The sequence below is a fragment of the Oncorhynchus keta genome, chromosome 12 (genome assembly GCF_023373465.1).
Source record: "Oncorhynchus keta strain PuntledgeMale-10-30-2019 chromosome 12, Oket_V2, whole genome shotgun sequence".
Taxonomy (NCBI): domain Eukaryota; kingdom Metazoa; phylum Chordata; class Actinopteri; order Salmoniformes; family Salmonidae; genus Oncorhynchus; species Oncorhynchus keta.
This window is the reverse complement of record NC_068432.1, coordinates 13542581-13686759: the sequence shown is the minus strand read 5'-3', so window position 1 is coordinate 13686759 and position 144179 is coordinate 13542581. Positions and strand designations below refer to the sequence as shown.

General features: G+C 41.9%; 1 protein-coding gene across 2 annotated transcripts; it reads right to left on the bottom strand.

Moving 5' to 3' along the window:
• Positions 1-32976: 32976 nt before the first annotated feature.
• LOC118391023 (glutamate receptor 1-like) lies at positions 32977-124077 on the bottom strand. Of its 2 annotated transcripts, none has more exons than XM_035781943.2 (16): positions 123624-124077; positions 123282-123416; positions 86987-87226; positions 75183-75370; positions 69379-69432; positions 66918-67076; positions 66651-66818; positions 66012-66116; positions 65097-65207; positions 61165-61371; positions 57313-57803; positions 42458-42656; positions 41581-41828; positions 38885-38999; positions 36678-36812; positions 32977-35059 (listed from the first exon to the last, which is right to left on the bottom strand). In XM_035781943.2, exons 1-16 carry the CDS (start codon positions 123706-123708, stop codon positions 34895-34897), a joined length of 2805 nt encoding a protein of 934 aa, XP_035637836.1. In that variant the 5' UTR covers positions 123709-124077; the 3' UTR covers positions 32977-34894. The 2 variants fall into 2 exon arrangements, with proteins under 2 accessions (XP_035637836.1, XP_035637837.2); XM_035781944.2 differs by lacking the exon at positions 38885-38999 and adding an exon at positions 38238-38352.
• Between the last annotated feature and the right edge of the window lie 20102 nt (positions 124078-144179).

Genomic DNA, 144179 nt, shown 5'->3' with positions numbered 1-144179 from the left:
CTTCCACCAGTGGTCCTACCGACCGGGACAACCCCCCACGAACACAGATGTTCGACTTGATTCACCTGGCACGGAAATGGTTGCGACCAGAGACCCGGTCATCCGCCGAGATTGTCGAGACCATCGTACTCAACCAGTTTCAGCGAGGTCTACCCCAAGAAGTGAGACGATGGGTTGGCCAGAACGAGGTATTTTCCGCCCGACCATCTCGTGGGCCTGGTTGAACGGTATTGTACGGCAAGAACAGCTGAGCAGGCACAGGAGGAAAGATTCCCGTTCCCCAGGCATGGGCGAACCAGCGGACAGGGTAAGGCTGTCCCAACATATAGAGGGGGAAGAGAGCAGCGTGGGGCCATGAGGAAAGAATCAGAATCAGGCCAAGACACTAAGGAAAAACGGAAACCGGGACTGGGTGTCGAGGGGGTCTCCCCCGAACCCCTATTATCTGTTACAATTGTAATCAACCAGGACATATTGCAGCCTATTGCCCTATTAAAGAAGAGCCAATGCAATGTAACCTCGGTGAAAATGAAGATGATATACGGTATGCATGTCCTGTTGTAACCACTGTACTTGAAAGATCAAGAAACAACCATATGTGCAGGGTGAAGATTGAAGGGAAAGAGGTTGAAGCACTGCTGGATTCCGGCAGTATGCTAACCCTGGTCGTTGCAGGCCTAGTGCCGAATCATAAACTGGATACAAGACAGGATATCAGTGTTACATGCATTCATGGGGATACCCGTCTGTACCCCACGGCCTTAGTGAGCATACAAACAGAGGACGGTCTGCTGGATTATGAGGTCGGCGTGGTCCCAAAGATGCCATATGATGTAATATTGGGTAGAGACTTTCCTAACTTTGCGAAGTTAGGCCACAAGAATGGCATATTTGAGAATCCAACAACCCTGACCAAGCAGGAAGAAGCATGGGGCCTTCAACCAAAGCCAAGAAAAGAGGTCTCCCAGGGGACAACATCACAGGTGCTAGTAGGGGAGGAGGAGGATGAAGTGGCAAACCTCGCTGATGACGAACAGCCCGGTACTAGTGGGGCTGGGGTCGATCTGAATCCAGAGGACGACGATATAGAACCAGCAGACCTGGCAGAGTCCTTGACTAATTTTGGGACGGCCCAAAACCAGGATCCAACCCTGCAACAAGCCAGAGCAGATGTGCAGGTCGTAGATGGTACTCCCATAAATGGTGGGATGATGCCTAATAGTTTTCCACACTTCATCCTGAAAAAGGGTTTGGTGTACAGAGTCTCGAAAATAGGGGTTGATGTGGTGGAACAGTTGTTGGTTCCCACTCGGTACCGGAGGACAGTACTGGATCTAGCTCATGGGCACATTCTGGGTGGACACCTTGGTATCGATAAAACCAGAGACCGGATTGTAAGGAGGTTTTACTGGCCAGGAATTCAAGCTGAAGTGGCTCGGCATTGTGGAGAGTGCCCGGAGTGCCAGTTAACAGCTCCCGACCAGCTTTTAGAAGCCCATTAGTGCCACTCCCCATAATCGAAACGCCATTTGAGAGGATAGCGATGGATTTAGTGGGCCCACTACCCAAATCCGCCAGAGGGCACCAATACATTCTGGTCATTCTAGATTATGCCACTCGCTACCCAGAAGCCATTCCCCTTCGGACGATGACTTCCAAAAATATCGCAAAGGAATTAGTGCTCTTGTTCACCAGGGTAGGGGTTCCAAAGGAGATCCTTACCGACCAGGGGACCCCCTTTATGTCCCGCCTTATGGCGGACCTTTGTAAACTGTGGCAGGTGAAACAGTTGAGGACATCGGTTTACCATCCTCAGACGGACGGGCTGGTTGAGAGATTCAACCGAACCCTGAAGTCAATGCTCAGGAAGGTAATCGATAAGGATGGGAAAAACTGGGATTGCATGTTGCCGTATCTGATGTTTGCCATTAGAGAGGTTCCTCAAGCCTCGCTGGGGTTTTCTCCTTTGAGCTGGTATATGGGAGGCATCCCCGGGAATCTTAGACATCGCCCGGGAAACCTGGGAGCACCAATCCACCCCGTATACTAGTGTCATAGAGCACGTCACGGCAATGCAAGACAGGATAGCCACAGTCATGCCCATCGTCAGAGAGCACATGAGACAAACACAAGAACACCAGCGGCACACTTATAACCGGCAGGCTACCCTGAGGGAATTTCAACCGGGAGATAAGGTGTTAGTGCTGATCCCCACAGTAGAATGTAAACTACTAGCCACATGGAAAGGGCCATATGAAGTACTGGAGAGAATAGGAGAAGTCAATTATCGGATCCGACAGCCAGGTCGACGGCCCCAGGAACAGATTTATCACATAAACCTGTTAAAAGCATGGAGAGAGAGAGAAACACTAATGGTCACATACCCCACACACATTCAGGAGACAGCCGAAGTAAATATTTCACCCACTCTGTCCCCAGCGCAAGTACAGGAAGTAAAGGCCCTGATCCAGAAAACAGAGATGTGTTTTCAGAGGTACCTGGCCGAACTGAGGTTACGGCTCATGATATCGTTTCCCTACCAGGGAGAAAAGTGAGTATGAGGCCATATCGGGTACCCGAGGCTCGACGGGCCGCGATTAGAGCAGAGACTGAGAAAATGTTGACAGCTGGAGTGGTTGAAGAGTCACATAGTGAGTGGTCTAGCCCAATTGTGATGGTCTCCAAGCCCGATGGGTCGTTGCGGTTCTGTAACGACTTTCGGAAGGTAAATGAAATCTCAAAGTTTGATGCCTACCCCATGCCCCGAGTAGATGAACTACTGGAGAAAATTGGTCATGCTCGGTACATTACGACCCTTGATCTGACAAAAGGGTACTGGCAAATTCCTCTGACCCCCAGGGCCAAAGAAAAGACAGCCTTTGCAACACCTGACGGTTTGTTTCAATACACCGTCATGCCATTCGGCTTACACGGGGCCCCAGCAACCTTTCAACGGCTCATGGACAAAGTCCTAAAACCGCACAAGGCATACGCCGCAGCTTATTTAGATGACGTGGGGATCTACAGCCCAGATTGGGAATCCCACTTACCCCGGGTACAGGCAGTGTTAGATGCCCTTAGAAAGGCAGGGCTCACGGCAAACCCTGCCAAGTGTTATGTGGGGTTAGAGGAAACAGAGTATCTGGGATACACTGTGGGAAGAGGGTTAATCAAACCCCAACATAAGAAGGTGAAGGCAATTAGAGAATGGCCGAAACCAGTAAATAAGAAGCAGGTCCGAGCCTTCCTAGGGCTGACCGGTTACTACCGGAAGTTCATCCCAAGTTATGCCACAGTGGCCGCCCCACTTACCGACATGACTAGAGCCAGAGGGCCAAACATGGTCAAATGGGATGAAAGGGCCACCAAAGCATTTAGGACATTACAGGAGGCTCTCTGTTGTAACCCAGTGCTGGTGGTACCAGACTTTGAGAAAGAGTTTGTGGTTCAGACGGATGCCTCAGAGGTCGGCTTGGGAGCAGTGCTATCCCAAGAGGTAGAAGGGTGGAACACCCCATCCTGTTTTTAAGCAGGAAGCTGGAACCACGGAAACCAACTACTCAGTCGTTGAGAAAGAGGCGCTGGCAGTAAAGTGGGCTCTAGAAAGCCTGAAGTACTACCTACTGGGGCGCCACTTCACCCTCATCAGTGACCATGCCCCACTCACCTGGATGCATAGGGCTAAAGAGAAGAACGCTCGGGTGATGCGGTGGTTTTTGAGTCTCCAACCGTTTCATTTTGACTTGAAACACAGAGCAGGGAAGGAAATGGGAAACGCGGATGGGTTATCCCGCATGCATGCATATTTTGCTGCGGTAGCCCGACCTAGGGGGTCGGATCTAGGGGGAGAGATATGTGGCAAAGAAGGGGGTCGAGTGATAAGTGGCAGATATGTGAGAGCAGAGCTAATAAACGGGCTCTGCCCGATCACTAAAATGACCACCCCTGTCAGAACTACAGATCACAAAATGGCCGACCGCCAAAACTACAAGTCCCAGAAGCAAGGGGAACCCTCAGAAGGTGGAGCCGACTCACAGATAAAGGGTCAAGAAAAACCAGGAAGAGGAAGAGAGAGGGCTGGAAGGAGCTATGAACAATAGAGAAAGAGACTATAGAGATTGGCTGGATTTACCGTGTATGAGCTGGATTGTTTGGACTTACCTGTTGGTGTTTGGACCTGGACCTACCGAGAACCCGATTCGTGTACCGAACCCTGCTATCCTTGACCTCGCCTACGGCCTGAGTTGACCAGGACGGAGAAACAAACACACAGGTACTGTCCTGTTCGAAAGAACTCTCATTCTTGGGTGATTTGGTGACAGTTTGCCCCTTAGTTTGTGACAAACGCTCCTAACCTTGAAGAGGTTTGCCACAGTATGTATGTATGTATGTATGTATGTATGTATGTGAATATATATATGGGTATATATATAAATATATTTACTAAACAAATATATGGGGGATTGGAAATGATGCAGACAATTAAGTTGATGGAAGTCACAATCTATCCGCAATATTAAAGCTGATCTACCCCCTAATACATTTAAAAAAGTGTACAGCACTCTGTCTTCAATCTTTAGTTTCTCCCATTCTCGTAGGAATACAGAGATGTCTGGATGTCCTGTGTTCATGACTCTCGTGACATCATAGTTTACTAGAGCTGACCACATCTCACCAATGCAGGGATCTTTTTGTTAAGATGCTGACCGCTCACTTGGACTCATCTTTGGCAACTGATGAGCGAGCACTCAATATAGTCAGGTTGTAGTATGATTGAGGAGTCGGTCTGATCCAGGGGTTGAAAACAAAATATTTTTTATATTGTTTCGTTCTGAACAGAACCATCTTTTTGTTGTTGTTCCGTTCCGCTGTTCCGAGCAGCAAAATAAAGTTCTAAACCAGTTCGAACCAAAAAAAAGCTCTCCATCACTCTCCTTGGTCAACTAGCCCTTACACAGCCTGGAGGTCTGTTTTGGGTCATTGTCCTGTTGAAAAACGAATGACAGTTCCACTAAGCGCAAACCAGACGGGATGGCACATCGCTGCAGAATGCTGTGGTAGCCATGCTGGTTAAGTGTGCCTTGAATTCTAAATAAATCACAGACAGTGTCACCAGCAAATCCCCCCCACTATACATATCCTCCTCTATGCTTCATGGCTGGAAACACGCATGCAGAAATAATCTGTTTACCTACTCTGCATCTCACAAAGACACAGCGGTTAGAACAAAAAATCTCAAATTTAGACTAATTTTATATAATCAGGCAAGTCAGTTAAGAACAAATTCTTAACGACAGGTAACAAAATTTTCAATGACAGCCTAGGAACAGTGGGTTAACTGTCTGTTCAGGGGCTGAACGACAGATTTGTACATTGTCAGCTCAGGGATTTGAACTTGCAACCTTCCGGAACTAGTCCAACGCTCTAACCACTAGGCTACCCTGCCTCCCATTTTTTAAACAATTGGAGAGATTTCCTAATGTCCATTGCTTGTGTTTCTTGGCCCAAACAAGTCTCTTCTTATTGGTGTCCTTTAGTTGTGGTTTCTTTGCAGCAATACGACCATGAAGGCCTGATTCACAAAGTATCCCCTGAACAGTTGTAACTCTGGGTCTTCCTTTCCTGTGGCGGTCCTCAGTTTGGTTATGGTTTTTGCAACTGCACTTGAAAAAACTTTCATAGTTCTTGAAATGTTCCATATTGACAAACCTTCATGTCTTAATAACCTCTTGAATCTAGGGGGCACATTTTTATTTTTGGAAAAATAACGTTCCCAAAGTAAACTGCCTATTTCTCAGGACCAGATGCAAGAATATGCATATAATTGACAGTTTAGGATAGAAAACACTCTAAAGTTTCCAAACTGTAAAAATATTGTCTGTGAGTATAACAGAACTGATATTGCAGGCGAAATCCTGAGAAAAATCCAATCAGGAAGTGACTCTTATTTTGAAACCCCTGTCTTTCTATGCATCCCTATTGCCCATTGAAAGGGATATCAACCAGATTCCTTTTTCTGTGGCTTCCCTAAGGTGTCTACAGCCTTTAGACGTAGTTTCAGGCCTTTATTTTGGAGAATGAGCGTAAACATCCACATTGCGTGGTCTGTGGTCTGTCGTTGGCTCTTAGTGTGTTTTCTCGCAAAACAGAGAGGTAGCCATTTTTCCTCCCGGTCCTAGTGAAAAGCCAACTGTCCCGGTTGATATATTATCGAATAGATATTTGAATAGATATTATCCATTTCCGGTGGATTACTAGGCATAACGCATCAAACTAACAGAGGTATTTGAATATAAAAAATATCTTTATGGAACAAAAGGAACATTTGCTGTCTAACTGGGAGTCTTGTGAGTGAAAACATCCGAAGCTCATCAAAGGTAAACGATTAATTTGATTAATAAAGGTTAAAGTAATGATGCACTGTCGTTTCACTTTGATTATTTGAGCTGTTCTTGCCATAATATGGACTTGGTCTTTTACCAAATAGGGCTATCTTCTGGATACCACCTCTACCTCTAACACAACTGACTGGCTCAAACACAATAAGAAAGAAAGAAATTCCACAAATGACCTTTTAACGAGGCACAACTCTTAATTAAAATGCATTCCAGTTGACTACCTCATGAAGCTGGTTGAGAGAATGCCAAGCGTGTGCAAAGCTGTCATCAAGGCAAAGGGGGGCTACTTTGAAGAATCTCAAATATAAAATTATTATTGAGGTGTTTAGTACTTTTTTGGTTAGTACGTGATTACAGATGTTTTCACTATTATTCTACAATGTAGAAAATAGTACAAAGAAAAACCCAGACAAGTACTTTGTTGGAAGCCACAATCTATTTGCATTATTAAAGCTGATTTACACCCTAAAAGAAATCTATAAAAAAATGACTTCACCAATGGATAGAGCAGCTTGCTATGGAGTGGGCAAGCTATGTTCATCCATTGGACAGACAAGTGTAGTGTATGGTGCGACATGTGACTGAAATTTTGCGTGTGAGGAGAGCGCTGGACATGAAGTTCTGGGCATCTTCTTGTTATGACATGCATCATTAGAATGATCTGTTGTCACCTCAAAACGTTTCTCCGTACAGGTAATTGTGCAGTTTATCAACGATGGCCCACTTCAAAACTTGAAATTCAAAGTTCAGACGGGGATGATCTTCTACTGATTAATGTGACTGGATGCAGGATTTGATCCTTGTATTCTCGTTATAGTATTACGCCTAACGCTTAACCGCTTACACCGATATGTAGTATATATGGCTTTCAATAGCCTGCACCAGCCTGCACCTGTGCCGACACAGGTCTCGGCCATGTGGTTACTACTTCAATCTTTGATGGATCTATAGCCATTCAATCTTGGGAAATTGTGTGCCCAACATAGTTGACTGATGTTCAGCATAATTGACAAGGCAACGGGTGGCTATTTGAAGAATCTGAAATATAAAATGCATTTTGATTTGATTAACACGTTTTTGGTTTAACGACATACCCAAATCTAACTGCCTGTTGCTCAGGCCCTGAAGCAAGGATATGCATATTCTTGGTACCATTTGGAAGGAAACACTTTGAAGTTTATGGAAATATGAACTGAATGTAGGAGAATATAACACAATAGATCTGGTAGAAGAAAATACAAAGAAAAAACCAAGTTGAAGTGTACCTATGATGAAAATTACAGGCCTCTCTCATCTTTTTAAGTGGGAGAACTTTCACAATTGGTGGCTGACTAAATACTTTTTTGTCCCACTGTATATGTACCGACATTTGTTGTTTCTCTAAAATCTGTGATCTTGACATAACTACGCGCTGCATGATTTACAACTGTCCCCTTGACGGAACGCCGATCCTTAAATTATTCAATGTTTGTTTACATTTACATTGTTTACAAACATTGGAATAAAACAAGCTTATATTTTGGGTTCTGATGGGGTATTACAGTTGAACGAATGGGTATATATAATTAATTTATAAGTCCAAAGATGGACAACTAAGGATTCTAGCTTTAAAGGCCCAGTGCAGTCAAAAAAAAACAATTTTGAAAAGACCCCCTAAAATGTTTGCCTGTTTTGGTGGGATGGAGTTATCTCCTGCCTTGTGACATCACCAGGTGCTGAATTAGTTAATAGACCAATAAGAAAGAGAGTTCCAAACATCTCTGCCAATAACTGCTAATTTTCAGTTTTCCCCTCCCAACAGGTGAAAATTATAGGCAATTAGCAAGACACCCCCAATAAAGGAGTGGTTCTGCAGGAGGTGACCACAGACCACTTCTCAGTTCCTATGCTTCCTGGCTGATGTTTTGGTCACATTTGAATGCTGGCAGTGCTTTCACTCTAGTGGTAGCATGAGACGGAGTCTACAACCCACACAAGTGGCTCAGGTAGTGCAGCTCATCCAGTATGGACCATCAATGCAAGATGTGGCAAGAAGGTTTGCTGTGTCTGTCAGCGTAGTGTCCAGAGCATGGAGGCGCTACCAGGAGACAAGCCAGTACATCAGGAGACGTGGAGGAGGCCGTAGGAGGGCAACAACCCAGCAGCAGGATCGCTACCTCCGCCTTTGTGCAAGGAGGAGCAGGAGGAGCACTGCCAGAGCCCTGCAAAATGACCTCCAGCAGGCCACAAATGTGCATGTGTCTGCTCAAACGGTCAGAAACAGGTGAAAGCAGGTTTACATTGAGCACAAGTGACAGACGTGACAGTCTGGAGACGCCGTGGAGAACGTTCTGCTGCCTGCAACATCCTTCAGCATGACCAGTTTGGCGGTGGGTCAGTCATGGTGTGGGGTGGCATTTCTTTGGGGGGGCCGCACAGCCCTCCATGTGCTCGCCAGAGGTAGCCTGACTGCCATTAGGTACCGAGATGAGATCCTCAGACCCCTTGTGAGACCATATGCTGGTGCGGTTGGCCCTGGGTTCCTCCTAATGCAAGACAATGCTAGACCTCATGTGGCTGGAGTGTGTCAGCAGTTCCTGAAAGAGGAAGGCATTGATGCTATGGACTGGCCCGCCCGTTCCCCAGACCTGAATCCAATTGAGCACATCTGGGACATCATGTCTCGCTCCATCCACCAACGCCACAGGTTGCACCACAGACTGTCCAGGAGTTGGCGGATGCTTTAGTCCAGGTCTGGGAGGAGATCCCTCAGGAGACCATCCGCCACCTCATCAGGAGCATGCCCAGGCGTTGTAGGGAGGTCATACAGGCACGTGGAGACCACACACACTACTGAGCCTCATTTGGACTTGTTTTAAGGACATTACATCAAAGTTGGATCAGCCTGTAGTGTGGTTTTCCACTTTAATTTTGAGTGTGACTCCAAATCCAGACCTCCGTGGGTTGATAAATTTGATTTCCATTGATAATTTTTGTGTGATTTTGTTGTCAGCACATTCAACTATGTAAAGAAAAAAGTATTTAATGAGAATATTTCATTCATCCAGATCTAGGATGTGTTATTTTAGTGTTACCTTTATTTTTTTTGAGCAGTGTACTTTAATTTACAGAAACGCCAGGTATTTACTTAAAAAGTACATGGTAAATACACAATAATAGCATAATAGCTTTTATAAAGATATCATGTTAAAAGTTATTGCACTCTGCTTGTTTTTCCAGGTTCCATAATAAGGCTGCTGTGTCTGTCATAGACTGCTGTTTGTATCGTCAATGGGGAGACAGGCCTACTTAACACCTCGTTCACTGACAATCACAATGCCACTGAGACAGGGCTATATCAGCTGTCGGCAACAAATGGAGCAGCTATAACTTCTGGATTTGTTTGACCCTGGCAGTGCTGTCTGCCTTCTTGTTGGAGGAAGTGTGATGCAAGAAGAAGGCTCTGCTTCGCCGAGCCTATTTTTTTGCTCCTTTGCACCCCAGTATCTCTACTTGCACATCTATAACCCCAGTGTTTAATTGCTGAATTGTAATTATTTCGCCACTATGGCCTATTTATTGGCATACCTCCCAAATCTCAGATTTTTCTATTGTGTTATTGACTGTTCTTTTGTTTATCCCACATGTAACTGTCTTGTTTGTGTCGCACTGCTTTGCATTATCTTGTCCAGGTCACAGTTGTAAATGAGAACTTGTTCTCAACTGGCCTACCTGGTTAAATAAAGGTGAAATAAAAAAAATATTAAAATAGCCTGTAATGAACAGACAAGAGCAGGTGAGTGTCTTCTCAGGAAACAATTCATTGAAATGAAGTGGTATCGACTGACAGTAGTTCTTGCACTATGACCTTACAGTATGATATTTCAGCTATCCATAAGAAAAGAGAAATTGAACAGTACATCCAGCCACTGTTAAAGGTTGTTGTAGCACTCGAAACTGGGCAGGAACCCTGACCGGAGCAATGCACTGTCTATAAAGGGTTCTCTTATTCGGTTATATAACATTTGATTGAACAAACTGTACTAGCATCAAGGTTTTCTGAGGGCATGACACAACTTTATGGCCTTTACAGGAGGTTGGAACTTAAAGTGATGTTTCACGTCAAGCAATCAATCAACTTCTTCTATTTTATTGAGTGCTTTGTCTGTGTTTGTGCAGGTGAAGGTGGTCATGAATATTTAAAGGACTGGCTATGGTGGGGTGGCCTTCTAACCAGTAAGTTTGTTTTGCCAAGTAGCAAAATCTACTCTCAATATTCGCCAGAAGCACTGTAGGGCTGGAAATTGCCAGGGACCTCACGATACAATATTATCACCATACTTAGGTGCCGATACGATATGTTTTGCGATTCTCACAGTTCTATGTGTATTGCGATTCGATACTGCGATTTAATTGCAATTTGATGTTCCAAACATAATGCTCACCATTATTTCTGCTGCAGAGAGACAAGAGAGAGCATGATACATTTTTTGGGGATCAGTCATGGAAATAAAAGTCCTGTAAACATGTTGGCTCACTATTTAGAAAGGAGAACAATCTATAGGATGAAAATACATTTGTCTTGGCTCAGGTACAGCCAACAAGCTACTAGTGTTAGCTAACACTACCAAGCGATTTGTTTTTACAAATCCATATTTGGAGTCAAAGTAATAATATTGTGATATGTAATTGTATAAATATTTTCCCCTCATCACTAACTATATGTCATGTGGGAATACTTGTATTTTGAGTAGTTTCACTATATTTCTGTTGGGTTACTATCACGACTTCCACCGAAGTCGGTTCCTCTCCCTGTTCGGGCGGCGTTCGGGATTTTGGCGTCACCGGTCTTCTAGCCATCGTCAATCCACTTTCATTTTCCATTTGTTTTGTCTTGTTTTCCTACACACCTGGCTTTCATTTCCCTCATTAATTGTTGTATATTTAACCCTCTGTTCCCCCCATGTCTTTGTGTGGAATTGTTTGTTGTAAGTGCTTGTGCACATGTTGTGTTTTTTTTTTTTACAGTTACAATAAATGTTTGTTATTTTCTGCTTCCCCAGTGGGTGCCGGCGAAACGGCCAACTTTGCAGCATACATGTTTGCCCCAGCTACTGTGGTGATTCCTTTCGGCACTCTGAGTGTCATTATAAGGTACCCTTACCTCTCTGTTACCTGGCTTATATCTACATACAGCTAGCTATCATTGCATTCTCTCAGGTGCTTCACTTTCCATGACTGGGAAACCGTATACCTATGTCACAAACCAGGTACCCATCCAACCTTTTTATGCGAGTAACGAGCAAAGTACATGTCTGATAAAAAATGTAACGACAGGCCAAATGGAAACAGAACATTTATGTCACGACTCCTACCAAAGGTAGCTCCCCGCTCGGCGGTCGTCGTCACCGGCCTACTAGCTGCCACTGATCCTTTTTTCCCCCTTGTCTGTTTATTAGTTACACCTGTGTTTAGTTAGGTTAATTGGTTGGGCTTTATTATCCAGCCGGCCCGCCTGCTGGGTGTGCAGGATTGTTTTCTGTGTACTATTGTGCACGCCTGTAAGTCACGGCTGTGCGTGTTTGTGTGTTTTTCTGGACTGTTTAGTTCCCCGTGTTTTGGGACATTTGTTTTGGGTGGCGTCTTTTTCACCGGTGTGGTGAATTAAAAAGTATCGCTACCCTGAACTCCCTGTTTCCTGCGCCTGACTTCTTCCTCCACTCCACCCCGGGCATTACAATTTGTCTGTAAACTTTCCAAATGTCGACAGAACAAAATACGCTAGACAAGATGTGATCTTTTTGTGTCGCTAAAATTAACTATGCGAGAAATGTCGGTGGAAATGCTTTCATGTGTAAATATTGATATAATAACTATCATATTGAAGTAAACTTGGTGTCACGCGATGACATGTTGTGTGGTCCTCCCACTACGACTCGTCGGGAAAGCATGCATTTTATTAGGATATAGAGTAAATAAATGATAATGAACATCACAGAGTGGTGAAAGTCTAAGGTGAGGAGCTTGATGATCCTTTCCAATTAATATTGAGGGTCTTATTCTGGTGACATTGATCATCTATGCTTGGCTGCCATCTGACAAATAAAAATTATATTTGTCCGTAGTAATTTCATCATGTAGGCTATACCCGCACTGCATCTGCGAGCTGTTGGCGAGAGCCTGTGCCAATACCAAAATGTGCACAGTCGCTATACACTGAGTGTACAAACCATTAGGAACACCTGCTCTTTCCATGACATAGATTGACCAGGTGAATCCAGGTGAAAGATATGATCTCTTATTGATGTCACTTGTTGAATCCACTTCAATCAGTGTAGATAAAGTGGAGGAGACAAGTTAAAGGATTTTTAAGCCTTAAAACAATTGAGACATGGATGGTGTATGTGTGTCATTCAGAGGGTGAATTAGCAACACACAATATTTAAGTGCCTTTGAACATGGTATGATAGTAGGTGCCAGGCGAAATGGTTTCAGTGTGTCAAGAACTGCAACTCTGCTGGGTTTTTCATGCTCAACAGTTTCCCGTATGTATCAAGAATGGTCCACCACCCAAAGGACATCCAGCCAACTTGACACAACTGTGGGAAACATTGGAGTCACCATGGGCCAGTATCCATGTGGAACCCTTTCGACACCTTGTAGAGTCTATGCCCCGATGATTTGAGGCTGTTCTGAGGAGGTGTTCCTAATGTTTTCTGAGAAATGCACCATTTTGTTTGTGAGAGCAGAGTCAAAAGTGCCATAGAATATGTTTTATTTGGTACGGCTAAAGGTATTTTTATGTGCAATACCTCATCACGCACAGCCTTTTATCTGCCACAAGTCAATTTGATGTAAACATATTTCTGGTGGGAAAATTCACACATTGTTTATATGCAGATTTTAGAATATTCGCATGAAAATCTGTTGCTAATTAGATGAAAACCTAATGTTATCATGTTGTACCCTTATGTTGGTATATATGAATGAGTGCTGAGTGATTAGTGATTTTTGAGGTCTGTTCATTTTTTTTTTTACATTAAATGCGCTATGCATTATGTGGGTTCAATGCTGTAACAACACAGAATAAAACAATTAATACAAGTCTCATGATGGTAGTGACTGTCCGATACTGCTTATTTGATGACTTAATTATTTAATTCCAAGTCATCATCTCATCTCTATAGAGCTGCTGCCTATGCTGTCTGACAAAAAACAACAACATTATTGTAGGAGTTCTTCAAAGTAAATCAACTTAAATCTGTTTTACCTCATTTCTACCACCATGTTACATGTGCAGTAAGAGTAAAAAAAACTATAGTCCACCTTTATTTGCTCAATACGAAAGTGGTCAGATGACGCAGATGCTAAGATACAGGACTGGTTTGCTACGACAGACTGGAATATGTTCCGGGACTCATCTGATGGCATCGAGGAGTATACCACATCAGTGACCGGGTTCATCAATAAAGCATCGATGACATTGTCCCCAGAGTGACCGTACGTACATACCCCAAACAGAAGCCATGGATTACAGGCAACTTCCTCACTGAGCTAAAGGGTAGAGCTGCCGCTTTCAAGGATCAGGACTCCAACCCACTAAGCCGATGTGAGTAAGACCTTTAAACAGGTCAATATTCACAAGGCAGCAGGGCCAGACAGATTACCAGGATGTGTACACCGAGCAGGCGCTGACCAACTGGCAAGTGTCATCACTGACATTTTCAACCTGTCCCTGGCCGAGTCTGTAATACCTACAGTTGAAGAAACAAAACAACCATTCATTGTGTAGCTAGGACCCTTGGGAATGCAAAGAGAGGAAGATCTTCAAAGGTAAGTGATTTATTTTATCGCTATTTGTGATTTTGTGACGCCTGTGCTGGTTTGAAAAAGTATTTTGATGTGGCGCACTGTCCTCAGATAATCGCATGGTATGCTTTCGCCGTAAGGCCTTTTTGAAATCTGACAATGCGGTTGGATTAACAAGAAGTTAAGCTTTTAAATGATGTAAGACACTTGTATTTTCATGAATGTTTAATATAACGATTAGCGGGACACCGAGCCGTAAGAGGGCTTGTAAGTAAGCATTTCACGGTAAGGTCTACCCATGTTGTTTTTGGCGCATGTGACAAATAATATTTGATTTGATTTTGATAAATAAGGCATACTTTTATGGCTGCTAAATACCAACTATCAATCACTAAGATCATGTATTTTCAGGTAGAGATACCTCGCGAAGCAACTGCTCTTTACGCCTCTCAACCACGTGTTCTTCTTTCTTCTCTTCATCTCCGTGTCTGCCCCATACGTGTCTGTAAGCGGCAATGGATTGTGGTCATTGTAGTTAATTACAATGTTTTCTGCGCTAAACTCTGGAGAATATCGGCCTGATGGAAACTACAACTCCCTACTACATCACACAGTTCGGGCTTCATCTGATTTATCTCTAGAGAAACTGTGTATTGAGCTCACAGAAAAAAACTGAATGAAATGATTGGTCAGTTGCTTAAAAACCGAACATGCACTCAGAAATGTTAAAGTTTTGAGAATATTTCTGGCCAAAACCTACCTAAAAAACAATTTAATTGTCAGGAGCTGGTCTGTGTAAGTCATTGTTTTACAGCAATCTGCTGTTTTGGGGTTTGCATTGATATTGAAATTACTGTAGTTGTGGCTTCTCTCTCGACTGAGCACCCCTGTTCATGATGCATCAAGGTAAGGATATGGTTATTACAAACCCAGTATCACAGATTATTGCGAAATAAACACAATTTGAAAATGTGTACAGGTACACGAAAAAGTATACTTTCTTTGTGTGCAGTACATGATTTTGCATACAGTGCATTTCAATCACAGATAAAGACAGTTAGTTACTTCAGACAGAAACAATAGGAGGGAAGTTGTTGGGGAGGATGAGTGGTTGTATAATGCAAATGTCTAGTAACACAAGAGTTGTGTGTTCGAATCTCATCGTGGACAACTTGAACTAATTAGCAACGACTTACTACTACTTACCATAGCAAAATTGTCAAAGGCTCCAGCCTCTGAGTAGCCATAGACTGTTCTCTCTGCTACTGCATGCCAAGTCTAGGTCCAAGAGGCTTCTAAAACAGCTTCTACCCCCAAGCTATAAGACTACTGAACATCTAATCAAATGGCTACTCAGACTATTTGTATTGCCCCCCTTTAAGCTGCTTTCTGTTATTATCTATGCATAAGTCACTTTAATAACTCTACGCAGATGTATATATTACCTCGACTAACCAGTGCCCCCGCTAACCGGTGCCCCCTCACATTGACTGTGTACCAGTACCCCCTGTATATAGCCTCTCTATTGTTATTTTACTGCTGCTCTTTAATTATTTGTGACTTTATTTCTTATTTTTGTAGGTATTTTTCTTAAAACTGCGTTGTTAGTTAAGGGCTTGTAAGTAAGCATTTCACTGTCGTATTCAGCGCATGTGACAAATAAAATTGGATTTGATTTTTAGCTACATTTCATATCTTTTGCAGAGGCATTGTTTTGTCTGAGTCACTTCCTTGTGTGTGTGTTTGTGTGTGATTGTGTCTGTGCGCACACGTGTGTGTGCCTGTACATGCGTGTGTGTGTTTGTTTTAGGAATTGGAGTCTAATAATTCAATCCACAGTATGTAGGATCTAATAATTTTGCTACAATATGAACACTATGATATTCCTCTTTGTAAACAGGATCCAGTATCATTTAGAATTGAAATAATTACTGTAATGTGAAGTCATTATCCTTTTTCAACAATGTTCCTTATTGATTGAATGCCAACACAGAACCCCTTCAACTGTAACAGTGCAGTTGAACATTGAATTAATATTCAGTAAGTTATTCAGTGTACTTGTTTTGGACTCCTAACTATATTCCACTATGAGACAAAAAAAAATCCCTGCTTTCTTTCCAGGAGGAAGTGTGAACTGGTCCCAGTCAACAAAGAAGTGTCAGGCTTCTGCAGCACTGAGCTTTGTCAGGGGCACATACTCTCTCAGACAGAGCCCAGGGACAGGTTGCTATAGAGCCCTCAGAAAGGTAACAGACTAACATAGTATTTATTTATTTTTTTACCTTTATTTAACTAGGCAAGTCAGTTAAGAACAAATTCTTATTTTCAATGACGGCCTAGGAACAGTGGGTTAACTGCCTGTTCAGGGGCAGAACGACAGATGTGTACCTGCCACTCCAATATTAACCCTACATAAAAAAATACTACAGTTTACTATAGAATACTATACTACCTCGTATCCCTCGATCATGTAGCTTTTAGTATATAATATTGTAGTATACTGTAGAATACTCAATTTGTAAGTCGCTCTGGATAAGAGCGTCTGCTAAATGACTTAAATGTAATGTAAATGTACTATACCACACACTGTATTGATATGCTAATATTAGGTTTGCATAAGCCTCGCCCCTTTCCCTCCCGCTCAATCCAAATTGTGCCACCCATGACTGAAAAATCTACTGGCCAAGTATAGATCATATACTGTGTTCCTTACATGTTATAGGGGAAAAAAGCAGAAGTGTTGAACTGAGCTAATCAGACTGCAATCTGACTGACCTACCTACCTACCGGTTATGGATAATTTGTACTTTTAGAGTTTGTCCAGTAAGGAGAAAGCCCCCCCCCAAAAAAACGCATCATTAATATTATAGTATATTTTTACACTTGGGACGCAAATACACAAATGAGGGTTTCAGTGTGACAACACCATCACTGAAGTATCTAAAAGCCACAGGTCATGTAAGGGTTAATGGGTAGCCTAGTGTTACTAAGACATTGATTCTATCATATGGTAAACGAAGCCTGCTCTGGTTCCTTGTGTATCACTATCCCAGTCTCAGCGAGGTGTACTGTGGAGAGGGGAGCACGTTTCCCCCATCCTCACACTTCAATCCCTGTTCCCTTATGAAAATCCTCATCATATCCAATTATCTGAACGTAATTCAAAATAATACCACCAATAATTTGTTAAAACGCTCGTGGTCACTGTCTGTTCTTTACGTTAATTATATGACTTTTAAATTATAATCTAAGGACTGTGTTTGGAGTTTTAGAACATTAGTGGTTCATGTTTCACATTGTGCATTTAATAATAAGCATACAGTAGAAAATAAAGCTTGACTGATAGCCAAACTTAATCGCTCAAATAAAAGCACCAAGACATAATGATGTCACAAGCAATACACAAGATGTCCAGTAGATGGAGATACGCACCCAGTTATAGACAAGTCTAACCATTCTTCTGGTTTAGGCTACTTATCACCCATACTAACATAGACGACAAGAACACAATACCAGCATGCAGAATAACAGATATCTTAAGTTCGTACATATTATACAAAAACAGCTTGGACTCTTAAGAGAAATGTCTACTTAGGGTGTATTAGGGACTATTGTACTATCTTGATATAGACACATTAGCAGCCTACATTAGTGACAGGCAGTATGAACCAGTCAGCATCAGTCAAAGGTCAGGGTTGTGGCTTTGAACAAAGTAGTTTAACTGCACAATTTAGTTAATCAGCTCTTTGACTGTGAAGAGAGTTTATCCTTGTCTGATAATGTCCCAGAAGCACAAGCAATATGGAAATATATGACTTTTCTAAACGTTCCATCAATTTGCAATCAGTATAGCTAAGAGATGATCATCTTGTGTTTTTCTACTCCAATCATCGGCATTATGATTATGAAGAAGGGCTGATTATGTCTGTGGCTAAGGAGGAGAAGGACTCATTCTGTTCTGTAATAGAAAATATGGAAGATATCGCTGTTGTTTGCTTCATTGACCATAATGTAGTGTTGATGAAGTGATTAGTTTCAGTCATTCATCAGCCAGTGCGTCAGTGAGATCACCCTGTTCCTCCTCATGTTTATCAACCAGTTGGTTTCTGCCTTTGATGGTCATTTAAATCCCTAATCTTCTCACAGGGATTTGTCTCGCTGCCACTCAACTTGAAACAACATTTTGGTCACAGTAACATATTATGTTGTGCTTCCCTCCTTCAATCGTTCTAATTGTGTATAGTGACAAAAAAACATGTTATTAACTGAAAGTGGCAAGGGACTAAATGCAGACTTCATAAGTCTGCGCATATTTCCTTTTTTTGTAAAATGCCTTTTGTTCACCCTCATTGTGTGTTGTGTTAATTACTGCGATCACTCACCATTGAGTCCCGCTAGGGGTTTCAGCTGCCTCCCACTCAAATGAAGGATGCACAGAAACTAAATTATCAACTTAACCACACTATGTAAATGTAAATAAGTTGTCTACCCCTGGCTAGATTCTACCAAGTGGAGAGATCTTTGTAATATTACTTATAAAGCTTACATGTAGCTAACCTTTACATGTAGTAACTACAGTGCATTCGGAAAGTACTCAGATCTCTTGACTTTTTCCACAAAATGTGGAAAAAGTCAAGAGATCTGAGTATTCTGAAATTGGTTAAATAAAACAATTCCTAGTCAATCTACACATAATTCCCCAGAATGACAAAGCGAAAACAGGTTTTTAAAAATGTTTGCAAATGTATAAAAATTACAAAACAGAAATAACTTATTTACATACTTTAAGTATTCAGGCCCTTTGCTATGAGACTCGAATTGAGCTCAGTTGCATCCTGTTTCCATTGATCATCCTTGAATTGTTTCTACAACTTGATTGGAGTCCACTTGTCCCACAGTTGACAGCGCATGTCAGAGCAAAAAAGACAGGATAGTGTCGAGGCATGGATCTGGTTAAGAGTACCAAAAAAAATCTGCAGCATTGAACACAATGGCCTCATCATTCTTAAGTGGAAGAAGTTTGCAACCACCAAAACTCTTCCGAGAGCTGGCCGCTCGGCTAAACTGAGCAACCTGGGGAGAAGAGCCTTGGTCAAGGAGGTGAACAAGAACCAGATGGTCACTAACAGAGATCCAGAGTTAGTCTGTGGAGGAGAAAGTTACAGAAGGATAACCATCTCTGCAGTACTCCATCCAATCAGGCCTTTATTGTAGAGTGGCCAGACTGAAGCCACTCCTCAGTAAAAGGCACATGACAGCCCACTTGGAGTTGGCCAAAAAGCACATAAAGAGACCTCTCAGACCATGAGAAACAAGATACACTGGTCTGATGAAACCAAGATTGAACTCTTTGGCCTGATTGCCAAGTGTCACATCTGGAGGAAACCTGACACCATCCCTACAGTGAAAATGGTGGCGGCAGCATCATTCGGTGGGGATGTTTTTCAGTGGCAGGGACTAGGAGACTAGTCAGGATCGAGTGAAAGATGAATGGAGAAAAGTACAGAGGGATCCTTGATGAAAACCTGCTCCAGAGCGATCAGGACCACATACTGGGGCAAAGACCTTCCAGGACCTAAGACCTTCCAACAGGACAATGCAGGAGTGGCTTCGGGACAAGTCTCGGAATGTTCTTGAGTGGCCCAGCCATAGCCAGGAATTAAACCCAATCTCTGGAGAGACCTGAAAATAGTTGTAAAGTAAATAAAATAAAAACAGTATGGGGATGAGGTAGGTAGATTGGGTGGACTATTTACAGATAGACTATGTATAGCTGCAGCGATCTTTGGGTTTTTGGGTGTTTGAAATTCACTGCTCGATTGAGGGACGTTACAGTTAATTGTATATGTGGCGTACAGAGATGAGGTACTTATTAAAAAGTCCAAGCAACTTATTATGTGACTTGTTAAGCACATTTTTACTCCTACATTTATTTAGGCTTGCCATAACAAAGAGGTTCAATACTTACTGACTCAAGTCATGTCAGCTTTTCATTTTCAATACATTTGTTGAAATTAATACATAATGCCACTTTGATATTATGTGGTATTGTGTGTAGGCCAGTGACACAATCTCAATTTGATCCATTTTAAATTCAGGCTGTAACAAAACATGTTTTTTATTAAAAGGGGGTGTGAGTACTTTCTGAAGGCACAGCAACTACATGATATAGGCAGCAAGGATAGTTGTAATGCCTGTCATATAAATCCTTTGTGGATGTTTCAGAAGCTTGACGAGCATTTCTAATGTGTTAAAATCAAATCAAATCAAATCAAATTTTATTTGTCACATACACATGGTTAGCAGATGTTAAATGCGAGTGTAGCGAAATGCTTGTGCTTCTAGTTCCGACAATGCAGTGATAACCAACAAGTAATCTAACTAACAATTCCAAAACTACTGTCTTATACACAGTGTAAGGGGATAAGGAATATGTACATAAGGATATATGAATGAGTGATGGTACAGAGCAGCATACAGTAGATGGTATCGAGTACAGTATATACATATGAGATGAGTGTGTAGACAAAGTAAACAAAGTGGCATAGTTAAAGTGGCTAGTGATACATGTGTTACATAAGGATGCAGTCGATGATGTAGAGTACAGTATATACATATGCATATGAGATGAATAATGTAGGGTAAGTAACATTATATAAGGTAGCATTGTTTAAAGTGGCTAGTGATATATTTACATAATTCCCATCAATTCCCATTATTAAAATGGCTGGAGTTGGGTCAGTGTCAATGACAGTGTGTTGGCAGCAGCCACTCACACTGTTAGTGGTGGCTGTTTAACAGTCTGATGGCCTTGAGATAGAAGCTGTTTTTCAGTCTCTCGGTCCCAGCTTTGATGCACCTGTACTGACCTCGCCTTCTGGATGATAGCGGGGTGAACAGGCAGTGGTTCGGGTGGTTGATGTCCTTGATGATCTTTATGGCCTTCCTGTAACAACGGGTGGTGTAGGTGTCCTGGAGGGCAGGTAGTTTGCCCCCGGTGATGCGTTGTGCAGACCTCACTACCCTCTGGAGAGCCTTACGGTTGAGGGCGGGCAGTTGCCGTACCAGGCGGTGATACAGCCCGCCAGGATGCTCTCGATTGTGCATCTGTAGAAGTTTGTGAGTGCTTTTGGTGACAAGCCGAATTTCTTCAGCCTCCTGAGGTTGAATAGGCGCTGCTGCGCCTTCTTCACGACGCTGTCAGTGTGAGTGGACCAATTCAGTTTGTCTGTGATGTGTATGCCGAGGAACTTAAAACTAGCTACCCTCTCCACTACTGTTCCATCGATGTGGAAATGCTCGTCAAGCTTCTGCACTCACAACTCAATTATTTGTTGCCTAGAGACGTTCAAGCCTCTCCAGATGCAAGTGGACCTCCAATGCCACCATAATCTGATTAACTTCAATCAGGCATTTCCCTCTCCTAATACATAGAAGATGCATTAGACGTTGTGGAGCTGTCATCCTAAGTACATAAGGAAGAGGCATTATAAAGACTCCATATTTTTTGATGTGTGGTAAGGTCAAAGTGCACGTGTCCATGTGTTAAACATCTGGATGTCTAGGCTGCCAACCAGAGGCAACCGTTTTAAAGGAGTTTCTTTATGCACACTTTATGGACAACACAACCTGTCCAATGGACCAACTTTAGGCCACCTGCTATTAGAGAAATCTCTGTGTCCAATAATGTCCAATCATCGTTGTGCACGGATTCGATCTCATGCCTTATGGCACACTTGATATCGTACAGTTTAACACTCAGTTTGAACACATTTCATAATATCACATTCTCAGCACATTGGGCTGTACAGGTGCATCAAAGCAGGGACCAAGAGACTGAAAAACAGCTTCTATATCAAGGCCATCAGACTATTAAACAGCCACCACTAACATTGAGTGGCTGCTGCCAACACACTGACTCAACTCCAGCCACTTTAATAATGGGAATTGATGGAAATTCATGTAAAATACATCACTAGCCACATTAAACAATGCTACCTAATATAATGTTTACATACCCTACATTACTCATCTCATATGTATATGTATATGTATTCTTATTGGCAGACTCGACAGCCTTGGTTTCTAAAATGATTGCCTCGCCTGGTTTACCAACTACTTATCTGATAGAGTTCAGTGTGTCAAATCGGAGGGCCTGTTGTCCGGACCTCTGACAGTCTCTATGGGTGTGCCACAGGGTTCAATTCTCGGGCCGACTCTCTTTTCTGTATACATCAATGATGCTCTTGCTGCTGGTGATTCTCTGATCCACCTCTACGCAGATGACACCATTCTGTATACTTCTGGCCCTTCCTTGGACACTGTGTTAACTAACCTCCAGACGAGCTTCAATGCCATACAACTCTCCTTCCGTGGCCTCCAACTGCTCTTAAACGCAAGTAAAAACTAAATGCATGCTATTCAATCGATCACTGCCCGCACCTGCTCGCCCGTCCAGCATCACTACTCTGGACGGCTCTGACTTAGTGGACAACTACAAATACCTGGGTGTCTGGTTAGACTGTAAACTCTCCTTCCAGACTCACATTAAGCATCTCCAATCCAAAATTAAATCTAGAATCGGCTTCCTATATTGCAACAAAGCATCCTTCACTCATGCTGCCAAACATACCCTCGTAATACTGACCATCCTACCGATCCTCGACTTCAGTGATGTAATCTATAAAATAGCCTCAAACTCTCTACTCAACAAACTGGATGCAGCCATCCGTTTTGTCACCAAAGCCCCATACACTACCCACCATTGCGACCTGTACGCTCTCGAGGTTGTCCCTCGCTTCATACTCGTCGCCAAATCCACTGGCTACAGGTTATCTACAAGTCTCTGCTGGTAAAGCCCCGCCTTATCTCATCACACTCACCATAGCAGCACCTACTCGTAGCACGCGCTCCAGCAGGTGTATCTCACTGGTCACCCCCAAAGCCAATTCCTCCTTTGGTCGACATTCCTTCCAGTTCTCTGCTGCCCATGACTGGAACGAATTGCAAAAATCTCTGAATCTGGAGACTCACATCTCCCTCACTAGCTTTAAGCACCAGCTGTCAGAGCAGCTTACAGATCACTGCACCTGTACATTTTTTTATTTATTTTTTATTTAACCTTTATTTAACCAGGCAAGTCAGTTAAGAACAAATTCTTATTTGCCCATCTGTAAACAGCCCATCTATCTACCTACCTCATCCCCATACTGGTATTTATTTATTTTGCTCCTTTGCACCCCAGTATCTCTACCTGCACATTCATCTTCTGCCAATCTACCATTCCAGTGTTAATTGCTATATTGTAATTACTTCGCCACCATGGCCTATTTATTTCCTTAACTTACCTCATTTGCACTCACTGTATATAGACTTTTAGTTTTCTTTTGTTCTACTGTATTATTGACTGTATGTTTTGTTAATTCCATGTGTAACTGTGTTGTTGTGTGTCGAATTGCTACGCTTTATCTTGGCCAGGTCGCAGTTGCAAATGTTCTCAACTAGCCTACCTGGTTAAATAAAGGTGAAACAAAATGTATATACTGTACTCTATATCAACTACTGCATCTTTATGTAATACATGTATCACTAGCCACTTTAAACTATGCCACTTTGTTAACATACCCTACATTACCCATTTCATATGTAAATACTGTACTAGATACCATCTACTGCATCTTGCCTATGCCGTTCTGTACCATCACTCATTCATATATCTTTATGTACATATTCCTTATCCCTTTACACTTGTGTGTATAAGGTAATAGTTTTGGAATTGTTAGGTTAGATTACTCGTTGGTTATTACTGCATTGTCGGAACTAGAAGCACAAGCATTTCGCTACACTCGCATTAACATCTGCTAACCATGTGTATGTGACAAATAAATGTGATTTGATTTGATTTGATTTGAAGTTTACCATTGTGTAACAATAAGAGAGATGTAATGAAACAGAAACGCTTCTGACTCCACAGCAACCAGGCTCATTCAAGGACTCAAGTCATGTCGGTAGAATTGCAAGGTTGGCATGGCAACATTTTTGGGGGACTGAAATGGAGAGGTAGAGTGTTAACACCTTGAACAATGAAGTTCTCCTTGAGTGTGTAACGATACTGCTGTGCTGCCTTGGCTCCCTAGCCAACTAGTCTAAGACCAGACACAGACAGTTGACATGATACAAGACGGGTTCATTCTTCTCCACCCTGGGCTCTGGGGAGATCTGCTTCATTAGCCCAGGCAGGCAATAAGGGTCAGTCCACTCTGGAGGGACGAGCTATTGTTCATTTGTTGTCGCCACATGGAACGATGGCCAGAGGTTGACAACACATTAGATCACCTGATGTACAGAGTGATTTAGCCAGCGCTCATCTATCCTGGAGAGGTCTTAGATGAAGATGCTATGGTTTATACAGTGCGTACTGCAAGCATTGCATAAGGCACACGAGAGAAAATGAAAAAGTCAAGTCAACAACAACTGAAATCTTTCAGCTCCAAATTTCTCTTATCAGCTGTAACAATGCTCCTATAATGCTCCCCACTCATGAACTTATTCAACTGGAAGTGTGAAGGAGGGAGATGGAGAGAGCAAGCGAGGGATAATAAAGTGCTGTCATTATTGCGTGGTATATCAGGAATGGTGTCTTTTTTATTTGATAAATACTTGCAAATATTCCTGAATATTCCTGATGAAAAGGCACCTTTTCATATGAGCTTATGGCGTCTATGTGATGTCAAGAATCAGCGAGCTCACTCTGTACATAGTGAGTTTGGGATTTCAGCTACAAACCTTTTAAGATGCAAAGGTGGGTGGAAGAGATAAGAGTCATACACAATTATTAGATTTAAGAGCCCCATACTGTATGCACAAACTAATTTTACTCACAAAGGAAAATAAGTCACTTTACTACCTGTATGAAGATTTATAACTCTCAATAGCCTGTCAGTCCATGTCAAAAAGCCAGTTCATTTAAATTCAGAGGTTGGCAGTAAGTGTGACTGCAGATAAGGAAGGTTTTCTTTGGTGGATGATGGAGATCCGTTTGGCTGCTTTAGAAGACGTCTAATGCTTGAAACTTGGAGAATACTGTCAACTAAGCAAAATTCAATACTGAACAACAACAAAAATGTATAAATGGTCTCACTATCAAACAGTCATGAAATAAAAAACAACAACATTAGCTTCGAGAGACAACCAAGTGGGCGTAGAAATGTTCACTGGACCCAACGCTGCTAATAGAAATACAAGGGAGGGCATAAACATCATGTAAAGAATTATGTTTATTCACAAATAAATCAGATGGCATAACAGAATAAAAAAATGTTTTAAAAAAAAACTCAAATGTATAGGCTCAGCCAAATTAAAATGCAAATAAACTATCTATTTTAGATCGGTAAAACAGATTCGATATGTGAATGCTTCCATGCAGCCAGTACACAGTAGGTAGGGTAAAGCATAGCAGAGAGAACATTCGACCAACCTTTACTTGGCAATACTTAATTCCCGACTTGGAAGACTTCTAAACTTCCATGTCTAGTTGCAAGGGGTTCATTTGAATTTAGAAAACGCTCCATTATTATATTCATGTTTTGCTCCATGAACTAATCCAACACTGTGTACCCCTGTGCACATTGTTGGATTACTTCCCTCTTCCTAACACACTCACTTGCTATATCAACTCAAAACAGGAAGGAAAAGTGGGATCCTTGGGATGTCCAATTTGGACGTCACCCCATTGAAGAGTTAATGTAAGGGTTAAGGTTAAGGTTAGGGTTAGGTAAGGGTTATTATAGTTCAATTTAGGGTAAGGGTAGGGTTTAAGATTCGGGTTTAGGATAGAAACGTCCCATGGATCCGGTGTGGCTAGAGGGTGACCGGGGTGGAGCCCAGAGACTATACACACTCAAGGAACCATGGAACCTTGTGGGTAACAGCTATATGAAGGTGGCAGCAGGTAACCTGGAAGTTAAGAGCGTTGGGCCAGTAACCAAAAGGTCGCTGGTTTGAATCCTTCAGTCGAATAGATGAAACACAACATTTGTTGATGTGCCCTTGAGCAAGGCACTTAACCTCAATTGCTCCTGTAAGTTGCTCTGGATGAGAGCATATGCTAAAATATAAAGAAAGACAGTTGAAGTTGGAAGTTTACATTCGCATCAGCCATATACATTTCAACTCCGTTTTTCACAATTCCTGACATTTAATCTTAATAAAAATTCCCTGTCTTAGATCAGTTAGGATCACCACTTTATTTTAAGAATGTGAAATGTCAGAATAAATAGAGAAAAGTATTCATTTCAGCTTTGACTTATTTCATCACATTCCCAGTGGGTCAGAAGTTTACATACACTCAATTAGTATTTGGTAGCATTGCCTTTAAATTGTTTAACTTGGGTCAAACATTTCAGGTAGCCATCCACAAGCATCCCACAATAATTTGGGTGAATTTTGGCCCATTCCCCCTGACAGAGCTGGTGTAACTGAGTCAGGTTTGTAGGCCTCCTTGCTCGCACATGCTTTTTCAGTTCTGCCCACAAATCTTCTGTAGGATTGAGGTCAGGGCTTTGTGATTACCACTACAATACCTTGACTTTGTTGTCCTTAAGCCATTTTGCCACAACTTTGGAAGTATGCTTGGGATCATTGTCCATTTGGAAGGCCCATTTGCAACGAAGCTTTAACTTCCTGATTGATGTATTGAGATGTTGCTTCAATATATTCACATAATTGTCCTTCCTCATTGTATTATTTGTGTTGTGGAGAAATGACCAGGCAGGAGACGGGAGTACAGTTAGTTTTCGTTTAGTCAAAACCCCTCGTGCGCTACAGTTCCCGGCACCCCAGTGCGCATGTGCATTTCCTATTAGGTGTAGTAACGTAACACTGTGTCACGTTCTGACCTTTATTTCCTTTGTTTTGTATTTATTTAGTATGGTCAGGGCGTGAGTTGGGTGGGCAGTCTATGTTTGTTTTTCTAGGTTTTGGGTATTTCTATGTTTCGGCCTAGTATGGTTCTCAATCAGAGGCAGGTGTCATTAGTTGTCTCTGATTGAGAATCATACTTAGGTAGCCTGGGTTTCACTGTGTGTTTGTGGGTGATTGTTCCTGTCTCTGTGTTTGCACCAGATAGGACTGTTTTTGGTTTTCGCACATTTAATGTTTTGTTAGTTATTTCATGTATAGTTCCTTCATTAAAGAACATGAATAACTACCACGCTGCATTTTGGTCCGCCTCTACTTCACCACAGGAAAACCCTTACACACTGCAGTAATGCATTACTGCTTAGTAACAGCACAGTAACTAATATAAACAGATGTAGATCCCAGATACTACACTCATGATGCCTTATATTTTGTGAAGTGCACCAGTCCCTCCTGCAGCAAAGCACCCCCACAACATGCTGCCACCCCGTGATTCACAGTTGGGATGGTGTTCTTCAGCTTGCAAGCATCCCCTTTTTCCTCCAAACATAACAATGGTCATTATGGGCATGCAGTTCAATTTTTGTTTCATCAGACCAAAGGACACTTCTCCAAAAAGTACGATCTTTGTCCCACGTGCATTTGCAAATGTTAGTCTGGCTTTTTTATGGCGGTTTGGACCAATGACTTCTTCCTTGCAGAGCTACCTTTCAGGTTATGTCGATATATGACTCATTTTACTGTGGATGCATGAACTTTTGTACCTGTTTCCTCCAGCATCTTCACAGCATCTTTGATGTTGTTCTGGAATTGATTTGCACTTTTCACTCCTTCCTGAGTGGTGTGATGGTTGCGTGGTCCCATGGTGTTTATACTTGTGTACTGTCATTTGTACAGATGAACGTGGTACCTTCAGGCATTTGGAAATTGCTCCCAAGGATGAACCGGACTTGTGGAGGTCTAACATTTTTTTTCTGAGGTCTTGGCTGATTTCTTTTGATTTTCCCATGATGTCAAGCAAATAGGCACTGAGTTTGATGGTAGGCTTTGGAATACATCCACAAGTACACCTCCAATTGACTCAAATGTTGACAATTAGCAATCAGAAGTCATGTCAAGCTGTTTAAAGGCACAGTCAACTTAGTTTACCTGTATGTAAACTTCTGACCCACTGGAATTGTGATAGTGAATTATAAGTCAAATAATCTGTCTGTAAGCAATTGTTGGAAAAAGTACTTGTGCCATGCACACTGTAGATGTCCTAACTTACTTGACAAATCTATAGTTTGTTAATGAGTGGTTGAGTGGTTGAAAACAAGTTTTAAAAACTCCAACCTAAGTGTATGTAAACTTCCGACTTCAACTGTATGTGGTTACATTTACATTTTTACATTTACATTTAAGTCATTTAGCAGACGCTCTTATCCAGAGCGACTTACAAATTGGTGCATTCACCTTATGACATCCAGTGGAACAGCCACTTTACAATAGTGCATCTAATGGTTAAACAGCTCCATATCCCTACAATGTGTATTGAGGTGACTTGTGTCACAAATAGGCCACTGCTGTACATAATGTAGGAAATAAACATGCTGTTTTCCAATCTGAGGCTATTCTGACATGTTGTCTGACATTTTAGACCAAGTGTGTAGATGATGTCCAATTTCATGCAAATTGGTTCAGTGGTTAATTCCATAGCCATTGATACAGGTGCTTCTTCACACAGGTAGACTTGAATCTGGGTGAATCTACAGTGCTGATTTCTACATAGATTTTTTTTAAATTTAACTAGGCAAGTCAGTTAAGAACAAACTCTTATTTACATTGACGGCCTACCCCGGCCAAACCTGAACGACGCTAGGCAAATTGTACACCGCCTATGGGACTCCCAATCACGGTCGGATGTGATACAGCCTGGATTCAAACCAGGGACTGTTATGATGCCTCTTGCACTGAGGTGCAGTGCCTTAGACCGCTGCGCCACTCAGGAGCCCACTCAGGATGCTGGAGTGCCTTATCAGTGGACAGCTGCTGAAACATCCGGGAGGGTCAATGTGGTTTTACTTGAAACTCTTCCATTTCTATATTTCGCTCTCAGACATTGTGATAAAGTTATTTTAGAATCCATTTCATCCTGTAGTGCTGCAATGCTGTGCAGATGATGTGTCTGTTATCTGTGTGCAGAGATATAGTAAGCTCATTGAATTAGATATTCATCTGAATAACATTTTTTACAGTGTGGGGTAGATCTACTAAACCATTCTTGTACCGTAGGCATGTGCAGATACTGTACGAATTGTACTGGTACTGTATGTAGGCCTATGGAACATTGACACACAGGAAACTGCAATATATAAAACATTAGAGGTTGCATTTGATCAGGTTAGATAGTGGATCAATGTTGATGATTCACTTATGAACCAACTAGTGGAGCAACATCATCAGACTGTCTCTATATAGAGAACAAGCTAATAATACTAATAATACAATCTAAATCAGCAGAACATTTTATTCAAATATTTAACAAGTACCAAGATCAGATTGAAGTAGTGACTTAGCCCTGTGACATTACAAGACTTCCCCAAAAAGTTTTAATGAGGGAACAATATAACGTAATGACCCATTAACTCACAATTATGGGCTTCTCAACTAATTGCCAGCTCTTTTTTAGCGTGTGTCTCCCCTCCTGATGCCAGTGCAGTCATTAGTGTTGTGTTATGCTGTCTGGTGCCTCCAGTTCACAACAGAAAGAACAAAAGGTCCTGGACCAGAGATAATCAACTAGATTCAGCTTGAGCGGATCATTTGTAGATTGCAAATTCACAGCAAGAAGCCCAAACAAGCCCCCTTTTTGCCCTCAGAACAGCCTCAATTTGTCAGGGCATGGAATCTTCAAGGTGTTGAAAGCTTTACCCAGGTATTACATTTACATTTACATTTAAGTCATTTAGCAGACGCTCTTATCCAGAGCAACTTACAAATTGGTGCATTCACCTTATGACATCCAGTGGAACAGCCACTTTACAATAGTGCATCTAAATCTTTTAAGGGGGGTGAGAAGGATTACTTTATCCTATCCTAGGTATTCCATAAAGAGGTGGGGTTTCAGGTGTCTCCGGAAGGTGGTGATTGACTCCGCTGTCCTGGCGTCGTGAGGGAGTGTGTTCCACCATTGGGGAGCCAGAGCAGCGAACAGTTTTGACTGGGCTGAGCGGGAACTGTACTTCCTCAGTGGTAGGGAGGCGAGCAGGCCAGAGGTGGATGAACGCAGTGCCCTTGTTTGGGTGTAGGGCCTGATCAGAGCCTGGAGGTACTGAGGTGCCGTTCCCCCTCACAGCTCCGTAGGCAAGCACCATGGTCTTGTAGCGGATGCGAGCTTCAACTGGAAGCCAGTGGAGAGAGCGGAGGAGCGGGGTGACGTGAGAGAACTTGGGAAGGTTGAACACCAGACGGGCTGCGGCGTTCTGGATGAGTTGTAGGGGTTTAATGGCACAGGCAGGGAGCCCAGCCAACAGCGAGTTGCAGTAATCCAGACGGGAGATGACAAGTGCCTGGATTAGGGACCTGCGCCGCTTCCTGTGTGAGGCAGGGTCGTACTCTGCGGATGTTGTAGAGCATGAACCTACAGGAACGGGCCACCGCCTTGATGTTAGTTGAGAACGACAGGGTGTTGTCCAGGATCACGCCAAGGTTCTTAGCGCTCTGGGAGGAGGACACAATGGAGTTGTCAACCGTGATGGCGAGATCATGGAACGGGCAGTCCTTCCCCGGGAGGAAGAGCAGCTCCGTCTTGCCGAGGTTCAGCTTGAGGTGGTGATCCGTCATCCACACTGATATGTCTGCCAGACATGCAGAGATGCGATTCACCACCTGGTCATCAGAAGGAGGAAAGGAGAAGATTAATTGTGTGTCGTCTGCATAGCAATGATAGGAGAGACCATGTGAGGTTATGACAGAGCCAAGTGACTTGGTGTATAGCGAGAATAGGAGAGGGCCTAGAACAGAGCCCTGGGGGACACCAGTGGTGAGAGCGCGTGGTGAGGAGACAGATTCTCGCCACGCCACCTGGTAGGAGCGACCTGTCAGGTAGGACGCAATCCAAGCGTGGGCCGTGCCGGAGATGCCCAACTCGGAGAGGGTGGAGAGGAGGATCTGATGGTTCACAGTATCGAAGGCAGCCGATAGGTCTAGAAGGATGAGAGCAGAGGAGAGAGAGTTAGCTTTAGCGGTGCGGAGCGCCTCCGTGATACAGAGAAGAGCAGTCTCAGTTGAATGACTAGTCTTGAAACCTGACTGATTTGGATCAAGAAGGTCATTCTGAGAGAGATAGCGGGAGAGCTGGCCAAGGACGGCACGTTCAAGAGTTTTGGAGAGAAAAGAAAGAAGGGATACTGGTCTGTAGTTGTTGACATCGGAGGGATCGAGTGTAGGTTTTTTCAGAAGGGGTGCAACTCTCGCTCTCTTGAAAATGGAAGGGACGTAGCCAGCGGTCAGGGATGAGTTGATGAGCGAGGTGAGGTAAGGGAGAAGGTCTCCGGAAATGGTCTGGAGAAGAGAGGAGGGGATAGGGTCGTAGGTATGCTGGCTCATGTTGACTCCAATGCTTCCCACGGTTTTTGTCAAGTTCACTGGATGTCCTTTGGGTGGTGGACCATTCTTTATACACACAGGAAACTGTTGAGCGTGAAAAACCCAGCAGCGTTGCAGTTCCTTGACTCAAACGGATGCGCCAGGCAACTACTACCATACCCCGTTCAAAGGCGCTTAAATATTTTGTCTTGCCAATTCACCCTCTGAATGGCACACATACACAACCCATGTCTCAGTTGTCTCCAAGTTTAAAAATCCTTCTTTAACATCTACACTGACAAAGAGATTTAACAAGTGACATCAATAAGGGATCATAGCTTTCACCTGGATTCACCTGGTCAGTGTCAGTGTCATACTCAGTGTATATCTCTCTGTTACGTGTGGGGATACTTTGGAACAGATTTCCAAAATTATAATCACTTGCATATGCTTGTGTTTTTATAGTCCATTATGTACAACAATAAAACATAAATGATCAGTATCCAGTTGAGGAACCCCATCATATATGTTTGATGAATTGGACATTTTGTCTCTCTGAAGAGTAAAAACTCTTTCACTCAGAGAAAATAACAGAAAGAAAGGAACAGAAAGGAACAGAGGGAAACAGACAGATAAAATCTAAAACACTGCCATTTGAGGCCCAGTAGATTTCAGCTAGCCCTGAAATTGGATCAAGTCTGAACCTTTTTGTCTTTCTTTTAAAACCACAAAAAATGCCTCAGGATGTTTCCTGTGTTTGATATCGAGTGAAAATGGGCTGGGGTTTCTCCGACAGCGCCTTGCCTGGAAAGGTCAGCTCCGTGGGGGAAATTAAAGTGAGAACAAATGTGGCATTTATTATGATCAATACCCCACTTTGGGCCAACAGGAAGAGTCTCCCAGCACAGCAGGCCATGTGAAAAGAAGACCATTGAGACACTGATCTATGTACTCAACACCAAACACACATTCATGTACTGGTACTCACCTGTAGGAAAATCAGGGGAGGGTAAATAGGAGAAAGGTTTTACTCCTACATAAGTAATGAGGTGGGATCCACTTGATACCTCCAGTTTCAGATACTTCATCAGGCCTTTTGTGAGGATTCTAAAAGGCACTCTTAAAACAATTACCCATCTTCAGTTCACTGATTTAATGACACTATAGACTATAGAGATGCACCCAAGGGGAGAGTTTCTTTCTCTCTCCCCAGACTATTTTCACTCTTAGCCTCATCATCCATCCTCCATAGAGCGCTGAGTAAAGGAAAAGAGAATCCAGACAATCCCAGTCATGTGGTTACAAAAGTTATTTTATTGAGAGCACTGTTACTAAACAAAGTTTTATTTCCCCACCTATTGAAATCCAAGTCACATCTTGGATTAGTCTTTTCTAAAAGCTATCTCTTGAGACAAATGTGAACACAAAGACATAAGGTAGCTGTTTCTTGCATTTTTAGAAGTAAATTAAACAAAGTAGTGGCAGACCAAAAATAGTATTTAAAGGACAACATACATTGAGAACTCACTATAAATGCACAAAATGAATTGGACTGAAAATAGATTAAAACAAAACTGTCTGAACCAATAGTCAACTGAATGGAACACCATTTCAATATCATCAGGGTGTCTGCACATATAGTTCATATCATACAAATGTGGATCTTATTATATATATTTTTTTAAACAAATTGATTAAGGTACAAAAACATTTTCAGTTATGTGACACTCCCTTTTATTGTGCTATGCCAAAGATGATGCCAAATAGGGAGAAAATTGTATAGAATACAATTACTCTCAAGTCATACAGTAAAATATTAGCAGTAACAGATACGATGGATGGCTGCTCAGTGGACTATGAGATGCTTTCCCTTAACAGTAGAATACCATGTATAATATACAGTGTGTATTTTGAGTCCATTTTAAGAGTGTTCTTAAAAGGGAATGTTTATCACAAATCCATTCATGTACTGGTACTCACCTTAGATGTACTATGGATCAGCTGTGGGAAACTGTCTTCAATCATATGCCTTATTTCAAAATCACCATCCACAAATTAATTTAGTAGGTTTAAAAGAATGAAACGTTAGTGGATTTGTAGAGTTAAATAAAAAGGCACACCTTCATTTGTGGGCTAATTCTGCCATCCTCTCACATCCCCTCATTTGCAGTTCTAAAGCCACTCTATTAATCATCTCATTAATGTCAAAGATGTTAAACCACTAGATGTTGTACTGCCATCTACTTACCAGCTAATTGGTAGTGGAACATTTCCATCTCTTTGTCAATGGCTTATACTTCAACCCTGAAGTATTAATGGCAAAATGCATCATGAAATAGCAGGTAGAAATTATAATCTCTTCTATCTGTACTCCGTTTAATCCTTTCACCTTAGTTTGAAATCTAGTTGGATTCGTCACGTCACTGCACTTAAAGGATATCACTGTGGTATCAAATGACAGGTTAATAGATTGCCTACAGACTGGTGGTTTAAAACATTTATGAACAACAGAGAAAATGGTTGGGAAATATGTCATGTCTGCACAAAAACTTAGCTCGAAATAGTCATTTCAAAATGTCACATTTTTCTCCATGTCAGGTGTTGAGCAAATTAGAGAGGACATCTGTAAGTAGGAGGCATTCCATTTCAATGGAGTGACATTAACAGAATGACAAAACAAAATCATCCAGTCCTGTGATGTGTCCTTCCAGTGCAAACATACAACAATACTTTTATTCAGTATACTGTATGCATCTATGGTGTACTAAGTGGATGTGAGCCAAATGTTTGGATTTGGAAATGCTTGGATCTTTGTGTCTCAAGGAACAAAACCACTGTTCAGTATAAGGCAGACGACATAGCTGTACGTGACTGTTATTGACATCTCAAAATAAACAAGACAAACTGAATTGGCATAGTGCAATAAGTGTCACTATTCTTGGGTTGGGGGAAGAGCTTCTCTTTTTAGATACACCCCGAAATTATGCCCTCGATCAAAGTCCAAGACAGCCTCTTTATTGCAGCAGAAGAGATCCGGATAAATCTCTTTAGACAAGTCATTTTGTTGGTATTTTTTATCTTCAGGAGTCCAGCGTGAGCAGTCAGTGAATCCTCTTGGCAGTGGTTCAGTGGCGGTCGAGCGAAATGCCGCAGTGCAACACTTTCCCACCTTCTCTTTTTCCTTTCCTCATTTTTGTGGGGTTTGGGGAAAGGCTGCCCGATCACATGCCCGTGGTGCTCAGGCCCATGCCCGCCTGGCTCATGCAGGGGAGAGTCTGTGCAGCTTTGGGGAAGTCATGGGCGACCAGCCGTCCGTTCTCTCCCCCGCTCCCTGTCCTGGTCATTCTGCTCAGGGTGGAGCTCAGCATGGCCGCATCAATGATTTGCTGCATGGGAGAGTTTCATTACACTACTGTGTTACATAACAACAACACAAAGAAATACATGAATGTTACGCATGAACTCTCCTGAACTCCACTAAGGTAATCTGTTGAACTATTGAACTCTACTGAGTTAATCTACTGAACTCTACTGGGTTCATTTTCCTCTTCTGAGTTCAATCCTTCGGTTATGCGTAAAAACAATACAAAATTACTTGAAACAGCCACTAAGTCATCATCATCGATTCAGTGACTTTGTATAAAGCAGGGATTTGCAAACAGACAATCCTGACTTCTGTACTCTGAGTCACTCAGTTGCATTTTTCCCTCGTAAACTCTTGTGAAAGATGAGAGCATGAACTCTGCTTATTTCTCTCCGTTTATTTCACACAGTGGAGAGCCATGTGCAATAATTGTAGCATGCAAAATATGAGGCCGAACCCATAACAATAATGCAAGCAGAACCGCGCGGCGCTAGCTCCCAGCCTACTCTCTTTTGCATTAGTTTAACATAATGAAACCCTGTAGGCTTGAAACTGGAGCTAATGATCTAGATGTGGGCTGCTACATCCTCTGTGTATAAATGATTTAAATCCAGCACACTTCAATGGATTCTGAGGATTATGCTCTTCGGATGATGCAGACTAATTGGTATATTCGCAGCAGCGATTTGTGGCTGTGATACTTTAAACACAGCAGTTATGTGATTCTGCTGTCTACACGACATGACAAGGAAACATTTTCAACAGAACGGCTGTTCATGCTGGAGAGTTGAACGTGTACTGTAAAGCAGGCATGGAATCATGTATACATTCAAATATAATCCCGTCATTAAATCACTTCTGCTGCTCATATGCAACAACAACAAAAAAGTCCCTAGTTTCAAGTCTTCTCAACTGATGTAATTGGATGTTCGTTTTTTATATATAAATACATTCAAAACCGAAACGTTGTTTTTGGAAACCCTGCACTGGCTGTAAGTAGCTCTGGATAAGAGGCTCTGCTAAATGAATACAATGTTGTTGTTTTTATTATACATTCTAATATTAAGCAATACGATCCTGAGGTTAATGAGAAGTGGCAAATGAAAGTTATATACAAGTCTGAACTAACTCTGATAAGATGAAAAGATACCCACATCTTTGATCTAAATAGGAACTTCTACTCTAGCACGATCAAATGCATCTGCCAGTTTAGAATGTGATTGTTTTCAAGGGTCACCAGAGATGGCGACCACAAACATTAACACAGGCGTCTCTAATCCCAGAAGATACAAATACACCACAAGGGGAGAATAAGTACTGTACAACTAAGAGGTGGTGTGACATATTCTCCACCTACACACAAACTCTTCAGCACAATTACTCAAATCATAGTCATCTAGTAGCTGTAGGACTGCACAGAACCCTTCATTAAAGCAGCTCTGTGCCCCACAAAGTGCGTTAGTCTTCAGTCCTGTAGTTGACTGGGATGTACAGAATCTCTGTATGAGTCATAGGGGGCGGCATAAGTAGACAATAATGGGTGCCAAGGTAGAGTCATGAATATTGGCTCTTATTACATTACAGAGCCTTCGTCATTGCATAAAGGTTATGGCAAGCGCTGCCTGTAGTCCTGCACTTACCTTCATCCTCCTGGACTCAATCCTGGACTTGTAACAGAACTCGACCAAGGCCACGAGCATAGCCAGCCCCAGCCCACCAATCAAGATGTAGAACACCCCAGCCACATTGCTGAGGCTCAGAGCACTGGTCTTGTCCTACAGACACAGAGACACAGGGTGAGCTGCATCAAATCACGCCCAAGAGACACACCACAGCACATCATAATACACAAGTATAAAAGGTAGGATAAACATACAACTGCTCTCTAAGGCTACTACACTGTCATAGTGACCTTATATGGCGCATACCATTAAGCGTGCCTTCATGATTAATCAACAGGCTATTGTTTATCACCTATAAAGGTGCTGGCATGTCTTTCTAATTTATGTGACTCCTATCAACAACAAACTTGATACAGTATGTGTCTAAGACTGACGGAAACATGCAGAGTCATGCATATCTAACAAGCTTGGGGTGAACATATCCTCAGAAAGTAGTGAATTCATGTGCATTTATGGTATACTGTATCTTTTACATGACATCATTTCCACTCAGTCAAAATCACATATGCATTAAAAACCATGAATTCCATTCTACATCTCCTCGCTTATTTATTTATCCTTTACTTAAACCAGGAAGTCCCAGAATTATATGTAGTTGGTGTTGTGTATTCTAAATAGAGTGGAATCATGCAAGAGGAAAAAAGGTCAACATTGGTTTAGATTTACTTCATAGGTAGGGGTATCTCTATAAAATATCATTACATTTTCAAATAAATGCACCAAATAAGGGAGGGCAATTGGTTCCGACAAACCATAGTAGTCATGACACCACAAGAGGGTTGTGCACATCCATGACATGCATGGTCTGGGTTTGGTGGCCAACAGGCCGTGCCTTGGGTCTTATACAATAGCATGCACACTGTCTAAATAAAAGACAGAGACGAGGAAAACAGCACTAGAGGGGCCGATTCTGGGAGAGAAAATCGAGATATGGAGTTGGTCTCGTATCAAGGGCTTTCTCTCCGCACCGTCATTTACACTTGTGTCTCTTTATTCGATTTTGAAAGTTAAGATCACAAATCAATCAAAATTAAATTCAGTCAGCAAACTGTGAATACTTTGTCCGTTGGTGACTCAAGAATATCCCAGACATTGGAAAAGATGGCATTGGAGCTGACAGTAACTTTATGGGGTTTAGCCATGTTTTTCATATACTATACAACTTCTGTTGTTATCATCACAATTGGCTGCATCAGCATTAGCTACACGGATTTTGGAGAAGAGAATCCAACACTAGGTATACGTTTTGGTTAGATGAAACAAGCATTTGCCAAGATCTAATTACGGGCCCGTTGACTTATCCATAGGACGTGAGGACACAGCAATTAACACTAATCACTAAGGTGTCTGAGTTCCACAGCTGACATGAATCGCAGTTATAAGGACACCAGTTTGGGTAAATGGCAGATTGGAGACAAAGAGAAAAAGTGCTGAGTGCTAGGGAGGGGGACGAGGGACCTTACAGAAGTGCTAATGCTCAATCTTGGTGTTAAGTATAGGACCAACACATGGACTGACCTTTCTTCCGGAGTCCTTGCTTCCACACTCTCCCTTATCGTACCACCATTTGTTCTTTAGTTTGTCTAAGACGGCTTGCTCATTGAGTTTCAACACCGCTAGGTTTACGGGGATTCTTCAACCAGGGAAATAACATAAATAACATTACCCATGTTATCTTATGTTATTCAGCACATAGTAAACATACACCCATTATTATGTATAGATATCTAGATAGATAAACAAAAAAAACACAATCACAACTTCAAACTGTCACTGCCAAAGTGATATGCATTAATACTCCATCTAGCTTTGTGTCCTTTCTCCCTACTGCAAGATGTGTATTACTATATCACTTTGGGTAACCGGCAAAATGTAAACACTCAGATATGCAAACCTGTCAATTATTGTTGCTCTATAAAGACAGTAGTTGAGAAAACATACTCAAAACTGTGTTCTTTCGGGGATTGCTGATACAACTACTTTGAAAGTAAACGGCACATTTTTTAAGAATTTATAATACAGTATAGTTCTACGGTTACTCAAACTAACGTCACCAAGGACGACGGGGGGATTTGTGGTATTGCAGCCAGTGTGTTTTTCAAGGTACATTGCCGGTTACCCCCATCGTCGTGGTTACCCGCTAGGTTTCTCATACTGGGGCTGACCTTGGAATCACCTCCCCCGCTGCCGCATTCGCCCTTGTCGTACCACCATTTGTTTTTCAATTTGTCCAACAGGCCCTGCTCGTTCAGTTTTAACACTGCCAAGTTTACTGGGTTTCTTGAAATGATAATAGAATAATACTGGTCAGCATTTATGGAGATGTGATATGTGGTGTGTGGCAGAGGTGGTTCAGAAATAAGGTCTAAATACGAAAAAGTAGGTATTGTCGTCAGAACAATGAGGAATGTATACAAAAAAATAAGTAACTAATAATGTGGCTGACACTGTACAATTAAGAAAAACATTTGTTTCTAGTATGTAAAAATTATATAATATGGCTAAACCATGACAGATTTTACCAAGCAAGACAAGGATTGTAGGTCGGAGAGCTATACATGTCAGTGATGTCTTAGATTTTGGTGTGTGATTATATCGTTCTATGAACAATTCCTGAAATAAGTAGTTCCCTGGATAAGGAAAAGACGTAAATAGCCAACTTGCTGATTCACTTTGCAATATTCAGTTTCCGTCAGTCATCATTCATTCATTGTGTTATTGTTGTGGTCAAGGAGCACCATCCAAAGTCTTCACCCTTTGCTATTGCTGATCCACTGTGGACAACCCTCTCATTACTAACATGGCAGAAAGTGCTGCTGAAAAGAAGACTAATGGAAACATATAGCAGCATGAACCTCAGCAAGCTAGAGTCTTTCTCAGTAAAACCCCTGAATTCTTTCTTATCCAGAGAGAATTGGAAAGAAAGAGGTCAGTCTGCCTTTTGGATGAGAAAAAGAAATCCACATCCTGTATTAGGATTAGTAGCATTTATCTTTGAGAGCATCGGTTTTCTTGTGATGCAGCTGACAAAATAAAGGGATGTGAGTGACGTTGATGTGGGGAAAAACAGGAAGGGAGAACATTACGTTTTCAACAGGTAAGGCAAGATTAGGCAAGGGTGAGATGGAATGGTGGGCCACATCAGAAGCATAGCAGTGAATGACTCTTGGTCCAGTTGTGTTTCATGGATATTATGGAGAACTGATTACAGTTTACAACTTCATGATGGTGGATAAGGTTGTTGTCTGAATCTGACAGAGCAACATTGGTCGTATTTAGAACTCATGGTGAAGAGATTTTCCAAATGATCAAAAACAAAGCTCATATAGAATACTGTGCATCTGATGTGGCACAGTTGTTACAGTTCCTACAGTAGTTATTTCAACAGCATTTTCTACTTCCAACATACACAGACAATCATTAAAGTGCAAATATAGTACACTGTGGCATGGTGATCATTGATTGGTTAGAGCTAGTTTTAGATGGTTCGTTCTCAAGAGCAAGATTTTTACAACTTCAAGAATATAGAATAGGAAAACATCAATCCCATATACAGTACGTAACTCCAAATAAAGATCAATTCACATAATTGGCTCAGAATTTGATAGCGAATTTGAATTCCCAGCCACAGTGTGATACCAGACAGTTAATCTCAGAGCATGTATGAGGCAGTCCAGTCTGTACCAGCCATCACATCAGTGAGTGTAACTATGAAAGCCTTTGTGAAACACCACTCTCTTCAGTCACATTGATAAAGATATTATATGTGTATCAAACAAATGTGATGCAGGTAATGTGGAAATGGTACACTATAAACTAGGTAAATGACATGAGTGATCAATCAAAAAGGCTGCTAGGTGTGGTTGCCAAAGCCTATGGGCTTTGCGATTGGTTGATGAAAGACATGTTAATATGAGGAAAATAAAATCGGATTGAACACAGATGCATTGGAAAGTGTTGAAACTCATGACTTCCTAAATTTGACATAAATAAAACTGGGTTACAGTGCCTTTGCCCTGAAATAACTAGGCAAATACTGGGTAATAATTGGTTTTTGGTACTAAAAATAAAATGGTAATTAAATCATGAGAGATGGTACAGGAAAGGTAACAACTAAAATGTACAATTCTATTTCTCGGGCTGTTTCTTGCAAAAATTCTGATTTGATATTTACTACCAAAGTACTCCTCTCTTGTAGTGTCTCCATTGTCTACTGTGTTTCCAAATTCATCCGTGTAACAGCACCACAGAGCTCGAGGATAAAAAGCTGCGGGTAATAACATCAGGGCTTCGTTTAAAGTTCCTTTTAATTGGCTTTCATGTACTATATGTCAAGACTGAATTTATATTGTCATAACCGTTGTCGTCCCGTTTGCCTAGTTATTTAATGGAGAAAGACATTGTAACATGATATTGTATGAATAAGTAAAAGGACTGAACAGTCATGCATCCAACATAAGTAGGTGTTGATGATACTTTATTAACTGAGTTGAGACAGTGGGGACACAAGCATTCTAGAATTCTGGTGAGAGTGGTTACAAACCATAAGTACAGTATAGTTATCTATGGCTGAATGAGATCTCACAATACCACTACATTAACTATTATGTAAGTATTATGCATTATTACTGAAACAGACAAAATGTGCATAATCTACCCATGAATTGTGACATTAATATAACATTTAACTAAATGTATTGAAGCAATTATCTCTTCACTCATTATTATCTACATTAGAATTACATCTGAAACATAATTGATAATTTATGTAAGCTCACTCACCTCATTGTGTCTTTGGCATTCACATGTAAAACACAACACGTGGTCGATCGTCATGGTGATGTGACCATCCTGTAATTACCTTAGTGCTGATCCCTTGGGCGTGGCAATGCCGTATCCTTTAGAGTCCAGGTTCCCGCCCACCTTCATAGTGTCACATGGTTTCCTCTGCTCGATGTACTCGTTCATGGTGGACTCCAGCAGGTAAGCATACCTCCCTTTGGACTTCCTGACCCGCACCACGCCCTCGTCTGTGGTCTTCACAAACACTGACGGGTCGGCAGACTTCATGTAGGACCACATCTTCTCAAACACGGCGATCTTCGATCTCTGGGGTGCAAAAACATGAATGACTTGAATGAACTATAAAAGCTACAGATGTGCTCTTTGAGAATGTAACCGTCACATCAGATACTATATAGCCACATCATGACTTCCTCCAGAGTGGCGCAGCGGTCTAAGGCGTCACTACAGACCCTGGTTCGATCCTGGGTGTGATCGGGAGTTCCATAGGGTAGCGCACAATTGGCTCAGCGTCACCCGGGTATGGGGAGGGTTTAGCCGGGGTAGGCCGTCATTGTAAATAAGAATTTGTTCTTAACTGACTTGCCTAGGTAAATAAAGGTTAAATATATATATTTTTTAAATGACTATTCTTTTTCAGTGATAACATCTAGAGGCCCAAAAATGTGTCAATGACTCCAGTCACCCAAGTCATAGACTGTTCTCTCTGCTACCGCACGGCAAACGGTACCGGAGCGCCAAGTCTATGTCCAAAAGGCTCCTAAACAGCTTCTACCCCCAAGCCATAAGACTGCTGAACAATTAATGTTTTCTTAACTATTTCTTGAACTGTTAAGGACTAGTAAGTAAGCATTTCACGGCAAAGTCTACACCTGTTGCATTCAGTGCATGTGACAAATACAATTAGAGTTGACTTGATTAGAGCAGCAGCTCACCCTGAAGAACTCTTTGGTGGAGCCTCCGTCTAGGGTACCATAGGCGATCTCTGTCTGCTTGGCCAGGTCCTCAGCACTCTCTATGGGCGACACCATCCTCTCCACTGTGAGGAAAGCAGCCAGGTTGGCCGTGTAGGAGGAGATGATGATGAGGGTGAAGAACCACCACACGCCCCCCACGATGCGACCAGAGAGGGACCTAGGGAGAAGAGAGAGGTATCTTTAATTATCAAAACATTGCCAATTTACGATAGAAGCAAATGAAAAGGGAAAGTGCTGCGTGAGGTGAGTGACAAATCCATTTTTCAAGAGTAAAACTAATCGTTTCTTGGCACACAATGACACTGCATTGCGTTCTGTTGACACTACGGATAACCACTCAATCAATTGGATAATCATAATTTCTCACAATGCCACAGGTATAGTGAGATTTCTAACATACACAATATGAGCAAAAGATATGCCCTTAAAATAGAGAGGGGGGCGTGTTTGCGCCACAGGGTTTTTTCCTCACTGTCGTTGTACCGTTGGTATTTAGGAGTAGAGATTTCTTTGGTGGGTTGGGACATATAATAAACGACTGTGCAAACTGGAATGTCCTTGCTCTCCTGACTTCTGCACCTACCTCTTCTTAGGAGGCACCTAACACTTCCATTCAACTTTTATGGTAACAAAAACCCTCATTTGCTGTATGATTTGGAAATGTTGGAACTGGGCCATGTCAGTTTCTAAAAGAAAGCACAATGGCTAATCTTTTGCAGTGACTTTCAAACTGAAAAAGCAACCCGCTTATAAGTGCCAAACACTGGCCGCACAATCTGCAAGATCGATTGTATATTCAAACAATTTTCATGTAAATACTGCCTACAGCCCACACGTCTATGCAAAAGAGGAATGATTGTGTTTCTATCTCCTGCCTCGGTATAGGCTCTGAGATTAAACCGGCACTGCTTACACACAGGAATGCTGTAGCCTACCGATACTGTCAAATATTTTAAATAGGCTATTGGTCTATATACTTTTGAGCGTGGTCGACTATCAAATGAGCGATGGATAAATGGTAGCCTAATATTTGTTGTGTAGCGGGAATAAACCAGTCTTGTCAGAAAAGGAGAAACATGCCCTTTAATATGATTGATTTAGGCCTTTATAATAAAAATAAAATATATTAGGTGGGATGCTGCTATTTGATCTCCTCCAATGGCAAATGTATCTTTTTGAAGCCTGAAATGTGGCAAAAGGTCGCAAAAATACTTTCGCAAGGCACTGTATGTTTTTATTAGACTACCATTATTATAATTCCTGTGCATCAAACAACGCTATTTTCCCCAAAATGACTATATTTGCTTGCAATACAGTGTATCAACCGCTAGAAATTGTGCGTGCGCATGGTTTGAGATTTGCATGTAGATACGCAGACTTTCTCGTCAAACCTTTGATAAATGAGGACCCTGAACCCATCCTTGGTCTAAATCTGAGAGCCTTCTCACGTTCTGCTACAAATGTGTTCTAAACCACAGCAGGGACAGAGAGATGCTGCAGCATGTCTGCCCCAAAGATCACAGCGTCACTGCGAAACAGTGATCACATTTATGTAAACAGAAACATGTATTGTTGGATTGTCTTTTGTAGGCTGCACCCATCCAATTATTATGCATCGTATGAAACAATCTTCTCAAATTCAGGCAGATCAGGCGTAAACAAACATGAAAGTTGCGTGGGCCGAGGGGAAGATGGGGAAAGCTGATAGATCTGTAGCACATGGCGTTCAGCCTTAGAGGAGCACTGAGGGTAAATGCAGATTTCTCAAAGATGACACTTCTCTCTTGGAAGCAGCAAGGCAGCAATTGTGTGAAAATACAAATAGCAAAGTGTTGTTCTCTGTTGTCTTAATCAAAGCAGAGGATAAGCTGACTCCAGTATTTGGATTCACCCTGCATATTCGGGGAGAAGAACATCCTCACCCACAGACCTGTTTCCAAATCCAGAAATCACTGCAACCGTTTCTCTGGAAGATTTGCTGAACAAAAGCTTGTTTTATTGCCCCGAATCCCTGCTGCACAATGCAGCTCACACACTAAAAGAGAATTTAAAAACAGCAACAACAGAGGGAGCCCAGGAATAGGGGTGGGGGGGTGGCATGTGAGAATGCCACTGATAATACCAACAAAGGAAAGCAAAAACAACTAGAGAAGTACATTTCCAGAAGAAAATGAGTGTTTGCTAGCTTGTGGTTGTGAAATAACTGATAGTACTGGACGTAACTTCAGTAGTAATGGTAGTGACTTGTTATAGTTGAAAAAGTAGGCAGATGGGAGAATTGATAGATTGATTGATTGATTGAATTATTCATAGGATATGATAGCTTGAACATGTGAAAGTTGTTTTGGTGTCTCTCTCTTAAACGATTCAAGAGTTGGTGGGTTATTTTATGCTAATTTATGCAAATATAGATGTTAACGTTGTTTAAATGTTTGTAGATAATATTGTTAAAGAGCAGTCGCATTTAACATGTTTACCACTGTGTTTTTATAGTTGGCATTGAACCCATTAAGTTATATGCTAATTTACGCAACTTAAATTGCTTTGTAGTTCATAAAGATTTGAAAGTTGGTCTTGTAATTGGCCAAGGAGCAGGACCATTTGGAATAGCTACCACTGTATTCCTATGGTTCTTATTCAAACACATGTTATTTTATGCAAATCATATTTGTAATTGTTATTGTTGAAAAAAAATGTATAGTATAAAAAATCTGAATGCAAACAATATAAGTTGGGTCAGTCTGAATATCTCAACGATGGTTTGGTGTTGATTGCTTAAACGGTGAAAGAGGAGATGTGTCTAGAATTTGTATTTATTTTTATTATTCAAGTCTCGCCCCTTTTTGCAATTGAAATGCATTGGTAGCTAATTTAAGACAGAGAAATTTAAGACAGAGAAATTAAATAATGAAGTTAATTTAGAGTTTCTATCTTGAACGGTTAGAAAGTAGTGGCACTGTGAAAATCTACCTCTTATTGTCACCATTTACTCTAATGTAAATATTGTACGTTTTAAATACATAGCAAAAAGTATAAATTGTATCAAAAAGCCTTTGATATGAAATCTAAGCAGGGTCGTTCTCAGCATCTTATCGTTGGTTTAAAAGGTGAAAGAGGAGACGCGTATCCATTTTCAACTGTTTCACCATTCAAGTCTATAGCTGTTGACTTGCATTGAGTTTTATGCAAATATGGTTGTAGTACAAAAAGTATAAGAGGTTTCAAAAATACGTTCTTAAGGAACCTGAAGTGGTCTGTCAGCACATTCTAACGTTGATTTGGTGTTAATAACATAAGCAGTTTAAGCGCTAGATAGAGCGGAATAATAATAATAATAATAATAACGTAAGTATGTAAGAAATCTAGAGTGTTCTTGCCTTCAGCAGGCACACTAATAAGCCATTTCTTCTTTTCAACTTCAATTCATGACAGCTAACAGGCACAATAACTGGATGCAGGGGAATGCTCCAGGTCCAGCCACAAGATGGGAAAAACCTCAGCATGGTCGTCCAGTTACACTTCCAGCATGTTAGCAGCGGGGAACTCTTCTAAAATTGACATTTGTTTACTTACATTTTCATGAAAATGCAACTAACGGGTCAGCAGGGTTGATATTAATGTGGATAGCTATAACACTGCCATCAATTCAATATAAGAGGTAATGAGGTACAATAACGATACACAAAATTGCCAATGGCAACAGTAAAATGAAAATTACATAATTTCCCAAGTATGTGCTACAGCAAACACATGCCCACACGCATATACACACACACACACACTAAGTTCTCCGTCATGGTGAACTGTCCTCTCCAAACATTTGAGCTCATCAGAGGGAGGCAGTGTTATGTCAGTAGGTCTTTCAGCCAAGTCTGAGCAGGTAACGAGTCTCCAGAGGTCTGTATTATCTGAACAGGACAGTGCAATGCTAGCAGTACACAGCTCAGATGTGACGGTCATCTCCGTTTTTGACAGAACTATTGTTCTGTTAAACAATGTTGAGCATGTCATAACACTCAGGGTGACTGGGTCACCTCTGCACTGTGAAAGGGCTGTGAGGCACGCAGGGTTGTGTGTGTGTGTGTGTGTGTGTGTGCGTGTGCATGACTGTGTGCGTGTGTGGGTCGGAGAAACAGTGTGTACTGTAAAAGGAGGAGAATGTGTGAGTGTGTAAAAGTTTGTAGCTATGGGATGGCTGGGTGTTGGGGTGTGTGTGTAACAGCAGAGCTGAAATGACAGGCTGTGCCTGGGGGAGGAAGAGGAGCTGGGCATCTGGTCACGCTGATCACATCTGCCTGGGGCCTGGAGATCTGACCCTTTCAAGACCATGGCTCACTGCAGACACAGGCAGGAGGACAGGGGGACTAGCCAATGATTACACAGTGATCCTTCTCCACTGTGTACACCAGCGGAGGCTCCTCAGAAGAAGGAATGGGAGGACCATCCTCTTCAGTGAATTTCATTTTTATTTATTTACATTATAACATTACTGCATGATTGTAGTGGGTTTACTAATGCTTCAGTTCCATTAGCTATGTTGTCTATGACATTACTTTCTCTAATAAGGTGACAATGATGTAGGCTCTGTGTAGAAGTTATGATATGGTTTGGCTTGGAAACGTTTTGTCGCCTGGTCACATACAGCTGATGTGTTGTGCATTTAAGTCCACAAGCCAAGGGAAAAGGTGAGAGGAGGAGAGCGTGTAGATGTGAGAAGGAATACAACGTGGCTGCTATGGAAGTGAACTGTTTTTACAAGTGATCAGGGGTGTATTCATTCCGCCGATTCTGTTGCAAAATAAACGCTTATTAAACGGAAGCAAATGGAACAAAACGGGGATAAACATAACTGAATTTGTCTAATAGAACATTCTCATTTGCAACTGCTGGACTAATAATTACACCCTAAATCAGCTAGATGCAGGCAAGAGTGTGCAAGGTGGTATTGAATGTGTGACTGTCCAATTGTCACCTCCAAAAAACGTATTGACCTACGTTATAAACTTTCATTCACAGGCTAGGTTGTAGCAACCTCATGATGTGTATAGGAAAATCTTGAGTATCATGTTGTAGCTTAAACCTATCACTGTTACATTGAACTGGGCGAATGGAATAAGAATGACAGTCATCCAATATGTTGTAAAAGAAATGAGGCCATGCTCATTGAAAAAAGAAAGAAAAAAAGTGTCCTCTCATCTTAAATGGCACCGACCGCTACTGGTGTGCACACACATACACGTTTATTTCAGTAAATTGATATCACCCTGCCTAGTGGCAAAATATGTGCTGTCAGAAGAAGCCAGATTATATTTAATTATATTAAAACCCATCTTAACCCTTTCACAACTCATCTATCTACAGAAGCCTCTTATGACATAGGTAAGTATGCAATACTTGTCCAGTAAATGACATGAATATGGTGTGAAACGTTACAGTAATGTTAGAGGTGCAGCACACATTCCTCCAGCAATAGAAGAGGAGTGTATGAGACAGAGTGAGAGGGGCGAGGGCTGGCGAAGGTGTTCATAATCAACACGGTCACTTCTTCACTGCCTCACTCAATCCCTCAGTAAAACTCAAACTATTAGATTGCCTCATTGAATGGGAGAGAATTCCATCAGCTTTACACAGGGGAGAACAAAAAGGTTAGTGTTTGCTCTAAATCTAGCTGTCATGTATACATTGAGTATACCAAACATAAGGAATTACCTTCCTAATATTGAGTTGCACCTCACCCTTTTGTCCTCGGAATAGCCTCAATTCCTTGGTGTATGGATTCTACAAAGTGGAGCCAGCATTCTAGAGGGATGCTGGCTCATGTTGACTCCAATGCTTCCCACAGTTGTGTCAAGTTGGCTGGATGTCCTTTGGGTGGTGGACCATTCTTGATACACAAGAGAAACTGTTGAGCATGAAAAAGCCAGCAGCGTTGCAGCTCTTGACACAAATTGGTGCGCCTGGCAACTACTACCATACCCTGTTCAAAGGCGCTTAAATATTTTGTCTTGCCAATTCACCCTCTAAATGGCACACATAGACAATCCATGTATCAATTGTCTCAAGTTGTGAAAATCCTTCTATGAAACCTGTTTGGAATAGGGGGCAACATTTTCACATTCGGATGAAAAGCGTGCCCAGAGTAAACATGGCGGGCATGTTGTGGAGTCAACAGTAGTCAGAAATAGCATTTATCATTTATCGCCCTCCAGGTTCCTCGGAGAGTTCATCAATGAGCTTGATGCCTTGATAAGCTCCTTTCCTGAGGACGGCTCACCTCTCACAGTTCTGGGCGACTTTAACCTCCCCACGTCTACCTTTGACTCATTCCTCTCTGCCTCCTTCTTTCCACTCCTCTCCTCTTTTGACCTCACCCTCTCACCTTCCCCCTACTCACAAGGCAGGCAATACGCTTGACCTCATCTTTACTAGATGCTGTTCTTCCACTAACCTCATTGCAACTCCTCCAAGTCTCCGACCACTACCTTGTATCCTTTTCCCTCTCGCTCTCATCCAACACTTCCCACACTGCCCCTACTCGGATGGTATCGCGCCGTCCCAACCTTCGCTCTCTCTCCCCCGCTACTCTCTCCTCTTCCATCCTATCTTCTCTTCCCTCTGCTCAAACTTTCTCCAACCTATCTCCTGATTCTGCCTCCTCAACCCTCCTCTCCTCCCTTACTGCATCCTTTGACTCCCTATGTCCCCTATCCTCCAGGCCGGCTCGGTCCTCCCCTCCCGCTCCGTGGCTCGACGACTCATTGCGAGCTCACAGAACAGGGCTCCGGGCAGCCGAGCGGAAATGGAGGAAAACTCGCCTCCCTGCGGACCTGGCATCCTTTCACTCCCTCCTCTCTACATTTTCCTCCTCTGTCTCTGCTGCTAAAGCCACTTTCTACCACTCTAAATTCCAAGCATCTGCCTCTAACCCTAGGAAGCTCTTTGCCACCTTCTCCTCCCTCCTGAATCCTCCCCCCCCCCTCCTCCCTCTCTGCAGATGACTTCGTCAACCATTTTGAAAAGAAGGTCGACGACATCCGATCCTCGTTTGCTAAGTCAAACGACACTGCTGGTTCTGCCCACACTGCCCTACCCTATGCTCTGACCTCTTTCTCCCCTCTCTCTCCAGATGAAATCTCGCGTCTTGTGACGGCCGGCCGCCCAACAACCTGCCCGCTTGACCCTATCCCCTCCTCTCTTCTCCAGACCATTTCTGGAGACCTTCTCCCTTACCTCACCTCGCTCATCAACTCATCCCTGACCGCTGGCTACGTCCCTCCCGTCTTCAAGAGAGCGAGAGTTGCACCCCTTCTGAAAAACCTACACTCGATCCCTCCGATGTCAACAACTACAGACCAGTATCCCTTCTCTCTTTTCTCTCCAAAACTCTTGAGCGTGCCGTCCTTGGCCAGCTCTACCGCTATCTCTCTCAGAATGACCTTCTTGATCCAAATCAGTCAGGTTTCAAGACTAGTCATTCAACTGAGACTGCTCTTCTCTGTATCACGGAGGCGCTCCGCACTGCTAAAGCTAACTCTCTCCTCTGCTCTCATCCTTCTAGACCTATCGGCTGCCTTCGATACTGTGAACCATCAGATCCTCCTCTCCACCCTCTCCGAGTTGGGCATCTCCGGCGCGGCCCACGCTTGGATTGCGTCCTACCTGACAGGTCGCTCCTACCAGGTGGCGTGGCGAGAATCTGTCTCCTCACCACGCGCTCTCACCACTGGTGTCCCCCAGGGCTCTGTTCTAGGCCCCTCTTATTCTCGCTATACACCAAGTCACTTGGCTCTGTCATAACCTCACATGGTCTCTCCTATCATTGCTATGCAGACGACACACAATTAATCTTCTCCTTTCCCCCTTCTGATGACCAGGTGGCGATCGCATCTCTGCATGTCTGGCAGACATATCAGTGTGGATGACGGATCACCACCTCAAGCTGAACCTCAGCAAGACGGAGCTCCTCTTCCTCCCGGGAAGGACTGCCCGTTCCATGATCTCGCCATCACGGTTGACAACTCCATTGTGTCCTCCTCCCAGAGCGCTAAGAACCTTGGCGTGATCCTGGACAACACCCTGACGTTCTCAACTAACATCAAGGCGGTGTCCCGTTCCTGTAGGTTCATGCTCTACAACATCCGCAGAGTACGACCCTGCCTCACACAGGAAGCGGCGCAGGTCCTAATCCAGGCACTTGTCATCTCCCGTCTTGATTACTGCAACTCGCTGTTGGCTGGGCTCCCTGCCTGTGCCATTAAACCCCTACAACTCATCCAGAACGCCGCAGCCCGTCTGGTGTTCAACCTTCCCAAGTTCTCTCACGTCACCCCGCTCCTCCGCTCTCTCCACTGGCTTCCAGTTGAAGCTCGCATCCGCTACAAGACCATGGTGCTCGCCACGGAGCTGTGAGGGGAACGGCACCTCAGTACCTCCAGGCTCTGATCAGGCCCTACACCCAAACAAGGGCACTGCGTTCATCCACCTCTGGCCTGCTCGCCTCCCTACCACTGAGGAAGTACAGTTCCCGCTCAGCCCAGTCAAAACTGTTCGCTGCTCTGGCCCCCAATGGTGGAACAAACTCCCTCACGACGCCAGGACAGCGGAGTCAATCACCACCTTCCGGAGACACCTGAAACCCCACCTCTTCAAGGAATACCTAGGATAGGGTAAGTAAGGGTAAGTAATCCTTCTCACCCCCCTTCTCACCCCCCAACAAGATTTAGATGCAAGTGGCTGTTCCACTGGTTGTCATAAGGTGTATGCACCAATTTGTAAGTCGCTCTGGATAAGAGCGTCTGCTAAATGACTTAAATGTAAATGTAAATGTAAATATTCACTTACCTTTGATGATGCACTCCCAGGAATCCCAGTTCCACAATAAATGTTTGTCATGGCTTGTTTTTGTGTCTGAGCGCCGTACTCAGATTATTGCATGGTGTGCTTTTTTCGTAAAGCTTTTTTGAAATCTGACACAGCGGTTGCATTAACCTTTTCAATTTTGGAAAAATAACGTTCCCGTAGTAAATGGGATATTTTGTCAGGACAAGATGCTAGAATATGCATATAATTGACAGCTTAGGATAGAAAACACTCTAAGGTTTCCAAAACTTTAAAAATATTGTCTGTGAGTATAACAGAACTGACGTTGCAGGCGAAAGCCTGAGAAAAATCCAATCCGGAAGTGCCTCATGTTTTGAAAGCGCTGCGATCCAATGTGTCCCCATTGAGCAGTGAATGGGCTATCAACCAGATTACTCTTTCTCCGTATTCTCGAAGGTGTATACAGCATTGTGACGTAGTTTTACGCATTTATGTTGAAGAATACCCGTAGGCGGCTACATTGCGCAAGTGGTCACCTGATGCTCCCAGAGAGATTCTCGCGTAAAATACAGAGGTAGCCATTACTCCAATTGGTCCTACTGAAAAACGAATTGTCCTGATTGATATATTATCGAATAGATATTTGAAAAACACCTTGAGGATTGATTATAAACAACTTTGCCATGTTTCTGTCGTTATTATGGAGCTAATTTTGAATATTTTTAGCCGTTTTCGTGACTGCAATGTCCGGGCGATTTCTCAGCCAAACGCGAAGAACAAACGGAGCTATTTCGCCTACAAAAATAATATTTTGGGAAAAAAATGAACATTTGCTATCTAACTGGGAGTCTCGTGAGTGAAAACATCCGAAGCTCATCAAAGGTAACCTATTTAATTTGATTGTTTTTCTGATTTTCGTGACCAAGTTACCTGCTGCTAGCTGGACAAAATGCTATGCTAGGCTATCGATAAACATATTTTGAAAATCTGAGATGACAGGGTGATTAACCAAAGGCTAAGATGTGTCTCAATATATTTCATTTGTGATTTTCATGAATAGAAATATTTTCTAGTAATATTTATGTCCGTTGCGTTATGCTAATTAGTGTCAGATGATGACAACGGTCCCGTTCACGGGATGGGGTGTCACTAGAGGTTAAGGAGAAGTATATCTTTAATTCTGTGCATAACACTTGTATCTTTTATCAAAGTTTATGATAAGTATTTCTGTAAATTGATGTGGCTCTGCAAATTCCCCGGATGTTTTCGAGGCACAACATTACTGAACATAACGCGCCAATGTAAACTGAGACTTTTGGATATAAATATGAACTTTATTGAACAAAACATACATGTATTGTGTAACATGAAGTCCTAAGAGTGCCATCTGATGAATATCATCAAAGGTTAGTGATACATTTGATCTCTATTTATGCTTTGTGTGACTCCTCTCTTTGTCTGGAAAATGGCTGTATGTTTTTTTGTGACTAGGCTCTGACCTAACATAATCATATGGTGTGCTTTCGCTGTAAAGCCTCTTTGAAATCGGGCACGATGGGTAGATTAACAAGATTTTAACCTATGTCCTCCCATTCATCTACACTGATTGAAGTGGATTAAAACAAGTGACATCAATAAGGGATCATAGTTTTCACCTGGATTCACCTCGTCAGTATGTCATGGAAAGAGCAGGTGTTGTTAATGTTTTATATACTCAGTGTACATACTGAATTAATTCATTAATGATGGATGGATTAATGCAGCTTTATGTCTGTTAAACGAATCAGTAATCTGTAATCAGCATGCATTAAGACGTCACACACAGACATTTACCTCAGAAGTTAAACTAGGCGTTAAGCGGCTCCTGTGGGTTGCAATGTGACGAGCCCTCACCAAGTGGCAGTGCTGACATTTACAGAGAACAAACACATTTTTACCATGAATAAATAGCTGGGGTTTGCCCACAAAGCTGCTCCTTCCGTCTCCCATTGCTCTTGTAAAGATGTTGTTCTTCAAAGTCACGTTTCGATCTGGCTGTTTGGAGATTATCATCATTATGCACAACATGGCAGGTCTGCTAGTTACCGCATTCTCTGACAAATAACATCCTGCCAAACGCAGCTGGCCGACCAGTCTTTAAACTGCTCCCTCAGAGCTGTTGTCTATATATAACATTTGAGTTGTTGCACTGCAGGCCTTCTCACTGAACTCCCCAGCATGGTTAGCTAATTGACCTTTCTATTTATACTGACCTTCAGGTGACCTTTCACAATCCCCCACATCTCAGCAGCAAATTAGACCCCCTCAGAGATACAGTACCATCACTGTAGTGTACATACTCGCCCAGCCTCACGTTGCACACAGTGAAATGTATGCAATACTGAAGAACCTACATGTGTATACAAAACACTTAGAACACCTGCAACTCAATACTAGGAAGGTGCTCCTAATGTTTGGTATACTCAGTGCAGATTCTTGCCGTAAACAATCTCAGAATGAGAAAGAGCGAAGCATAAGAGTCTTCAAACTAATGGGAGATGTGTTCTTATATAAGTAGTACCTCCATTGTGATGTGTTACTGATTAAGAGACCCACTATGTGTGAGAGACATGAATGTAGCTTATCTGTGCTCTGGCCCCATGGGTAAAGAGCTCCTCATCCCACTGAATTCTTTCATCACTGTCTGACCCCCTGAGGTAGCAGGGAGGTGAATCACCACTGTGTCAGGCAGACCTCCTCTCCTCTGACAGCCTAGGAGACAAAGTCAAATCACCCGTCTGCCCAGAGGCTTAGACTATGAAACCTGAGTGACAGGCAGAGAAAGAGGGAGAGAGAGCGGGAGAGCGCTCCCAAGCAAGTCAACTGAGGAGAAGGCACTTAAATGTTGGGCAAAATAGCAGATAAGAGAAGATCAATGCATTTGTAAAGATTTGATTTAGAGCAATCACCCATCTGCAGTACACCACCATAACTGGTCAGAGAGTATAAAGGGACAGAGGAATAGGGGAGAGGAAAATAAACATGTACAGTACAAACTAAGACGGAGTGCTTGGGAGGTTCTTCTCCTGAAGCTTAACCATTCTGGCAGAGCTAAACGGACGCATCTATGACAGGGAAAACAACATCTGTCACAGGCAGCTTTCTGCAACTGTAATCTAATTTGAGCCCATTAGTTCCCCCAAAGTAAAAGGATACACATGTCCTACCTAAATGTCAGACGGTGGCTGAGGAGCCAGCAGTTAGCACAAGCCAAGCGCCCAGAGGAGGGGGAGGCAGTGAGCCATCAGCAGGAACTTCACCAAACTGACCTGCACTATTGATCTTGTAAAGAATCCCCATATGACTTTATAAGTGGATAAACGTATAATACACAAATGTTAACTTCTTCGAGATAGGGGGCGCTCTTTTAATTTTTGGATAAAAAACATTCCCGTTTTAAACAAGATATTTTGTCACGAAAAGATGCTTGACTATGCATGTAATTGACAGCTTTGGAAAGAAAAAACTCTGACGTTTCCAAAACTGCAAAGATATTATCTGTGAGTGCCCCAGAACTAATGCTACAGGCGAAACCAAGATGAAATTTCATACAGGAAATGGTCCAGATTTTGAATGCGCTGTGTTCCAATGTCTCCTTATATGGCTGTGAATGCGCCAGGAATGAGCCTGCACTTTCTGTCGTTTCCCCAAGGTGTCTTCAGCATTGTGACGTATTTGTAGGCATATCATTGGAAGATTGACCATAAGAGACTACATTTACCAGGTGTCCGCCCAGTGTCCTCCGTCGAAATTATTGCGTAATCTCCAGCGCCATGCGCGTTTCCATTTTCTTCAGAGGAGAAAGTCAACTGCCACGAATGATTTATCATCGATAGATATGTGAAAAACACCTTGAGGATTGATTCTAAACAACGTTTGCCATGTTTCTGTCGATATTATGGAGTTAATTTGGAAAAAAAAGTTTGCGTTGTAATGACTTAATTTTCTGTTTTTTTTCGTAGCCAAACGTGATGAACAAAATGGAGCGATTTCTCCTACACAAATAATCTTTTTGGAAAAACTGAACATTTGCTATCTAACTGAGAGTCTCCTCATTGAAAACATCTGAAGTTCTTCAAAGGTAAATGATTTTAATTTGAATGCTTTTCTCGTTTTTGTGAAAATGTTGCATGCTGAATGCTAGGCTTAATGCTATGCTAGCTATCAATAATCTTACACAAATGCTTGTTTAGCTATGGTTCAAAAGCATATTTTGAAAATCTGAGATGACAGTGTTGTTAACAAAAGGCTAAGCTTGAGAGCTAATATATTTATTTCATTTCATTTGCGATGTTCATGAATAGTTAACATTGCGTTATGCTAATGAGCTTGCGGCTATAATTACACTCCTGGATACAGGTTTTTTTCGTAGCCAAACGTGATGAAGAAAACGGAGCGATTTCTCCCACACAAATAATCTTTTTGGAAAAACTGAACATTTGCTATCTAACTGAGAGTCTCCTCATTGAAAACATCTGAAGTTCTTCAAAGGTAAATTATTTTATTTGAATGCTTTTCTTGTTTTTGTGAAAATGTTGCATGCTGAATGCTAGGCTTAATGCTATGCTAGCTATCAATACTCTTACACAAATGCTTGTTTAGCTATGGTTCAAAAGCATATTTTGAAAATCTGAGATGACAGTGTTGTTAACAAAAGGCTAAGCTTGAGAGCAAATATATTTATTTCATTTCATTTGCGATTTTCATGAATAGTTAACGTTGCGTTATGGTAATGACATTGAGGCTATAAATAGGATCCCGGATACGGGATTGCTCGTCGCAAAAGGTTAACTGAGCTGAGGTGACAGTGGAATATGAAAGAACAAAGGATGCCAGGCGAGGATCAGAGTGTCTACGCAGGACAGTATGGTCAGTTGAAAACAAAGGCGCAGGGCAGGGAATTGTGATAATGAGAATGGAACTCCTGCCCTATGCCAAGAGAACAGTACGTAAGGAGACATCAAGCAATTGCAATCCAATATGTGTCTGTCATTTCCTTTCTGTGAGATACACAGGTGGCACAATGTCAAAAAAGGGTTGCTTCATTGTTAACTCACTGGAAGGAATACATCAGGTAAGCACCATAACCCAATCTATCTAGTTACTCCAATCTACTTACAGAGAATCAGCATGAAAAATAAACACTCTTTTGTGTCCCCAAAAATAACACTATCTTAAGGAAACCTTTGGATCTCCTCTCTGAGGAGCGTCTGTTGATGTCCCTGTCTGCCCTGCTAAGAGCACAACAAGCCCCTCCAAAAGCAGCCTCCTGGCCCGGACTGGACTCTGTGCACTGGACTCTATGGACTGGGCCCTGGGGCTTGACCTGGACTAGGGTACCCCTGGCCTGGGTCTGGCCTGGACCTCATTACTACTGCCGTGGGTTGTCAATAGAACAAAACCTCCTCAAGGCCCAGTCCAGCCATAGTGTCTGCCAGTCAGTCTGTCACTCTGCTCTGCTTCTGTTCTGTTCTGTAGGATGCCTCTGTATCCTGTCTGCTGATGACTCATCTCCGCTGTCTTCACTGTGGGGTAATTATTGTAACTACTTTTGTTCTTGACCTAGTTCATCACCATGTGGAAGGGGGTATGGGGGGGACAATGCATTTCATCACACTGGAGGATTTATCTTTAGCAGAGTGCAGTTGCAGTAGATCGACAATGGTCACCTGCCTTTATCAGTTCAAATGTTTTCACGCATTACCTGAGTTAATTGTATTTTCATTACCTTGGTATTTTAATCATAATAATTTATTTTGTTGTAAGACAATGTATGGAGGATCTTACCGTTAACAAATACTGTATTACTCAAGTACAACAATAAAAAAAAAACACAATTCAAGATTATGTCTGCTGATGATGACACATAGTAATACTGATGAATGAGGAAGGACATTAACGTTGTTAATAGAAACACTACAGTTAACAGCAGGGGTAGAAAACAGATCACCTACCTTGGCGAGATGTCACAGCCCTGCTGCATGAAGGCGCCCAGAGAGAACCACAAGCTGTTGAATATCCCAAACTCATTGGTGTGCCCCTCGTTCTGCCCCTGGCCCTGTCCCTGTCCTTGGCCCTGGTTTTGGCCTTGTTGGGACTGGGACTGACCTGGCTCTCTCCTGGGACTGGAGGACGATGGCTGGTTGTGCTGCTGTCTCTGCTGCTGCTCTTGACCCTCCTCCCCATCGGAGTCGTCCCCCTGCCACTCGTACGGGCTGAAGCGACTGACCAGGAAGAGAACCACGCTCACGCCGATGTAAGCAAACACAATGCACATCCAGATCTCGTAGGCCAGAGGATCCAGGAAGGAAAAGACTCCAGGTTTGGACTTGGTAGGCTTCTTGATCATGATGGAGATGCCCAGGGACATGAAGGGCTTGGAGAAGTCGATCACCTCCTCTCTTACCAGGGTGATAGTCAACGGGGCTACTGCCACATCCGCTTTCTAGGAGGCAAGGAGATAATTACGTGTTTATCTATGTATCCATCAATTCAAATCAATTCACCAACAGTATCCCTACACTCAGAAATCCCATTTCTGTACTCGTCCTTGCACCCATAAAGTCTTCAAGTGGAGATGACAAAATTATTTCCTAAGGTGAGGTGAAGGAATGTAAATAACTATTCCCATGGGCAGTGATTAGCATACACAACAGTAATAGTAAACTCTCTTTTCATAAGAGAGGACTTTCTGAGATAACTCTCTCTAGAGAGCTCCAGCTTACATAAACACTCAGTCTTTTCAAGCTGAATAATAATGAATCGCTTTCAAGAAATATTAGGCTTACTACTCTGAGAGAAAAAACAAAACCCTTCCAAGCGAGACTTGATTTGGTTGAGTCCACCCAGCACCTCTGTCATTGTATGGACAGAACATATTCTACATTACCCTAGACCAAACTGTTAGAGCGTATCTTTCATCTCAAGTTCCTGAGGGCAGAGAAATAGGGTTTGACATGATTCCCATGAAAAATTGAAGATATGGGAAGTGACAGTTTGGTAAGGGACATTTTCAATAACAGATTTCCTGGAATACACATCCAGCTACTGTATTGTGCTCATTCTGTTGCCTGTTACTCAACTTTTTGGGGGGTAACGGGCAACAGCTTTCGACTATTTGGTACCTTACCACTTCAACATTGACAGCCTGTCTAGGCCCATCTGCATTGTGTAGTTATGTTTTGACATTGAGGGAGCTGCTGGACATGTAAAGTGAGAGGTATAGTATACCTTTGTCAGAACATATCTTAAGCTCATAGGGACACATTGTGTCCTGGCTGAAGCCAAGCTGTGACACACTTCTCCGACACATTGTTACTCTTCTCAAAGATTTTAATGTTAACCCTACATAGTATTGGAAAGAAATAAACTGCACCACAGAATGTCCTTTGGCTACAGCAGCAACATAACGTACAATGTAGATCTGTACGTGTTCCAGAGAACAGAACAGTATTTATACAAAAAGCCACATTGAATTTGTTTTGTGTATTTAGTATGTGACAAACATCCACTAATGAGATCATTGTCTTTTGCAGACATTTGTTAGGTTAAAAATAGGTTTAAAGTAGTGTCTGGTTGAATATTGAAGCATATCACTGGGGAAGAGCTATAGTGAAGTTTGTGATGCAGGTATTCCCAAACTGAGGTATGCCCAAATCAAATCAAATGTTATTTGTCACATACACATGGTTAGCAGATGTTAATCCAGGTGTAGCGAAATGCTTGTGCTTCTAGTTCCAACCATGCAGTAATATCTAACAAGTAATTTAACCTAACAATTTCACAACAACTACCTTATACACACAAGTGCAAAGGAATGAATAAGAATATGTTCATAAAAATATATGAATGAGTGTATCAAGGCTGTCGGCAACTGGTGAAAGGAGTCAGGCGCAAGAGAGCTGAGATGTGTGGACAAGGTATTTAATACAAGATAACACCAGTATAAACACAATACTATGGTGCGGGAAAAATACCGGTACCAGGAAATAAACGGGCGTAATAACAAAACCCAGCAACAAAATACCAGCCGTCAGTAACAGCCTGAACAATAAAACAAACACGCACACAAACGTGAGGGAAACCAGAGGGTTAAATAATGAACATGTAATGGGGAATTGAAACCAGGTGTGTAGAAAACAAAGACAAAACAAATGGAAAATGAAAAGTGTATCGGCGATGGCTAGAAGGCCAGTGACGTTGACCGCCGAACGCCGCTCGAACAAGAAGAGGGACCGACTCCGGCGGAAGTCGTGACAGAGTGATGGTCGAACGGCATAGGTAAGATGCAGTAGATGGTATAGAGTACAGTATATACATATGAGATGAGTAATGTAGGGTATGTAAACATTATATAAAGTGTGGTACATGCAATGCCTTTGGATTCACATTTTTTCTTCACATTTTCAAACAGTCCATTTATATTTTCTAACGGGACTATACATTTGGATGAGTTTTTTTTCCCTCACCTGAGTAGCCTTGTTTCACTGCCAAAAATCGAATTAAACCATCTAGTTTTCAGCGAAATAACAACACAATTTCAAATACAGGTAGCTTAGTCAAATAATGAACATCAATCACATTAACCGTTACTTTCTCGCGGGAATTCCACTAACAGTCCGTATGTAGCCAAACGTAGCTGCGGCTCATGTTGGTATCTGTACTGATGGCGCAAAAGCCATGACAGGGAGACATAGTGGACTGGTAACGCGCGTGCAAGTAGTTGTTCCCGATGCCACTTGAGTACACTGCAGCATCCACGAATAGGCTCTTGCTGCCAAGGGAATGTTTTGGACACTACAGTGAAAATGGTTAACTTTGTTAAAGCAAAGCCCCTGAACTCTCGTGTATTTTCTGCACTATGCAATGATATGGGCAGCGACCATGTAACACTTTTACAACACACAGAAGTGCGCTGGTTATCAAGGGGCAAAGTATTGACACTTTTTTTTTTAAATTGAGAGACGAGCTTAAAGTTTTCTTTACTGACCATAATTTTCACTTGTCAGACCGCTTGCACGATGACGAGTTTCTCAAATCTTGGTGATGTTTTTTCTCGCCTGAATGATCTGAATCTTGGATTACAGGGACTCTCTGTATCTATATTCAATGTGCGGGACAAAATTGAGGCTATGATTAAGAAGTTGGGGCTCTTCTCTGTCTGCATTAACAAGGACAACACACAGTTCTTTTCATCATTGTATTATTTTTTTGTGTGAAAATGAACTCAAGCTTACGGACAATGTCAAATGTGTTATAGCGAAGCACCTGAGCGAGTGGGGTGCTCAATTTACTCAGGTACTTTCCCGAAACGGATGACACAAACAACTGGATTCTTTATTCCTTTCATGCCCTGCCTCTAGTCCACTTACCGATATCTGAACAAGAGAGCCTCATTGAAATTGCAACAAGCAGTTCTGTGTGTGTGGCAGGCTTATAATGATGGCAAAAAACAACATTTGAGAGTATGCTGACCCTGGTGCCAGAGGGGGTACGCAGCTGGAGGTTGAATGTTTGAAGGGGTACAGGACTATAACAAGTTTGGGAATAGGGATGGTACAATCGTGTGTACTGTTGCAAACATTGTACCACATTTGCAGCATTCTATTTTAGTTACTGCCAACTTTATAAACCGAATGAGCGGTTACATTAAGAATGAGTCAGGCTGTGTCAACTTAAAAAGCTATTATTGTCCTTGCCATTGGATGAATTCCATGGACTGCTGTGTTGTCGGAGAGTGTATGATAAACACATGTGTCCTCTGAGCGTAGTGAGGTGCCTGGTATGTTCATGAGATGGTTACTAACCCCATAAACCAGCTCGCCCACCATCCCGTTCCACATCTTGGACTCAGCGTCTCTGGCTCCGTACTTGCCATCGCTTACGACCTCTAGCTTATAGGTGTAGCCCACATGCTTGGCGATCTCGGCGGCCAGCTCCACACAATAGCCCTCATACTTATCGTTCCCCACCAGCTGCTCGTGGTTCTTCTTTAGCATCACATATGGAGATTCCTTGGAAACATGAAGGACAACATTGATGCCTGGTTCTTTTACACATTTTCATCACATACTGCATGCATTCACCATGACTCTTTCAGGGGCATTTATTATTAAGCTTTCCTTGTCTACCTTTCTTTGGGATAATGTACACGATACGGTATACTATATCACCTTCTATGCAAACATTGGGCAGTGGTATAGTGCAATTTTTTTTATGATGTCAGAATTTCTCAATCAAAGTACTGACAGATGTAGCCTATTGAATATCATTGTAGAATAGGCCTATGCATAAAATGCATCCTCCAATTGACCACAGAAAGCATGAAGAAAATATGATATTTTTAATATCCTTAAACAACAAGTTAGGCATAGGCCTACCTGATTTCAAAATAGGCCATTATCACTGTCAATCGTGAATGATTATAATTCACGTTTTTCCAGTGAAATATCCAAACTGCATGCCAATCATTTGATCTCAATCAGTTTCATGGGAATATGCATTTAGATCTTCTTGAACGACTGTTTCATGAGCAAATGAAAGCAAATGATGTTAACAAACTATTAGCCTTTCGTGTAGGCTTATTTTGTTTAAATCAAAGCATTTATCCTGCCCGGTGGCGCGTGCAGTTGATTTTATTTTGGTCTATTCAGCTTCAGATAAGGTGTTTTTGGTGTAACATATTATAGGCATACTATGCTACAGTATATGCTATTATACCGAACCAAAATATAAACGCAACATGCAACAATCTGTCAATTAGGGCCTAATGGGAATACAGATATGCATCTGTTGGTCACAGACACCTTTAAAAAAGGTAGGGGTGTGGGTCAGAAAACCAGTCTATCTGGTGTGACCTCCATTTTCTTGCCCCATGCATTCGTGACACATCTCCTTCGCATACAGTTGATCAGGCTGTTGATTGTGGCCTGTGGAATTGTCCCACTCCTCTTTGGCTGTGTGAAGTTGCTGGATATTGACGGGAACTGGAACACACTGTCGTACATGTCAATCCAGAGCATCCCAAACATGCATAAATGGGTGACATGTCTTAGAGAACTGGGATGATTTCAGCTTCCAGGAATTGTGTACAGATCCTTGTGACATGGGGCTGTGCATTATCATGCTAAAACATGAGATGATGGCGTGGATGAATGGCATGACATCGATAAAATGCAATTGAGTTTGTGGTCCGTAGCTTATGCCTGCCCATACCATAACCCCATCGCCACCATGGGGCACTCTGTTCACACGTTGACATCAGTTGACATTGCCCACACGACGCCAGACACGTGGTCTGCGGTTGTGAGGCCTGTTGGACGTACTGCCAAATTCTATAAAATGACATTGGAGGCAGCTTATGGTAGAAAAATTAACATTAAATTATCTGGCAACAGCTCTGGTGGACATTCCTGCAGTCAGCATGCCAATTTCACTCCCCCTCAAAACTTGAGACATCTGTGGCGTTGTGTTGTTTGACAAAACTGCACATTTGAGATCGACCTTTTATAGTACCAAGCACAAGGTGCACCTGTGTAATGATCATGCTATTTAATCAGCTTCTTGATATGCCACACCTGTCAGGTGGATGGATTATCTTGGCAATGGAGAAATGCTCACAAACAGGGATGGTAACAAATTTGTGCACAACATTTGAGAGAAAAACGTTATTGAGTATGGAAAATGTCTGTGATTTGACATTTTAGCTCATGAATCATGGGACCAAGACTTATATTTTGTTCAGTGTACTGTATATTTGGTTCTGTTATGTAAAATACTAATGAATCATTATGTGATCTTGCAAGACATTGATTTAGCTTTGGTGTACCTTTACTAATCGAGCATCATTGTGAGAAGTGAGAAGTTTCTATTTGTAATATTATTATTATTAAGTGAGGAGTCGAACTAATAGACAACAGATCTTGATGAGGGTTATTTTAAGCGATTTGAACACGCTTTGAATCATGGTGGTGAAAGAACAGTACCGTAACCAAGTGCTCGCATATCGTTCTGGGCTCCACTGCGCAAGATGAGTCCCATGGAGCTTTATGAACGTGCAGGCAGACACGCTGTAAATTTGGATCCTTGATCTCGTTGGTGTGATGATGAGGTTCATGCGGTGGATCAGTTTGTCTGAATACGCAACAGAGGTAGTACTTTTCTGTAAACTAAGCTCTCGGACAGTAGGGCGAGTTCAAGTGCGTCATACGTTAGCCCCAAGTCCATAATAAACTGTTTTGAGGACAGCCGTTTTAGAAACCCCTGGTAGAGTATTCTGTCTATCTTACTATGTTGGATTTGGCCCGCTCAAAGTGCTCAAGCGTCTGACCGACGGGCCTCCGCACACACACGATTACAGTTATTCATAATTCACGCCACTGCCAGAGAGAGAGAGAGAGAAGACAGGGAGGAAACCATCATTTACCTACCTATAGGCTGCAATAGCCTACATATTTATGTAGTTACTCGTTCTATCGTTTTCATGGAATTCTTGTGGTAATTAAATCAGAATAAAATGTACTGAAATATTTTTACCAGGCGTGCTACAGCAGCACTACATCCCTGACCATGGGGCTTCACACCAATGTATGTACATTTCTTTGTGTAGCCTACAGGAAGGGGCCTTCAAATGGCATTATTCATGGCCACCCTCTCGCACGGTCTCCTTAGTGTGGGTTGACTCAGATATGATGGGCGAGCAGCACTCCTGCTATTTCTGGCTGGCCAGGCCGGGGTGACTGTAAAGGGGCTGTGTGGAGCTCTGCCCTCCAGATAAAGCAGAACAGAGTTGCTGTGAAAACAGCCCTCATGGCAAGGCTACAGGTGGACACAGCATAGCGTACAATCTGGAAATAGACCATAGTGTGGTCAAGATGGTGGTGTCAAAAGGACAGAATTAAGAGTTTAGATTAAGCCTGAAGCATTTTGAAACAGGTAAGGGCTCTCCCTCCCTGATCCCTTCCTACCTCATGTAGATAACTTGACCCACTGGAATTGATAGACCATTTCAACAGGGATTGCTTACATGGATGAATGTGCTGTACAAAATAGAAACCCTGCAATTAGGATGTGAAAAGTTTAAATAAATACACTCTCCAATTTCTCTGGGATAGTTGCCAATCATTTCTATCCCTTTGTGAATCTAACCAAAAAAATCCCTATTTTTCAGTATAGCCTTTACACCTGGCCGTCATTCTCATGCCAGTTCGTTCGACTGGCAGTGTTATTCAGCACGGCCGACGGGACTGATCAGAGGTGACCTGAACCTCTCTGATGTGTTGATATGGCAGAGCTACAACGGAGAAGCTGAATGCAGTCACCATGCAGAAAGGGAAAGAGCATAATCAGCAGGCTTGCCAACTCTGACCGCTCTGACTTCATAGCCAGGCAGGAGAGTCGCTTCTGGGACAGCCCTCAAAGACACACTAATACCACGGCTTCTGCTGCCAGGGCATTGTCATATGACAACATGAGAGAATTTGTGTATCTGTTCTTTTGCTGCAGATACCTTCTGTTTACAAAGCTGTGCAGATATCACGAGGGCCAAAAAAGACCGACAGTTCTCAGGACTTTGTAACGTCATACTGCACTGCCATACTGCCACATGGGTTGATAAAAGCGACTCTACTGTTCTGTGTTTCTGTACCAAACGCAGCTTTAAACAACTGTCGTCTTTTGGTCCATGGAACATTATCACCATACAAACACAGAGCCTTTCAGTGAAGCTAGTGAGACTCACAAGGATAGTGGTCACAACGTATGTCCTATTTTGCAGTCCGAAGAATTCTTCAACCACCGGTGTGTATACGGCTGTGTTCACATAGTTCTCATTCTCATTCCAGTAGCCCACCTGCAGTCGGAAGAGGTACAGTATGTCAACACACATAGCAGAGGAAATCCTACATTTCTATTTATAGTGTAATTCGTATGAATATACTGTAGTGTATTGTGGGGATAAGCACATCCCTTAACTCATATGGTTAATCCCCTAGCTAGTCCTTAAGCCATACTCCGTGATAACCAACGCCTCCTACTGTACTTCCTGGCCAGCCTGTCCCACTCTCAGGTTGTAAGACTGTCTTGGTGATAACATTAAAGAGAAATATACAGCCATCTTAATGCACAAACTCCCTGCATACTAAATGATAAGAGGAATTTGCTCCACATATGCAAGATCACTAAGTTCTATAGCTAATGTGCCTCTGGTTGTCATGTGAAATATAAATGGGTATATTATAAACTCAAAGAACTAGGGTAACTCATTTTCTGATTCAATGTAAAGAAATGATTTGCATATGAATAACATAATATGAAAATTCTGACAGGACGTAAACATTGGAGACACTCATTATAGACAATGCCATTTAGTTCATTTTACTGTTATGTTTTGCTTGGCTCCAGCTGTTCTTGATGCTGGGCATATTGTTAGTAAATGACCAGTCCATTTCTATTGAAAAATCATTTGTCATTAACATTAAATCAATCATTAAATCAAACATTTAAATCAAATTGGATGGATTCATTCTACTGTGTCTACTGTGTTTAGGTCAAATATCATACAGTATACTGTCTAACTGTACACAATATATTTCCCCTGAGGATGATAAAGAGGTTGATTGATAATTATAGAGATTATAGACAAGTCCCGATTCACCTTCAGTGGTCCACTTGGGCTCAGCTCCATTATGCTGACCGTGAAGTTGGTCCGATGGCCTTTCTCGTTAAACTGGACATGTCCAGTCAATCCCTCAATCCGAACCTGTGGGACAAGCCAGATATAGACCAGGATTGGTATGAAGAACTGCTAACTAATTAACGCTCAAGGCTTTTTAAGTACAGTACACAAAGAAATCAACATCTGCTACATTGCACACAATACTGTATACATCATCATAGCTACAAGCAAAAATAGCATGACATCATTTTTCTTATCTCAAGAACACAAGATTGCTATCTGAGGATTATAATATTACCAGTTGGTTGGGTTGACATTGCATGATGTCTAACATAATATAAGTCTCCAGGTCACAAGATAACTATCTAAGAATTACATATTGCTCATAGACTTGCAATTGCTGTTTCTCAAAATGTTGGTGGGCCTGAAACTGGGGGGTTTAACAGCAATAGTACTTCATTAAGATGGTATTGTATTTTATTTAATTGTATTTTATTGTATTGTACAGTATTTCTCATAGTCATACATGATTCATTACATGTGCGGCTAGTATTGAGTTTGAATCAAAGTCATTGTCATCCAGCTGTGGCTGTGGAGTGTGTGATGCTAACTGCCTACCTGCTGTAGGGCTCTCTGGATGTCGATACCCTGGCCCCAGGGAGCTGGTGGGTTGGCCAGACACTCGCCAGCATTACCTCGCCGGGAAATGTCAATACGCTGCTTCCGAAGGTTCTGAAACGCAGTTGCCATGACGCTCACTCCGTCGTATGTGAGGGCTCCTGTGTACTGAGAGGGCAAATCCGAGGAGGCAACACATATGTGTTTATTGTAACATTGAACACTTGAATAGGGAGATCTCTGAACAATGAGACAGTTCGATCATACCTTCAGTCTTCCTTTGGGTAGTTTGAGGTCTTTGCTGTCAAAGTCCACCCACTCCTCTATGGCCTTGCTGACATTTTCGTCGGAGTAGTTCATTAGCTGGAACCCAGTGATATTGGCACCACTCTTCTGGAACTCGGTGAAGTTCATGTCCAAAAATCCCTAGGAAAGAAACCGAAGCAAAATTGAGCTAAGTAAACAAAACAGAGCCAAAAATGTCCCAGCCGTAATGATGGTGCAGATAATTGCATGACAGTCTCTTTTCAGAGTGCTGGTATTGAAAGTTTTGATTTCTCAGAGCTGCTATTCAGCTGTTCAACCCCACTTGAGAAGCCAGAGATTAAAAGTCCACGCAATCATTACAAATCTATGAAGCGCAGGACAAAAAAAAACACTTTTCTACAGTTCGACGAGCAATCTCCGCAGCTGTCTTTTCAACTTCATCTGCCCACTTTTGTTATATGGATTTACAAATATGACTACTTATATTCATGCAAAGATAGAATAACACAGTTGTTTCAAGTCAAACACAGGACAGCACTCTCACAGTCTTCAAGCACGCGGGTAAGTGTGCATACTAAAACACACAACAGACACACATCAAGAAAATTGCCTGAGGACTTCAAATTGGTACTTCAAAATTGAATTGTTCCTAGTGCTTTCTTTGATTGACGTAGGGATATGATGGGCAACCATGTGGGAGAGACTCCCCTCACCGTATTTGCATTTAATTACCTGCTCCTGAGTCTAAGAGCATCAAACTACATTAAACCTCCCATCTGGAGTCATACTGCAGCTTGCCTTGGAAACAGGCTTCAGCAGACACTATTTTAATGCTTTCTTTGAATGATAAAAAGTCCCATATTCACATATTTCATTCTTACCCCGAGGCTACAATTAATCAGAAGAACGCTGGAAGTATAGGGGATCTTCACACGTTGATAACTAAGATCAAGTCTTGTTACATAGGCCATGCTTAATCAATAAAGAGAGGTAGTGTGAATGTGTTTGTGAATTTATGTTTGTGTGTGTGTGTGTGTGCCCCCCTCCAGAAAATATCTCCCATGGTAATGAACCACAGGGATCCTATTCACACAGAGTGTTGCATCTTGCTGCCTTTATGATCATCATTATTCTAGAGTTGACAGCTCCCCCGTTTACTGGACCCAATTATAAGCTAAGAAATCCTACTTGTACAATTGCAGTTTTGGGGTGTTTCTTTTTCCTATAGCACAATCCAATTATGAATTTAACAATCCTGCCTGTGAAGTCACTTTTTTTTCTTCTCTGTTTCACAGTCCAATTATGAGGTCTACCACAAATGTTTCCAGATCTCTGAGTTGAGCCCTCTAGAGTACACTTTTAAACCATGCTCTTGACATGCAACCTCAAGCCAAACATACTGCATCCTCTCCTAAAGAAGTACTCCGTATAACACACCTAAAAGTTAACCCAACATACCACTAAAGCAAGATGCTAGCTTGTTGCCTCTAGGGCGACAGTTAACTTCAGAGCTCTGTCTGAAGCTATGCTAATGTGAGAGTCAACCATAGCAATACAATAACTCACTAGACACTACAGTTCTATTTCTATGGAAACGTCTATGCTTACAGTACACCTGGATACAGTAAGTGTAAATGCAGAAGCATTCGAACAGAGTCCCTTCTGCCTCATATTTATTGTATCTACTATAAGCTCATAAGGTCCCTGCTGAATTTGATTTACCATCACAGTGCTTATCATTTTAGCCTACTAACAATAATAAAGTGATGGTGGCCAATGAATATAAACATCAAGCAATGAATTGATTCCATTAATAATGGAGGAATAACTTCTGTTTAGTTATGCAAAGGAAACACACACACACACACACACACACACACACACACACACACACACACACACACACACACACACACACACACACACACACACACACACACACACACACACACACACACACACACACACACACACACACACACTTTCCTACACATAAAAAGCTCAGAGCCTTGCAATTCCTTGCGGGAGGATCATTCCCTTGCTCAGCGGGTAATCAGCCATCTGTCTACATTGTGTTCTGCATAGACAAGCAGAAGAGCTACAGTCAGTCAGATTCAGAGAAGATGAAGAGGCACCAATACATGGAACAACGCCACCATCGATTAATCTAAACAATCAGTTTCTATCAATGCTGCATACATTTAAGCTACAGTTGTGCTTCAAAGTTTTTGATCCGTCAGTGGGGATGGAGTTATTATTTTACTTCTCACTGTGGCATCTGTAGTGTTGTGAACAAAACAAATTCATACAACTTTCACAGTAGTGTTTCCTTACTGGGAGTTTCACTAATATCTACGATGACATTTGAAATAGATTGAAAATAAATAATGAAATTGTATTATGCAATGGATCTTGCATATTGCATTAAAGCTTCCATCATTTCAGAGAGGGCCAGACTTACCAGGTTTGCCAATATGTAGTGATACTTTTTTAGGTTTTTCTTCTGAGCAGCGATCTGGAAAGGATAATAGAAATGAAAATTATGTCATTTGGATCAAGCATTTTGCATCACATCTAATGAAGATGAGGCTATTTCATCACAGATGTGGATTGAAGCATCCCATTCATCGTGGTCATCCCAAAATAGGAGCTAATTGGTCCCATATTTGAGGAATTAATTGTTCATCACCCATCTCTGCCTGGATGTCGGAGTAAAATATCAGGGCTCAGTAGAAAATGTGCAGCTGGAACAACTCACTGTGGAGGGCTGGGAAGGATCTGGCATATGTCATTGTGGGAAGCCCAATTAGATCTTTAATGAATACATGTGCACAATCTGCATCAAAATCACTAGTACCCCTGTGATTGACAGGCCCGGGACAGCCTCTGGCTGGGGGACACAAAATGAAGCAGCCGTCAGGGTTAATTGAGCCTGACCACTGATTTCCAAATGCTCATCTGAAACCTACATGTTTGTGAACATCCTAATTTCACTAGCTCTCTGCTGTTCAGACACCATGGCTGCGTTTACACAGGCAGCCCATCTCGTATCTTTTTCTACTAATTGGTATTTTCCAATAATTGGCAAAGGATCAGAATCGTGTGACCTGTTGGCAAAGTGGACACAGAGGAACATGTATGAGTACAGGGCCTGTTCTGCTCAATATCACGTTGATGTCATCAAATTCTAACATCAGCATACAGCTTCTGTCCATTGGAAAAAGACAGTACTAAGGAGATCTTACATATTCAAAATAGCTCAAAGGAACTGTTCTCTCTCTCTCGAACAAGATACACAACATTTATCAAAAGATTTTTGATGGTTTCAAAAGATTTAAAAAAAATATATATACACTGTATATATTTTTAAATATACTCACTGTGGGGATGACATTTCCAGTACAGTAAATAACTTTTACCAGGGAACTGTTGTTGTTCCCGGAGAACTGACTGATGTTATGATCTAAAATCATACATATATATTTCTCTTCACTACAGACCTCTCTCCACTATCCCCTGTCCAGAGACTGGCAAAGTATAGCACAGAGACACCATCAACATTACATGTTCAAACTGAACCCTTTTAACCCCTTTACACTCAGGGGAATTGGACTATATGGATAGGGCTAAAATGAAGTGTTTTGTGCAGAAGAAATATGGAAATGCATAACCATGGTTCCAATTTTAAATACAGAACAGTTGAGATTATGGGAACATTAGACTAAACGTCAGGACACAACAGTTCACTTGACACAAGAGGGAATACAAACATTACTTGATTTTATGTGCATTTGATATTTACTGTACTTTTTGCTGCGTTTGTTGATAACTAAATCTGAAAATACACTCAGTAACAATATTCTTGGAAAATTTGGGGTAGGAACTGTCCAAAGTGTGCACAGTTCCTAAGTAATTTCAATGCACTTTGGTGACTCAAAGAGTCTTCAACCACAAGGTGCTTTTTGAGCTCTCCTAGCTGTGTCGTTGAGGAACTAAAACAAGCCCACCTAGTTTTGGCCTGCATCCCCGCCTTTACACAATTACTGTAGTTTACACAATCCAAAAACAGCCCATTATAAATCTCAATCTGGGTCAGGGGGAATCATTTGGAAGCGTGTTCTATTGCCAACATGACTAGTTAAATTATAAAATACAATCTTAGTGTTAGGCTTTCACAAGGCAATTCAGTGAAGCGGGTTGTCATTATGTGCAGTCCATCTCAAAATTTCTTAAAAATACAAACATAGGCATTCTTGTACATCAAACCGTGTATCAAACTGTACATCAAACCGTGTATATCACATGAGTTTTATGGAAATGTGAAGTGCACTCACTGATGTTTGTCTTGTTTGTGACATTAAAGCAGAATTTATAATCTTTAATGTCTCATCTTTCAAAATACATTGAGTCCTCGTAATTTGGGGGACAGCAGCTGCTAGGGGACCAGGAACCACCGGCCTGAGAAGGGAGACATGAAACGAGTGTGAGATACGGTAGTGACTGGGCAGCTATAACCTAACCCCGAGCTTCTCCATGAAGGCCCTCCATACTCGTGATGTGAATTGGGGGCCACGGTCGGAGACGATGTCCTCCGGAAGGCCATAATGCCGGAAGACCTGCTGGAAGAATGCCTCAGCAACCTGGAGAGCAGTGGGGAGACCTGACTTCGCAATCTATCCACCACCACTAGAATGGTGGTGAAACCGTCAGACGGGAGATCGGTTACAAAGTCAATGGATAGATGAGACCAGGGTTTCTGAGGCACAGGAAGCAGTAGGAACTTCCCTGCTGGAGCATTCCAGGGAGACTTGATTTGGGCACATACGGAACAAGTGACATCGTGTGCCAAGGTGGGCCACCAGTACTTCTCAGTGATGGAGTGGATGGTGTGAGAAATACCTGGATGTCCAGCAATGACAGTGGGGTGTGCCCAGGTCAGCAGCCGATCCATTATCCTTGTAGGAACGTAGGTGTTCCCGGCAGGACAGTTCAGGGTTGCGGGCTCCCTGGCGGCTCTCCACATATATGTCCCAGACCACAGGAGCTACTAAGTCCAAGACCACAGGAGCTACTACTCGGGAGGATAGGATTTTAGGCTCACTCAGGACAGGGCCCTCTCCTGAATCGTAGAGGTGGGACAAGGAATCGGCCTTGGTGTTCTTTGAGCCTGGGCGACAGATTAGTGTGAAGTTAAACCTGGTGAAGAAAAGGGCCCACCTGGCTTGGCGCGGATTCAGTCTCTGTCCATATGTACTCCAGGTTCCAATGGTCGGTGATAATGATGAATGGTTCCCCTGTCATTGAGACAAAACTGCCCCACGCCTACCTCGGAAGTGTCCACCTCCAACACAAAGGATATAGTGGGAGCTGGATGTTTCAGCACTGGGGTGGTGGTGAAACATCCCTTGAGAAGACAAAAGGCCTCATCGGCTGCTGGACCCTCCCTTAAGGAGAGAGCTGAAATTCCTGATGATCGACGGTAGAAGTTGGCAAACTTCTAAAACCGTTGTAACCATTTAAGTGTGGTTGGGACTGGCAATAACCTGACTGCATCTACTTTCTTGTCACCCATCTTCACTCCCTGCTGGCTGATTTGGTAACCCAAGAAGGGGACCGCCCTCTGATGGAATTGACACTTCTCAGCCTTGACGAACAGTTGATGGGCTAGGAGGCGTTCCAGGACTGCTCGAACATGTGTGATGCGATCCTCCAGATTAACCAAGTAGATGAAGATGTCATCAATGTATACGATCACCTGGCGTCTGAGCATGTCCCTGACCACCTCGTTGACGAATGCCAGGAACACTGACGGAGCATTGGCAAAGTCAAAGGGCATCACCAAGTACTCGTACTGAACAGACATTGTGCTGAATGCAGTCTTCCACTCATCCTCCTCCCGGATGCGGATGAGATTGTAGGCACTCCGCAGGTCCAATTTGGTGAAGAAGCGGGCCCCGTGGAGCTGCTCGACGGCAGACGGCACCAATACTTCTTTGAGTCCTCTGTAACCAGTGTAATCCTCCACCCTTCTTGGCCACGAAGAAGAACCCAGCTGACGCAGGAGATGTAGAGGTGCTGATGAACCACTGTTGGAGCGCCTCCTGAATGTAATCCTCCATGGCCTGGGTCTCAGCCACAGACAGAGGGCAGATACATCTGCATGGAGGTGTTGCACCAGCAAGCAGGTTGATGGCACAGTCCCAGGGGCAATGGGGGAGATAGGTGGCCCGGGTTTTGGAGAATACCTCCCTCAGATCCTGGTATACCTCCGGGATGTTGGGCTGAAAGGCAACCAAAAGGCTCTCAACTGACATGGAACCACAGGGAACAGGGAAACAGGTCCTCTGACATTCAGGTGACCAGTCTGTGATTCTCATCCTCAACCATGAAATGGTGTGGTTATGGCGTTGAAGTCAAGGGAGGCCGAGGATGATCTTGTGAACTGGTGATGAAGGGGATATTCTCCTGATGATTGGACTCCACAGTGAGGGTAAGCGGTTGAGTGATGTGTGTAATGGTTCCGGATCCTAATAGCCGACAATCAGGGTCTTGCACCGGAAAAGGAGAGGAGGGCGTGTATGAAGTAATATTGAGAGAGGCGGCAAGGGTCTGATCCAGAAAATTCCCTGCGGCACCGGAATCCACTAAAACTGTTGACACAGGACATGAGGGACAGTTTATTGTGTTATTACCTTGTTTATTTTTTACTTCATGTGTAACTCTGTGTTGTTGTCTGTGTCACACTGCTTTGCTTTATCTTAGCCAGGTCGCAGTTGTAAATGAGAACTTGTTCTCAACTAGCCTACCTGGTTAAATAAAGGTGAAATAAAATACAAATAAAAAGTCAACCAACGAGATGGACACCAAAAAAATAGCCTAGCAGGAAGTGATGAAGATGGAATATTAGCTCCTGGCCCAGGGGATGGCAGATCATGTGACCGTCCCGCTATTCTAGTAGATCCAGGATTTGGATGTGCCGGACACCGCTGGAGTCTGTGCCCTCCTTGACCACAGTACATACAGAGCTCCAGTTGTATCAGTCTGCAGCGCTCCGCCGCAGGGAGGTGTGTGACCCCTACCTCCATGGGTTCAGGCTCTGATTCCGAGTGTTCGCTGAAGGAGGGAAGGAAGCGATGAGAATGCCCGACACTCCCGGAAAAGGTTATGAGCGCGTCCAGGGTAAGGTTGTCGTCCCGGCAGGCCAATTCCGTCTGGACCTTGTCGTGCAAACCTCTTCTAAATAGCATGCGAAGCGCTGGAAGGTGAGCGCGTACTCAGCAGCCACCTGATCTCCCTGCCGTGATTGAAGTAGATGCTCACCTCCCTCTCTACCCTCCGGGAGATGATCAAAGATCCATTTAAACAGAGCCATGAACCCCTCATGAATTTAGCTCCTCTCCTCGACCGCCGTAGCCCATTCCAATGCCCGCCCTGTCAGCAGAGAAATAACCGTGGCAACCTTACACCTTTCGGTGGTAGGGGTTTCCATCTGGTGTGTAAAATAAAGTGTGCACTGAAGTAAGAAGCCACAGTATTTGGATTGGGTAATGTCATATTTCTCTGGGAGGGATAAATGGGCATCGCTGCCCTGAGCAGTTTGCTGAATGGGCTGTTGGGCTGGCTCACTGGGTAGGCTGGTTCTAGAGTATTCTCCTGGAAATGTTTGAGATCCTACAAACTGCGAAGGACCTCATCCATGGGCATCCCCAATTGTGCCAGCTGGTCATGGTGCTGAAGCAGAAGGTAACCCTGTTCGTCGACCGTCTGAGAGATATCCAATTTTCCTGCTGCTTCCATTTTTTTTGTTGGTAACAATGACACCATGAGAAAAGACACAGGTCAAACCTTTAATGAACACAACAAGACAACGTGCCAGAAGCGAGGTAACATGAACACAGGTGCAGTACCAACTGAGGAATGAACAAAAGGGACCTATAAAGGGGAGGTAATGAGGTCCAGGTGTGAGTCATAATGATGAGTGCCAGGTGCGCGTAATGATGAGTGCCAGGTGCGCGTAATGATGAGTGCCAGGTGTACGCAATGATGATTCCCAGGACCGGTGGTTAGTAATTCCGGCACCGTCGCACGCCGGAGGGGAGGAGCAGGAGTAGATATGACACTTAAGAGGAGAAAGGGTTATTTTGTCACTCTAGCTGAGTGGTCCTCTTGTTGGAGTGAACCCATCCCACCATTGAAGTAATGTGTCTAGTTTACATCTATCTCCCTTTTCATTACTGGACAGTCTGTCAATCCAATGTTATTTACCAGGTTGAGGATCATGTTGAGTCTCTCCAGCTCACAGTCCAGGATGATGTTGTACTCCTTCTTCTTCTCTAGGTCCTGAACCACCTTCAAGAAGGCCGTCTGATCCATACCACTGTCCAGGTTCACTGATGTCACCTGCCATGTCTTCTCTGCTGCAGTGTCCAGAATCTTCTGGAGTACTGTCAGGCCTAAATGACAAGACAAACACCAAAGGTAAATACTAATTAGTCTGGGCATATTTGAGTAATTAAACCAAACTTAGGTCTATATATATTTCTTTTCATCCTTTGTAGCCACTGAAATTGCATTTACACCTGCTTACTTGACTTCACCTACTGTATGGAGCAAGTCACAACAACGTTGTGAATTAAAAGAGTTGATTTTCAGCTTCTATAGTAGAGTGCCTTCATAAAGTACTCACACCCTTTGACAGTATGAATTTAAAAAGTATTACTTTAAGATTTTGTGTAACTGGCCTACACACAATACCCCAAAATGTCAAAGTGGAAATATATATTTTTCAAAAATGTATTACAAATGAAAAGCAGAGTCAATAAGTATTCAACCCATTTGTTATGGCAAGCCTATATAAGTTCAGGAGTAACAATGTGCTTAACAAGTCATATAATAAGTTGCATGGGCTCACTCTGTGGATAATGATTGAACATGATTTTAGAATGACTACTTCATCGATGTACCTCACACATACAATCATCTGTAATGTCCTTCAGTCGAGCAGTGAATTTCAAACACAGATTCAACCACAAAGACCAGGGAGGTTTTCCAATGCCTCTCAAAGAAGGACACCTATTGGTAGATGGGTAAAAAACAAACAATGAATATCCCTTTGAGCATATTAATTACACTTTGGATGGTGTCTCAATACACCCAGTCACTACAAAGATACAGGCGTCCTTCCTAACTCAGTTGCCGAAGAGGAAGGAAACTGCTTAGGGATTTCAATGGTGACTAAAACAAATACAGAGTTTAATAGCTGTGATAGGAGAAAACTAAGGATGGAACAACATTGTAGTTGCTCCACAATTACTAAACTAAATGACAGAGTGAAAAGGAAGCCTGCACAGAACCCAAATATTCCAAAACATGCATCCTATTTGCAAGGCACTAAAGTAAAACTGCTAAAAATGTGTCAAATAAATGTACTTTATGTTCTTAATACAAGACATTATGTTTCGGGCAAATACAACACATCACTGAGGAATGCTCTCCATATTTTCAAGCATGGTGGTGGATGCATCATGTTATGGGTATGCTTGTCATCGGCAATAACAAGGGAGTTTTTTGGGGGGACAATAAAGTGAGGGGCGCCACCAACCCAGAAGATTGGGTGATCTCACTCTCCGGGGCCAACTTGAGTAAAGTCTTTAATCAGGTCAATACCCACAAGGCTGCGGGGCCCGATGGTATTTCAGGGTGCATTCTCAGGGCATTCGCAGAACAGCTAACCGATATACTCAAGGTCATTTTCAACCTCTCCTTGTCCCAGTCTGTAATCCCCACATGTTTTAAGATGGACATTAGCCTTCCTGTTCCCAGGAACTCAAAGGCTGGGTTTCTGTACAGCACTTTGAGATATCAGCTGATGTACGAAGGGCTATATAAATACATTTGATTTAGATTTTTTTTGTGACTCTACACAGATCCACTCCCATACAATCATCATATACGCTGCTGCTACTGTTTATCATATATCCTGATGCCTAGACACCTTAGCCAAATACATTTAAACTCAGTTTTTCACAATTCCTGACATTTACTCCTAGTAAAAACGCCATGTCTTCGAGGTCAGTTAGGATCACCACTTTATGTTAAGAATGTGAAATGTCAGAATAATAGTAGAGTGACTTATTTCAGCTTTTATTTCTTTCATCACATTCCCAGTGGGTCAGAAGTTTACATACACTCAATTAGTATTCGGTAGCATTGCCTTTAAATTGTTTAACTTGGGTCAAACGTTACGGGAAGCCTTCCACAAGCTTCCCACAATTAGTTGGGTGAACTTTGGCCCATTCCTCCTGACAGAGCTGGTGTAACTGAGTCAGGTTTGTATGCCTCCTTGCTCGCACATGCTTTTTCAGTTCTGCCCACAAATGGTCTATGGAACTGAGGTCAGGGTTTTGAGATGGCCACTCCAATATGTTGACTTTGTGTCCTTAAGCCATTTTGCCACAACTTTGGAAGTATACTTGGGGTCATTTGGTCCATTTGGAAGACCCATTTGCGACCAAGCTTTAACTTCCTGACTGATGTCTTGAGATGTTGCTTCAATATATCCACATAATTGTCCTGCCTCATGATGGTATCTATTTTGTGAAGTGCACCAGTCCCTCCTGCAGCAAAGCACCCCCACAACATGATGTTGCCACCCCCGTGCTTCACGGTTAGGATGGTGTTCTTCGGCTTGCAAGCCTCCCCCTTTTTCCTCCAAACATAATGATGATCATTATGGCCAAACAGTTATATTTTTGTTTCATCAGACCAGAGGATATTTCTCCAAATGTACGATCATTGTCCCCATGTGCAGTTGCAAACGGTAGTCTGGCTTTTTTAATGGCGGTATTGGCGCAGTGGCTTCTTCCTTGCTGAGCGGCCTTTCAGGTTATGTCAATATAGAACTTGTTTTACTGTGGATATAGATACTTTTGCACCTGTTTCTTCAAAAGGTCCTTTGCTGTTGTTCTGGGATTGATTTGCACTTTTCACACCACAGTACGTTCATCTCTAGGAGACAGAACGCGTCTCCTTCCTGAGCGGTATGACGGCTGCGTGGTCCCATGGTGTTTATAGTTGTGTACTATTGTTTGTACAGATGAACGTGGTACCTTCAGGCGTTTGGAAATTGCTCCAAAGGATGAACCAGACTTGTGGAGGTCTACAATTCTTTTCTGAGGTCTTGGCTGATTTCTTTTGATTTTCCCATGATGTCAAGCAAAAAGGCACTGAGTTTGGAGATAGGCCTTGAAATACATCCACAGGTACACCTCCAATTGAATCAAATGATGTCAATTAGCCTATCAGAAGCTTCTAAAGCCATGACATCGTTTTCTGGAATTTTCCAAGCTGTTTAAAGGCACAGTCAACTTAGTGTATGTAAGCTTCTGACCCACTGGAATTGTGATACAGTGAATTTTAAGTGAAATAATCTCTGTAAACAATTGTTGGAAAAATGACTTGTAATCATGCACAAAGTAGATCTCCTAATCGATTTACCAAAACAATAGTTTGTTAACAAGACATTTGTGGAGATGATGAAAAACGAGTTTTAATGTCTCCAAGTGTATGTAAACTTCCAACTTGTATAACTGTATACTACCACCGTTCGAAAGTTTGGGGTCACTTAGAAATGTCCTTGTTTTTGAAAGAAAAGCACTTTGAAATAACATCAAGTTAATTAAAAATACAGTGTAGACATTGTTAATGTTGTAAATGACTATTGTGGCTGGAAACTGCTTTTCAAAAGATATTATGAATAGCTACATAGCCGTACAGTCTAAAAAAGGCCAGTTTTATTGGTTCTTTAATCAGGACAACAGTTTTCAGCTGTGCTAACATAATAACAAAAGTGATTTATAATGATCAATTAGCCCTTTAAAATAATAAACTTGGATTAGCTAACACAACGTACCATTGGAACACAGGAGAACACAGGAGAACACAGGAGGTGGTTGCTGATAATGGGCCTTTGAATGGCTATGTAGATATTCCATTAAAAGTCAGACGTTTCCAGCTAAAATAGTCATTTACAACTTTAACAGTGTAGACCATGTATTTCTGACTCATTTGATGTATTTTAATTCAGATTTTTTGTTGTTGTTGCTTCTCTTTCAAAAACAAGGACATTTCTAAGTGAAGTTTTGAACGGTTGTATGTATGTATGTATGTATGTATGTATGTATGTATGTATGTATGTATGTATGTATGTATGTATGTATGTATGTATGTATGTATGTATGTATGTATGTATGTATGTATGTATGTATGTATGTATGTATGTATGTATGTATGTCGATCCAGTATCCCTTCACATTTTAAATATGGTACTGGTATTGACCCTGTATAGTATACTTGCTTACTTTATCATGTTCTTATTTTTATTTCTCCTGTGTTTTGGTTTTAACTTGTTATTTTTAGTTTTACATTGTTATTGTTACTGCATTGTTGGATTTAGAGCTTGCAACAAAGGCATTTCTCTGTACATGTGCATGTGCCATTAAAACTAGAGCTAAGCACAGGCAAAATCCCACAGGAAAACCTGGTTCAGTTTGCTTTCCAACAGACACTGGGAGCCAAATTCACCTTTCAGCAGGACAGTAACCCATAACACTGCAAATGTACATTGCAGCTGATTACCAAGATGTCATTGAATGTTCCTAAGTGGCCTAGTTACAGTTTTGACTTGAATTGGCTTGAAAATCTATGACAAGACGTGGCTGTCGAGCAATAATCAACAATCAACTTGACAGAGCTCGAAGAGTTTTGTACCTTCCCGGTGTGCAAAGCTTTTACAGATATACCCGGAAAGACATGCAGCTGTAATCACTGCCAAATGTGTTTCTAACATGTTTATTTTTATATACATTTACAAAAAACATTAAAAAACATGTTGTTTTCACTTTATGGGGTATTGTGTGTGTGTGTAGATGGGTGAGAGAAAAAAAAAACAATTTAATCAATTTGGAATCCTGGCTGTAACAAAATGTGTAAGTCAAGGGGTGTAAATACTTTCTGAAGGCACTGTACATACTATGTGTACTCTTGCCTTTAAATGCACCTTGGTAAATAAACGGGTATTATAAATAAATTCCTAATGCTTTTTGATCAGAAGTGGTTTGTTTAGCACAGTGCCACTGCATAGAGGGAACAGAGGATATCACCGAGCTAAACAGCAGACTGTGTGCGAGGCAGAGCTGCGCAGGTTGTTTTCACACCAGTCACCTGAAATCACTGTCACCACACCTAAAATTGACAGCCAAGCTGAGGCACCATGCTGCTGTCTGCATGCCTATTTATTCTCCTCCACCAAATTATATGTGCTGCTTCGTATTAGCTTTCCCAAAGGCCCAAAGTTTAAAAAGGGAAAAATTTAGCATTTCAAATGCCCCCCGTTTAATACTGGAAATGGAAAGGCTAGAGTATTTTGCAATGAGGAAGACAAGGAGGAAGTATGTTTGAAGACAGTTAATCTGAAGACATTATGCAGTTGGGGGTGATCATAGTAAAAAGTGGAGGGAACTACTTCAGTGGCCCCCCTCTCCCCTTCCTTCCCCCATTCACGTCTCTTCTCTCCTTGAGGAACACGGCTTGGAACTTGGATGGGTGACGTGCGACTGCAGCTGAACCATTTGAATTAATGCCTTTCCTTCCCTGTATCAATGCCTTTCCTTCCCTGTATCAATGCCTTTCCTTCCCTGTATCAATGCCTTTCCTTCCCTGTATCAATGCCTTTCCTTCCCTGTATCAATGCCTTTCCTTCCCTGTATCAATGCCTTTCCTTCCCTGTATCAATGCCTTTCCTTCCCTGTATCAATGCCTTTCCTTCCCTGTATCAATGCCTTTCCTTCCCTGTATCAATGCCTTTCCTTCCCTGTATCAATGCCTTTCCTTCCCTGTATCAATGCCTTTCCTTCCCTGTATCAATGCCTTTCCTTCCCTGTATCAATGCCTTTCCTTCCCTGTATCAATGCCTTTCCTTCCCTGTATCAATGCCTTTCCTTCCCTGTATCAATGCCTTTCCTTCCCTGTATCAATGCCTTTCCTTCCCTGTATCAATGGCTTTCCTTCCCTGTATCAATAACACCAGCACATCAATATTCCCCCCATATAAATTCTCTCCGATTTATGTTCACCCGTATGTTTAATGATGTGGTGGAGGAAGTGAGGCTTGGGTTTTCTTTCTCGTGTGCCCTTCTGTTTATGTAAATCCGTTTTGAAGCAGAAGTATTAGCATGAAAATAAGGATCTTCTGTTCTGAGACATTGTTTCTGACATATCGTACACTCCCCTACACATTTAATGTACTTGGACAGTGAAGCTAAAATGTTTAATTTGGCTCTATATTCCGGCATTTGTCTTGATAAAATGTTTCATATAGAGGTGACACTGCAGAATGTCACCTTTTATTTGATGTTATTTTCATACATATTTTTTACCACTTAGAAATGAAAGCACTATATATACACTTGAAGTCGGAAGTTTACATACACTGAGGTTGGAGTCATTAAAACTTGTTTTTCAACCACTCCACAAATACCTTGTTAACAAACTAGATTTGGCAAGTCGGTTAGGACATCTACTTAGTGCATGATACAAGTAATTTTTCCAACAATTGTTAACAGACTGATTATTTCACTTATAATTCACTGTATTACAATTCCAGTGGGATAGAAGTTTACATACACTAAGTTGACTGTGCCTTGAAACAGCTTGGAAAATTCCAGAAAATTATGTCATTGCTTTAGAAGCTTCAGAGAGGCTAATTGAAATGATTTGATTCAATTGGAGGTGTACCTGTGGATGTACTTCAAGGCCTACCTTCAAACTCAGTGCCTGTTTGCTTGACATCATGGGAAAATCAAAAGAAATCAGCCAAGACCTCAGAAAATTTGTAGACCTCAAAGTCTGGTTCATCCTTGGAAGCAATTTCCAAATGCCTGAATTTCCAAATACTCCTCAAAGAGGCCCCCATTCACCTTTATCTCAGGGCCAGAGTGACTGTCTTCAAATGACATTTTTGATCAAAACAGACAGCCTCCTACAAAGTACCACTGCTAGGCAATCTTGTTAAGGCAACAATTAACAATAGAGCTAAAACAAAAGTATCAGATGCAATTTAAACACCACCTTCAGCTCTGACCTGAAAATGACCAACCTGATAAATTACTTTATAATTCATCAGGTTAGTAGGCTACTTAGCATTTTCATATGTTATAGTATAGAGGCAATTCCAGGCATTGTAAAAAGGCAAGCCGCCACCTTTAGGATTTGGTTGGAGGATCGCATTCAACTTTTAGGTGCCTTCACCTCCACCTACTGTACTGGTGTTTGACCTACCAACATTAAATTCTTCTTATGGTAATATAAAATTATTAGCCCTCTCAACAACAAAAAAACACCACCCCATTCCACTATTTAACCCTATCTAATCCTCCTCCAGACCAACGTTCTGAGAGGACAGAACCCTCCGAACTCTGTCTTTCTGCCCCTGAGAAAGGCAGTTAACCCGGGTGCCGATGACGTGGATGTCGATTCCGAGGGGTTTGGTTAAATGCGGAAGACACATTTCAGTTGAATGTATTCAGTTGTACAACTGACTAGGTATGCCCATTTCCTTTTACCACTCAACACCCCCTGCAACTGTTTTGTAGTAAATCCTCGTAATCCTAAGTACTTTTCAGCTGGTGCCACCACAACCTCTATTTTCTGTGACTTCTGATCCATTTATGCAGTACAATTGACAAACATGGCTATGAATGCTAAAGAGCCCACCTTACTGAAGCACATACTCTTCCCATCGCTCTCTGTCTACTCACAGGAATCCTTTCAGTATCCTTCACCTTGCAACCATCTTGCTCTACCACACTCTTCACTGCTTCGGCATACAACACTTTCTCTACTACTCTAACCCTGGCAACCTCAACCTGCCTTTCTCTCATTGGACACCACGGGTCTCCAGCCCCATTGGCACCCCCACAACTTTCTTCACCGATACCACACATTCCTTCATCTCATGCCCTCCTGCACACTTTTCTTATCTAGGAATCTCTCTTCTACACACTGCTGCAACATGCACATAAACATGACACCTTAAACATTGTAGTATTTCAAAACAAAAGCTCTCAAGGGATAACTTACACTTCCTAACTTGTCCTTGTCAGGCAAAGACTCTACATCAAAACACAGCAGGACAGACAATCCCTTCTTTGTTTCCCCACGCTCTCCACCGGGGGTCTGCATCGCACCAAATGGCGGGCATCACAGACACCGGCAATATTACATTTCTATTCCTCCTCAACACTCTATGCCACCTCTGTTATCACTTCTTTCAAAGGCGCCCTGCTCCGGAGAGCAAAGAAAGTCACATTTCTTGTCCCTAATCACGTGATCCGTAGCACCCTCGCCGTCTGGACTGAAGAAACACAATAAATCATCACTATTCCACTCCGAGTTACTCTCACCAACTCAAATGTTCCTTACACCACATATGGATCAGCCAAAATGGAAGGATCGATTCTCGCTACAAATCTCACTCCCACTGAGCCAGAATTATCCTTTTCCTCGGGACGAGGCCCGTCCTCACCGCACGTACTACATCCATACTTTCGGCAGGTTCCATCTCTGAGAAACGAGAACCTGTATGCCTCTTTTTGCACTTGGCACCAACCTTCCTCACCACACCGCTTCCCTCTACACTCAGCTCCTTCTCAGCAGTCATCACTGTACCGCCCCCACAATTCATTTGTCCTCAATCTCTTCACGTTCACTTTCCTTCTCTAACTCTTCCCAAAGTTCTGTGCGATCCTCCATTCCGTATTCCCTCAAAACATAACTGCCTTGAGCAAGGTAGTTAACCCCTAACAATTGCTCCCTGGGTGCAGATGATGTTGATTAAGGTAGCCCAACAAATCCTCCTTGGCATGAACAAAGTGGGAGATGATTTCTTTAGTTGTGATGTGGGAGAGATTGTTGTTGTTTTTCTCTGGCCCTCTGTTTATAGTAGTATATGTTGTCTGAATCAACCAGTGGGCGACCTCAGTACCAAAGTCCTCAGAATTCTCTCTAAAACAACAGCTTTGTTCAGAAGGAAGAGCATAAGATGACATGTAGGTCTGAGTAAAGAAGAAATTAAATATAGATCTCTTTCTACACCGCATATGATTTGCATAAACATTAACAATGCATATCATTTACCAAAAATACCCAAGTACACCCAAATGGAGATCATACATTTGGAACCACAGCAAGCTGCTGCCTTTCTATATCAAGCTATCACTGCAGTCGATGTAGTAATGCACTCATACAATTAGTCACAGCTTTTAATTTGTATGCAGATAGAGCAATTACATCATGCATTCGTGATGCACAGGGCTAAGACTTTTCCTGGCCATGTGACCTGACAAGGAAAATCTCCTAGTGATGTGTGCTATGTATAATAATTTTGCCTTTGCATTCACTAGCAGTAAAAACAAAATATTTCATGCTCTGAGAGAGATTGAATGGTTATCTAAGTCTGTTATTTTCTGTCATATATAGAAACAGAAAGTGACGTTTTTCAAATTTTAGTTGCGACATGGATTACGCAACAGATGACAAAACTAGGTTGTCAGAAGTGAGGTTTAAATGCAATTAATGTGAATTAAAACACTATGTCGAATCACATTTTTAAACTGCCTCTGCTCGCCTTGCAATACACTTCCTGTCGTCTCTGTACAGGCACATGGAGCTCATCTCAGCAGCTGTGAAATTGTCTCACACCGGAGAGCAAACCAGCTTTATCGTCCACTGAGCAGCACTAACCTGCAGATAAACTAGGGAGACAAACGCTGTGCTCCCTCTATCTGTCTAGCGCTAGCAACACGTCACACCACTGCTTCAGTGAAACGGAAGAGATCAGTGTTGGGATTGGCAAAGAAAGCAGCCTGGGCTCCTATCGGTCCCTTTCTCTGCTGCTTTCACAGACCTGCCCATCACAGCTCCTCTAAAATGTCGCACAAACCCAAATTCAATTTCTGCACTGTCTCTATTTGTGTAGTGTAGATTTTTTAACCCCGATATACAGTGCGGATTTTGGTCTTTATAATATAGACCCTGTCTAGGTTAAGAGGCTGAGCCTTTGTTGCGAAAAACAATAGCGTTGTCTTCCTTTTCACTATTGCAAACATATGTGTAAACTAGCAAGGAGGAGCCAGAAAACTGGATTACAATTATAAAGAGTCACGGAAAACAAAAGATACCATACAACACAAAAAGTAAAAAACAAGTTAAACCTTTTACGGTCCTCTTGTAGTCTGTGAGGGCAATCATTAGGGCCAGGACGATACCAGTATCGTGATACTAGTTAGTATCTAGGCAAGGAATTTAACTTCTTTAGAAATGCAGCCCTAATGTTGTAAACAAACATCAGGACGTTGTTGTCATCCAGAGTCACATGTATTTATTTTCCAATCTATAACACACAATACTTTACATTCAGAAGGTTTTTAAAGGACCAAAGAGGTTAGGTCTGCTTCATGTTTGAAGTTCAGTCATGGGGGAAAAAAATATTGTGAAACTGCTATCGTTCCAGCCCTAGCAATCATACTGTAATGTAACACTTAAAGGAAAGTGGGATACCTAGTCAGTTGTACAACGGAATGCAATCTTCCACATTTAACCCCTCTGAATCAGAGCTGCCTTACACTTACATCATCTGCATGCGGAGAGCAGTTGTTGGGGTTTAACTGCCTTGCTCAGGGGCTGAACTACAGAATTTTACCTTGTCAGCTCAGGGATTTTATCCAGCAACCTTTCAGTTACTGGCCCAATGGTCCTACCCACCAGACTACAGGGAATCATGTCTTGCCGTATGGTTACAAAACTGTTCTCTGGAGTCTAGCCTTGAGGCCTCACACTACGGAGCAGGGCAGTGTGGCATCTCGAGGCCTGAGCTCTGGCTTTAGTGTTAGAGTAATGCAGGAGTGATTCATCTCTGGTTATTTCCTGAAGAGTACATATGTAATGTAAGCCTCAGCGCATGCACACACACACACACATTACACAGACACATAGTCACAGACATAAACATTGGAGTGAAGTTCCCTAAAAGGCTTAAATAACCACTGACTGTGCAGTGCAGTATCCAGGCAACAGGGCTTGAATCAATGGCGGTGAGGGGGGTGTGTCACTCGGATGTGTCATGAAGAAGTCGACAACCTTGAGTTCCTTGTCCAAGACTAAAGCGCTACGGCTAGATAAACAAATCGATGGAGCATTTGTCCCGCTGCATGGATCTCCCCGGAAATATACAACAACAAGAAACGATCCATTGTCAAATAACCACTTATGTGCAGATCACAGACTGTACATGTTAAAAAATAAGCAAGCAAGTACACATTATGTAATTATATTTGTTCATCTACGGTTCAGACACTTAGGTCTACATGTCCTGGGCACATCCACTGCATCAACCAGACTCTGCATCATTAAGCAGTTCACATCTCCTACTAGCTGCATCTGTTTCTGATGGCACTGAAATTGAGTGAAGGTTACAGTTGAGTGGCTGCAAATTGAAGGGGAACACGCACCAGGGGCTCATTTCCCATAGGAGACCATCGCAGTTAAATATGCCCATCCAAGCACAAAATGTGCATTGAGGACGTACAGTTTACAGAGTACAGCTTACACATCTAGAGGAGCTTCTGGCAGAATACCAAACAACGCATTTAACAAACACAAATACATCCACAGATGTTGTAAAACAATATCACATACCATATACAGCATGGCAACACTTATAGTCAGAGGGGGAAGAGTACAGCAAACTTGAATTGGATGAGTCTAACTGTACAACATTCCAAACCATTTCAATTAATTAATTAACAAATATCAACAATATATCCACAAATACTTCAGTAATATAACGTATCCAGAATAATAGCAATTGCAGAGATGCTTGAGCTTAACATTGATCAACTGTGCTTTATCTGTGTATTGGGAAAGTATGCATCTCTTTTTGCCAAGTAGCCTAGTGTACACTGACTTTCTCAAGAGGTTCCACAAAACAAAAATGACCGAATGATGAGCAGTACCTGAATGTGAGCTGTACATGTAAACGAACTTGGTCCATTTGTAGTGCTGGATCAGGGCAATGAGGGGCTCCTGAAGCTCCGGTCTCAGCTGGATCACAAACTGGTTGTTGGTTTCTATGGGGAAACTGGGTGTCACAAAGCAGACGTGGAGAGCCCCACAGAATGACATGAGCATGTTCATGGTCTTCCTGTCATACAGTCCGATGATGGCGTAGACTCCTTTGGAAAACTGTGAACAAACTGTGGAGAGGAGAAAAGAAAGAATGGGAAAGGTGATCACATCTGATTGCTATGTTTATTCATACAAAAGACTGAACAGAAAGGAAATCGGTGAGACATTAGAATGGGTGAAGGCATACATGTTAACTCTCCTAGAACAGAGACGGGACCGCCTTAAGTAGGCCCGGGGATACATTTTTTTTAAAGGAACTCAGTCGGGGTCTCAACTTACTGTATACACAAAGTGCAAATTCGACATTTGTTTGTGCATCAGCAATTTTTCTCGTATGTCAGTCACTGATAGTCACTCAATTAGCCCGTGTCAGCAAAAAAAAACAAATGTGATTGGTTAATTAGTCTAGCCAGCTTTCTAAGCGTGTAGTGATCATAGTTGAATTACCGACCCGGGTGGCCCCCACTCTCGGATATCATGTGAAAAACTGCAAACATTTCTCTCCACCCTATGGATCAGTAGAATTGCGTGAAATTACTTATGAAAATTCTAAATCTTCTCTCTGCCCAATGGCACATTTTTTGAATTGCAGCAAACTTGCTTTAAAGCAAACATTTTCTTTACTATTCATGGCAAAATTTGTAGACTTGGAGGAAATTACTATAAAACTTAACATTTTTCTTTCTGTCGAGGAAACAGTCCTACTTGTATGAGAACATCATATCAGGAATGCAACATAGTATTATCCCAGCAAACAGGGAACATTTCCAGAACATTAGCTAAGATTCCCATTAAGTTCTATTTAGGGTTTTATCTATTGGGATGATAATGCTTTTGAGAAATAAAAATGTTATTTAATTATTTTAAATGAAATATCCTTGGAATGTTCTCCTAGCATTCACTGAAATGTTGTGCACAACATCTGTACCAACCACCATAGAACATTCCCAAAATGTTCTCATTAGGTTTCCAGGTGATAACACAATGTACCTGTAATGTTTCCCCAGCAAACCAGAATTTGATTTGGAAAGTTCCCAGAACATTCGTCAAGGTTGTGGCAAATGTTTTCGTAACACAAAAACTGTCCAGTTGTTCTGTTGATTAAACCATGTTTGTATGAAACATTTGCCAGAACACATTTTGTCTGTTCTTTCACAGAATGTTTCATTAGGTTGTGAGAACAGTCAGGTTGGGTACATTGTGGGGTCATCACAAAAGATATGTTCCCAAAACCCCAAACCTGTCCTGTTGTGTGAATGATTATACAATGTTTCTTTTAGGCTGCAAAAAAACATTCACCTGATGTTACAAGAACATTCTCAGAACACATTTTGTCTGATATGTAAAGGTTCTCAGAATGTTTCCTTGGGTTTTGGGAACATTGTGGGGATATGACGAGAGTTCCAAAACACAAAAGTGACTGAAACATGGTCCTGCTCCTCTTTTTTTAACCAGCTCATGTTTAAAACAAATACGATGTGTTAAAACACCACTGGAGATACAGCTCAATACTATCTATACCTGCGCCTCTGCTCTAGCCATTTTGTTTGCCTCCCTGTTGTGCTGTCTCTCCGTCTCAGCATCTTCTCTGCTGTCATTATGTGCTTCTTCTTGTTCTCTGTCTGTCTTAATGCCTTTATGTTATTAAAGCCAAGCTAATGACTTAAGATAAATTGCAAATTAGTGCCTGTCATGTCTTTTCCTACCATAAGTTTGAATTAATATTACAGGGCTCCCGACTAACATTTTCCCCTGGTATCACTGGTGCCATTAACTTTTACAGTTTGTGGGACCAGCCCATGATTTTGTCAGACCCAAAATCATGAGTAATCATCTTGTGAAGTCATTCATAGTGCTTTATCAAGAAGTATGATACATAGCCTACTGGGGTATTCAATAAATACATCGTTTCCTCTAACAGCTCCACGCAGGAATGCATGATTCAAGATTTTTGAATGGGCAACTTTAATCCAGTGATTATCATTCATTTTGGGTTGACAATTAGACTATAGTTACTGTCAAAATATAGAGATGAATCTTTATGTGCACTAACTAATATCCAAGCTGGTCATTAGAAATAGACATTGATTTGAAAAGGTCGTAGAACGTCCATATATACATTTACAAATGTAAAAAAGATCGCCCAGCGCTGGGCGAGCGCGAACTCATAGATCATCCTGATCTCGCAGGCTTACATTCTGTTTTGCTACAAATATAGTCTGGCCACGACCAGACCAATCGGCATCCTCTGATCATCTGTGGTTTGCAGAAGTCAAATCATAACAAAACTGTCTGCTCTTGAGGAGGTTGGTGTTGATGCTGGTATAGCAGCAGTTATATCAGAACTGGAGGGCATAACTTAATTGAAAGAAAAGAAAATAACAGCATTGAAGGCTTTTCTCAGGAGTGAAGACATATTTTCTCTACTCCCCACTGAAGTTCGCCAAGAGCTTGATTTACCAGCTAGCTCTGTTTGGTAGACAAGAAAATGTGGAAGATCGAGTATCGGCATTGATCGCCCTCAAAGAAGTTCACATCACATACACATAGTAAATATACAGCGCATTTGGAATGTATTCAGACCTGTTGACTTTTTCCACAATTACTTTACAGCCTTATTCTAAAATTGATTAAATTGTTGTTTCCCTCCTCAATCTAGCTACCCCATAATAACAAAGCAAAAACTGTTTTTTAGAAATTTGGGCATATGTATTACAAATAAAAACTGAAATATAACATTTACATAAGTATTCAGACCCTTTGCTCAGTACATATTACAGCCTCAAGTCATCTTGGGTATGATGCTACAGGCTTGGTACACTTGTATTTGGGGAGTTTCTCCCATTCTTCTCTGCAGATCCTCAAGCTCTGTTGGGTTGGATGGGGAGCGTCGCTGCACAGCAATTTTTTTCAGGTCTCTCCAGAGATGTTCGATCGGGTTCAAGTCCGGGCTCTGACTGGGCCACTCAAGGACATTCAGAGACTTGTCCCGAAACCTCTCCTGCATTGTCTTGTCTGTTTGCTTAGGGATATTGTCCTGTTGGAAGGTGAACCTTCGCCCCCAGTCTGAGGTCCTGAGCGCTCTGGAGAAGGTTTTCAACAAGGATCTCTGTTCATCTTTCCCACGATCCTGACTAGTCTCCCTGTCCCTCAAGATGAAAAACATCCCCACAGCATGATGCTGCCACCACCATGCTTCACTGTAGGGATTTTGCCAGGTTTCCTCCAGACATAACACTTGGCATTCAGGCCAAAGAGTTCAATATTGGTTTCATCAGTCAAGAGAATCTTGTTTCTCATGGTCTGAGAGTTCCTTAAGTGCCTTTTGGCAAACTCCAAGAGGGCTGTCATGTGCCTTTTACTGATGAGTGTCTTCTGTCTGGCCACTCTACCATAAAGGCCTGATTGGTGGAGTGCTGTAGCGATGGGCATCCTTATGGAAGGTTCTCCACAGAGGAGCTCTGTCAGAGTGACCATCAGGTTCTTGATCAGAACCAAGAACCTGTTGCATAATTTGCATAATTGCATCATTTGATATCAAACGACTCCTTGCTATTGATAAAAGACAATACTGTGCAGTCGCCTACATCGACCTGGCCAAGGCTTTCAACTCTGTCAGTCACCGTATTCTTATCAGCAGACTCAACAGTCTTGGTTTCTCTAATGACTGCCTCGCCTGGTTCACTAACTACTTCTTAGATAGAGTTCAGTGTGTTAAATCGTAGGGCCTGCTATCCGGACCTCTGGCATTCTCTATGGAGGTGCCACAGGGTTCAATTCTCGGGCTGACTCTTTTCTCTGTATATCAATGATGTCGCTCTTCCTGCGGGTGATTCTTTGATCCACCTCTATGCAGAGGACACCATTCTGTATACATCTGGCCCTTCTTTGGACACTGTTTTAACAAACCTCCAAACAAGCATCAACGCCATACAACACTCCTTCCGTGGCCTCCAACTGCTCTTAAATGCTAGTAAAACAAGATGCATGCTCTTCAACCGATCGCTGCCCGCCCAACTAGCATCACTACTATGGACTGTTCCGACTTAGAATATGTGGACAACTATAAATACCCAGGTGTCTGGCTAGACTGTAAACTTTCCTTATTAAGCATCTCCAATCCGAAGATAAATCTAGAATCGGCTTCCTATTTCGCAACAAAGCCCCCTTCACTCATGCAGCCAAACATCTCCCTAACTAACTTTAAGCGTCAGCTGGCAGGGCAGCTTACCGATTTGCTGCAGCTGTACACAGCCCATCTGTAAATAGCCCATCCAACCAACCAACTATCTACCTCATCCCAATATTTGGTTTTGTTTTTCTGCTCTTTTGCACGCCAGTATTTCTACTTGCACATCTGTCACTCCAGTGTAATTTGCTATATTGTAATTACTTCGTCGCCTTACTTCCTTAGTTAATTTGCACCCACTGTATACAGATGTTTCTATTATGTTATTGACTGTATGATTGTTTATCCCATGTGTAACTGTTGTTTGTGTCGCACTGCTTTGCTTTATCTTGGCCAGGTTGTAGTTGTAAATGAGAACTTGCTCTCAACTGGCCTACCTTGTTAAATAAAGGTGAAATAAAAAAATTACATTTAAAAAAAAGTTGAACATTAATTGTACTCCTAGCTAGCAGTGGATAAGTAACAGGCCTTCTCAAAGACAATAAGATAGCTTAGTTAGCAAACTAGCTTGCTATATGACTTGCTCTAACATAGCGTTGACAATATGATGACTTCTGTTTGCAAGTCCATAAATATGGATGTTATTGATATACTTTCTCATGTAGAGTCTTTTGGATCTTATTTTCTTTGAAGTCAAATGTTTGTCACATGCTTCGTAAACAACAGGTGTAAACTAACAGTGAAATGCTTACTTATGGGTCCTTCCCAACAATGCAGAATACAATAAAACAATTCAATAATAACAGAAAAACATAGTAACACGAGGAATAAATACAGTGATGATAGCTTGGCTAAATACATGGGGTACCAGTTGTTTTTATATATACATTTTTTATTTCACCTTTATTTAACCAGGTAGGCAAGTTGAGAGCAAGTTCTCATTTACAATTGCGACCTGGCCAAGATAAAGCAAAGCAGTTCGACACATACAACGACACAGAGTTACACATGGAGTAAAACAAACATACAGTATAAACAAGTCTATATATGATGTGAGCAAATGAGGTGAGATAAGGGAGGTAAAGGCAAAAAAAAAGGCCATGGTGGCAAAGTAAATACAATATAGCAAGTAAAACACTGGAATGGTAGATTTGCAGTGGAAGAATGTGCAAAGTAGAAATAAAAATAATTGGGTGCAAAGGAGCAAAATAAATAAATAAATAAAATAAATACAGTAGGGAAAGAGGTAGTTGTTTGGGCTAAATTATAGGTGGGCTATGTACAGGTGCAGTAATCTGTGAGCTGCTCTGACAGTTGGTGCATAAAGCTAGTGAGGGAGATAAGTGTTTCCAGTTTCAGAGATTTTTGTAGTTCGTTCCAGTACCGAGTTTGTGTGCAGGGTTACAGCAGCATAACACCCTGCATCCCACTGCCTGCTTACCTCTGGAGATAAGCAAGGTTAGTCCTGGATGGGAGACCAGATGCTGCTGGAAGTGGTGTTGGAGGGCCAGTACGAGGCACTCTTCCCTCTGGTCTAAACACATATATATCTCAATTCCCCTGGGCAGTGATTGGGGACATTATCCTGTATAGAGTGCTGTCTTTTGGATAGGAAATTAAATGGGTGTCCTGACTCTGTGGTCACTAAAAATGCCATGGCACTTATCGTAAGAGTAGGGGTGTTAACCCCGGTGTCCTGGCTAAATTCCCAATCTGGCTCTCATACCATCATTTCCACCTAATCATCCCCAGCTTCCAAATTGGCTCATTCCTCTCCACTGTAACTATTCCCCAGGTTGTTGCCGTAAATGAGAATGTGTTCTCAGTCAACTTACCTGGTAAAATAAGGTTTAAATACAACATGTAAATGTGTACATAGGAGAGAAGTGAATAGGCGACAGGATAGATACTAGACAGTAGGTGTGTATGTTTTGGAGTGTCAGTGTTGGTGCATCGAGTCAAAGAGGGTTAGTGCAAGGGTCAAAGCAGATAGTTAACCAAATAGCTACCCGGACTATTTTAGCAATCTTATGGCTTGGGGGTATTTGCATTTGTATTTATCTACACTACTCTACTACATCATATATACAACACAACATCCATGTGTAGTGTGTGTGTGTATAGTGCATATGTTATTATGTGTATGTGTGTGTCTCCTCACAGTCCCTGCTGTTCCATAAGGTGTATTTTGTATCTGGTTTTTCAATCTCATTTTTCTGCTTGCAAGAGTTATAGTACCTGATGTGGAATAGAGTTCCATGTAGTCATGGCTCTATGTAGTACTGTGCACCTCCCATAGTCTGTTCTGGACTTGGGGACAGTGAAGAGACCTCTGGTGGCATGTCTTGTGGGGTATACAGGGGTGTCTGAGCTCTATGCTAGTAGTTTTTACAGACAGCTCAGTGCATTCAACATGTCAAAACTTCTCACAAATACAAGAAGTGATGAAGTTAATCTCTCCTCTACTTTGAGCCAGGAGAGATTGACATGCATATTAATGTTAGCTCTCCTTGTACCAGTGTTGTAGTACTCGTCTCGGTCTCTAGGCCTCATATTGAATGTCTCGATGGATACATTTGTACTCGGTCTCGGACAGTGAGGACTTGTCATTTCCTCCCGATACGAGCGGAGACCAGGCCAAATATATACTTTCTTTTTTTATATATCTTAACAGCCTTTATATCTATTATAGACATGTTTGCGCAGTGGTGAACCTATAGGCCTTCAGTGTGTAACAGGTTTGTGATTCTGAAAGGACAGCAACTGTAATACCAGCGAACTCATGTAGGAGAGTGCACTTTTTGTAAAACACAAAGGGCCAGTGGTGGAGAGGAGGCTACACTTAAGCAATAAAGCACGAGGGTGTGTGGTATATGCCAATATACCACAGCTAAGGGCTGTTCTTAGGCACGACGCATACAGCGTTTAGCCGTGGTATATTAGCCTTATACGACAACCCCCCGAAGTGCCTTATTGTTATTATGAATTGGTTACTAAACTAATTAGAGCAGTAAACATAAATGTTTTGTCATACCTATGGAATACGTTCTGATATACCACGGCTGTCAGCCAATCAGTATTCAGGGCTCTAACCACCCAGTTTATAATCAGATATATGCCGTATACCCAGGTAGGAAAGAGGTTTCAACTTATATCTACCAGTAAATGCTGACCACACTGTTCGCATTACGTGAGTGAGCGTTGCAAAATAAATGTACACAATAATGTTATTCAATCATTGCATCCAAACTGCTTGCGCGTGTCAACGAACATCTGTGTTGCCAGGCACAAAAATAGAACTTGGTTCTATTTGTGACTCTTGACGTGCTGCAAGTCCCACCTCTCCCATCTCCTCATTGGTTTTCAGGAACATATTCTCACGTGGGTGATTGAAAGATGAACTGAGGTCCACGTTACGGTGTAGTTGGTGGTGGTAATGCACCTTAAAGTTGGTTGTCGAAGAAGAAAAAGAAGAAGAGATTACTAGAAATGAACTCGGTTTACCCTTCTATCTGTGGATTAATTGTCAGAGGAGAGCATTTCAGGTAAAATAACAACCCAATGTTTGTATCTCAGGAAAAATTAGCGAGCAACAGCAAATTAGCTCGCTAAATTGCCATGAATGTTTAATTCTTTTTGACCTGTCCCCAAATTAATATAGTTGATTCAGAGTTCATTTTGATATTTCATCCTGTATGTCCTGATCGTGTCTGGTGTGGATGGACAAAATCAACATCCAGGCGGACGCTACACATGCATGTAAAGGCAACAATGGGTATGCAAGCCAGTCATTGAAAAAGTTTATTCTGAAGTGGTGGTCGTAGGCTATTTGTGATGCACAATGAATCAGGGGTGTAGACATGTATGGGCCTGGGTTGACAGAGACTCACCCACTGGGGAGCCAGGCCCTGACAGGCCCACCCAATCAGATTGATGTGGTTTAAGCATTGTTGTGGACTTAGACCATCACATTTTTTTTTCTATTAAAAAAGGTGTGATTTTTGAGATTGAAAATCTCAAAAATCTATAGGAAAACTTCGTAAAACATTTTTCACACACGGTGCCTTTCCTTCGCTGGGTGGGCCGTTTGGGAAAATCTTGGCAAAATTAAGAGTACAGTATATCCACTTCTCTAGGCTCCACTACACCACTGCATAGGGCAGATGGGAAGACAGCGGTCACAAACAGCATTATGTTAAAGGATAAGTAGTCAATGAACTCGGACATAATTAGCCAGTAGGTCCCAAACAAAAACACAACCATTAAGCCTTTCCCAATCGAAATGTACAACTATTACTTCACATTGCAAAAAAAAACATTTCACGTTTAGCACACAAAGTAACCGGTGAACCTAAAGTTTTTAAAATTCAAGTGGAATTGACAGCGTTTTAACTACTTTGCAGATTTGAAACAGACAATCATATTATCAGTCAAAAATATCAAATTCCCAGTTTTTACTACAAAACCAACTTTATAAGAAATGTTAAAAATATATGCAGTACATTTGACTCAACGTAGATGGAGGCAGTTCAATGCATGATTAATTCATCAATACATTTCTTGGCCTCTGGCCTGCTACATTGTTTGCCGCCTCTATTTGGGATGCACTGTTTCAGTTTCAATGACTCCATATCCTGGACAAAAAAGGGACAAATGTAACTAAGGCTAGGAATGTTAATACAATCAAACTAACAAGGGCAGTGATCACAAGTCAGTCATAATGTGGCTAATAGGCTAGCGTTTCTATTTATGTATAATAATAAAAACACGGAGCCTAAGAGTGTACAAAGCTGTCATCAAGGTAAAGGGTGGCTACTTGGAAGAATCTGAAATATATACATTATATTTGGATTTGTTTCAACACTTTCTTTTGGTTACTATATGATTCCATATGTGTTATTTCATCATTAATATTCTACAATGTAGAAAATATTACAAATAAAGAAAAACCCTTGAATGAGTAGGTGTGTCCAAACTTTTTAAAGTCGCACTGTTGCAACTGCCTGTAAACACACAGTCCAGTTCAAAGTGAATGATGGCAGGACTGTGTGGCAATGGCTTGTTTGCATAAAGGCCTACAGTAGCTCTGGACCTAGTTGTGTCCCAAATGTTGTGGATCTTAATGTTTTTCCTCATAATCCTGGACTTATCGGACCACCATTTTATTACATTTGCAATTGCAACAAATAATCTGCTCAGACCCCAACCAAGGAACATCAAAAGTTGTGCTATAAATTCACAGACAACACAAAGATTCCTTGATGTCCTTCCAGATTCCCTCTGTCTACCCAAGGACGCCAGAGGACAAAAATCAGTTAACCACCTAACTGAAGAACTCAATTTAACCTTGCGCAATACCCTAGACACAGTTGCACCCCTAAAAACTAAAAACATTTCTCATAAGAAACTAGCTCCCTGGTACACAGAAAATACCCGAGCTCTGAAGCAAGCTTCAGAAAATTGGAACGGAAATGGCGCCACACCAAACTGGAAGTCTTCCTTGGAAAGACAGTACCGTGCAGTACCGAAGAGCCCTTACTGCTGCTCGATCATCCTATTTTTCTAACTTAATTGAGGAAAATAAGAACAATCCGAAATTCCTTTTTGATACTGTCGCAAAGCTAACTAAAAAGCAGCATTCCCCAAGAGAGGATGGCTTTCACTTCAGCAGTGATAAATTCATGAACTTCTTTGAGGAAAAGATCATGATTATTAGAAAGCAAATTACAGACTCCTCTTTAAATCTGCGTATTCCTTCAAAGCTCAGTTGTCCGGTGTCTGCACAACTCTGCCAGGACCTAGGTTCAAGAAAGACACTCAAGTGTTTTAGTACTATATCTCTTGACACAATGATGAAAATAATAATGGCCTCTAAACCTTCAAGCTGCATACTGGACCCTATTCCAACTAAACTACTACTGTCTCTTGAACATAATAAAAACCGGATGTGCCAAACCTTGACCCAGAAAATCCAGAAAATATAAAAAAACTATCAGCCTATATCAAATCTTCCATTCCTCTTAAAAATGTTAGAAAAGGCTGTTGCGCAGCAACTCACTGCCTTCCTGAAGACAAACAATGTATACGAAATGCTTCAGTCTGGTTTTAGACCCCATCATAGCACTGAGACTGCACTTGTGAAGGTGGTAAATTACCGTTTAATGGCATCAGACCAAGGCTCTGCATCTGTCCTCGTGCTCCTAGACCTTAGTGCTGCTTTTGATACCATCGATCACCACATTCTTTTGGAGAGATTGGATACCCAAATTGGTCTACACGGACAAGTTCTGGCCTGGTTTAGATCTTATCTGTCGGAAAGATATCAGTTTGTCTCTGTGAATGGTTTGTCCTCTGACAAATCAACTGTACATTTCGGTGTTCCTCAAGGTTTCGTTTTAGGACTATTGTTTTCACTATATATTTTACCTCTTGGGGATGTCATTCGAAAACATAATGTTAACTTTCACTGCTATGCGGATGACACACAGCTGTGCATTTCAATGAAACATGGTGAAGCCCCAAAATTGCCCTCGCTAGAAGCATGTGTTTCAGACATAAGGAAGTAGATGGCTGCAAACTTTCTACTTTTAAACTCGGACAAAACAGAGATGCTTGTTCTAGGTCCCAAGAAACAAAGAGATCTTCTGTCGAATCTGACAATTAATCTTAATGGTTGTACAGTCGTCTCAAATAAAACTGTGAAGGACCTCGGCATTACTCTGGACCCTGATCTCTCTTTTGAAGAACATATCAAGACCATTTCAAGGACAGCTTTTTTCCATCTATGTAACATTGCAAAAATCAGAAACTTTCTGTCCAAAAATGGTGCAGAAAAATGTATCCATGCTTTTGTCACTTCTAGGTTAGACTATTGCAATGCTCTACTTTGCGGCTACCCGGATAAAGCACTAAATAAACTTCAGTTAGTGCTAAATACGGCTGCTAGAATCCTGACTAGAACCAAGAAATTTGATCATATTACTCCAGTGCTAGCCTCCCTACACTGGCTTCCTGTCAAGTCAAGCGCTGATTTCAAGGTTTTACTGCTAACCTACAAAGCATTACATGGGCTTTCTCCTACCTATCTCTCTGATTTGGTCCTGCCGTACATACCTACATGTACGCTACGGTCACAAGACGCAGGCCTCCTAATTGTCCCTAGAATTTCTAAGCAAACAGCTGGAGGCAGGGCTTTCTCCCATAGAGCTCCATTTTTATGGAATGGTCTGCCTACCCATGTAAGAGACGCAAACTCGGTCTCAACCTTTAAGTCTTTACTGAAGACTCATCTCTTCAGTGGGTCATATGATTGAGTGTAGTCTGGCCCAGGAGTGGGAAGGTGAACGGAAAGGCTCTGGAGCAACGAACCGCCCTTGCTGTCTCTGCCTAGCCGGTTCCCCACTTTCCACTGGGATTCTCTGCCTCTAACCCTATTACAGGGGCTGAGTCACTGGCTTACTGGGGCTCTTTCATACTGTCCCTAGGAGGGGTGCGTCATTTGAGTGGGTTGAGTCACTGATGTGATCTTCCTGTCTGGGTTGGCGCCCCCCTTGGGTTGTGCCATGGCGGAGATCTTTGTGGGCTATACTCGGCCTTGTCTCAGGATGGTAAGTTGGTGGTTGAAGATATCCCTCTAGTGGTGTGGGGGCTGTGCTTTGGCAAAGTGGGTGGGGTTATATCCTTCCTGTTTGGCCCTGTCTGGGGGTGTCCTCGGATGGGGCCACAGTGTCTCCTGACCCCTCCTGTCTCAGCCTCCAGTATTTATGCTGCAGTAGTTTGTGTCGGGGGGCTAGGGTCATTTTGTTATATCTGGAGTACTTCTTCTGTCCTATTAGGTGTCCTGTGTGAATTTAAGTGTGCTCTCTCTAATTCTCTCTTTCTTTCTCTCTTTCTTTCTCTCTCTCGGAGGACCTGAGCCCTAGGACCATGCCTCAGGACTACCTGACATGATGACTCCTTGCTGTCCCCAGTCCACCTGGCCATGCTGCTGCTCCAGTTTCAACTGTTCTGCCTTATTATTATTCGACCATGCTGGTCATTTATGAACATTTGAACATCTTGGCCATGTTCTGTTATAATCTCCACCCGGCACAGCCAGAAGAGGCCTGGCCACCCCACATAGCCTGGTTCCTCTCTAGGTTTCTTCCTAGGTTTTGGCCTTTCTAGGGAGTTTTTCCTTGCCATCGTGCTTCTACACCTGCATTGCTTGCTGTTTTGGGTTTTTAGGCTGGGTTTCTGTACAGCACTTTGAGATATCAGCTGATGTACGAAGGGCTATATAAATACATTTAATTTGATTTTGATTTGGCTATGTTTCACCGGTCTGCGTACACTCCGGTCCTGGACAAGACGGATGTTTATATTCGTTTTTAATTACTGCAGCGTCTATAAATTGTCCAAATACACGGCCGCTTTCCTACTCTATATTGCTATAGGATTTTCACAAATGCGTTAGTATACGTAATTCCCAAACATTTCTTAGAATTTATGAAAACGTGATAATGACCATGTCTACATTTTATTTTTATTTTAACCTTTTAATTTAACTAAGCAAGTGAGTTAAGAACAAATTCTTATTAACAATGACAGCCTACCCCGGACGAAGCTGGGCCAATTGTGCGCCGTCCTATGGGACTCCCAATCATGGCCAGATGTGATACAGCTTGGATTCAAACCAGTGACTAGTGACACCTCTTGCACTGAGATGCAGTGCCTTAGACTGCTGCGCCACTCAGCACATGTTCTGTATAGAATGCTTTGATGTACGCACATCATCTGCTAGCGACTCAGCTGCCTTCATTCAAGTAGACATGGCTGTTCATTGGAGAAAGAAAACAATACTAACCAAAGAGTACATTTCTAAAGGGGCAATCTGCAGTTGTTACATACATTTCTAAAGGGGCAATCTGCAGTTGGTACATACATTTCTAAAGGGGCAATCTGCAGTTGTTACATACATTTCTAAAGGGGCAATCTGCAGTTGTTACATACATTTCTATAGGGGCAATCTGCAGTTGTTACATACATTTTTGTATTTAGATTTTTATAGGAATGTCCTAAGTTAACATTGTTTTGGAAGTGTCATTCTTCCTAGGGGTGTATATGAACAGACTTTTTATAATATTTGTTGCTAAAATGCTGTCAGCTCCACTTTAAACTTAAAACAAATATGTTATGAATGTCATAAACAGAATTACTGTATTTGGAAATTGTGCAATATTGTGGGAATGTTCTGTGAAAACTGTGTATATCACAAGAATATTCTTGCAACATCCCAGACAACTCCTATAACTTAATACAATATTCTGGGAACCTTTAAATAACTTAGACCAGGTGTTTTTGTCAACATTCTTACAACTGCTGGTGTTCCTTTTATCTTATTCATGTCTGTGTATATATTTAATTTCTTTCCATAGTGTAGCGCAATCATTTCTGCACTGTCACTCATTGTTGCATCTCTCTGCAGGTTTCACTTTCAATTGTTTGCTTGTTATTCATTATGAGTCTCATGTAGGGAGTCAGCCTGGAGCCAAAAGCCATCTAAAAAGACTAGAGCTGGTGGCATAAAACGACATGATAAAGGACTGCCGCAACGGTGCTGTATACACATGGCCTATATAGAGCATTTTCATGTATGCATATCATCTGCTAGCAACTCAGCTTCCTTCATTCAAGTAGACATGGCTGTTCATTGGAGAAAGAAAACCAATGCTAACCAAACAGTACCTTTTTAAATGGGCAAACTGCAGTTGCTACATCAATTTATGGACTTAAATTATTGGTAGGTACCCATAGATTTTTGAAGAATATAAGTTACAAATGCCTCATGAGCTAAGTTAAACTGTCGTAGCCCATCAGAACACAAAATATAAGCTTGTTTTACTTTCAATGTTTGTAAACAAAGTAAATGTAAACAAACACTGTATAGTCTCAAAACATGTATTTTTTTTTAACGATCATTTTTATATCATGAATGGTCAATGCATCCAACCCCATCCCTCAGCTTATTACCGAAATAGTGGCGACGAGAACGCTTTGTCATTGTCTCAAATTCAGATGGCCCAAAAAAGAATCAGAATTGGAATTACTTTTGTAATGCTGATTTGAATGAATTATTATTATTATTATGATGAATTATGCTAGGTGGTCTGATTATATTGTGCTGATTTGATTAGCTTTACTGTGTACGTTATGTTGTTTCTATTTAAATCACAACTTCTGATGAATTTGTCCTTGTAAAAGCCAGGGCCATATTTTCCTCCAATGCCAAAGATACCAGAAGCTGACAAAGGATATTTTATTACTTTCAAGATACACATCTTTCTCTTTAGGAGATACAAAGGCAATACAAGACTCCACAGTTCTGTTATCTCCTTTTACCACAGTACATTTTCCCATGTACCTTTTAATCTCGTCATAATATACCCTGCATTGTATTTCATACAAACTATTCCAACACATTCCTATTCATGAGCATGACCTTGGACTGTTCTCAATTGAGGTAGTTCATGTCACAGCCTGCATTAAGCAGTGAGAAAAACAGGTGTTTCCCCTGGGTTGTTTTTGGGGAAATGCAGAATGCTCCAGAAGTGAATGATCCTCTCTGATCCTCTGGCTCCCCAGTGAAGATCAGCTGATGGCAGCTGGGGCTCTCTATTCTGGCAGCCTGCTCTCTTGCTACAGCGAGGATCAAATAAAGACTGGCCGTCCAGTTGGGACTGTCTTACACAGCCGTATCATTGCTGAGGCACTTTGTGTTGACAAACAGTGATAACACATATTGACTTTTACGAGCATCATGCTGGAACTGGAGCCAGGCCTCATCATGAATCAGAGCCAGAGCTCAATACAATCCACTTCTTAGGCCTAGACTCAGGCTCTTAACGTGAATTGTAAGGCTTTCAATCTGCCCTCATGTTCTGCTGGCTTTGGTGCAAAAAAAGTTCACTTGTTACAGAGTTTATTGAGTAAGATTTGGTGCTTTATGATTCCCAAAAGATATCTGCCATAGCCACTATCAGTAGAGCCAGACTGCACCAGACTATATAGCTACATGAGCTCTGTCAATTGTGTGATGCGCCCGAGTGGCACTCCCAACTGCTGTGACACTAATTCACCCAGTGTAAGAAGGATACAGACATAATGTCACTTAATGCGGACCAAGTCGTTTAGGGGTTCTAAGCCATTTCATAAAATCGGTCTGAAATATGGCCATACAACTAAATACTTAAAGCTCATATATGAGTGGACAGAAAAAAACAGACAGTATATCTGAACAACCCTGCACAAGGAGACCAGCTGTCCTCTCTGACCTTGGGTCTGTTCCTGTCGGCAAATTCTATCAAGCTAATGAGATATGTCACATACAATCAACATAGAAACCCCCTAAAACCAACCTATTCCACAACAGCGAGCTAAAAGACAATGCCCAAGTGTGACAGCGCTTTATTTTTAAAGATCCCAGAACCCTGCTAATAGTTGCTACAGGGCCTGCAGCTCGTCCTTACTTCAAAGACAATACCTCACAAAATGTAGGTGTTGGCTGCATGATTCAGAACCTTCAGCGGTAGTGTGTGGAGAACGAGAGCCAGGAAGGACTTCTTGTTGAAAAGACTGCAGGGAAGAAGGGGGGAGAGGCTTTCTGCTCTCTGTGTGTGTTTAACATAAACACTGCTATCACCGTGTAGGCTGCTGTGGGGCTGTGGTTGAGTGACATGACTGGGATGTCTGGCCTGGCTGCATGCATGTCACCACCCTGAAGGAGCTGATGTGTTGGGAGGATGACCAAAAGCACTCTCTGACAGATGAAACGAACACACCAGACAGCCTGACACAAGGATGACGTGCTACTTGTGTGTGTCCTGACAGGACTGAACAGTGGGGACCTGAATTTATTTGTGCCTCTCTCTTACTGCTGAAATGCATAGTCCTACACATCTATTGGAAACACCTTGACTTAGAAAAATACAAGGCCCCATGTCATGGTCAAACTGAGAAGGACTGATTGTGTACAGGATTGCACTTGTTAGTTCAGATGTCCTATTCATGTGACAAAACACACACACACATTCAAAATGTGACAACATGCCAATTGTTTTATCCAGACATATTGTACATTAATTCCCTTAGGCCTCAAGAGTTACCAAGATCAATTGCTTTGCATTTTCTTTTGAAATATGGTGACTTTGTTCAGAATCAATGTAAATTGATGAGGCTGCATCAGACAATACATTAGATAGTCACGTCACTCATTCCTCCATATTCTAGCCACACCCTTAGACAGGAGGCAAACAATGCCCTCACATTGATGGATGTGTGCCACACATTAGAGAGACAGTAGTCTGAGACTGACAAGCATAGAATACCCAAACAATGGGAGCAGACCAGGGGCTTAAGGTGGCACAATATCTTTGCCTGTAATGGAATTACACTGAGACTCTTTGGACAATGACTATTTTGAACAATTTACACAGTAAATACAAATCTAAAAAACATTTACTGGAAAAAATGTGCCCAACTAAAGTTTGGTAACAGAATTATGGTAAAAATCTCCCTCAGTTTGTATCTGGACAGTTCCTAATGTAAATGTGTTTTTGTAAAATTGTCTGTGGAAATAGTTAAAAGTAGTCCTTGTGCATAAAGTGCATGGTTTGTTAACGTTTTGAATCAAAGTTGTTTTGTTTGGTATACATTTTAAAGTGAAAATCCGAGTCTCAGCGTAATTCCGTTACCATGAAATTGCCCATGCGCACTGAAGAGGACAACAACACTTTGCCTTTGATTCCCACATACTCTTCTGTCCAACTGCCCACACTGAGGTCCATGCCATGCCTAATGGCCACTGCCCTCCTCCGCGGCACAACCCCACAGGCTCCTGATCAAGCATGCTGCTCCTGCGCCCCATTTGTATCAGATCACATTGTCATTTTCTACAAACAAGCAATGTCTTGCCACAGTTTACTGAGTATGGCTATCATCTGGATACCTGCTACTCCCCTTGATATCGTAATCTAAGCATTACAGAGCCTAACCACAGGAGAGCATTTGTCCTACAGCTGCTAAATACTTTCAATCCCCTCCTACTTAAAAATATTTCCCCTTCTGCATTACCCCAGAGTTAATAGCCACATATTCACAATTCTTAACTGCAGAAAATAATCTGTTTAGTTATGACTTCTTTTGAGTCCTCTGTTTTTTTTCTTCTTTAACCTTTGCCTGTGCTGACTTTGTACCTGCCCGCCATTACCACTGCCTGTCTCTGAGCCTGCCTGCAGTCATGTACTTTTGCTCTGCCTCTGGATTACCGACCTCTGCCTGACCTGAAACTGCCTGCTTTCCTATACCTTGGCCTCTGCTCTGGATTATTGACCCCTGCCTGCCTTGACCTATAGTTTGCCTTCCCCCGGTGGTTACAATAAACGTTGTTACTGCACAGTCTGCACTTGGGTCTTACCTTGATTCCTGATAGTACAAACTAGCCATGACTGATCCAGCAGACTTGGACCATCTCTGCAATGCCATCTCCTACCAAGGAGCCCTCATTGGTAGACCCGAGGAGATGCATCACGGTCTGAAGGGTTCCAGGCCGTGGCCGAACTTCACGACCTAGCTTTGGACGCATTGCGGGAGCAATTCCGTGGGTTGCCTACTAGGCAGCCTAACACAAAGGTAACCTCCCAGCCCCTCAGTAACCCAGCTGGTAGCTGTGCCGTCACCCCAGTGTCATGACTGTCCTGACCAGGTCAGGTTACAGGAGACCACAACCCTACAGATTATCTCTCAACCCCAACAGAGGAGGAGAGATCTAGGGGTCTGAAGATGTGGGGGGTTTTATGACCCCTCACGCCCCTGGTAAATCTCAGGCCACAGACAAATTCCTTTGTCCTGTTACTATGGAGAACCAGCCTCAGAACATTAAACCTGAAATAAAGGGACTTTGGAACAATGGTTTCCGTCAGCCACAATGGTGGTCATGAAGATAGATGGAATATGAAAATGTATGTCATTTTTGTTTTGTTATTAAAGGTTAATAGATTATGTTATTATGAAAACATTGTAACGTGAAGAGGGTTCCTAGTAGATGTTTGATGTTTATACCTCTATATCTCTGATCCAAGATGGCGTAGCAGTCAGACGTCTTGTCGTGTCGTGTCCCTTGTATATATCGTTTTTTTACATATTTTTCTTCGCATATCTTTTAAAACATTTTGCTAAACCTCAACATCTAAATACTCTCCTGCAACCCACCTCACCCAATGTAGTGTGGATCTGCTTTTTTTTCTAAAGTATTTATATTTACTTCGGATCCGGAACCCCTCAACTGAAGCTAGCCAGCTAACTACCAGCTATCAGTCAGCAAACCATTGCTAGCGGTCATCAGCTAACCGGTCATCAGCTAACCTTTAGCTCGGAAAGCTCTCGCCAGTTCGAACAACGCGACTCTAACCAGAGCATAACGGACCTATTATTTTAATCCCCGGATTCCCACCACAAACGGAACATTTTCAGCTGGATCTTCACAACTAGCTAACCTCAACCCCGGATGATTACTCCTGGCTAGCGTTTCCATCCACTTAGCTTGAAGCTAGCCCGGCCAGAGCTCCTGTGCTACCACCGAAGCATACTCCTGGGCTACAATATCCGGACCCATGACCGGTCTATCGATGTCACCGCATGAAGAGGCATAAACAGACTCACCCCATCGCGACGTCCCCTAAAGGCTAACTTTCTAGCCCTTGCTATCTGCTTGCTTGCTAATTCGGCCTGCTAACTGCTAGCTTGTTTAGCCCCGGTCCGATAACTGCTAGCTTGTTTAGCCCCGGCCTACTAACTGTTAGCTTGTTAGCACAGGCCTGCTAACTGTCTGAATCGCCGTGTACGCAGCCAGCCCAACCACTCACTGGACCCATATTTACTTTCAATCTCTTTTTGATTTTTAATTCGATTATACCTTCCGGTAACCTGCCTCACCCAATGTGATACAGAATCGCTATTATTTTTATTTTTAGAACACATTCAAGAACCTCCAGAAGCTAACCAGCTAACTAGCTACAAGCTATTTAGTCATTGTTAGCCACTGCTAGCGGCTCTTACCTTCTGCACAGCCAGCCAGTTTTTTTTTACCTGGATAATACTCGCCAGTCTAGTTTCCCTGCCCCATCCACCGCTGCCCCCTGGACACTGATCACTTGGCAACATAGCTGATGCATGCTGGACTGTCCATTAATCACGGTACTCCATTCTGCTTGTTTATGTTTTATCTGTCGGCCCCAGCCGCACTCAGGCTCTGTGTGTAGTTAATCCGACCTTCCCTGCCTAGTCAACGCCATTTTACCTGCTGTTGTTGTGATAGCTGATTAGCTGTTGTTGTCTCACCTACTGTTTTAGCTAGCTCTCCCAATTCAACACCTGTGATTACTGTATGCCTCGCTGTATGTCTCTCTCAAATGTCAATATGCCTTGTATACTGTTGTTCAGGTTAGTTATTATTGTTTTAGTTTTCAATGGAGCCCCTAATTCCACTCTTCATAACCCTGATACCTCACCCATTACAAGCAGCATGTCCAGAGATACAACCTCTCTCATCATCACCCAGTGCCTGGGCTTACCTCCGCTGTACCCATACACCACCATACCCTGTATGCACATTATGCCCTGAATATATTCTACCATGCCCAGAAATCTGCTCCTTTTATTCTCTGTCCCCAACGCTCTAGGCGACCAGTTTTGATAGCCTTTAGCCGCACCCTCATACTACTCCTCCTATGTTCCGCGGGTGATGTGGAGGTAAACCCAGGCCCTGCATGTCCCCAGGCACCCTCATTTGTTGACTTCTGTGATCGAAAAAGCCTTGGTTTCATGCATGTCAACATCAGAAGCCTCCTCCCTAAGTGTGTTTTACTCACTGCTTTAGCACACTCTGCTAACCCTGATGTCCTTGCCATGTCTGAATCCTGGCTATGGAAGGCCACCAAAAATTCTGAGATTTCCATACCCAACTATAACATTTTCCGTCAAGATAGTACTGCCAAAGGGGGGGGAGTTGCAGTCTACTGCAGAGATAGCCTGCAAAGTAATGTCATACTTTCCAGGTCCATACCCAAACAGTTTGAACTAATAATTTTAAAAATGACTCTCTCCAGAAATAAGTCTCTCACTGTTGCCGCCTGCTACCGACCCCCTCAGCTCCCAGCTGTGCCCTGGACACCATTTGTGAATTGATCGCCCCCATCTAGCGTCAGAGTTTGTTCTGTTAGGTGACCTAAACTGGGATATGCTTAACACCCCGGCAGTCCTACAATCTAAGCTAGATGCCCTCAATCTCACACAAATCATCAAGGAACCCACCAGGTACAACCCTAAATCTGTAAACAAGGGCACCCCTCATAGACGTCATCCTGACCAACTGGCCCTCCAAATACACCTCCGCTGTCTTCAACCAGGATCTCAGCGATCACTGCCTCATTGCCTGTATCCGCTACGGAGCCGCAGTCAAACGACCACCCCTCATCACTGTCAAACGCTCCTTAAAACACTTCTGTGAGCAGGCCTTTCTAATCGACCTGGCCCGGGTATCCTGGAAGGACATTGACCTCATCCCGTCAGTTGAGGATGCCTGGTCATTCTTTAAAAGTAACTTCCTCGCCATTTTAGATAAGCATACTCCGTTCAAAAAATTCAGAACAAAGAACAGATATAGCCCTTGGTTCACTCCAGACCTGACTGCCCTCGACCAGCACAAAAACATCCTGTGGCAGACTGCAATAGCATCGAACAGTCCCCGCGATATGCAACTGTTCAGGGAAGTCAGGAACCAATACACGCAGTCAGTCAGGAAAGCTAAGGCCAGCTTCTTCAGGCAGAAATTTGCATCCTGTAGCTCCAACTCTGAAAAGTTCTGGGACACTGTGAAGTCCATGGAGAACAAGAGCACCTCCTCCCAGCTGCCCACTGCACTGAGGCTAGGTAACACGGTCACCACCGATAAATCCATGATTATCGAAAACTTCAACAAGCATTTCTCAACGGCTGGCCATGCCTTCCGCCTGGCTACTCCAACCTCGGCCAACAGCTCCGCCCCCCTCCCCGCAGCTATTCGCCCAAGCCTCTCCAGGTTCTCCTTTACCCAAATCCAGATAGCAGATGTTCTGAAAGAGCTGCAAAACCTGGACCCGTACAAATCAGCTGGGCTTGACAATCTGGACCCTCTATTTCTGAAACTATCCGCCGCCATTGTCGCAACCCCTATTACCAGCCTTTTCAACCTCTCTTTCATATCGTCTGAGATCCCCAAGGATTGAAAGCTGCCGCAGTCATCCCCCTCTTCAAAGGGGAGACACCCTGGACCCAAACTGTTACAGACCTATATCCATCCTGCCCTGCCTATCTAAGGTCTTCGAAAGCCAAGTCAACAAACAGGTCACTGACCATCTCGAATCCCACCGTACCTTCTCCGCTGTGCAATCTGGTTTCCGAGCCAGTCATGGGTGCACCTCAGCCACGCTCAAGGTACTAAACGATATCATAACCGCCATCGATAAAAGACAGTACTGTGCAGCCGTCTTCATCGACCTTGCCAAGGCTTTCGACTCTGTCAATCATCATATTCTTATCGGCAGACTCGGTAGCCTCGGTTTTTCTGATGACTGCCGTGTCTGCAGACAGAGTTCAGTGTGTCAAATCGGGGGGGAATGCTGTCCGGTCCTCTGGCAGTCTCTATGGGGTGCCACAGGGTTCAATTCTCGGGCCGACTCTTTTCTCTGTATATATCAATGATGTTGCTCTTGCTGCGGGCGATTCCCTGATCCACCTCTACGCAGACGACACCATTCTATATACTTCCGGCCCGTCCTTGGACACTGTGCTATCTAACCTCCAAACGAGCTTCAATGCCATACAGCAATCCTTCCGTGGCCTCCAACTGCTTTTAAACACTAGTAAAACCAAATGCATGCTTTTCAACCGCTCGCTGCCTGCATCCGCACGCCTGACTAGCATCACCACCCTGGATGGTTCCGACCTTGAATATGTGGACATCTATAAGTACTTAGGTGTCTGGCTAGACTGTAAACTCTCCTTCCAGACTCATATCAAGCATATCCAATATAAAATCAAATCTAGAGTCTGCTTTCTATTCCGCAACAAAGCCTTCTTCACTCACGCCGCCAAACTTACCCTAGTAAAACTGACTATCCTACCGATCCTCGACTTCAGCGATGTCATCTACAAAATAGCTTCCAACACTCTACTCAGCAAACTGGATGCAGTTTATCACAGTGCCATCCGTTTTGTCACTAAAGCACCTTATACCACCCACCACTGCGACCTGTATGCTCTACTCGGCTGGCCCTCGCTACATATTCGTCGCCAGACCCACTGGCTCCAGGTCATCTACAATTCCATGCTAGGTAAAGCTCCGCCTTATCTCAGTTCACTGGTCACGATGGCAACACCCACCCGTAGCACGCGCTCCAGCAGGTGTATCTCACTGATCATCTCTAAAGCCAACACCTAATTTGGCCGCCTTTCGTTCCAGTTCTCTGCTGCCTGTGACTGGAACGAATTGCAAAAATCGCTGAAGTTGGAGACTTTTATCTCCCTCACCAACTTCAAACATCTGCTATCTGAGCAGCTAACCGATCGCTGCAGCTGTACATAGTCTATCGGTAAATAGCCCACCCATTTTTACCTACCTCATCCCCATACTGTTTTTATTTATTTACTTTTCTGCTCTTTTGCACACCAATATCTCTACCTGTACATGACCATCTGATCATTTATGACTCCTGTGTTAATTTGCAAAATTGTAATTATTCGCATACCTCCTCATGCCTTTTGCACACAATGTATATAGACTCTCTTTTTTTCTGCTGTGTTATTGACTCGTTAATTGTTTACTCCATGTGTAACTCTATGTTGTCTGTTCACACTGCTATGCTTTATCTTGGCCAGGTTGCAGTTGCAAATGAGAACTTGTTCTCAACTAGCCTACCTGGTTAAATAAAGGTGAAATAAAATAAATAAAATAAAAAATACATTGTACGTTGTATGGAAAATATCCAAATCAAAGAGAATGTTTTGGGGAAGATTAAATGTTAAGTTAGTTGTCTAAAATTGGATTTGAATAAAATCTAGACCTTGCCTCATTAACTTGGTACGCCCAGAGAATTGCCCTAAAGGCGGTTACGCCCACTTCTGACCCAAGCGTATAAAACCTGTGAGTATAGAATTTATAGAGAACACAACGTGACCCTAGCTGCAGGAAAGTCTAAAAAGTCAACGAACCCAGAACGCAACGCAAGTTTGAAGACAAAGATATTATTTTCTACCCACGCTACGGATGAGTAGCTGTGTCTAAGCGGGTGAATTCAAGTCGAACCACCTAGCCTCCATCTCCCATCGAATCGTGGTATCTAAAGGGTTTCATTCCTATGCTGTGAGCTCTGAGCTACAGAGCTGTCTGTCCTCAGAAGACCCCTTCCAGAGCAAAGGGTGAGGGAACAGACTCCTAAGCCAAAAGGACACTGACATCGGGAGGACGGTCAGAGAGGGGTAGTGCGTCATCGAGCAGCCTGGACAGTCCACGCAGAGAATCCTCGGAGATCATCCCCACGTAATTACATCATTAATTTTGGACCCATAAGAGCGGCAGTTTGGGGCAAGGCTAGGGTTAGAATAGCATAGCTGACAAATTCACCCAAATGTATATTTCTCTTGTGTACTTTCTTTTTTCTCTCTCTTTTGAAATCCCCATTGTGGGTAACACGCGCCATAGTGTGTTGGCCCGTTATATTAAGTTCTAATCAATAGCCTATAATGTGTTTTATCTATGTGTATCTTTTATCATCATTTTAGATTTTTAGTAAATATATATTCAACTAAGAATGGTGTGGTACGAACTCATTGGTGAGACCCGGGTCCGTGCAGATTCACAGGCTATACGACATTCAGAACGATATTGGTAGAGGCAACTGGTTAATTAGCGGCTGTTGTAAAATCGATATTCTGATATTCTTTGAGTTAATTTGGGAAATAGAAACTCAATAAAAACTAGTTTTCCCATGGTGCCCCAGGTTAATGAGTTAATAATTGCTTTATTCAGTTAATCACGCAATTAGAAACTTTAATCATTCGATGAACAACAGTCGTAACATTAACTAATTCAACGTCACGACACCAGTTTCCCAGGAACCCCACTTATCTCTCCCGGAGCACAACGACGGAGATTCTAGAACCTGCTGAGCCTTTCTCTCCCAGTGCTCCCTCGTTTTCGAGCTGCAGCTGCCTTCGTTCCCCTCGGACCGCTCATTATTACGCTGATGTCCGGGAGGGCACTCGCCTGGGCCGCTGCGGTGTGGGAGCAACAATCTGCCTCAGTCTGGAGGTTTTTGAGGCTCCGGTGTCCAGGAAAGAGGCTGCACGGAGGTTGCTTCGGCAGGACTCCCTCAGTCTGCCACATTGTGGTGGAGTTCCTCACGCTGTTAGCGGAGAGTGCTTGGAACCCGGAAGCACTGTTCGTCACGTTCCTGCACGGGTTATTGGCGGGGGTAAAGGAGGAGCTTGCAGCCCGGAAACTACTGACGGGTCTCGACTCACTCATCACCTTAACCATCCAAATCAATGGACGGTTATGTGAACGTAGAAGGGAGAAGAGGTCTGATTGCGGTCCAAATCGCTTACTCAAGAATCCCACCTTAAATCTGATGAACTACAGAAGACCCCAAGAGAATCCGAGAGCTGTCTGTATTGCGGTACTGTTGGTCATTTTGTGTCTACCTGTCCTTTCAGCTCATTTGTTGGTGTGAGTACTCTGGTGGGTCTTAAAAGATCATCGTTCTTCTCCCTCTACTCGCCCTCTCCATGCCAACCTGCTGTGGGGCGACCAGTCCAAGTCTCTTCAGGTACTCATCGACTCGGGAGGCCAATATGAGTCTCATGGACGTTACCCTGGCATCCAAGCTGGGCATCCCCAATCAACACCTCTCCACCCGCCTGGGTGTTAGAGAGCTAGACGGGCGCTCTATAAGCCGGGTCACCCACCAGACCACCCCTGTCAACCTACAAGTGTTGGGGAACCACAGTGAGACGATCCAATTCCTGCTGGTTGAGTCTCCGCAGGGTCCTGTGGTATTGGGAAGCTCTTGGCTCCAGCAATACAATCTCTCCATTGACTGGGCTACTGGTGCCATCATGGGCTGGAGCCCGTCCTGCCACACTCATTGCCTGAAGTCAGCTCTCTGTCTATTACAATCTATGCAAGAATCGGAATGCATGATTTGTCACCAGTACTTGAAGAAATTTGAATAAAACACTACATTATTCTCCATACATACATACGGTATGCAACAGTAGAAAGGACAACACGATATACAGAAAATAAGGGACTTACTTTGATAGGAATGCACACGTTATTTGTAAGGGAAACAATGACAGCAATGCGGCCACCATTGAACAACAGTGAATTGGGCTACACAGGTGAAGTAATGAGGCAGAACACACCTCAATTCAAACTGTTGTAAGAAAATCTAATCTGTTTGAAAATCATTTGAAATTGACAAGTTGAATCAGCCTATAGATAACTAGCAGGCAGCGTACCTTGGTTTGAGGGCAGTGTGGGTTAACTGTCTTGTTGCATAACAATCACATTTTGGAACAGTGAGTGCATTCTGACATCACGTGCATAAAAAAAACTCACGCTGGGGCGACCATTAGAGATGCTTGGAACTCGCGCATGAAAAGGTTAAATGGGTTCATTGAGGCAGGGGCCTGCTAAACAATTCACATAACAGGCACAAGCTCCTTGGAGACACCAACGTCAATTAGGTTACAATTTCTTGCTATATCAAAGTAATCACACAGGATTAGTTCTGTATTACACATGGACCTTTAACATGATTGTCTTTCCAGCTATGACTTTTCACCACTATCATGAGGGGAAACGGGTGTGTACTGTAAATGTGCTGTTCACGACATCCACCACACACACATACTGTAGGTTACAGCTCAGTTTTCCCTATAGCCAAAACTATTGGCTTCAACATAGTGGTAGCACTAAACCATGTACAGTACCAGTCAAAAGTTTGGACACACCTACTCATTTAATGGTTTTTCTTTATTTTTACTATTTTCTATACTATAGAATAATAGTGAAGACGTCAACACTTTGAAATAACACATATGGAATCATGTAGTAACCAGAAAAAATGTTAAACAAATCAAAATATATTTTATATGTGAGATTCTTCAAAGTAGCCACCCTTGCAAAAGTATTCACCCCCTTTGTGTTTTTCATATTTTGTTGCATTAAAACCTGTAATGTAAACATAGTTTTACTTGGATTTCATGTAATGGACATACATAAAATAGTCCAAATTGGTGAAGTGAAAATTTTTTAATTACTTGTTTCAAAAAACTGTGGTGCGTGCATATGTATTCACCCCCTTTGCTATTAAGCTCCTAAGTAAGATCTGGTGCAACCAATTACCTTCGGCAGTCACATAATTAGTTAAATAAAGTCCACCTGTGTGCAATCTAAGTGTCACATGATCTGTCACATGATCTCAGTATATATACACCTGTTCTGAAAGGCCCCAGAGTCTGCAACACCACTAAGCAAGGAGCACCACCAAGCAAGTGGCACTATGTAGACCAAGGGGCTCTCCAAACAGGTCAGGCCAAGGTTGTGGAGAAGTACAGATCAGGGTTGGGGTATAAAAAAATATCATAAACTTTGAACATCCCACGGAGCACCATTAAATCCATTATTAAAAAATGGAAAGAATATGGCACCACAACAAACCTGCCAAGAGAGGGGCCGCCCACCAAATCTCACGGACCAGGCAAGGAGGGCATTAATCAGAGAGGCAACAAAGAGACCAAACATATCCCTGAAGAAGCTGCAAAGCTCCACAGTGGAGATTTGAATATTTATTTTATTTAAATGTTATTTTACCTTTATTTTACTAGGCAAGACAGTTAAGAACAAATTCTTATTTTTAATGACTGCTTAGGTTAACTGCCTGTTCAGGGGCAGAACGACAGATTTGTACCTTGTCAGCTCGGGGATTCGAACTTGCGACCTTTTGGTTACTAGTCCATAGGACCACTTTAAGCCGTACACTCCACAGAGGTGGGCTTTACGGAAAAGTGGCCAGAAAAAAATGTGGCAAACATGTTTGGTGTTCGCCAAAAGGCATGTGGAGGACTCCCCAAACACATGGAAGAAGGTACACTGGTCAGACGAGACTAAAACTACGAAAACGCTATGTCTGGCGCCACCCCAACACCTCGTATCACCCCGAGAACAACATCCCTACAGTGAAGCATGGTGGTGGCAGTATCAAGCTGTGGGGATGTTTTTCCATCGTCAGGGACTGAGAAACTGGTCAGAATTGAAGGAATGATGGATGGAGCTAAATACAAGGAAATTCTTGAGGGAAACCTGTTTCAGTCTTCCAGAGATTTCAGACTGGGACAGAGCTTCACCTTTCAGCAGGACAATGACCTTAAGTGTAATGCTAAAGCAACACTCTGGTGGTTTAAGGGGAAACATTTAAATGTCTTGGAATGGCCTAGGCAAAGCCCAGACCTCAATCTTATTGAGAATCTGTGGAATCTGTGATTTCTGTACATAAGCGGAACCCATCCACCTTGAAGGAGTTAAAGCAGTTTTGCCTTGAAGAATGGGCAAAACTCCCAGTGGCTAGAAGTGCCAAGCTTATAGAGACATACCCCAAAGTAGTACAAAGGTGGCTCTACAAAGTATTGACTTTGGGCGGGTGAATAGTTATGTACACTCAAGTTTTCCGTTTTTTTTGTCTTATTTCTTCTTTGTTTCACAATAAACAATATTTTACATCTTTAAAGTGGTAGGAATGTTGTGTAAATGAAATGATACACCCCCCTCCCCCCCAAAAAAAACATTTTAATTCCAGGTTGTAAGGCAACAAAATAGGAAAAATGCTAAGGGGGTGAATACTTTTGCAAGCCACGGTACATTCACTTTCAGTCATGGAATAGTGAACCAAAACAACTTCTTGTGAGTCTCAAACCCGGGTCCAGGAGCGCAATCATCGCCTGACACTAATTAGAATAACGCAACGGACATAAATCTTCCTAGAAAATCTTCCTATTCATGAAAATCACAAATGAAATATATTGGAACACAGCTTAGCTTTTTGTTAATCACCCTGTCATCTCAGATTTTCAAAATATGCTTTACAGCGAACACTAGACAAGCATTTGTGTAAGTTTATCATAGACTAGCATAGCATTATGCCTTGCTAGCAGCAGGCAACCTTGTCACGAAAATCAGAAAAGCAATCAAATTAAATAATTTACCTTTGATGAACTTTGGATGTTTGCACTCATGAGACTCCCAGGTAGATAGCCAAAGTTCATTTTTTCCCAAAATATTATTTTTGTAGGCGGAATAGCTTTGTTTGTTCTCCAGGTTTGGCTGAGAAATCGGCAAGGAAATTGCGGTCACCACAACGCCGAAAAATATTCCAAATTAGCTCCATAATATCGACAGAAACATGGCAAACGTTGTTTATAATCAACCCTCAAGGTGTTTTTCTAATATCTATTCGATAATATATACGTCGGGACAATTCGTTTTTCAGTAGGACCAATTGGAGTAATGGCTACCTCTGTATTTTACACAAGAATCTCTCTCGGAGCCACCATGTGACCATTTACGCAATGTGGCCACCTACGGCTATTCTTCAACAGAAATGCGTAAAACTATGTCACAATGCTGTAGACACCTTGGGGAATACGTAGAATGTGTAAGCTCGTTGATGGCACATTCACAGCTGAATAGGGACTCATTGGAACGCAGCGCTTTCAAAACCTGGGGCACTTCCGGATTGGATTTTTCTCAGGCTTTCGCCTGCAACATCAGTTCTGTTACACTCAGACAATATCTTTACAGTTTTGGAAACGTTGGAGTGTTTTCTATCCAAAGCTGTCAATTATATGCATATTCTAGCATCTTGTTGTAACGACGTTCTTCTATCTCCTCCTCTGACGAAGAGGTAGAATAAGGATCGGACCAAAATGCAGCGTGGTGGTTACTCATGTTCTTTAATAAAGAATAGACGATACATGAAATAACTATATATATACAAAACAACAAATGGACCGTGAAAACCTATACAGCCTGTCTGGTGAACAACTACACAGAGACAGGAACAATCACCCACGAAAACACTCACAGAATATGGCTGCCTAAATATGGTTCCCAATCAGAGACAACGATAAATCACCTGACTCTGATTGAGAACCGCCTCAGGCAGCCATAGACTAATTAGTCACCCCACAAAACCCCAAGACAAAAAACACACCACAATAACCCATGTCACACCCTGGCCTGACCAAATAAAGAAAGAAAACACAAAATACTAAGACCAAGGCGTGATCCTTGTCCTGACAAAATATCCCGTTTAAAACGAGAACGTTTACTGCCCCCTAGTACCAACAGGTTTTAACTAAATGTTTCATTCGTTTTATGGACGATTTTTGTAGAAGCGAGAGGTCACCAGGGAGTGACATTTCAAAGACCTCGCACACTTTCCTTCTGTGGCTGTGCAGACAAAATGGAAAAAAACATGTTTCTGTCGCTTAATTTGTCATGTTGTTAAAGCTTTGTAATGTGCAAAAGTACAATGTAAGTCTTCGAATAGTAAGATAGACACCATTGTTAACTAAATGTTTTATGAGTTTTATGATGATTTTGTAATGTTTACTGACCAAGTTGGAAAACATGTTGACATTTCCAGGGGCTTAGCTAGCTTACTGCTAGCTACATTAGTGAATAAGGGGAAAATGCTAACTATGTTTTACTCACTAAATTTTTTTTTTTTTTCGAGCTACGAGTCTGAAATGGGGAATTGAATTTCAATGCAGTGAATATTTGTTGAAAGTCAAACTGAAAAATGTCAATAGTAGGATTTTTCGGCGATCTCCTCAGCAAATGTTTTATGTGCTACATCTGGAAAATGTATATAAAGTGTTTATATTTCCTTTACAATTCTGTGTTGTGTCCCTGTTCTTTTACAATTATTCATAAATCCTTTATGAATGGGAAAATATTAATTCAATTACATTGACTGCATAGAATTCATATATAGATGTTTAATGTTGGTGTTATAGAGCAGTGGCAAACTGTACAATTGATTAATATTAAGTGCTTAGCTATAAATGCTTTATAAATGGGAACATAGATTTTACTTGACCTTGACTGCATATATACTGAACATAAATATGAATGCAACATGCAAGAATTTCAAAGATTTTACTGAGTTACAATTCATATAAGGAAATCAGTCAATTGAAATGAATGAATTATGATTGGGAATACAGATATGCATCTGGTCACAGATACCTTAAAAAAAGAAAGCCTGTCAGTATCTGGTGTGACCACCATTTGCCTCATGCAACGTTACACATCTCCTTCACAAAGAGTTGATCAGGCTGTTGATTATGGCCTGTGGAATGTTGTCCCACTCTTCAATGGCTGTGCAAAGTTGCTGGATATGGCGGGAACTGGCGGGAAGTTGTTGGCGGGAACTGGAACATGCTGTCAAACACGTTGATCCAGAGCATCCCAAACCTGCTCAATGGGTCACATGTCTGGTGGATATGCAGGCCATGGAAGAACTGGGACATTTTAAGCTTCCAGGAATCGTCTACAGATCCTTGTGCCATGGGGTCATGCATTATCATGCTGAAACATGATGTGAAGGTGGTGGATGAATGGCACGACAATGGGCTTTAGGATCTTGTCACAGTATCTCTGTGCATTCAAATCACCATCGATAAAATGCAATTGTGTTCATTGTCCGTAGCTCATGCCTGCCCATACCATAACCCCAACACCACCATGGGGCACTCTATTCACATCATTGAAATCAGCAAACCGGTCACCGGAAACAGACGGCTCACAAGTCATCAACTGGCAGCTTCATTAAATAGTACCCACAAAACACCAGTCTCAATGTCAACAGTGAAGAGGTGACTCTGTGATGGTGGCCTTCTAGACAGAGTTGCAAAGAAAAAGCCATATCTCAGACTGGCCAATAAAAATAAAATATTAAGATTGGGCAAAAGATCACATACACTGGACAGAGGAACTCTGCCTAGAAGGCCAGCATCACGGAGTTGCCTCTTCACTGTTGACGTTGAGACTGGTGTTTTGCGGGTACTACTATGCCAGTTGAGGACTTGTGAGGTGTCTTTTCTCGAACTAGACACTCTAATGTACTTGTCCTCTTGCTCAGTTGTGCACCGGGGCCTCACACTCCTCTTCCTATTCTGATTAGAGCCAGTTTGCGCTGTTCTGTGAATGGAGAAGTACAAAGCATGGTACGAGATCTTCAGTTTCTTGGCAATTTCTTGCATGGAATAGCCTTCATTTCTCAGAACAAGAATAGACTGATGAATTTCAGAAGAAGGTTCTTTGTTTTCTGGCCATTTTGAGCCTGTAATTGAACCCACAAATGCTGATGCTCCAGATGTCCAACTAGTTTAAAGAAGGTCAGTTTTATTGCTTCTTTAATCAGAACAACAGTTTTCAGCTGTACTAACATGCTTGCAAAAGGGTTTGCTAATGATCAATTAGCCTTTTAAAATGATAAACTTAGTGTTAGCGAATCTATGTGTCATTGGAGCACAGGAGTGATGGTTGCTGATTATGAGCCTCTGTATACCTATGTAGATATTCCATTAAAAATCTACAGTTTCCAGCTACAATAGTCATTTAAAACATTAACGATGTCTACACTGTATTTCTGTTAAATGTTATATTATTTTAATGGACAAAAATGTGCTTTTCTTTCAAAAACAAGGACATTTTTAAGTGACCCCAAACTTTTGAATGGTAGTGTGTATATATAAATAAATCATATATACACTGAGTATAGCAAACATTACGAGCATCATCCTAATATTGAGTTGCCTAAATGTTTTGGTTTCATTTTGTTAAGACAGTCCAGGACGGTTCTTCTACATAGCAGATTGTGGAAACAATCCTTTTTTAATTTTTCTAAGTAAAATACGACAGAAAGGTACCTAAAATACATTTTTGGCAATTTTTTTACAAGAAAATGTTATCTAGAATAAAAGTTTGACAACATATCAACAATTCCCTATGCATTAATCTGGAGAATGCGTCTGAGGATAACAACACAAAATGTGGTGAATACAGATGCTTCTGAGGCATAAAAATGAGATAGTGTGTGGAAAAGGGCAGTGAAAGACAAGTACACTACCAATCCCCAAACACCTATTTAGAACCAATCACCATCTCTTTGAAGTAAATTACTATATATATTCCAGTTTGTAACATTTTATATGAAATGGCCTTTTAAAAGTAATTACAATTCATCACAATTTGATGACGGTAGTATGATATGACTTTTTGAAGAAAACTAATTTTAATACACCGAAATACCCAAATCTCAAAATGTAATTTTAGCCTGTGGTACCTGGTCTTAAGATGAGATCCAATAGAATGTTCAGGCATTGTTTTTTGAGAAACTCATTTTCAATGAGCATGTGAACGTTCCAACTTGTCTCAACAATCCTTTATCAAAAATCTGCCTGTGAACATTCAATTGCATAGACTCCCACACAACAAGACATATATAAATATGAAAAACAGATAGCTACATTTTTAGAGAGGTTATCATATATCAATTTGATCAGGGGCTTGTGGGGAACAATGTAATACCATCAGATCTTTGCCACCCCAAAGTGGGCAAACGTCTAGTCTGACCCATGGACTACTTAGGAAACTTCTTCACTCAATGAGGATTAGCTTCTAGTACAATGTATAATTCAACAAAAAAATACTCCAGCACTGATAGATCATACAGATAGCGGTTTGGGATGACTGGTAAATCCTATTCCATTCAACTTTGTCCATCTTTATCTGTTTGTGCCTCCAAAATGAATGACAATTCTAGACTCGATTGATTAGTGAACTACTATATCTAGTAATTGAAATTGGTTTTCTCAACCTTTTCACTGTAAAACCAGTCTTTTGAATAGACATCACTTGGTTTTACTGAACTAGAATACACTGTAACCATCACCACTATTTTGTCTATGCCCCGACATTGCCCTCTATAGGCCTGATGTCAGGATACAGGGCATGACATTATGGCTTCAACCTATACACTTGTGGTGGTTAGCTTTAGGTGGTCAGAGAGTAAATATCTAGTACTTATAGAAATGTTTGAATACCTTATAGGTCTTTAAGACCAGGCTGAAATGTCATTTTTGCATCAAACTATCAATTTTGAGATTTGTTTGTATTTTGATCCGTTCATATTAGTATTTTCCAAAAAGAAACATAAAAATGTCACATTTTTTATTTTAACCACTTTAAAATGTACATAGATCAATAATTTCAAAGCTCTCTACATTGAATTACACATAATTTAAAAGCCCATTTCATACAGAATGTTACAAACTGGACTATATTTACTAACTTACTTTGAAGAGAGAGTGATTTGATCTAAATCGGTGTTTGGCATTTGGTAGTCTTATTTCAGTGTACTTGTCTTTAACTGCAATTTTCCGAAAGATAGACTCTTCACACACGGCAATTCATTTTTCTCAGCTTCAGAAGAATCTGCATTCACCACATTTCACATTTTGTGTGGTTATGCTTAGCTATATTATCCAGACCTGCCCAGAGGGAATTGTTAAATATGTTGTACATTATTTTTCTTTGGAAAAATGCACCAAAAAAATGCACCATAAATGTTATGTCTTACGTACATTTTATGTCTTTAGTATTTTACAGATAAAAAGATGAAAAGTATTTATCCACAATCTTCTCTGGACATGTCCTGGAGTGTATTAACAAAATATAACCAAAATATTTAGGCCGACTTCATTCATGTTTCCAGAAAAAAAACATGCTGCAAATATGCGCATTTCTAATTAGATATTGGTAAACTCTACTTCCCCAGAATCAGATGAACCCATGGATACCATTTTGATGACTCTGCATCCAGTATGAAGGTAGATCTAGTTTTGTGTGCCAGCGCTAACTAGCGTTAGCGCAATGACAGCATGCTAGCAGTTAACATAAGAGTCCCAGGTATTGTGGTGAAGCTAGTTAGCAATTGCGCTAACGTTTGTTAGCAACTTCCTTCAAACTGCACGCAGAGACATAACATTTTTATCCACAAGTTCATCCGACTCTGGGGAATTGCCAAAATCCTGAAATATCCCTTTAAGATATGTAGCTATGTGGGACACCATAGGTCATGTGTGGCACAAGAGACTGTCAAGAGTCCAGTAACTCCATTTACCATGTGTGTCCAAGCTCTCTACAAGGTGAGTGATACTGTGCTGCCTTGGAAAAGCAGGCAGCTGTGTCTGCACTTCCTGAGACCCTGGCTGTAGATGTGTGTGAACGTGCTTGTGATGCATGCAGTCACATTAGCCTGAGTAACCTCAATGCATTCCGCATGAATCCTTCACCATGGTAGGCATCAAGTGGTTTCTCTGAGTTATTAGTAGCCTAGTTAATGGTTCTAATAGAATAATTGGATGTTATTATTATTCTACTATACAGTTATTATTGTAACTGTTATTATGACTCTCCATGTCTTGTCAATCGTCTCGCTCACCCTGGGCAAATAAATTATGTTTTTTATGATGATGGTTGCGAGATTATGGTCACATAGTCATCTGTCTAAAGTAAATCTGTCAGTATCATAAATGATGACAAAAGGGTTTCCTACTAATGGTTTGCTTTCTTTAAAAATGTCCTTGTATTCCCAAGACACAATAGTGTACTTAAGACAAAATCATCATTGGCCCCCATTGAGAATGCCTGGGGCAGCACAGTCAGAATGGGAGTCAGTCGGGCTGAGAACGTCCATCACAATAGAGTGGCGCGACCGTGAAATCCATCAATAGGTTGTCTCCTGTCTTATACAGCCTAGTATCAGTATGACGTTGATCATGACTACGATCAATTGTGCTATCCGAAGAAAAAGGTAATTTACAGTGCATAACCTACATAGTCTACGTCTTTTTAAAACGCACAATACAGAATCTAGATAGTCCAGTCTATTTTAATGTAAAGTACAGAATCAAGATAGTCCAGTCTATTAAAATGTACAATACATACACGTAACCTATATAGCCCAGTTTATTTACATGTACAGTACATAATCTAGATAGACATTGACCATTTAAATCAACTGATAAAAACACAGCTTCTCCTTTCCTAAAGCAAATCCTGATGTCCTGAACAGCTCACACTAATGTCTAGAATCAGGAGGCATTGATAGGAACAATACTGAATCACTGATCTCTTATAACAAGTAGCCCTGGACACAAAAGCCACTGTCTAGTAGCCAAATGCCTTTTATGTAGACAGGGCTGAGGTTAACATTCTTGGAAGCTTGAGGAAACTTAGGAAGACAGCCTGAAATGTTTTTATTATAGGCTACTCAATTGAGTAGGTTGTGTCATTTTTCAGATAATTTGCTTCTCATATTTTTGTAAATGATGGTTCCCTGATAGTGCTGTTGCACATCATTTCCCCCTGATACAGCTCAACTCCCCCAGTTGGATGACACCTTTCATGACTGAAATGATTCATAAAAGAACATCTCTTAGTAGTTTCTGGCCCTTAATGCCCATTATTCTCCAACTGTTGGGCAGCTCCCTTAGACAAAATGAAAGACAAAAAAGTAGTTGCATGATGCCAACATAATGGTGCATTAAACTGTTTTAATCTATCAGAAAACTGCAGATTTATGGAGGTATGTGTGCCTAGGTAGGATCATTTCCTACCTCCAAAATCAAAATGTCAGAATGTAGAAGGGGTGAATGACATGATCTTTGACATTTATTAAAGCAACAGATGTTAATGCAATCCAGACAGCATTTGAACACACTGTCATCAAAATGGGAACACTGCCATTACATGTACTCTTCATTTGGGGGATAAAGGCTAAACTTACATGCATATGTCATAGCAAAGCTACTTGCGGTGTCGACCATGTCCACCTGTGGTACCAGTCTGGGGATATCCTGGTGATGGGAGAGTGCAAAATGAAAAACCTCATTTTCATGGGAGCCCTTTGGGAACAATCCCCCTGTTATAGCAAGACAAAGACAATCATTGAAGACAAGGTTGAAAATAGGTTCACATCAACTGTCATCATACAACGAATATTTGAATGTATTACAACATTTGACGTATGGAGACTGTCATGCAACTTTGGAAATACGCAGCAGTTTCGATACCAAACTAACAGGATGCAGTAGTGATATAATAAGCATTCCGTGTTGATAATACTCACCTATATTGATATTACTTGGGAAACTTGACCCATAGCAAAACCCAACACAAAAACTGACAAAGACCAAGGTAAAGCTTCGCTGCATATTTCCTTTTGCATTGGCGACGAACAAAGAGACAAATTCCAAAAGGTCTGCTTCTGTTTCTCACAAGGCTCTGTCAGTTCACTGACTCACAATGCATCCATAGTTGTAATAGACCAACTGAATTTGCAGAACTGTATTGCAGCCTGGTCTCATAGCAGCTTCAGAACCGCTCTCTCCCTATGGTGGTACTCTCTTTCGCTGACTCTGCTGTGCACGCAGACCGAAGAAGAATAACCATGCCAATAAACGAACCGACTGAGAGACCTACCTACATTAGATATAGTCTGCGGAGTTTCAATTATTATATCAGTATGAAATGGGAGGGAACGATGGTTTTATCATTCTAGCACAGTATTCACACACGGAAAATGACGCGTAAATGAATTGGCACAGCACTGGGAATGCCCAAATCCCTTGCCCAGACTGTACCACTTTTGTAGCTGTTAAAGTAGCGGAGTTGCCAAGACGTTTATGGCATAATGATTGTGCATGCAGCTCTTTACCTATCTATTTTTGGTAATAAAGTGTAACCTAAATTGATTAGTTAATAATTATATTTATGTACACAAGTATGGTAAAAAATATTGACACTTTATTAGGTTATTGCAGACTATAAAATGTATAGCCCAATCACCTGCTCTGTCACATAATAGCATATAGGACAAAGTGTTTAAATTCTGCTGCTGGAGCAGAAATAAGAAAACAAGACGTTGTATTGTCTTCACTGGCAACCGAGATCAACTCTGCGCGCTCTATTCAAGGATATCGGAAAATAATGGGCGCCGTAGAATGCTGCGTGATTGCCCTGATAATATAACCTCATTACAGGCTTGTTTGAACCCACGATTGTTCTCTTGTCTGGAGGCTTATGACTTTGGATCGTGGGAGAGACACTGACAGAGAATACATTTTTCCCCCAGTGGAAATCAAACCCATACCGCTGACGTTGCAAGTAGCATACTATACCAACTAAGCGACACGGGACAATACAGCGATACAAAGAGGTTCAACATTACTTAAAACTGCAGAGCAAAAGTAAAACCACAGGTAGTAAAACATCCCCTTGGCAGGACAACTCTACAAACACGTCTGAAACAGGTTAGAAATGCATGTTCCTTTACTAGGTAAAAGCATGTGCACCTGTGTCAGTCTGAACAACCAAGGAGAATACAGTAACAAGTGACAAGACAATTATCTGCAGTGGTGTAAAGTACTTAAGTAAAACATATTTTAAAGTATTACTTCAGTAGTTTTCTGGGGTATCTGTACTTTACTATTTAGATTTTAGATTTTTTTTTAGTTTTACTTCACTAGATTCCTAAAGAAAATAATGTACTCTTTACTCCATACATTTTCCTTGACATCCAAGAGTATTCCTTACATTTTGAATGCTTAGCAGGACAGGAAAATGATCAATTATACGCTTGTCAAGAGAACATCCCTGGTCACCCCTACTGCCTCTGATCTGGCAGACTCACTAAACACACATGCTTCCTTTGTAAGTGTTGGAAAAATATAAACAATAAAATGATGTCGTCCGGTTTGCATAATATAGGGAATTTTAGATGATTTAAACGTTTGCTTTTACTTTTGATACTTACATATATTTGAACAATTACATTTATTTTTTTTGATAATGAAGTATATTTAAAAACCAAATACTTTTACTAAAGTAGTATTTTATTGGGTGACTCACTTTTACTCAAGTCATTTTCTATTCGGGTATCTTTACTTTTACTCAAGCATAACAATTGGGTACCTTTCCCACCACTGATTAGCAATTGGGGTGTGTGTGGCAATCAGCACAGGCTATATGGAATGTTTGAATGGAATGGCAAATGCATAGACAAAGACATTACTTGCTTCAACGGTTAAATAAAATAGTCTAGTCCAAGTGAAGTCTCTCACTCATTCACACTGGATTTGTGAGAGGCCTCTGATTTAAAAAAAGACTGAGTTGTTCATCTCTTACATATCTGTATCCACATCCCAGAGTTTACAATGTTTCCATGCTAGCAGTAAAGCAACATTTTAAAACAACATTTGTTGTCATGAGCATTTACTGCGCAATTCTATACATTGCAAACTCACAGCAAAGAGCACATGAACGATTCATGTTAACGTACTTCTCTATTTTCCACAAACTACAGTGGGAAACCAGGAAATTAATAAATTATGAATGCATTGTGCACACACAGCATCCATAAAATGCAGAATGACAATGCATTACAAACCTGAGAAATTAAACGCTGTTTAAATCAGTTCTGCTATGTGCTGTGGGTACAGTTTGCAGTAGGAGGCGGGAGTAAAGCCCATTCATTGCGCTTACATCCATGGCATGTTGTTTTGTGGTATTCATAACACATTATGCAAGATGCAGTGTCATCCAAACACATTTCCTCACCTTGGATTCTAGATGAAAATGTAGATATCGTAAATACAGCAATATAGTAGTGCAGAGTAAAGATGGCATTTTCACCGCCACAATGAATCACAGAATTTCACAAGCAGAGGGTCAGCCATTGTTAAATTCACAATGCGTACAAGAAGATGAATATTTCTGAAATATGAACATTTCAGTGTATTGGTGAGAACACAAACACTATGTGGTAAGAAGGAATATGGTTTGACTTGTGAATGTGTTTGGAGACAGTTGAGGGTGAGTGTGGATGTCACCTCAACAGGAATGTCACCATGGTACTGGACAATATAGAATGACTAATGAGATGAGTAAGAGGAGGAATGCAAGGTACCACTGTCACTTAATATGTATTAGAGATGGTTCACTGAACCACTCCTTCATGGAGAGTATAACCTTAACTCAGACCTGAAGACTTGTGTTAGCTCCAAGAGCCAATGTCTTGGCTTTAGCTCACTGGGCTATACTGTCATCTAGAGTTGTGCAGACGGTAAAGGGTTTGATGCCTGTCGTCAGCAACACACGCACAAGTGATTATCACTTTATGTTCTTAGTTGAAAATATATATTTTTTAATCCCCAAATAATATAATGGATGTTTTACAATTGATGTGTTCAATGGACACTTGATTTGTTCAATTGAAACTACAATGACTGATGTCACAAACACTCCTACAAGGCTATAATGTTCAAGATCTGCATTATTCACTTGGATACGAACGCTTTCTTTCATATCCAAGCAACAGATAGAATGCTGAGCTCTTACAGTGTGTTGTTAAAAGTAATTAAAAGAGAGTTGTGCACGAGCACTACCAACTCGGGATATCATTAGATTACATAGGGAAAGAACAACTTTGCTTTGGAATGCCATTTTACTAAACAGTGTCTTGTTCGTTTACAATTATGGCTTTTGCTGTTTAAATATTAAATGTACACATAGCAGTAACACCAGGGTGGCATCAAAAGGCCTCTACGTTGTGGAATTCGCCCAGCTCTCCCATGGTAATTTTGCCTCTGAAGCAAGTGCCAGGAATATGCCTTATGGGAGTTAGTTACTGTTGTTGTTGAGAGTCGGTTGAAACACAAAACAAATATATAATTGAGTATTCCTAAATAATACATTAATGCTCTAAGTTTAATAATTTAGTTTGGCCTGAGGGTATGTAATCCTTGTGTGACTGACTATATGTAAGGTGACTACAGAGTGTGTACTGCCCTTTTTGGGGAAAGAGACCCTAGTGACAGAAAAGGGGAAAAGGACAGCTTGTCTCACAGCCTTGTGTGGCACTAAACTTTTTGAACCATGTATTTAGCACTGACATGCCCCCTACAGTATACTAAGCAAGTCAAATAAACAAAGTAATTGTCCATTTGGTAAATAACATAGGAAATAGGACTGGTATGTTTGTGAAAGAGATTTTAACATCAGCCCTCAAAACTGACTATTAAAGTGCAAGGAGATAAGCCTCACCATTTCACCCACTATGTTAAAGATCATGGGACGGCGATGCATCATATGTTAGTGTTTGTTGCTGAATGAACCATCTAGGATTTGAATTGTCTCTAGGTAAGTCCCACTGACCTCTTTGTCTGTGTCAGCAATAAATAATCAGATCCACAAAAGCACATATCTCTTTTTCTCGATTTACATTACCACATGTCTCACGGAGGGCTGCAATTTGTCAATTATATAGTGTGTGCATTGATCACACCAGTTGACCACTAAAAGTCTCAAAGACTGGTTGAATCTGAGACGTCGATCGCCAGGACAAACAGCCCCAGACAGGCAGGCCCATTTTGTACATTGTGTGTAGTAATTGGTCAAGTCCTGAGGCACGACACGTTTCAACATGGCACCCATTTATGTAAAGAGGCCAATGGATGAAATATTAAACAGATGAATAATGGAACGAAACCATTCGACCAGCTGACATCCATTATTCTTCAACTATGTGTCGCATTGATTGTGCATTTTTGTTCACAGCGCAATCAAAACACTGGCTATTTTAGCTTCTCTCCAGGTCCTGACTCTTTTCCCTGGCTTGCGAGAAAGTTGATAGAGCATGGCTAATTCACTGGTGCTCAGAGGTAACATTTGCAGCTTTAAAAGCATTCCACCTTTGAAAAGCAGACAGTGAGACAGGTGGTCTCAGTGCATTCACCCACGTAGAGGAAGGAGAAGGGCTATTACCGTTATTATTACACAAAGTAGTCTGTGGTGCAAAAAAAGCCTCCTGCCTTTCATATTAAGTTTGCTTTGGCATCTCAACTGTCATATCTTGTTATTGCTGGAGGCGAGAGGAGAAGCAAGTGTTTGTCTCAAAATGAGGCGCACAGGATTTTTTTCACAAGATGGGATGATGAGGGGTAAGAATCATACTGTCAAATCTGTCTGTGAAGGACTGGCTACATCAGCTTTTCCTGTTCAAAGTCTTTGATGTGGGAAGAAGAGAGCGAGCCTTTGGTTGTGCATCTTTGATTTTTAAGTTGAAACCTTTATAAGCCATTTCTATACACACTATATCGAATAACAGATGATAGATCTAACTGTGGCTTTTGTACTGAGTGTGCTGCTAGAATGGGAGTTTTGATTAAATCAATCAGAAAAAAACACTGTGTGAATCAAAAGAAACTCAACTATCAAGTCAGCACTCTCCCAGTGCATGAAGAGTGTTGATATACCTTAACCCAGGAAACTCTGCATACTCTGAAGACCTGGATATCTGTAAACAAGTGTTACCTGACACGTGTTACTCAACATACTGTAAGTGTTACCCAACAATGGAAGTACGGTGAATTCATTTCCAATGCTACCTCTGAAAATAGAGACATTTGACATAACTGCAGGAAACAGAGATCATGGAGCGTGTTGCCCTTTTAAATTTGGCCTGTGAATTTCACTGTATCATGTCTGGATCTCTCTAATACTTACTCACATGTTGCACAAGCAGTGGATTGACAGGTATGTCTGTTAATGTCCTCTAAGGCCTGGTATAAAGAGACATAAGCTACACATGGTTATAGCTCTATTCCCTGTTGCAAGGGCACTTTATCAGCAGGCGTATGGCCTCATGAGTCTTCTCAAGCACCCCCTGTGGATAGGCCAAATACCCCCCAGGGGCCCTAGTACCCCTGGTTGGGAACCACTGCTCTATACTCTCAGAACGTACATAGTTCTGAGTGGCAATAGTAACCAGCATTCACAGAGTGCTTGATAACAGTATGCCTCCTCTTTGGGCATTGCTTATCCACATTGTATCAGATCAGTCAGACTTTAAAGCAGGTTAACACTAAAGGTCAGAGAAACACCATCAAAGACACTGCAAATGCTACCCCTCATCGGAGACCTTTAAGGGCCCAACGTGAGAGAGGATCTGTCGAGAGCTCATTTCTCTCATTTCCCCTTGAACTACTAACACTTCTCAGAACATTCTGACCTCCATCCTCTGTGTCTCAAATGTTATTACTGGAGAGCCAGAGGGGAAGATATTGTCCTTAGCATGAAGTGTAGAGATGTCAAATTACTCCGCTGATTGAAGAAGACTGGGATGGCTTTGTCACCGTCATGGCAGAGAGGAAGTGGATGAGCACAGCAAGTCACCTCATGAGTGTAACGATGTTCGTCTGAGGAAGAAGGAGTAGACCAAAGAGCAGCGTGGTACGTGTTCATATTTCCTTGAATTAACTGAACACTAAATACAAAAGAACAAGAGAATAAATGAAAACCGAAACAGTCCGGGATGGTGCAAATACTGAAACGGAAAACAATTACCCACAACTCATAGTGGGAAAGCAAGCTGCCTAAGTGACAATGAGAGAATTTTGACTGAGTCAGTCTATGAGTGGAGACCTCAGGTTCTCAGGTGAAACACGTTCTGAATTTTTTTCTTGAATATTCCTGTAGGAACTGCAAATGTTCAAGCTGCTATTAAAAGTTAAGGCCTCATACAATGAAAGTGATTGTGATGGCAATATGAGTCAGTAATTATATTGCAGTAATGTGAACACTAAGTAATTAAAGTTACTCAATAGATGTCATGTTTTCCGGGGCTCCAGAGTGGCGCTGCAGTCTAAGGCATTGCATCTCAGTGCTAGAGGCGTCGCCACAGACCCTCGTTTGATTCCAGGCTGTATCACAACCGCCTGTGATTGGGAGTCCCATAGGGCAGTGCGCAATTGGCCCAGCGTCATTAGGGTTTGTCCAGGGTAGGCCGTCATTGTAAATTAGATTTTTTTTTAACTAACTTGCCTAGTTAAATAAAGTGCCATGCACAGACAAACTTTAAGCTCAAACCGACATGCCAGGAAAACCACTATTGGCCTCTTTGTTAATCTATATTTTGATTCTATGCCCATGAGAAGGAAGACTGATTCATTGTTCAAGGGAACCTGATTAAGTAAAAGTATGCTGATTTGCAGGTAAAACATTTTTGGGGGAGGAGTTCTAAACTAAGATGTGGGTGACTCCATGGGCTACTTTGAAATTCCGTCTAATCAGCCTTATCTCCTTAAATCATATATAATTTATTTTATTTTGGTTGTCATGACAACTGTGGAACTCTTTGAAGCCATTTTATTGCTTCTGGGGAGGAGTTGTAATGACTTTCAACTTTATAGCACCACAAATAGACTGTGCAGCGCTGGAGCATAAACATTGTGCACCCTGGGCTTTGTGAAACAGAAAAACTGACACGCGTAGAGATAGAGGAGGCGGAGAAGTATAAAAATGAGATAAAGACGTGACAGACACCTGCTGTGAGGACTTGCTAATGAAGCCCATACAATGAAACGAGAACGTGCAGCTTTGCAAACACAACAGGCAGCACATAGTAAAACTTTTTTGAGAGGGTTCTTTCAGCTTTCTATTGTCTCTGAGATGCTTGACAACAGGAAACATATGGCACTAAGTGAATCTGGCAGCCAGAACTGAGGCACCCCAGAGCTCATCACACATCATGGAAATCTAATTAATACGGTAACGAAGTCAGTAGTTTTATGCTGGAATTAAGATATCGGCTGTCAAAAAAATAAATGACTGTAATTCTATAGATGCTGTTTTAAGTGATGGATCACAGAAGAACAGGAACAGATGGCATCCCTCGCCACGTCCTCAGAGCATGCGCTGGCTGGAGTGTTTACAGACATGTTCAATTTCTTCATATCCCAATCTACTGTCCCCACATGCTTCAACATGTCCACCATTGTTCCTGTACCCAAGAAAGCAAAGGTAACTGAACTAAATGACTATCACCCCATAGCACTAACTTCTGTCATCATGAAGTAATTTGAGACACTAGTCAAGGATCATATCACATCTACCTTACCTGACACCCTAGAACCACTTAAATTTGCTTACCGCCCCAATAGATCCACAGACGATGCAATCGCCATCACACTGCACACTGCCCTATCCCGTCTAGGAATACCTATGTAGGAATGCTGTTCATTGACTATATTAAAAATCCTACAATGTGATTTTTCTGGATTTTATTTTCTCATTTTGTCTGTCATAGTTGAAGTGTACCTATGATGAAAATTACAGGCCTCTCTCATCTTTTTAAGAGGGAGAACTTGCACAATTGGTGGCTGACTAAATACTTTTTTGCCCCACTGTATGTATATACTGTATTGTAACCTATTCTGCTGTATCTTACACTTTGACATTGCTGGACCAAATATTTATATATGCTTAATTCCATTCCTTTACTTTATATTTGTGTGTATTGTTGTGAACTTGTTAGATATTACTGTTAGATATTACTACACTGTTAGAGCTAGAAACATAAGCATTTTGCTACACCCACAACAACATCTGCTAAACATGTGTATGTGACAAATACAATTTGATTTGAATTGATTTGAGATGGAAAACTTTTTGAGTGTATATGTGTGTGGTGTGTTTGTGTGTTACCAGACACCCAACAGGAATATTTAGTACAGCCTCTGTAATGGTAGCTTTTTAAGTGCTTCCTTTGTCTATTATAACCCATAGCTATAGTACTGACTCTGATGTTCCTCCCCCATCAGCCATTTTGCTGAGAATAAAGTGAGGCTAAAATATGTAGCTAGGGAATGGTTAGTAGGGGTTCCAGCTAAGATGTGGCATGGAAAGAGGGGGAACCTGAAAGTAGAGAGAGGAGTGGTTCAGAACAGTTGGATATTCTCAGACAATCCTCTGCAACACTCATTTTCTTGTTTTCTCCTGCTCCATCAGTAAATCACTCATCTAACTAAAGGGCCTTATCTTTTTGCGGATGATTCATTCAAGTGCCAGCACAGAACAGTAACAGTGTTGTTCCTTATAGAAGCCAGATAAAATAACAATCTTCCAGATATATTTAACTGATTAATATCAGTTACAAAACTGCATACTCAATAAATAAATAAAACAGTGTATAAAAACGGAGTGTACAAAAGCAAAACAAAAGATAGAGCAAAATAGTTTACAAAGTAGGCCATGACTAGATGCAGTCATTTGAGGATAACAACTTTGTTTTGCTTATTCGCCTGCCGTTTCCCACCCATCTGTCAGATACCTGTTATAGGAGGCGGAGGGAAAGCAGAGAAGCGAACACACCTAAAGTCAACCTTACATCACTCACAGTGTTCCATTCCAGGTTTCTGCTGTGGTTGCAAGCTGATGAATAACTCATCAGATAATGTGATTAATAATTTGTAATATGACAATTAATGTGTTGGAGGTTTCCTGCTGAAAGTTGGAGATGAAGTCAATGCTTTATCCATGTTTTTTTAATGTTGTTATATTCGGGAAGCTAGAAAGCTGAGCTTGCAGCAGAAAATAAAAATCAACAAGAAAGTTATGGGGAAATAGAAATGTGACTCATATCAACTTGCAGGCAAATTGTTACAAAGTGCTGAAAGAACTGAAACATGGACGTTTATAGCTCGAAACTACTGTATTTAGACATTTTAGAACTGCAAACTGGTGAATATAATTTCTTAGAGTTTCTCTTACAAGAGAAAACTGTACTGTAAAGAGTTGGATTACACCATATTCACATGTATATTTAAACATAAAAACAAAACATACTTTTTCAGGTTCCATAAACCCAAATGTTTACAGTGTTATGCATGAAACCACATAACATAATACATTTTCATAACATAATATATTGTTACATTTGTCCTTAAACAGGGAGCATGCCCAACACACCATCATTTAAAAACGTTAAATGTATCATCATTACCATCATCATCATGTTTAACTTTTAAATATGATGGTTAACTAACTATAATGTTTGGCTAAATCTATATATTGGGCTGTTCTGGCTTGGAATTACTAACTTTACTAAGTAAAGCTTACTTACTTACTCACTTTACTTTACTCACTTACTATACCTGTATATTGGAGTTTCTTGTGGAGAGAGCAGAGCAGGAAGTGTAGTCAGTGCAGTGCGTACTGTCAGCAAGGGTGTCCTGCACACTTTGTCTCACTTAAGCACCATCAAACATTAAAATACATCTTTCAATTAATATTTAAACGATGCTCTGTGCCAGCCATCCAATCTAATTGTTCATGGCACAGCATTAATATTTTGGGAAGGAATTATTTAATAAAGGTGGAGGCTCTGCTGTTATAAACATTATTTGTGCTCTTTATTGAATATTGATAATTCAATGTGCATTCACTTTTCATGTTGTCACAAAATACTGTCTTTTATGTGCATGATTGGAATATGTATTGTCAGATTTAGCTAATTACTGTAAGAATTTTTACATTGTGTCATTGGGTCAACTCATATGGATAATGAACAGAGTGAAAAGTGATTGAAAACACATATAGCCTAAATAAAATAGCCTCCCCCACATCTGCTCCTGGACTCCTCAATCAAAACACATCATAAAACATGCTCCAAATAAGAGGGTGGAAATGCATATCTGACACTTTCATCTGCTTAGAAAATTTGCTTGTAGTCACTTGTTCAGTGGAGTGGAACTCAGAAGGTAACTAATTGCAATGTTTACACAAATCTGGAACGCAAACTTCCTTTCGCTGCCAACAATCAGTCTGTTGAGCTAACTTAGCTTGCCTCTACATATGGCAGACAGAGTTCCATTCTGCTGTGCAGTCTGTGTAGAGGGGCGGTCAGCCAAGGAAGACCTTAGAGAGAAGGGGAGAGGACATCCAATATGACAAAGGCACTGGAGTTGGACCTGTTCTCCTGTTCTCCCTGAGTTCCTTCTCCTTCAATCACCTTGCCATGGTTGTCATCAGTATTAGGATTCCTGCACACCCATGATCACCCCAGCTCTAACCTAGGGCTCATATCATTTTGGATCATATCCCAACCTAAAGAAATGACCCCCAGTCCTAACCCGGGGGTGGTTCTGATTTTCTTCTTGCTCACCACTCAAATACAGTATCTGACAAAACATTTTTCGGAATACTGGAACTGATGTATGTGGTTACTTATTAAGATCTTATTACAATCAAATTGGGTTTCTCCCCCTGAAACCTGAACAGGTCATTACTATTCTTTGAATCCAGATCCAGATAAATACATAATGTATAACAATGTACATCATGCACTAAAGAGTATACAAAGGTTGATCTGTTTTATTACACCAGTTAATGAGTTTCACTACTGCAGGGATTATGGTACGCTGCTCATTAAAACACTGTGTAGGTCATCACTGCAGAGCTTTCAGGATACACATTTTCTTATATTCTCGAACAGCAAAACATTGATTACTCCAGTAGGTGACGTAAATAAACATGGAACCCTGGCTGCTCACAGTGGTGCTCCAGCCCATTAGGGGAGACCAAGGTCAATCAGTGTGCTCACGAAGCATCAGCAGCTTCCCTAACTCTCCTGCCTGTCTGTGACCTGTTTCATCACATTCATGTGGTTACACAAGTTCTACAACGTACTTTCAGGGTTGCTTTTGGCTTAGTCCCCCCCCCCCCCCTCAAAAAAATGATTTCATAAACTTTTATAAAATATAAATATTTGACATTAAAATCTCTGCCTGCCAGTGTAACAGGGTTGGTTATGTTTCCACTTGACACTGCATAAATATGTATTTGACGTTTATATATTCTAATTGGTTGGTTCAAGTCAGATGTCAATAAGGTGTTATGCCATTGGTCATGCTTGCAGATAGGGGAGATCGTGAATGTAAATTCTTTCCAGTCTGATACTGACCTGCAAGCGGTGGGTCACGTTCTGAAATACTGTATTCTATTTTCATATTTACAATGTGTAGGAATTCACTATGTCCTGATGTGTATATACACTGAACAAAAATATAAACGCAACATGAAACAATATTTTTTTTTATTTTGGCCTGTGGAATGTTGTCCCACTCCTTTCAATGGCTATGCAAAATGGTTGGATATTGGCAGGAACTGAAATACGCTGTCGTATATGTCAATCCAAAGCATTCCAAACTTGCTCAATAGGTGACATGAATGGTGAGTATGCAGGCCAAGAAAGAACTGACATTTTCAGCTTCCAGGAATTAGGTACAGATCCTTGCGACATGGGGCTGTGCATTAGCTGAAACATGATAATGCACAGACCTCAGGATTTCGTCAAGGTATCTTTGTACATTCAAATTGCCATAAAAAATGCAATTGTGTTCTTTGTCCATAGCTTATACTTGCCCATATCATAACCCCACCGCATTCAGTTCACAACGTTGACATCAGCAAACCGCTCGCTCACATGACACCATACACACGGTCTGCCACCTGCCCGGGAACAGATGAAACCGGGATTCATCCCTGAAGACCACACTTCTCCAGCGTGCCAGTGGCCATCAAAGGTGAGCATTTGCCTACTGAAGCCAGATACAACACCGAACTGCAGTAAGGTCAATACCATGGTGAGGACGATGAGCACGCAGATGAGCTTCCCTGAGACGGTTTCTGACTGTTTGTGCAGAAATGATTCAGCTGTGCAAAACCCACAGTTTCATCAGCTGTCCAAGTGGCTGGTCTCAGATGATCCTGCAGGTTAAACAATCCAGATATGGAGGTCTTGGGCTGGCTTGGTTACACTGCCAAATTCTCTAAAATGATGTTGGAGGCGGCTTATGGTGGAGAAATGAACATTACCGTTCCTGGCAACGCTCTGGTGCACATTCCTGCAGTCAGCATGCCAATTGCACGCTCACTCAAAACTTGAGACATCTGTGGCATTGTATTGTGTGACAAAACTACACATTTTAGAGTGGTATTTTTTTATTGTCCCCAGCATAAGCTGCACATGTGTAAGGTTCATGCTGTTTAATCAGATTATTGATATGCCCCACCTATCAGATGGATGTATTATCTTTCCAAAGGAGAAATGCTCACTAACAGGAATGTCAACAAATGTGTGAGGAATAAGCTTTTTGGGCATATGGAAAATATCTGGGATCTTTTACTTCAGCTCATGAAACATGGGACCAACATTTAACATAATATATAATAATAATATATGCCATTTAGCAGACGCTTTTATCCAAAGCGACTTACAGTCATGTGTGCATACATTCTATGTATGGGTGGTCCCGGGGATCGAACCCACTACCCTGGCGTTACAAGCGCCATGCTCTACCAACTGAGCTACAGAAGGACCATGTTGTGTTGATATTGTTGTTCAGTGTATATGTTGTTCAGTGTATATGTGTACAGTAATTTTTTGTCTTCGGGTAATTTCATACAAGCATGATTTCTCCCTCCCAAAGCCATAATCTTGTTGCAGCCATGCAGGATGCCTGTGACTCTGTATGACTTAACAGGCAGAGTGGAAAGGTATGGCCCTAATCCGCTGACAGACTAAAATATTCGTCCTCAATTCACCCTCAAAATTCCACAAGTGAACTTCACACGCTTTTGATTTTTCAACAACAGAGGTGTTCTGCTTGTGTATTTGTGAGTGTGTCTCATCTGTGTTTGTGTCTGAATACTGTAAGTAGCATCTGCACTTCTGTTACAGACATATACCGAAAGCTGACAATGAGAAGTCCTCACTTAAAGATATTTTTGATTGATCTGCTCCCACTGTTTTTAACTCAAGGTGAAATAGAATGTGATTAACATTAGGTAAATAAAGGCATTATTCATTGGTCCTTCTCTTGCCAGTCGTGGCTTTTGGAAACTTTGACCAAAATTATTTTTTTCTGTCTGAACCTCATGTCATGTGTTTCTGTCTGTCAGTCTCCTTGTTGTTGTTTATCCCGATGCGTCTATCCTTGCCGTTGAGCATGAGATGCTGTGCAGGAGAGATAGCACCACGTTCTCTCAGTTGCATGATTGTGTGACTCATTTCGGCCCTGTTCTGTGACAATGACCCACTGAACTCATCCCCTCATTCCTTTGAACCAAGATCTTCGGAGGGGGGGGGGGGGTCCAGATAAAAGTACATTTCAATTTTGTGTGTGTGTGTGTGTGCACAGTAAAAATAAATAATAATTCAACATACAATTGTAAAGCAACCAGCTGCAATTGGTTTGTGAGTTTGCTCAACATTTAGGAATATACTGTAGCTGAACTAACATACAGTCTGAAGCAGAATTGTAAATTCACTCAGCATTGAATTTTAGTTTGAGTGACCATACACTTCAACTTGAGAATTGTTTTTTCCCTTATTTGTATATTTCCCAGTGCCTTGCCTTTCAAGTAAATTGTAGTTACCACCCATGACTGTATTTGTTAGCGACATATTCATGGTTGTTGTATTCAGTCCTGTAGTCTTCACCAAGTGAGTGTCTAAGTGAATGTTATCATTCAAATTAAATTATTTATGACAATGTGTTACATATATCATAAGGCCTTTCTTTGAGGGCCTATAGTGCTTTGCAAAAGTATTCATCCCCTTTGGCGTTTTTCACATTTTGCTGCATTACAACCTGAAATTTAAAATGATATTTATTTGGATTTCATGTAATGGACATACACAAAATAGTCCAAATTGGTGAAGTGAAATGAAAAAAATTACTTATTTTAAAACATTTTAAAAAACAAGAAAGTGGTGCGTGCATATGTATTCACCCCCTTTGTTATGAAGCCCCCAAATAAGATCTGGTGCAAACAATTACCTTCGGAGTTCACAAAATTAGTTAAATAAAGTCCACCTGTGTGCAATCTAAGTGTCACATGATCTGTCACATGATCTCAGTATAGATACGCCTATTCTGAAAGTCCCCAGAGTCTGCATCACCACTAAGCAAGGGGCACCACCAAGCAAGCGGCACGATGAAGACCAAGGAGCTCTCCAAACAAGTCAGGGACAAAGTTGTGGAGAAGTACAAGTCAGGGTTGGGTTATATAAAAATATCAGAAACTTTGAACATCCCACGGAGCACCATTAAATCCATTATTTTAACATGGAAAGAATATGGCACCACAGCAAACCTGCCAAGAGAGGGGCGCCAACCAAAACTCACAGACCAGGCAAGGAGGGCATTCATCAGAGAGGCAACAAAGAGACCAAAGTTAACCTTGAAGGAGCTGCAAAGCTTCACAGTGGAGATTGGAGAATTTGTCCATAGGACCACTTAAGCCGTACACTTTACAGAAGATTGGCCAAAAAAAAAGCCATTGCTTAATGTGTTTGCCAAAAAGCATGTGGAAGACTCCCCAAACATATGGAAGAAGGTACTCTGGTCAGATTGAGCTTTTTGGCCATCAAGGAAAACGCTATGTCTGGCGCAAATCCAACACCTCTCATCATCTCGAGAACACCATCCCCACAGTGATGCATGGTGATTGCAGCATCATGCTGTGGGGATGTTTTTCATCGGCAGGGACGGAATGAAGGAATGATGGATGGCGCTAAATACAGGGAAATTTCAGTCTTCCAGAGATTTGAGACTGGGATAGAGGTTCACCTTCCAGCAGGACATTGATCCTACACAACAACACTTGAGTGGTTTATGAGGAAACATTTAAATGTCTTGGAATGGCCTAGTCAAAGCCCAGGGTGAATAGTTATGCATGCTCAAGTTTTCCGTTTTTTTGTCTTATTTCTTGTTTGTTTCACAGTAAAAAATATTTTGCATCTTCAAAGTGGTAGGAATGTTGTGTAAATCAAATGATGCAAACCCACAAAAAAATCTATTTTAATTCCAGGTTGTAAGGCAACAAAATAGGAACAATTCCAAGGGGGTGAATACATTCACAAGCCACTTGTAAACAAGGTATTTCTGTTTTTTCGCTTTGTCATTATGAGGTATTGTGTGTAGATTGATGATGGATTTTGAAAATATTTAATCCATTTTAGAATAAGGCTGTAAAGTAATAAAATGGGGGGAAAGTCAAGAGGTCTGAATTCTTTCTGAATGCACTGTATAACACCTTATTGTAATGATTCTTATAGGAAACTTTTTTTCATGGACCTCTTTGTTGCTGATTCTTGTGTGCAAAAGTTTCCCCTCTCTGGATGTTTTCTAGTTAACTGAAATATTGATCACTCTTAGCAGTGGAATTTCCAAAGCAAAAGCAGTGGCGTAGGTGCATAGGCCTTATTTCTCGGTGCAAATGCTTTTCCTGTCTTTTGGGAAGCTATTTTAGAAGATCCACAATATGCCACTCTTGATGTTGCAGCTGGAAAGTGTATTGTTGCACGGCTCATTTAAATTTCCCTGGATACCCAGATTCCCTGCTAAGGCCAAACACTACGCCACGCCCACGGACGTTAGTTTCTTATCTGCATTGAGTCTGGATCTAAGTACCTCCCCAACCCTTTACCGAATGCGGGGAATTCGGGCCGTCTGACTGGTCAAGAAAGCAATGGGTTGGGCCAGAGGCAGAACACACGTGGGGAAAGCGGCATTTTGAAAATCTGTCATTGGCTTTGACACTCTGATTGGTTAGAGAAGATCCAATCATTGGTGACTTTGTTTTGTAGAACACCTCTCATGCCCTTCTTCACCACAGACAACTTCAATGTTGGCCGTCTCAGACTAAAGTATGTAGCGAACGACAGCGCACCGGAATAATTTTGTGTGATTCGTCAGGCTATATTTAAATAAGGCTTCTGCTGGAAATGGCTGGAATCAACTGCAGAGAGAGACTCCATGAGTTGGAGCTGGTGTGTACATGATTCCTTCTGATGTACAGGCTAATTCCATATATAGTACATCAGCACATGTGGCAGATACAGGGGATCAGGCATAAGGGACATCATGTGAATCCATGCAGTCAGTAAAAGAGCAATCAAAGACTGGAAAATGTCATGCTTATATCAATATGATATTAATGCAGCAGGATAGAATATCTTCTGTCCTCCATCTTCAACATGTCAAGTTGTGGCGTAAATCATCTTAATTTGGCCTATCTGTATTCATATTGGCTAATCATATTTCCCCATGTAAAGGCTTATTTTCTCAATGGAAGTGCCATTTAATATGCAGACTGCGCTCAAAGATTGTGGGACTGTGTTTGTGTGTGTGTGTTGAGTCCCATGTACTAATGCTCTCACCATCTCTTGCTGTCATTCTCCATCTTACTCACACAGACACACACAAACATATACATATATATATATATATATATATATATATATATATATATATATATATATATACACACACACACAATTGCTTAATCAACGTTATTATGAGTGGACTTCAAAAGGACAAGAATTTGAGCTAATGTGTTCAAGTTTGTTTACTCAGCAAACTCTGCTCGAAGTGAGCTGAATTTGAACAAGCTTGTTGAGTAAAATTACAAATTCATGTTTGCTCAAAACCACATCTATCATCATATTTCCCAGCATGCTCTATTGCAGGTTGATTTTCAGAAATCTTTGTTTTAATACCTGTGTTTTTACATGTACATTGTATGTAATCTCATGTTTGCTCAAAATCCACATCTATCATCATACCATTGTCTTTCACCAGCATGTCATCCTATTCCCTCTCTTTTGTCAAACCTTCATTCTTCCACCTCTCCAGTCAGGGACCTGGCTCTAAAACAATCACAAGATCACTACTTTATGGCGTAAACACAGCTCCCTTCATAAACTCCAAATGGTTAAAAACTCTGCAGACTTACCCCCCCTGCATTAGGAACATGTATTGAATCCTGGACACAGCCCTCATCACTGAATTCCACCACCTGTCCCTGAATTCCACCACCGGGCACACGCCAGGTGGTGGAATTCAGCAATGAGGCTGTGTCCAAGATACCTCTGATGTTGACACCTGAGGGGGGTGAGCTGTGTCCAGGATGTTCCTAGCGGGGACTTAGCACCTCTGCTCTGGACCATAACCCTCACAGTCAACCAGGTACTGACCCAGGAAGCGTTGCAGCTGTATAGAGAACCAGGCCTCACAGACCTGGTTCTCTATACCTCAGATGAGTGCAGCCGGGAGACAAGAGGTAGGGAGGATGGGCTATAGAGGCATGACAGTGCATCCAGCTTCACATTCTTGGACCATGGGAGGTAGGAGTTGTTGAAGTTGAATCGAGTGAATAGCAGGGCCCATTGAGCTTGCTTGTAGTTGAGGCCCTTGGCAGAGATATTCCAGGTTCTTGTGATCTGTCCATACTATGAATGGGTGTTCTGCCCCCTCTAACCCAACGCCATCTTCACCGCAAGTAGTTCTCGGTTACTCACATCATAATTCCTTTCCATGGTGTTGAGACGATGGGAGAGGAAAGCGCAGGGATATAGCTTTTGGTCTTGGGCCGAACGATGGGACAGGACAGACCAACTCCAACTTCTGAGGCGTCACCCTACACCACGAATTGAGCCGGGTGGATTAGGATGGGGGCGGTAGTGAATTGGTATTGAGGTCCAAGAACACCTGGTCTGCAGCTGGAGACCACGTGAATGGGACCTTGGGAGAGGTGAAAGGGGAGAAGGCAGGATGCTGTAACCCCCGGATGAAACTGCGGTAGAAATCGGCAAATCCCAGGAAGCGCTGCAGCTGCACTCTGGAGGTGGGTTGTGGCCAATCCACCACCGCTCTCACCTTTCCAGGATCCATCTGTATGTTGCTTGCAGCTATGATGTATCCAAGGAAGGAGATGGTGGAGCGATGGATTTCACATTTCTCTGCTTTGACAAACAGCTGGTTCTCTAGAAGACGCTGGAGGATGTTCTTGCGCAGTGAGGAAAACAATGAGGATGTCATCAAGGTAGATGAACATGAACCGGTTCAACATGTCACAAAGAACATTGTTAACCAGGGCCTGGAACACAGCAACACAGTTGGTCAGTCCAAATGTTATCACCAGGTATTCATAGTGCCCGCTAGCTGTATTAAATGCAGTTTTCCGATGGTAGCCCCCTGGAGCTGTTCGAAAGCCGAGGCGATGAGTGGAAGTGGGTAACGGTTTTTATCCGTGATTTCATTCAGGCCCTGGTAGTCGATACACACGTGCAGGGTTTTGTCCTTCTTCTCCACAAAGAAGAAGCCCTAATACAACATTACATTTCATATCCTCAATCCTGTTGCCCAACTAACCACATAGGGGTCATAACCTTAATGACAGTGATAACCACATTTAGCTACCTCCGATATGTGGTTATCATACCAAAATATACACCACAGACATGAAAATAGACTTTGCCTCCCCAAAGTGGACAAATATGTGAAATGTGGCCCTCTCACCCATGAACTAAAAGCACCAACTGACAGAGCTGGTGGTTTTAATGGAAATCTCTCAATTTGTGCATCAGTTGGTGTCCTATCATTTCTCAATTCCCCTGCACAAGTATTAGTCACAATGCCCTCCAGTAAAAACAGACATTAACATAATCTGGCATTGAAGATGATTAAAATTAAGGCAACAAACTCACACATTTCCAATGTGCTGTTCATAGCAAGGCATGTTTCATTTAGATTCCAACATGGGAAATTCAATGGAACCTTCCATGTTTGTGCCAAAATCCCCCTTATCAGCTAATTACAGATTGGATGAGGGAAGAATGGAAATAAATTGCCTGGGTACTTTCTAGTCATCTGTTTTGTCTGTGCATAAAAATACATAATGTCAAACATTGTTGGGCAATCCAAAAAATAAAGACTGAACTTGGAGTCTTCCGTTTGCTTCTTGTGAGATAAGTTGACTTTGATGAGTGAGAGTGGAGTGGCTAAGAGTGTACCTCCACATTGGTAAGAAACCATTTCAGTTGGATTATACAGTTGAAGTCAGAAGTTCACATACACCTTAGCCAAATAGACACACACCTGTCTATATAAGGTCCCACAGTTGACAGTGCATGTCAGAACAAAAAGTAACGAGGTCGAAGGAATTGTCCGTAGAGCCACGAGACAGGATTGTGTTGAGTCACAGATCTGGGGAAAGGTACCAACATATTTCTGCAGCATTGAAGGGCTCCAAGAACACAGTGGACATCTTTCTTAAATTGAAGAAGTTTGGAACCACCAAGACTCTTCCTAAACTGAGCAATCAGGGGAGAAGGGACTTGGTCAGGGAGGTAATCAAGAACCTGACGGTCACTCTGAAAGAGCTCCAGAGTTCCTCTGTGGAGATGGGAGAACAACCAACAAGCACCCAACCAATCATGGCCTTTATGGTAGTGGCCAGACGGAAGACCCTCCTTAGTAAAAGGCACATGACAGCCCGCTTGGAGTTTGACAAAAGGCACCTAGAGGACTCAGAACATTCAAAACAAGACTCTCTGGTCTGATGAAACCAATATTGAACTCTTAGGCCTGAATGCCAAGCCTCACTTTTGGAGGAAACCTGGTACCATCCCTACAGTGAAGCATGGTAGTGGCAGCATCATGTTGTGGGGATGTTTTTCAGTGGCAGGGACTGGGAGACTAATCAAGATCGAGGGAAAGATGAACGGCGCAAAGTACAGAGAAAACCTGCTCCAGAGCGCTCCGGATTTCAGACTGGAGGGAATGTTCTCCTTCCAACAGGACAATGACCCTAAGCACACAGCCAAGACAACGCAGGAGTGGTTTTGGGACAAACCTCTATCCTTGAGTGGCCCAGCCAGAGCCCGGACTTGAGCCCGATCGAACATCCCTGTAGAGACCTGAAAATAACTGTGCAGCGATGCTCCCCATCCAACCTGACAGAGCTTGAAAGCATCTGCAGAGAATGTGGTATTTGCATC

Coding starts and splice junctions, on each gene's coding strand:
- LOC118391023 (XM_035781943.2), bottom strand. CDS start 123,708: ATGCAGCGAAGCTTTACCTTGGTCTTTGTCAGTTTTTGTGTTGGGTTT. Junction 123,417..123,623: donor CCCAAGTAATATCAATATAG/GTGAGTATTATC, acceptor TTGCTATAACAG/GGGGATTGTTCCCAAAGGGC. Junction 69,433..75,182: donor TCAACATGATCCTCAACCTG/GTAAATAACATT, acceptor TATCCTTTCCAG/ATCGCTGCTCAGAAGAAAAA.